We start from the raw sequence: 128840 nt of genomic DNA, 5'->3' as shown, positions 1-128840 counted from the left end.
CCCGAGGGCGCACCGCCAGCCTTCCCACCCCCTCCCGCCCCCACCCCCCTCCAGGGATGGTGCAAACCCCCCGCCCCCGCCCGGGCGGCGACCCCCCTCCCCCGCCTCCCGCCTCGGGCTCCCGCAGCCCCCCCCCCCCGCCCCCCTCCGCAGGTCTCCCGGGAGCACTCCCGGCGCCCGCCCCGGCCCGGGACAGGAATCCCCGCCCCCCATCCCCGCCCCTGTGCGGCCGGCCTCTCACTCACTTGCTGGGTTTGCGCATCCGCCCCGGTCCGGAGAGGAGTGTTTAAAGTTCGGGTCCCACAGCCATGCCCCGCGGCGTCCTGGGGAGGGGGCGCCGGGGCGGAGACGGGGCGAGGGAGGCGCCCGGGGCCCCGGGGCGGGGGTGGGAGTGCAGCAAGAGGGGGCGCGGGCAGACAGCGAGAGTCACTTGAGAGACCGGGATTGAGGGAGACTCAACACCGGGAGGCAGCCAGAGACGGGGCTGCGCAGAGACAGGGAGGCGCAGAGAGACGCCAAAGAGAGACGCGCAGAGAGAGACCCAGACGCGGGAAGCTGGGGACCGAGCTCTGGGCGGGTGGTGGCGCGGTGATCGGGGCGCGGGGCCTCCTCCACCTCCTCCGCCTCCCCCTCCTCCTCCTCCTCCACCTCCTCTTCCTCCTTCTCCTCCTCCTCCTCCCCGGGCTCCTCCACGCGCGCGAGCCTCCCGCCCTCGCGGCCGCCCGGCCCGGCTCGGTGCGCAGATATATGGAGGTGGCGGCGGCTGCGGCGGGCGGTGCGGGGGAGGGGGCGGGAGCGCGATCGATGGAATATAATTTTCCTCAAACTCGGAAAATAAAGTTCAGAGCTGATCAAATTTGAAAACAGATGTCGAATCGCGACTCTAAATAAGGTTCGATCCCGGGACTGAGAGAGTAGGGGTGGGGGCGGGGTGGGTGGAGAGGTGGGGAGACCCCCTTGCCTCCCTGCCGCGCCCCTCCCTCCCGAAGAGGACGCCCTTGGACCCACGAACCAGGCGTGAGGTGGAGGCCAGAACCCCTGGCGGACACACACACACACACACACACACACACACACACACACACGGTCTGGATAGCAGGCGCATGGCCCTAAGGACACACGGACACAGTAGCACAGTAACACAGTGCACTCACTCACACAGGACAGCTTAGTGGGCACATGGACACCCTACCCGCAGGAACACACAGAGAGGCATGCACACAGAGATGGACACGCAGCCAGCACACACTGACCTACCCTGACCCACAAACTGGACACCTGGGCACACAACACCCATGGTGAAATACAGGTGCGCTCTATCCCTGGCCACCGAAAACCCTCGCTGACACATGAGCCCTGGGCGCGTAGACAGACACACTGACACTCCCCTTCAAATGCCCAGGCAACCACAGGAGCACGGTGCACACCCGCAGCTACAGGGAAGGGCCCAGCAGATCTGCTCCCACTGAAATGACAAGTAAATACCCCCAGGCCTCTAGCCCGGGACTTGAGCTCCACTCCCGGCTCCCTGGCCCAGGCTGACCGCCACCCTCATCATTCACCCTCCTGTCCCTGCCGAGCGCCTTCCCTTTCCCTCTTCTCCCTCTCCCCTCGCCACTGCCCTCCCCCACTTACCCTCCCATTCCCAAGTCAGGCTTCCCCCAAGTCCCACAGCCACATGCTCAGGGGCCACCCGTAAAGTCACCTGCCTCAGGAGGGGAAAGAGTCTGGGGCAAGACAACAGTCCCCAAGTGGACAGGCCACGGTCAGGACAGCTCTGCCGGGCACTGAGTCGTGAAGGAGACTTCAAACAGGCTCCAGCTCTCCCACCGCTCAGCACTCACTTGGGTAAGTGCCTGAGCATCCCCAGCCTTAGTTTCTCCATCTGTAAAATGGAGCAACAATGAGGACTTCCTCCTAAAGTTGTCGGGGTGGATAAACAGCAGGAGAAGGGCGTGCACTTGGCCTCGTTCCAAGCATCAAATCAACACACACTCGCTCTGAGCACTACTGCTTCAACTTAATCATCTTAAAAACACCAAGCACTCTGCTAGAACATGAGCATTCCCTCACTGTCTCCACATGGAACAACACTCTTTCAAGGAGCCAACAAGAAGTCCCGCCCTGGGCGTCTCTGCCCCTTCATTAGGTGGTACCTGAGTCCACGGGGCAGCCAGGACCCTCTGGCATCTAGTGACCCTGACTGCACACAGCATCCTTGAGGGTAGCTCACCAGCTGGACAGTCTCTGACATTCATACCCCTTGGGTGTCTGTGACGCCCACCGGACTGTGAAGAACCCTGTGCTAGCACCTTCGCAGTGAGTGGCCCTGAATGCCAAGGAGGGGGTTCTGGGGCACCCTCTGTGGGGTAGGACTCCTCACCTGCCCCCGCCGCCCCTTGGGAGAGAGAAAACGCCCTGCAGGTGGCTATGACACCCATGAAGAGAGCTAGAACACCAACCCGAATGTATCTGATGCCCATTAAATGAGCAAAAGGACACCTGGGAAGAAAGAGAGACCACCTGAGCAGAAAGAACCCGATCGGCTGTATGTAACCGCCTTCAGTAAGCACTCTCTCTGGAAAATACCACTTATTACACTGAACACAACACCTTTCCGGAAAGCGGAACACCCCTGGAATGTTAGTGACACCCATAAGACAGCCCAGCAGGGAGGGCTCTCACACTATCGCTAAGCCCACCGCTGGGGGGGTGGGGGATGAAGCCACCCTGGAGGGTCAGAAACACTTGTTAGACTGCAGGCAGCACCTGTGAGAGGCTGGCGGCTTCCAGTCCCCACGGGCTATGCCAGCCTCCGGGGAGAGCTCCCATGCCTCCGTAGCCAGGACCTGGCAGGCTAGACGACAGGCCAAGGACAGGTGGAAAACACCCAAAAAGACACCTTCCTGATCTCTGTGACACCCTTTGGGCTGTGCATTTCGGGGCCATCTCTGTTCCCTCTCTGAGCCCCAGGGCATTGGGAGGATTCGTGAGAAGGTGGGCGGCAGAGTGTGCCATGCCCTGTCCACACATAGAAGGTGCTCAATAAAAGGGAGGGTGTGTGTGTACAGCGTTTCCCCAGGAGGGGGTGCCACCCACTGAGGCCGCACATTCACTCATTAGCAGTATCGCCAACACCTACTTGACTGAAGGAAGCGTCTCACAGGAGGGGGACCATTAAGCTGTAGTTAATGTCCCCAGGGAGGCTGCAATAGCAGGCGACTGTAGTTAAGACCCCCCTGGGAGAGAACGCCCTCAGGATGTTTAATGCCTCCAGGGAGAGAGGGAGGGAGGGGGAGAGAGAGAGGGGGAGAGAGGAGGGAAGGACACACTCACCAGCCTTTAACACCCAAGGGACTAGATGTATTACCCCCTGGGCTCTGTAGCCTCCATAGGCTCTTCATAACCCCCTTTGATTGCTTTTAACACCAGAGAGTGAAGCCAGGATGGTGTGAGCTGACCCCTTACCCCACTCCCTCCATGGGAGAGAGGGGTGGGGCTGAACAGTTTCCAGGCACCATTAGAACAACCGTGACGAGGAGCATTTCAATGGGATTTGCTTGGGACCAGACACTGGCCCAAACTCTGTACACAGACTGACTGGTCTCGTGCTCAGGACCACAGCCCTGAGGCAGGTGCTATCAGTGTTACGCCCATTTTACCCACGAGGAAACTGAGGCCCAGAAGCCACTTGTCCACTCCACACAGCTAGGTGGTGTTGGAAGTGGCACCCGAGCCAAGGCCGCCTCTGGTCCTGGGGCGGGGCTCTGTGCCCACTGCCCTGCTCTATGGCCCCCCACACCCCTCACATTAGACTCGGCTGCCGCCTGACACTGAACCCCCATCAAGCAGCGTCCATCCTACCCCCAGGCCCTCTGCACCTCCTCTGGCAAGTCTGACATCCTGTGGGGATGGGAGGGGGAGGGGGAGTCCCTGGCTCACGGCTCCTTGAGGGCAGGGCCTGTGTCTGGCTGGTGGGGTCTTCACTGAGGGCAGAACGGGGCGGGAGGGAGCGGGAGGACGGCAAAGAGAGCAGGGAGGGTAGAGGGAAGGAGCAGTAGAGAGGGGTTCAGGGCCCCAGCTTCCCAGGGAGGTGGCAGGAGGTGGGGGAGCAGACAGCATTCCCACCCCTCCCCCAACCCACCATCCCCCACCCCTGGGAGGTAGTGGAAGGGGGAAGAAAGGGGAAGGTTGGCCCCTGGCAGGGAGGACAAACCGACAGCCACAGGGACAGACACAAAGCTCAGGGAAGCAACCTGCCTGCTGGGCATACGTGTGTGTGTGTGTGTGTGTGTGTGTGTGTGTGTGTGTGTGTGTGTGGTGGGGAGACAGACAGAGGAACAAGGGCGGGGGGGTGTTGGGGGGGCATGAAAAGGATGGACAGACTCGGGTTGGGGCAGAGAGGACAGACGGACTGCAGGGGAGCGTGGTTATGCGTGAGGGAGAACAGACAGAGGACGGTCAGGGAATTGGCGGACAGATGGACGCCGGGCCGGCGGTGCAGGCGGCCCGCGAGGCCGGGGCCAGGCCGAGGGCGCGCGGCGGCGGCCGGAGCGGGAGGCGGCGGCGCTGTTTGTGGAGCTGTCGGCTGCGGTGGAATTATGAAAAATAGCAGGCATCGGAGCCGGCCTTCAGCTTCGATTAGGGGAGATGGGACATGACAGGTGCGATCAATACGCAGCCGTTCTATAAAGTGTCAAGTAATGAATCAATTTCGACTAAATTTTCCATTTTTCAGAGGCCGTTCTCCGAGAGAAGAATATCCTCTTTTGTAAAGATATTATTATCGATTTCGGCGGCAATTTGACATCAGGGGTAGTTAATTCCACTCAGAATAAAATTGAAAACACTTGAGAGAGAAAAGAGAGAGGCGAAGAGTGAGACAGAGAGGGAGAGAGGGGGGGCGGGAGGGGCTGGGGGGAGAGAGAGATGGATGGACAGAGAGACAGAGAGAGGGACAGACCGTGAGAGGGAGGCCCAGGGAGATGGGGTCAGGGGAGACAGAGATATGCAGAGCGGGGAGACCGAGAGAGACTTAGGGTGCTAAAGCCTAGAGTTACAAAGAGACAGAGACATTCTGAGAGACACTCAGAGACAGAGAGACAAGATGGGGGCTCAGACATGAGAGAGAGAGAGAGAGAGAGAGAGAGAGAGAGAGAGAGAGAGAGAACGTGTTTCACAGAGAAACCCAGAGGTTAGAGACCTGCCAGTGGGTGCAAAGAAATGGACAAGACAAATCCAGAGGAAGAGGAGGATGGAGGAAGAGGCAGGAGAAACTCTCAGATGGAAGAGGCACTAAAAGTGAGAGACAGAGGGAGAAGGAGACACATAGGGAGTCCCCTGGGGATCCGAGCAAGAGAGAGAATATGGGAAGGAGAGAAGAGGCAGGGGCAGAGGGGAGGGGGAAGGGCAGGCAAGGGCCCAGGCTTGGGGGCCCTGGGCTGAGGGCACAGACAGAGGTGGGGGCTTGGAGAGAACCCCCTGCCCTGCCTGTGCTACCCCCAAAGGCCCTCTGAAGGGGGGAAGCGTGTGTCCAGGCCTGAGCTGCAGGCCTGGTGGAGGCGGAGTGTGAGCGTGAGTGTGTCTTTGAGCCTCTCAGGGGGCGAGGAGTCTGACCCAGGGTGATGGGCTGTGTTCAGGGTAGGGGGGTGGGGTGGTGGTTGCTGTTGTCTGTGTGTGTTCTTGCAGGTTGAGTCCTTGAGTCCATCTGTGTGTCCCTGTTCCTGAGTCTGCACACACGGTGGGTCCCTGGCCTTGCAGCCCCATGGGCCGCAGCAGCAGGCAGTGGTGACAGTGCTTCTGGTTAGTGCCTGTCAGTTCCCAGCTAAAATCTCTATTTATCCCCCAGAGCAGGTCAGTCGGCCTGGAAGAGAGGACGGAGGGGGCCGGAGGACAGGACCCCTGGGTTCTAAGAGAGAAAGTGGTTGGGGACCCTGAGTCCTTGGTCTGAGGAAGGAGGAGGTTGGGGGACTGGGCTTCTAGTCTGACGGAGGAGGGCGCTGAGGGGCCTGGGCGCCTGGGTCTGAGGGAGGAGGGAGCTGGTTGGCAGGGACACTCACGAACAGGACCGTCTGCAGGCCAGCCCGGAGCTCCTCGGCCTCCCCACCTGAAAAGCCTGTACGTGCTGCCCCCTGGTGGACGCGGAGATTGGGCCAGGCAAGGGACCGGGTGCAGACAAGCCAAGCGACCCAGAGAAGGGAAGGCAGGGCGGAGGGACAGACCCAAATGGGAGCGGAGACAGAGACAGAGAGATATGGACAGAGAGACAGGTGGACGCATACAGGGACAGAGAGACAGGGGGACGCATTCAGGGACAGAGATGAATAGGGGACAGAGAAGTAGGCAGACAGAGGATGAGACCCTGGTTGAAAGAGAGTGGGGGAGAGAGGGAGAGGACGTGGCGAGGGCCAAATCAGAGAGGGACAGGGAAAGATGGGGGGCAGAGGGAGGTGCCTGCAGACAGTGGGCAGAGAAGAGGGGTGACAGGGAGACCGTGGTAGGAGAGAGAGAGTCTGGGCTGGTGAAAAGGTAGACTGAGAGCCAGGAACCATGTGGACAGGACAGTGTGACAGAGGGGTGGCCGACAGACCTGAAGAAGGGAGAAGGGGAGAAGGGGGAGACATACTGCAGAGGAAGCACAGGGCAGAGAAGACAGGTGGGCAGAGAAGCCAGGGCCCCAGCAGGCGAGTGGAATTCCCAGGACGGGGAGACTGTGGCCTGGCCGGTCGAGGGCTGAGGGTGTCCCAGAGGCGCAGCTTAGGAGTGAAGCTGGGACACAGGCTCCCCCGACTGGGTCTCTACCCGCCACCCCCGCCCGTCCCCCCACACGGCGGGCTGCCCGGCGGAGGCGACAGATTGAGCGATGAGACGCATTACGCACTTAATCCGCCTGATTGAATGTTTTGCTTTCGCCCAAATTGAAACATTAAACAACACGGGACGAGAAGAGGCGGCCGCAAATCACTCATGAAAGATTCATCTTCTCCCAGGCAGCCGCCACCGCCCGCCTCCTCCGCCACCCACCCCAGCCTGGAAGCCATGGGGTGGGGGTGGGGAGGGGCCCCAGCCCTCGTGGCCCAAGGAAGTTCTTCCTGCTGTCTGGCCTCCATCCCACCTGTGGAGGTGGACTCAGAAACTGGGACCCCATATTCCTGGACCAGCCTGGGCAGCATGACCTTGTCCCTGCCCCTGCCCCTCTGAGGTGGGGGTCCCTTTTTGCCCCCTCTGGGGCCCACATCTCCAGCTCCCTTCCTTGGAGCCCAAGACCTTGGGGCATGGAGGGGACTGCTCAGTGGATTTGGGGTGGGGAAAGGGAGGTCTGAGAGCATCCTCCCTGTGCAGGGCGTCTCGTTGGTGTCTGGATCCAGCGGTGGGGGTGGTATTTGGGGGGCGAGCCAGCGGGAGGTGGTCATGATGTCAGGACGGACGAGTGGAAACGGGGGGGGGGGGGGCAGGGGTGTGTGTGTTCTCTGCCACTCCAGAGCTCAGTGTGTCTGTCTTGCATGGGTGGCTGTACTTTCTGTCTCTCTCTCACGCTGCCTGCGTTGTAACTTGCTGTGACTGTGCCTGCCTATCTGTGCCTCTGTGACCTGCGTGTGGCTGTAACTCCATGGGCCTGTGCATATCTGTCTGTCTGCCCGTGTGTCCGAGTGTAACTTTCTCTGTGTACATCTGTGTGTACTATCTGTGTGTCTTTCAGGGTGTGACTGTGTGACTTCCTGTGTGTTCGTCTGTGTGTGCCTGTGCGCTGTTTGTCTGCCTGGGTTGTGCCCGTGTTGCTTGCTCTGGGTCTGACTGGGGTGTGCGTGTAGCTGTTCTGTGTCTGGGTCTGTTTTGTGCAGCCCCGTGTCTCTGTCGATCTCTCTGTCTCTGGGTGTCTATTTCTCTGTCCCTGACTGAGAGGGCACCTGCGGGGGCCAGAGGCAAGTCACCAGGAGAAGTGAAAGAGAGAGTAAGACAGGACAGTGGTGATGCCTGAGAGCAGGGGAGCAGGGAGCGTGAGCAGGAGCTGGGGGGGGGGGGGCAGTAGTGGGCGCCACGGCCAGAGCCGGAGCGGGTGATCAATATTCGATTTAGGTTTTAATTCCGGGGCTTTCGGAGCCTGTCAGCCCTGATGTATGAGCTCACACCGGGCGGCCCAGCCAGCCACCCCACAGATGCCCATGGCCTGGTGGCCTGTCCTGGCCCCAGCTCCCTTGCCCCACAGGCAGCCCGGGACAGAGGAAGAGGAGCAAGGGGGCGCTGAGCTGAGCTGAGCGGGCTGGGGAGGAGGCGCCTGTGAGAGGCAGAGGGAGGGGCTGCACATGCTCCTGTGCAGGAGTTCGGGAGTTCACAGGTGAAATCACACTTGGTCACTCACCCACCTGGTGTGCCTGCATTCCGCTCCTGCCTGCCCCTGCCAGGGGGAGATGGGAAGGGGACCCCAGGCCTTGTCCACAGGGACCCTCAGAGGTCCTCCCTGCCTCAGGGACACCCTGCTAGGGTCCCACAGCCTGTCTGTTGGCACTGGTCACAGAGTGCTCACACACATCCCCCTGCGCTCGCGCATAGCTGTGTGCACACAAACCCAGACACGTATCCACAGACATGCCCCTGGATCCACACACATATGTGCACACACAAACCCTGACACACACATGTGTCCACACACATAACCCCGGGGCACACAGACACAGGGATAAAGGCTGCACATTGGGGGAGGAGGGAGCAACTTGGGGAAACAGTGTTCCCGGAGGAGATAGTAAGAGAGAGAGGCCCACGTAGTGACGGGGATGGGAGGAACACAGGCAGGAAAAGAGCAACAGAGAAAAACTCAGAGGAGAGACAGATGCGGAGAGAGGCCAGGGAGGTTGCAGGGCGTCGGCCGGCAGCGGGCAGGGACCGGCGTGGGAGGGGGAGGGGAGCGCTCCCTTCTCCAGTGGCCCCCCCAAACCCTGTCTCTCTCTCTCAGGAAGATGGATCCACCGCCCTCCCTGATGACAATGCTGTCTGCGCAAACTTTAATTAACACTTTGAGTTAATTAGTTCGAGATCATTTAGGAGTAAAATGTTTTTATTAGGGAGGCTGCGAGCCTGTTGATGGATGGGGCGCGATTCGCTCTTCCGCCCGCGGGGACAGCCGTAAACAGAAATCAATCAGGGGCTCCCAACCCAGCCCCCCATGCCAGGCGCCCAGCCCCCGCTGCCTCCCGGACCCCAGGGTCCCGGCCCCGATCTTCTCCGCCCTCAGGACCCAGAGTTCGGGTCCCGAGTCCACTGCTCGCTCAGACCCGGGTCTCTGGACCCCGCAGGGAGTGGGAGGCCTGGCTCGCTCCATCGGAGGCCGGAGCCCCCCCCCCTTCCCATCACCGTTGGGGGCTCCTGGGCCTCGCCTCCCAGCGCCCCTCAAATCCCTCCCAGGTGTGACCCCGCGCCCCGGGACGTTCCCTGGGGTGTGGCAGCGACTCAGTCCCGCGCCGCCGCCCCTCCGCCCCGCTGACAGCTTCATCAGGTGTCCGGGGCGGGGGCGGGCGGGGCGGGGGCGGCCCCGGGGCGGAGGGGGCGGAGGGGGCGGAGGGGGCGGAGGGGCGGGAGTTCCGGGGCCGATAAATCTTCATCAGGAGGCGGCGGGGGGGCCATTAGGCGCTAATGGGAAGATGGAGGGGCCTGTCGGCCGCGCGGGCCGGGCCTCATTTGTCCTGCTTCCCGCTCCATTGGCCGCCACCCCGCCCCGCCCCGCCCCGCCCGCAGCGCCCCGTTTCCGCTTCAGACCTTCGAGAGGGGTGCGGGGGGTGGGGTGTCCTGGGGGCATTTGAGGAGGACGGAGTGGGGGGCCGGGGCTGAGCTGGGAGAGCAGGGGGCCGAGTTTAGAACGCGGGCGCCGCGAGTGGAAAGCGGGCGGCGGGGGAGGAGCGCGCCCGGGGAAAGTAGCGCTCCCGGCGGGGGGCGGGGGGCGGGGGGCGGTGCGGGCTGGGATTAGGGAGAAGGTCGGGTCGGCGCCGGGGGCGGGGGCCCGGGAGGCGCGGGCGGCGTCCCTCGAGGCAGAAGCGCGGCCCCCGCCCGCCGCCGCCGCCGCCCGCTCCCGGACTCGCGCCCCCCGCGCGTCCACTCTGATTTCTCGGCCCATTTTTCTTCCTCTCCTGTCACTCCGGCGCTCGCCCTCCCGCCGCCGGCGGCCCCGCCGCGCTCTGCTTCCCGCGGGAACCCCGCCACCGCCACCGCCGCCCCGGGGGTGCAGCCGGCTCTGCGCCCCCTCTCTTACCCCGCTCTTACCCCGCCTGCCCCTCAGTCCCCGCCAGAACCACGTGTTCCAGGCCCGTGATCCCCAAATCTGTCCCCACGGAACGGACTGTCGGGGCAGAGGCCAAGCCTTGGGGACGGCATTGGGGCTGATTTAGCACTTCTGGGCCCAGCTCAGATTCCCCTAAAGAAGGCATCTAATGCCCACAAAACAGGCATGCGAACCCCCACCCCTCCTCAGGAACCCCCAAGCCCACAGGAGAACCTAGGATCTGACCTTTACCGTGAGCTGGGTCACCCCAGATCATGAGAATATAACCCAGACTCAGAAACATCAGGGATGTACCCACAACCCAGCCCAAGACACCCCAAAATGAGGACTCTAGGCCCTGCCACCATTTGCCTCAAAGCTCCAGCCCAAGACACTGATAGGATAAGGGAGATGGGCTCAGTCACCCCGACATAAGTGCCAGTAATTCCACAAGTCACCCCCAAATTAAGCACCTAAACTGGACTTTCCTCATTGAACCCTAAACAAACATCAGGACCCCAAGATAAATCACCTGTGACCTAGTCAAATGGGCCCTCAGCTGCTGTAACCCCACTCAGCATGTGACCTCCATTCTCAATAGAAACCAGGAAGTGGAACTGAAACTCAGTCACCCCTCAACTAGGCAACCCCAATCTTGATCTCCAGACCCAGTCAAGCTAAACTTAGAATCTGGGCCCCACCAGCTTAAGATCCCCAAACTAGACATCTGGTTCCCCAGACTAAGTTCCCACTAGTGGATCTCAACCTTCTGGCCCTTTAAATACAGTTCCTCATGTTGTGACCCAACCATAAAATTATTTTCGTTGCTACTTCATCACTGTAATGTTGCTACTGTTATGAATCGTCATGTAAATATCTGATATGCAGGATGGTCTTAGGCGACCCCTGTGAAAGGGTTGTTCGACTGCCAAAGGGGTCGCGACCCACAGGTTGAGAACCGCTGCACTAAACCAAGATCAGAACTCCCTCCACCCCCACAGCAGCAGCTACTCTGACATTAGTCATCTAGGTCTCCGCCATCACCCCCAAACCTTGCATCAGGAACCCCAGCATCAGCTGCCCTTAAAATACATATCTGGAGGGACCCAGACTCAAACGGGAGAAGCGGGACTGTCTGGCTTCGGTCAGAGCGAGTGCAGCTTTCTCTCCGAGCTTTGCAGCGGGTGCTGGGACTCAGAGAGGCAGAGCCCCTGGGGACAGGACTGAGAGCCGCCATAACTGCTCTCTCCGTCCCACCCTGTTGATCCTGTGCGACCCGCCCCGCCCAAGCCCTGCACAGAGGCATTTGCCGGATAGCCTCAGGCAAACGCCAGATTAGCACCTCCCTAGAGGACAGAAGTTCTCTCACTGCAGACACAGCTGATTCTCATAGCCACTTGGCCTGGAGGTCAAACCCTCCCTGGAATTAGCTACAACAATCAAGATTTAACTATAAGACCACGAACAAAGACCACTAGGGGGTGCACCAAGGAAGCATAACAAAATGCGGAGACAAAGAAACAGGACAAAATTGTCAATGGAAGATATAGAGTTCAGAACCACACTTTTAAGGTCTCTTAAGAACTCTCTAGAAGCCGCCGATAAATGTAGTGAGATCCTCAAGAAAACTAATGAGACCCTCGATGTTATGATAAAGAACCAACTAGAAATTAAGCATACAGGGACTGAAATAACGAATATTATACAGACTCCCGACAGCAGACCAGAGGAGCGCAAGAATCAAGTCAATGATTTGAAATGCGAGGAAGCAAAAAACACCCAACCGGAAAAGCAAAATGAAAAAAGAATCCAAAAATGCGAGGATAGTGTAAGGAGCCTCTGGGACAGCTTCAAGCGTACCAACATCAGAATTATAGGGGTGCCAGAAGATGAGAGAGAGCAAGATATTAAAAACCTATTTGAAGAAATAATGACAGAAAACTTCCCCCACCTGGTGAAAGAAATGGACTTACAGGTCCAAGAAGCAAGGAGAACCCCAAACAAAAGGAATCCAAAGAGGACCACACCAAGACACATCATAATTAAAATGCCAAGAGCAAAAGATAAAGAGAGAATCTTAAAAACAGCAAGAGAAAGAAACTCAGTTACCTACAAGGGAATACCCATACGACTGTCAGCTGATTTCTCAACAGAAACTTTGCAGGCCAGAAGGGAGTGGCAAGAAATATTCAAAGTGATGAATACCCAGAACCTACAACCAAGATTACTTTATCCAGCAAAGCTATCATTCAGAATTGAAGGTCAGATAAAGAGCTTCACAGATAAGGAAAAGCTAAAGGAGTTCATCACCACCAAACCAGGATTATATGAAATGCTGAAAGGTATCCTTTAAGAAGAGGAAGAGGAAGAAAAAGGTAAAGATACAAATTATGAACAACAAATATGCATCTATCAACAAGTGAATCTAAGAATCAAGTGAATAAATAATCTGATGAACAGAATGAACTGTTGATTATAATAGAATCAGGGACATAGAAAGGGAATGGACTGACTATTCTTGGCGGGGAAAGGGGTGTGGGAGATGCGGGAAGAGACTGGACAACAATCATGCACCTATGGATGAGGACAGTGGGTGGGGAGAGAGGGCGGAGGGTGGGGCGGGAACTGGGAGGAGGGGAGTTATGGGGGGGGGGGAAGAGGAACAAATGTAATAATCTGAACAATAAAGATTTAATTAAAAAAAAATACATATCTGAGCTCCGCCCCCCTCAGTCATCCCGTCATAAGACTCACAAACTCCCCAATAAGTGACACTGAAGCTTAATGATACCCAAACTACACTCTGGTCCCCAAGCTTTAGTTACCCACACACTAACCATTAGGACCTCATAGGCTGTTACCCCCCTCAAAGTGGGCAAATCAAGTGAAGAGCCCCCACATCAGGCATCAGGAGCTGACCCCCAAGGTCAGCCATCCTAAGCCAAACTCTCAGAACCCCACAATCAGACTCAATCTCAGAATTTAGGGTGCCTGCCTCAAACGCCCCTGTAGTGTGTTGATGGTAACCCTAAAAGCCCATGTTCTAAGCCGGGGCTTTATTGGAAAGGGTCTTGGCAGATGAATGAAGTGAAGGGTCTCCAGATGAGCTCAGGCTGGGTTAACTGACTGACAGCGGCAGGTGCAGCCACCAGCGGAGGAAGGAGCCTCCCCGGGAGCCCTCCGAGGAGCTCGGCCTTGCTGTCACCTTGGTTTTGGACTTCTGGCCTCCAGACTCTGAGAGAATGCAGTTCTGTTCTTTTAAGCAACTAGTTGGTTACCAACCACAGGAAACTAAGTCTCCCAAGCCACGCCTCTGTATCTTTGGACCCAGTGACCCCCAAAACTAGGGATGTGAACCCGCACAGACAGCTGCCCCAAACTAGCTCTAGTCCCCAGACCAGGCTTCCGGATCTCAGCCTCGTTCCCCACCATCACAGCATCAGACCTGCAATCACCCCTAAATCTGTTAACTAGACCCTGAGGCTCAGGCAGCCCAAGGCGTGCACATGAAGTCACAGCCACCATCACCACTAAATGAGCCTTGGGGTCCCCCACAGGCAGTAACCTCTAACTTCTTCATGGTTGACATTGAGACACCTCAAAATGAGGCACTTGGGCCCCTGGTCTCAGCACCCCTAAAAAATAAGCATCAGAGCCCCACTAGTTGGTAAATCCCAGACTCAGCATTTGGGCCCAAGGTTAGTCCATCCCAAACTAGGTCTCAGACTCCCAAATTAATTTACCCCTAATCCAGTCATCTAGGCTCCCCAAGGTCTGAGCCTTCACTCCAGTCTCCCCTAACTAGGCACCTGAGTAATTAAACTCAGATACCCACATACTAGGCAATAACACCCCAAACTATCACCCCACGCCTGGTTCAACGAACCCCAGTGATAGTCACCTCATCACCTCAAACCTGGGCAACTAACTAGGCTTTGAGGCTTAGTGAGCTCCAAATTGTATGTAAGTACTAGGAACTCTTTTTTTAAAAAAATATATTTTATTGATTTTTTACAGAGAGGAAGGGAGAGAGACAGAGAGCTAGAAACATCGATGAGAGAGAGAAACATCGATCAGCTGCCTCCCGCACATCCCCCACTGGGGATGTGCCCGCAACCAAGGCACATGCCCTTGACCAGAATCAAACCCGGGACCCCTCAGTCCGCAGGCCGACGCTCCATCCACTGAGCCAAACCGGCCTCAGCAGTACTAGGAACTCTTAACTCAGCAGCGAGTTTCCCTCTCAAATGACCTCAGAACTAGGCTCTGATACACAAGAATGACAACCGCGCCCCCCCCCCCCAGGAGGCATCTGATGACACAGCCAACCACAGGTGACCCCGGGGGTCACTGCCACCTCAAACTGGCATTTGGACTCGCAGTTAGTCATCCCAACCTCAACATCTGGGCAGCCCATAGGCAGCACCTCTAAACTAGGCATCTGAGTGGCTTTCCTCAGCTACCCCAAACTAGGGATCTGGTGTCTGTCCATCTAAATTGCCTCTAGCCCTAGCTGGTTTGGCTCAGTGGATAGAGCGTCAGCCTGTGGACTGAAGGGTCCCAGGCTCAATTATGGTCAGGGGCACATGCCCAGGTTGCAGGCTCGGCCCCCACTAGGGGGCGCGCAGGAGGCAGTCGATCAGTGATTCTCTCTTATCATTGATGTTTCTATCTCTCTCCCTCTCCCTTCCTCTCTGAAATCAATAAAAAATATATTTTTAAAAAATAAATTGCCTCTAATTTGGCATTTAGGGCCCCAGCTTTAGTCCCCAAATTAGAATGCAGGCCACAGTCTTGCTCACCCCTAAATTAACCTTCAGGTCCCTACAGTCAGTAAAGCCATAGTGAGTCACTCTCCACGTAGGCCTCTGAACCCCCAGCTAGTCACCCACAGGCTGGGCATCTGGTGTTCCAGAGCCAGATACACCCACCAAACCAAGGTGTGGGACACCCAGGCTCAGTGACCCCCAAACTAGTCCCTAGTAGGACTCCAAAATGAACATATGGGCTGCCAAACGTGGTGACCATTTAACCCTAAACCGTCACTCTCAACTGGATAGCTGAGTCTCCAGACTCACGCACCCAATCTTTTTTTTAAATATAATTTTATTGATTTCAGAGAAGAAGGGAGAGGGAGAGAGAGATGGAAACATCAGTGATGTAAGAGAATCATGGATTGGCTGTCGCCTGCAAGCCCCCCACTGGGGACCAAGCCCACAACCCGGGCATGTTCTCCTGACCAGAATTGAACCCGGGAGCCTACAGTCTGCAGGCCAATGCTCCATCCACTGAGCCAAACCGGCCAGGGCTCACTCACCCAATTTTTTTTTTTAATTTTGTCTTATTGCTTGAAGTATTACAAAGAGTATTACATATGTCTCATTTTTCCCCCCTCCCTTGACATTCCCCCAATCTCCCCTACCCTCACTCACCCAATCTTGACAGTTCCACTCTAGGCATCAGTAGCTCCTTCAGCCCCATATAAGTCTGCACCACTGCAGATCTAGAGCCTGGCTTTAGAGACCACAAATCAAGAACATGGACTCACAAATGCCCAGGCTTTGGCAGAAGGGACTTCAGTCACCCCAAGTTCATTATTTGAAATGCAGGTTGGCCGGGTGCTCAGTGGTTAGAGCACCAGCCCTTGGACAGAAGGTTTGCAGGTTCGATCCCTGGTCCTGGTCAGGGCCCGGGCAGGAGGCAACTAGTTGATGTGTCTCTCTCACATCACTGTTTCTCTCTCTCCCCTTCTCTGTCCTCCTTTCCACTCTCTTCAATGGAACTTCTTCCACCAAGTGAGAACACAGTGAGAAGTCACAGCCATGAACCAGGATGTGGGTTCTAACCAGAACGTTAGCATGCTGGCACCCTGATCTTGGACCTCCCAGCCTCCAGAACTGAGAGAAATTGAGTCCAGGCCCGGGGTTATGTTTACATGAGAAAAACGACAAAGCTGGGTTCCACATGCAGAAGGACTCGGGACAAGTAGGCATCGCAGGCTGGCATTAATGAGTGCTGCTCAAAGAGTTCCACCAACGACTTTGGACTTTGACTATTTGTAAAGCAGGTTGTGTTCTACAGAAATAATCAGCTCTCAATGACAATAGAAGCAACTGGGAGGAGATACATGAATATTTGGCATCTTGAGACTATAAGCAACTTGGACATACACCAGGTATTTAGATGTGACTTTTGTCTGAAGATTAGTTTCCATATCAGAAGAAGAAGCCTCCATTCTCATGACTAGGACGGGAGCCATGTGATGGCTCAATAAGGCATAAAACTAGAAAGAATACTTGACATCTTTAGCATGTAAGCAAATGGTGTCATGTGTTGATTTATGCTTCTATGTCCTTGCCAGAATAGCTGAAGAGAAAGTTGTGCATGTTCGGCAAGAGCCTAATTAAAAACATAGGATGGTGATCCAACAATCATGTCTTCTCTCAAAACTGTGGCCGGGGTGAAGGTTACAAGTAAACCAGCAATGCTGTCTTAGATAACACCTAACAATATTTAGTTCTCCTTGTTTAGTTCATTTCCAATTTAAAAAAAATAAACAAGACAGAACTGCACAGATTTAATGATCTGTGTAGGAAGTTTTTTCTGATGAGTTTCTTCATTAGATTTTTCTTGGCACCATTTAAAAATTTTTAAAAGTACTGACAAACTCATAATATTTTTCTATTTGAGCAAAAAAAAATAAAGATCAATGGAAAAAATATCATTGGGTAAGGATTAAAAATAAATAAATAAATAAATAAATAGACAGACAGATAGATAAATGAAATGAAATGCAGCCCATCTCCCCACAGTAGGCATCTGGGTTCCCAGTTTTATCATCTGCAACAGCGCATTTTACCACCATAACCATTTGCCCCTGAAATAGACTGACTTGTAATCCTATTGTATCCGATAAAGGCATCTGAGCCCCCCAACCCCTGCAGGGCCAGAAGGCCTCCCCAGCTCATTTGTTGTGCCCCAGCCTCAATCCTCCCCAACTATGGTATCTCTACCCCAGCGTCTGTCGCCTCCACACTCACATATGGAGATGCCCAGCCTTGAGAGCCATTGGTCTTCATGTCATAGGCATCCCCAAGCTCCTCGAGTGGGTCCTGGGCCCTGGGGTCCTGACCTCCTGACTCCCTGCTTCAGTAACCCCCACCCCAGGCCACAATTGCTCAGAAGTCCACATTCATTCAGGTCCCCCATTCCGGGGAGTGGGAACTCCCTGACTCAGTCATGTGACAGCTGTCTCAGACTCAGCTGCATTTGGAAGGCACTGAGTCCCTGGGCTCTGCACCCCAAACTAGGGGACTGGAATGACAGCTCTGACCACCTCAAACTAAAAAAGGCGCTCTTCAGTCCCATGGCCTCCAACTGCATAGCCACACGCCCAGGCTCTGTGCCCTGAATTAGACAACTGGCCGCCATGTTGCCACACACTACACAGATTCCTGGTCTAATGCCCCAAACTAGACCCTGTACCATAATCTCTGTCATATGAAGTTAGGCTTCCACAGTCATAGTCACACCATCCCAAACAGAGCACCAGACCCTCAGTATGAAAACATAAGTGGTCTCCACAACGTCATGTCATCTCACATTGAGCCACTGGACCCCCAGTTTGTGCCTCCCCAAACTAGGCTGAGCTAGGCTGTCACCCCAAAATAGACTACCAGGACCCCAGTCTCTGAGAACCCTTCAAGGTACCCACAGGACACAGACCAGTCCCCATCTCATTTCCTTCAAACCCACCAGAGTCCCCAATCTTTGTTACCTCATCGCCCACAAATAGATAATGAGATCCCAATTCTATCATCCCAAGCTACATGACTTGCCCCATAGTTTCTAAACTTAAACTGAATTATTATTCAAATAAATTGGCCCCAGACCCAGGGACAAGCAGTCAGTGCCTCTGAAACTCAAAGACTGTATCCCCCACTGTCACCCCAAAGCAGGGCCTTTGGCATCTGGTTTCATCATCTGATCCCAGTCTCTGTCTTCTCAAATAGGACAAAAGGGCCCAGTCATGTCACCAAAACTAGAAAGCAAGACCAACAGTTTCTGTCACACCATCTAGACAACTAGACCTACAGCCTGCCACCGCCAACATGACAATGGGTGACTAAACTCTGCCACATCAAACTAGACAACCAGAACTCAAACGGTCTCCACAGTTAGCAAGCTGAGCACCCAGTCCCCCACCCAGACTCCACAACCAAACCTCCAGTCTCAACCACTCTGCCACCCCACCCCAAAAACGTCCTGGGATGCCAGTCTCTGTCCCACAAAACTAGACAACCAGACCTTAATCTCTGCCATCCTGAACACACTCTAAGATCTCAGTCATTATCCTAGCAAACTAGACTCATAGTCTCTGATACCCCAAGTAAATCCTGGGGCCCCAGCCTCTGTCCCCTCAAACTAGACAACCAGACCCCAGTCTGTCACCTCAAATACAGCCTGGGACCCCAGTCTCTGTCCTATAAAACTAGATAGCCAAATCTCCAATCTCTTTGCCCAAGTGTTCCTTGATACCTATGGTTTGTTATTCAACACTTAACAACCAGGTGCCAATCTATCACCCCAAATATGCCCTGCACCCAGTCTCTGTCCCGTAATACTAGACAACCCAACCCCCAGACTCTGCTACCCAAACAAGACAATGGTACCTCTAGGCTCTGTCACTCCACATTGAGCAACAGATGCATAACATGTCACCTCAAACTAGAGACCTGGGCCCACAGCCCCATTAACCTTCATCTTCTGGTCCCATTCATTCCAAAGGAGGCAAGCAAGCCTCCTTTGTGGGGTTATAGAGACCCTGTGGCCCCAGTCATTTCTTCTCAAACTGGACAACCGATCCCCCATCTCTGCCATCACAAAGTAGACAACGATCTCCTGGTCTGTCACCCCAAACTCAACTTCCGAGTCTTTGTCAGCACAAGCCAGGTCCTGGGATCCCAGAACCCCTAGTCTCTGCCACCCCAATCTATACAAATAAACCCCACTTTTTAAAAAATCCTCACCTGAGGAGAATATTTTTCCATTGATCTTTAGAGAGTGGAAGGGAGGGAGAGAGACACAGAGAGAGAAACATCAATGTGAGAGAGAAACATCGATTAGTTGCCTCCTGCACAAGCCCTGACTGGGGTTGGGGATTGATCCTTCAACCAAAGTATGTGCCCTTTACTGGAATCGAACCTGGGACCCTTCAGTCCGCAGGTCGATACTCTAATCACTGAGCCAAATGGGCTAGGGCAACTCCCCACTTCTGATGTCCCAAATTAGCCATCTGGACACCCAGCTTCTGGGACTCCACACTAAACAAAGAAACCCATCATCCTCTGAGATCTCAATCACAACCACATCGGTAATCTCTGCTCCCAAGCCCAACAGTAGGACTCAGTAGGTCTGTCACCTCAACTAGGAAACAGACCTGGAGTGTCTGTCACCTCAACCTAGCCTGGTGATCACCCACTATCTCTCATCCAAACCAAACCAAACCAAAGCTCTGAACCCCACTGTCATGCATCATCCCAAGCTAGATAACTAGTCCCGTGGTCTCTATAACCCCACGCAAGACAACTGGCCTTGTGTCTCTGGCATCCAAAATGAGACTACAAGTCTTAGACATCCCCATAGAGCCCACCAGACCCCCAATTTCTGTCACTACAAACTAGTAATTGAATGCTCAGTCTGGCATCTCAACCTTAAAATTTTGGTGTCTCATTCAGCAACTAGACTACCATTCTGTCACCCCAAAAGAGACTAGGCCCCAATTCTGATATCCCTAAAGAAGCTCCACTTTTGGTTACCCCAAACTAGACCATCAGACCCTCAGCCTGTCACCCCAAACTAGACCTTAGAATTCCATCCCCCGTCACCTCAACCTTGACAAGAATTGTAGTCTCTGACACCTCTGACAACTCCGTCCCTGTCATTCCCAACCAGAAAGAGTCCCTAATCTGTCACTTAAACTGAGAACTAGACCCACTGTGTTTTTCAGACCAAACTAGACAAGCAGATATTCCCCAAACTAAACAACACAATCCTCCCAGTCACTGGCACCTCACACTACGCAATGAGACTCCCAATATCCGTTGTCCCAAATTATACAACAGGACCCCTGGGCTTTGTCACCACCAACTAGACCAGCTGTGGGCAAACTACAGCCCGCGGGCCAGATCCGGCCCGTTTGAAGTGAATAAAACTAAAAAAAAAAAAAGACCGTACCCTTTTATGTAATGATGTTTACTTTGAATTTATATTAGTTCACACAAACACTCCATCCATGCTTTTGTTCCGGCCCGCCGGTCCAGTTTAAGAACCCATTGTGGCCCTCGAGTCAAAAAGTTTGCCCACCCCTGAACTAGACAGTGTTGGTGCCTCCAGATCCCAATCAGGTTGCCTCCAGCCAAGGGGACACCCTACCATGTCATCCCAAACGAGGGCCCGGACTCCTAGCATCATCACTCCCAATTTGCCACCTAGACACCCAGGCCTCAAGAACCCCCTTCTCTGTCACCCCAAGCTAGATAAATGACCACCAGTCTGTCATCTCAAAGTTGGCAATAGATTCCCTATTTCTACTACCCTGAACCAGAAACTGGATTTTCAGCCCAAACAGGACAGCCAGATGCCCCGTCTGACTGCCAAAAGGAGGTGCAGGCGCTCCCTGGCTCTGACACGCCATATTGGACAACTGGATCCCTTGTCCTTGTCACATCAAACCGGGGCCCACAGGCTCTTTAACCATGAAGTTGACAGCTAGATCCCTAATCTGTCACTCCCAATCAGCCTCCATCACCAGAACTGACAACCAGACTTTTGGTCTGGCTCCTTGATGAGACACCAGGTCCCCAAAGCAAACCTCTGAACCCCGGTGTCACTCAGGCAGGGATGGATGGGAAATGGTCCCTAGGCCTTGACAACCCTGCATGGAATCTTCCGGTCTCAGCATCTCAATAACTCAACATCAGAATCAGGGGCCTGTAGTCAGTCACCCCCAGATTAAGCTTCTGGACTGAGTCTCAGCCTCCCACTGGCCCCTGGCCCCAGGCTGCTGACCACTTGCCTCGGTGACCTTAGTTCCAGGGCCCTGGGCCCCCAGTCACCTCCAACCAGGCACCTGACCATACTCACTCCAGATCCAGCAGCCTAAACCGGATGCAGTGACCGCCCCCCCCCCCCCCACACACACACCCCCGCCCCAGTGTGAAGACCTGGTCTTCCCCAGGAACACTGGTATGTGAATCAACAGACAAAATGCTCCCTGTTACCCCCAGATGGGGTTGGGGATGCTGGTCTCGCAGTAACCCAGGTGCCTGACTCTGGGCCTCAGGCACCCGGGGACTCCTCTGCAGGACACATCCATTTCTGGCTCCCTCCTTGGAGGTCTGGATTCTGGAAGCACGTTCCGCCCTCTGGTGGCTGCCACTGGAAGCGCGTCCCTGGTAGGACCAGTATGAACCCAGACACCCAGGCCTCCTGGTGTTTGCATCCTGCTGGAAGCCTGAAATGTGGGATGACCCCTTCCACTCTGCTCCCACGCAGGTCAGTCACCAAGTCCTCACCCTGTTCCTCCTGAATCCACCTTCCCTGTCTCTCCTCTACATTCCATGTCCCTGCCTCATCTTCCCCCGCTTGGCTCATCCTCCCTGGTCTCCCTCCCTCCAGCCCATCCCCACATCACCCCAAGGGGTATTTCTAATACACTTAACCCTATCCCTTCCCTGCTCCTCAAAGCCCTTCCATTGCTTGCAGGTCCTGCGTGGTCTGGTCCCCAACATCGTTTCCTAAGGCTGTCCCCTCACTCCTGAGCACGGCCAACCTCAGGGCCTTTGCACTTGCTGGTCCTTCTGCCTGGAATACTCTTCCCCCAGATCTCCAAGAGGCAATCTCCTTTTCACTGCCCAGCAAGGCCCTGCCCTTCCTCAACTGCTCTCTAGTCTCACCCAATCCCGTTTTATTGGCTTCAGTCTGCGTACGACTGAGACGTCCCCGCTGCTGGTTGTCTGGCCCGGGTATTGCACCTTCCCACTGAATGTGAGCTCTGAGCGAGCAGGGCCTTGTCCATTTGCCACCCTGACGTTTCCCCAGCATCTCAGCCAGCGAGTCCAGTAGGAACAGAATCCGAGCCACAAATGTAGCTTTACATATGCTACTTAATCAATTATGTAAAAGGAGAAAACAATTTAAACCAGTATATCTAAAGTATTATCCTTCCAACACATAACCAATATAAAAAATTGAGACATTTTACACTCTTGTCCTACTAAGTCCTTGCAATCTGTTGTTTTGCCCTCACAACATGTCTCAGTTGGGACCAGCCATGTTTCAAGTGCTCAATAGCCACACGTGGCTGGTGGCTCTCATGACTGACAGGATGCTGGGTCCTCCATGGGCACTTGATAACATTTGCTGAATCAGTGATGAACCATGAGTTTTGGTGATGAGATACAATGTCGGAGAGGCCATGCCTCTGCTTAGAACCCTTCCCCTCAGCCCCTCCCGTGGCTCGTGTCCCTCAGGGCTCACCGAAAGTCACCTCCTCAGAGAGCCCTCCAGGACCAGCCCCATCTGAAGTAGCTTTCCAGGCCCCCTCTGTCACCTCACATTGCTGTCACATCTGTCTAATGCTTTCCCTACCAGGTGTTTCTCTTTTGTCAGTATTTCCACACGACAGTCCTCACATGACAATGAGAAGCAATTCCTGTCCCTTTCGTCTCAGAGTAAAACCAGAGCCTGCACTGAAGCCTGCAAGGCCCCCAAGTTGTTGTTTTTTAATTGATTTCAGAGAGGAAGGGAGAGGGAGAAGGAGAGGGAAACATCAATGATGAGAATCATTGATCGGCTGCCGCCTGCACGCCCCCTACTGGGGATGGAGCCGCAACCCAGGCATGTGCCCTTGACCAGAATCGAACCTAGGACCCTTCAGTCTTCAGGCTGACACTCTATCCACTGAGCCAAACCGCCTAGGGCAAGGCTCCCAATTTCCCCAGCTCAGCTGCTCCAGCCACCCCGGCCTCCTCCCCGATCCTCAGACCTCCAGAAACACTGTCATCTCCAGGCCTTTGCACCAACTCCCTGCTTCCTCTGCCCAGAACATTCTCCCTCCCAAAGATCTGCAGCTGCTCCCTCATTCTATTTGGGTCTTCACTCCAGAACTTTGTGCCCTTAACATAGCAGGCCCGGGGCTGTTGTCCTTAGAGCCGCCTGCCTGCGTGTGGGCCCTTGGCTGGCAACTGGGAACTTGGACTTCAGGACAGTTCCCACCATTCCCTGAGGAGTGGCTCACGTGGCTGAACAGTTTGTGAAATGCTATTGTTTATGTGGAACACCCGCTTTCCTCCTGGGGGTCTGGAATTTTGGTCCATGTCAGACAGGGGACTTCCGTGGCCAGCCCCGGGGGAAAGCCTGGGCCCCGAGACTCTAGGGGCTTCCCTGGCAGACACTCCCCACATGCTGTCACAGGTCACTGCTGGGGGAAGGAGCACACCCTGTGCCTCCGCTGAGACGACTCCGGGACACTTGTGCCCGGCTCCCTCTCCACTTCGCCCCATGTGCCTTTGTCCTTTGCGATTTCGCTTTGCGTCTTTTCACAATAAATCCCAGCTGTGGACCAAGTCTTCCCAGTGAATCATCGAACATGGGAGCCCTAGCACAGTCTCCCTTCCCAATTCTTTTCTCCTCCTTCCACTTATCACCACTGGCGATGCTCGAATATTTTAATTATTTATCCTGCCTATTGTCTTCCCCACATGGCAGGGCCCCTCTGCCTGTCTCTGAGGTGTCCCAGTATCACCCCACACAGACCCACAAAAAGACATCCAGGGAGAGTATGGTATGTGCTGAATGACAACTACAACAGCTTTATTTCCAAAGCTGGTTCCCTGGGCTTATGATGGGAAGGCAGCTGTTGGCTGGAGTAGCAGAGCTGTGCGGGCAGGGACAGGGATGGGCAGCTGGCTCTGGAGGCTGGCAGACCCCTCACACTGGCTCCATCTGCAGCTCTTCCCCATCCACGGCCTCGATCTGGTGGAAGGCGGCGTGGGAGCCAATGACCACAAGGGTGGCTCCTGCAGAAAAATGGACAGTTCAGGGCCTTGCTCCCTCTCCTGGTACCCACCTTCCACCCCCACTAGCCAGACCCTGTACTTACCCAGAACCCAGAAGACGGCTGAGCCTGCACCAGCCAGCCAGAAGAAGGGAAAGGAGACGGCTCCAGCCATAGCATACTGATGGGCTGGGCTCACCTCTCGGCCTGAGGGACAGACAGCATTGGGGCAGCTGCTCTCTCCCAGAGTAACCCCAAATGCCCCTCAACAGTCCAGTGGGAGCCTCAGGATCACCCAAACTCCTCAGGCCAAGGCCCTCCAAGTCCAGGCCGACCCGTGTCTCCAATGTCTGCACTGTGAGCACACCTTCCTCAGCCCTCCCCCTGCCTCCAACCCCACTTCCTCTGGGAAGCTCCCGGCTCCCACTCCCCCCAGACTAGGGCCCTCCTGCTCCAACCTGCTCTTATACAGACCAGGAGTCTCAAACTGGTGGCCCAAGGGCCAAGTCTGACCTGTAAACACACAATGTTCCCCAAGAATTTGACTTGAGGCTGACAGAGAAACCAAACTACTTCACGTAACAGCACAGACTTCTGGTTTCTCGGCAGTCTAGGACAGATGTGCAGGCCCCGGGGCGGCGGCAGCTGACACCAGGCCGAGGCTGTGTTCCAGCCGCTCCCTCCATGCCCTGTGCTTGCCCACCATCCTCTCCACCGGCCCACCTTTGTCATGCACGTAACCTGCAGACCCCTGTAGGACTACCTGCTTATCGGATCCCAACGCCTCCCTATCCCCACTCCAAACCTTGAGCACCCCCACCCAGGGACTCAGGCCCCTTTCTTCCCAAGGCCTCAGCTTCCCTCTCTGAGAAGTCTCAAGGTTTTTCTGATCCCACCCTATGAGGCAGGACAGGGATGGGGACAGATCTAGGGCAGCGCAACGTCGCCACCTGGTGTCCAGTGTGTGTATCTACAGCTGGTGCTTTCCTCAAAGACTACGTTTAAGGGACAGGAGCAGGTGGAGAGTGGGTTCCGGGTACCTCATCCTAGGTTTGGGGAATAAAAATGTGGGTGGCTGAGTCTGAGTGGAGCATCTGGTGCGTCTGAGGTTTTAGGGTTTGGGGGGGTCTGGTGTCGATCTAGGCGTGGGAAGACTTGGGTTTGGGTTCTCAGGCTTTTGTTCCGAGACCAGGAGGCCCCTAGACTAGGGATCCATTTGCAGGGGATTTCTCACCAAAGAGTACGAGCTTGGACTGCAGTGTGCGCAGATAGAGGATGTAACAGGCACCAAAGAAGACGGCCAGGGCCACCAGCAGCATGGGAGACGTAACCCTGCAGGAGGCGGGGAGGCATCGGTCAGGCAGTGGGCTGGCCCAACCAGGGGGACCCGGACCTTACACCCGCGGTTGGCGGCTATGTCCTTGAGGTCTGGCAAGTTCTGGTCACATCTGGTCAAACTGGACAGGCTGATTGGGAAGTAGGGACCAGATCTTTGGTGAGCGAGTGGCAGAGCTGGGCCTGGCCAGAGATAAGATGGGCTGGCCGCTGAGGGCTGGGCCGTCCAGCAAGACCTGGTGGGGGCGGGGCCTGGCCGGTAAGAGCTGGGCCTGGTCGTGGGGGAGGGTCCGGGCGGGGCCTGGCCGGTGTGGGCGGGGCCTGGCCGGTGTGGGAGGGTCCGGGCCGGGCCTGGCCGGTGTGGGCGGGGCCTGGTCGGTGGGGGAGGGTCCGGGCGGGACCTGGCCGGTGTGGGCGGGGCCTGGCCGGTGTGGGCGGGCCTGGCCGATGCGGGAGGGCCGGGGAGGGCAGCCGGGGCGGGGCCGGTCGGGGCCTGGCGGAGGGCACTCACACGCAGTACACGATGAGGCCGAGGAACACGAACACATAGTTGCTCTGGTAGTACTCCACGTTTCGTACGAGGCGCTGGCACAGCTCGCCCAGGTTGCGGGGCCGCGAGAAGCAGCGCTGGTCCACGAAGGCGCCCCAGGGCCGGATGGCGGCGCGGTGCCGCTCCAGCCACTCGCGGCCCACGCCGGAGGGGATCAGTTTCGGCAGCAGAGTCCTGGTGGGCGGGGCCAGGTCAGTGGGAGCGGGGCTGGAGGCCGAACCCCCCCCCCCCCCAGAAGGCTGCGGAGGCCGACTCTGGGGTCCTGGGGCGTCAGGGTGCAAGGCTCCTGGACCCTAGGGGATGGGGGCTGAAGGCCCAGACTCCACAGTCCTCGGAGAGGAGACCAGAGGCCCAGACTCTAGTGTCTGGGGGCCTGAATTCCTGGGACCCGAGGGAGGAGGGGGACGGAGGGCCCGGGAGGGTCTCGATCAGGGGGGGCTACAGCCGGCCTGCTCACGTGGCGCTCAGTCCTTCCGCCTCGGCATCCTTCTGCTGGTCCTTCTCGGCTGCCATGTCTGCGTCGTGAAGTGTAGAACCGCTGTAACGAGTCCTGGGTCCTGCGGACCCCGCCGGCCCCTCGGGAGCCGGGCCCCACCCAGCAGAGCCTACGTGGCGCCGTTCGGGACTGGAGTTCTGTCGCTAAGCATTGTGGGAGTTGTAGTTCTGTTGGTGTCGGGGAGGGTGGACGCCGTGATGGTGGTCCCAAAACATCTTGGGAAATGTAGTTGCGTAAAGTGACGACGAGCGCCTCTGGGCATTGTGGGAGTTGTAGTTCCAGAAGTCGCGCGTGTGGCGTCGGGAAGATTGTCACTAGTGGCCATTAAGGGAGCTCTAAGGCAGAAGCAGGTGCTATGTACAATGGGGACCGTGAGCGCTGTCGTTCTGGCTCTAGAGGGCATACGAAACACTTGGAGACTTCATAAAAACACTGATTCAGCAGATCTGGGGTGAGGCCCATTTATCTGATTTTTACAAGTTCTTAGGTGATGCTGATGTTACTGGTGCATGGACCGCGTTTTGAACAGTGAGACTGTAGAGAATTCATGGGAATCTTATTACTTCCTTCCTCAAGAGGCAGAGACTAGTGAGAGGGCCATGGTTGCTGGAAGGAGTATCTGAGGTGGGGAGCAAAACTTCCCCCACCACCCTTGGGCTCCCAGAGATGAATGGTTTAGGACTAGGAATCATAGGGACACCCCCTCCACCACCACCACCCTCCGTGAGTAGGAAGAGGGAAGTTGGGAAAGGGAAAAGGTTGAAATTTTTAAAAAGGGAGTTGTTATAACCAAAAGAGCTGAGTGAGAGGTGAAAATCAGGTTGTGTTGACCTCATCAGCTCCCTGAACCTCAGTGCATTCACCTGGACAATGAGGATCCTGACAGTACCTGCACCCAACGGGGTTGTGATAGTTCAGTTACATGGTCCATGTAAAGTGTTTGAGTCTTGACACTTAGTTCAGTAAATGGTAGGGGATGTTATTGCTACTATAGCATCATGCATGTTATGATTATGTCTAGAGTTCAGCCTTCTCAAATTTAACAGTAAGATATTAAGGGCTGCGGGCCCCTTGGATATCCCAAAATCGGAGACCTGGGCCTTTCTTTTCCCTAGTTCCCACATCCGTGTCTCTCTCAGTCTTTGCCCCTACCCTGCCTCTGAGTGAGTTGTGGGAAAATGACTGGCATTCTAAAGGGTGCACAAAACAGCCTCAGAATGTGTGTGAAGTGCCAGGAAGCCTAGACTGAGGACCTCATTTTCCAAGGCTGGATTCCCACGTGGGACATCCAGGTGACTCTTAACCCCAATTCTTGTTTTCCAAGGTCCACATCCCTTTTGGGTTTGGGCTTTGAGGTGGCAAAGAGCCAGTCAGCTGGGGAATAAGACTCAAACTTCACAGGATCAATTTGGCATGGGTACAGGGTGATCTGGGGAGGCAGGAAGTGATTGCACCCTAAGGGGCCTCTGCCCATGCTCTCACCCAGGAGGAGCTGGGAGAAGGGTGTTGGAGGGCACTCCCAGGAGGCGGGGGACATCCTTCTGCCTCAGGGACTAGTGGAGCAATAGGAAGGGAGGCCCCCGAGGAGGGTCTGAACCTGAAGCTGAAGGAGCCACACTGTGAAGACCCGACTGGCTATTACTGTTTAGCAGCCCCAGCTTTGGGCCGAGTCTTGTTCAGGTTTCCCACTTGGCTTCAAGAAATCAAAGAAGGACAGTGAGTGCACACTTAGCCCAGAGTGTTAATGGGGCGGCAGCACCCGAGTTCAAAGCGGTGGGGGCAGCAGGGGTCACCAGTGAAAGAGCCCCCAAGAGGAAGATAAATACTGGGGAGCAGAGAGTTGGAGGCAGAGGCCCAGAGTAGCTGCCTCCTCCCACGGCCAACCTGGGGAAACTTGGATTTGACTTTTGTTATGAGAGCTGTTGGGTGGCCTTACAGGAACTCAGTGAAAGTGATTGTACTCCATAGCCCACCAGTACTTGCTCTGAGCAGACATAATGGGCAGAGGCCTGAGGTGCTGAACACATGAGCCATGGACGGTGGTGGGGTCCAGAGGCCAGGACATTGTTGGTGAGGCCCCTAAGCAAAGCATGGGAGGAACTTTGAATCAAACTTTGAATCAAGGGTTTGGGGAGATGGGGCCTTGTCCCAGGGGCAGTGTGGAAGAGGAGACCCCTGAAACAGATATTGTAGGAGACGGGGCCCCAAGGCAGAGGGAGATATTGTGAAAGATGGGAGAATCCCTGAGACAAGGGGATAGTGGGAGATCGGGTCCTTGAGAGAGGGGGCCTATGGCAGGGGGCCCTGAATTAGGGGGATGGTGAGATGAGGGGGTTGCCTGAGAAGACTGTGGGAGGTGGGCCTTGGCCCCACAAGCCTCTAGCCCGAGGTCTCCTTCCTGCCTCTTGGATCCTCCGAGGAAGAAGAGCTGGGAGGGTGAGAAGACCTTAGTACAGATAATCAGAAACCTGGGTTATATCCCTGCTGCGTGACCTCAAGGAAGTCCCTCCCCTCTCTGGGCCTCTGACTGCCCCCATCTCTGGAAGCATTTCTTACCTGGTACCTGATGAACAAAGTAGTTTCTGCAGCCTCCCTAGGAAAGGTCCAGGCTCATGCAACCCCCACCCCTCAGATTCAGGCACTCCTTCAGCATTACTTGTGCAGTGCACATGTGCACATACTCACTCACACTTGTGAACTCTTAGCATCCTGGCCCCAGCCCCTCCTCTGACTCACATCTCCGGGCTGTGTTAGAAAGGCTGCCTCAGGGAAGTGGTATACCTGCCCAACCAGAATGGCTAAAATTCACAAGACTGACTATATCAAGTGTTGACAAGGATGTGGAGCAAATGGAACTTTCATGCACGATTGTAATGCAAAATGACGCAAGAGCTTTGGGAAAGGTCTAGCTGTTTCAATTAAAGCTAGACAGAGTCTACACCAGCCGTGGGCAAACTACGGCCCACGGGCCGGATCCAGCCCGTTTGAAATGAATAAAACTAAAAAAAAAAAGACCGTACCCTTTTATGTAATGATGTTTACTTTGAATTTATATTAGTTCACACAAACACTCCATCCATGCTTTTGTTCCGGCCCTCCGGTCCAGTTTAAGAACCCATTGTGGCCCTCGAGTCAAAAAGTTTGCCCACCCCTGGTCTACACCATGACCAGTCGTCTCACTGCTATGTATGTACCCAATGTGTCAATACTAGAATGTTCCTATTCCTAGCAGCACCAATTACAATAGCCCTCAAAGTGTAAACAACCCGAATGTCTATCAGCAGCAGAATAGACGGACACATTTTGTTATAGTCACGCAGTGGAATACCACGCAGCAATGAAGAGTGGGCCACCGATTACATGCGACAATGTGGCATAAGGGATGATGCTCCAACCAACGGAGCCACACCGGCCCGTTGTACAGCGTGGATGTAATTTTTTACACTGCTGAGCTGTGCCTTTAAGATTTGTGCACTTCACTATATGAAAGTTTATCTCAATAAAAAGAGAGAGAGCCCTGGTCAGTGTGGCTTAATTGGTTGGAGTGTCATCCCATACACCGAAAGGTGGCAGGTTCAAGTCCCGATCAGGGCACATACCCAAGTTTTGGGTTTGATCTTTGGTTGGGGCACTTACGGAAGGCAAACAATTGATGCTTCTCTCTCACATTGATGTTTTCCCCGCTCTCTCTCTCAAATCAATTTAAAAAGAGAGAGAAAAAAATAGCACAGTGACTTAGAGCTTGGATAGCCTCTACAAATCTCAGATTTGTTTCCTCTCTGCTGTGTGACCTTGAGCAAGTCACTTTCCCTCTCTGTGCCTCATACCTGGGAGGATTAAATGTGTTTATATACATAGAGTGCTTAGAAGAGGGTAGAGCACAGAGTGGATGCTCAGTGAATCACCACCATCACATCATCACGTTGTCACTGTCATCGCCTCCCTGGGGTCCTATTCCAATATGAGAGGATCCGGAGTGTGATTCTCTTCCTCTCCCCTGTTCTGATCCCACAATCCCATCGCCCATCGCCTGTCACCGGTCGAATCCAAGCTTCTTGCTTTCACTGTAACCCTGAGGTCCTGTGCCTCCCAAGCTGGAACCAGTCCACGTTCCTGGCATTGTGTGAATCCCCAGCCCCGTGTGCCAGCACGGGGGACGCCTTCCCGCCCCCTCTTCTAGCCCAGAAAGCAAGCACAACACACACGTTTCTCTCTCCCCACTGATATATTTGATAATTGTCCAGAACCAGAGATGGCATCAGCCAGGGTGAGGGACGCTGAGGGGGAGTAAAAAAGAGCCCAGGGAGGGGGCTGGGAAGTAGCGGCGAGGAGAGGGAGAGGAACAGAGACACAGAAAAGAGAGGAGAGAGGCGGGGACGGGGGTAGGGAAGGGTGGGGAGAGAAGCCAGCAGAGGGAGAGGGCTGGAGATACTTTGAGGGGGTGGGGACCAAGGGGAGAGAGGACCCCTCCCCAGAGAATACAAAATTGGGGGGACTGGAGGGGGCGCTCCTGGGCTTGGAGGGCAGGGAGGAGATGGGTGAGGTGGTGGGGTTGAGGTCAGTAGTAGGTTTCCTTCTCCACCCAACCTGGAGCGGAAAGAAACAGACACAGAGAGAGACAGGCATGGAAAGAAGCACCAGGACAGAGAAGAGAGAGAGAGACACACACAGGACGGAACCAAGAAGGGGAGAGACACACGTGGAAGGACAGAGAGGAGGCCCAGAGAGGCAGGGAGAGGAAAGAGTTGGAAAGGGAAGGGAGAGACGAGGACATAGAAGGGAGGTGGGGAGACAGAGAGTGAGGTTAGCGCCAGACCAGCCGCCGGGGTGCCGCCCCGCCCCGCCCCCGCTGTGCCTGCCTGTTCCCTCAGCCACTCCTCTGCCCCGCCCTTCTGCCCCTGTAGCCCCTCACCCCCGGGGTTCCTGCGCAGGATGAGTTTGCGAATTTCGTCATAGACGAAGATGAGGAAGCTGTAGGGGAAGGCACAGAACCACCAGCTGGGCCTGCGGAGATGGGACAACAGGAGGCGTCAGTGTGGGGCCGAGATGGGGCAGTGGGCAGAGTCCCAGAAGACAGGGGGGGCGGGGGGGCACGCTGAGGGGGGTTCTCCCTTGACCCCTCCTACCCACAAGAAGGGGTACCTCGGCCATGGCTGCGGGCCGGGCTCTTCCGAGCACCCACTGTGAGGACACCCCACAGTGGAGGGGAGGCTTGGTGGCTGCAGAACAGGGGCTGCAGTGGGGACCCAGAGAAGGGGGTTCTGGGAGACACCAAGAGAGGGGGCCTGTGAGGTGGCCCCTGGGGAGATTCCTGTAGGGTCCTCCCGGCGGCAGGAAGTCCTGGGAGTGTGAGGGGCACTCACTTGAGAGGGTACATGCGAAGGGCCACGTCCATGCCGGGGCAGTAGGACAAGAAGGCAGCGAGGGCCGTCTCCTCAAACAAGCCGAAGATCAGGATCTTGTTCCTGGAGGCACAGGCAGGGCTGGACCAGCAGCCCTAACCCACCCACAGACAGAGGCACCCCCAAGGCAGGCAGAGAGTCCGGCACAGAGACACAGGGACACAGACAGAAAGAGGCAGAGAGGCAAAAAGGGATCCGGGCAGATGGCCACAATGAAAGGTAAAGACAGGAAGGCAGAAACCGCGACAGACACACAGGCAGGCAGGTGCGTGAAAAGGTAAAGCAGATCTGGAGAGGGACCCAGGACCACACACACACACACACACACCAGAGATACAGAGATGCAGAGAGAGGGAGAGGGATCAACTGAGAGGCAGAAAACGGGAACAGCGGGAGGGGAGGCAGCCGCCACAGCCCTCACTTCATGCCCTGCTGGAAGACCGAGTTCCTGCGGGTCTTGCAGATGATCAGGTCGGCCCACTGGACGACCACGATGCTCACAAAGAAGGCCGTGTGGCAGGTGAACTCCACCACTTTCCTCTGCTCGTACGTCTGCAAGAGCCATGACAGCGTGCAGGACGCAGTCAGTGTGGCTGCGGCCCGGCCCCAGGCTCCGTCTGCACCCGGGCGAAGCAGGGACTGTCCCGCTGGGGCCCCCCAGGACCTCAGAAAGGTCTCCCCTCTTAGGCTCATGCCCCATGGGAAGTCAGGGATGTACTAGGAAGGAGAGGTTACGGTGACCCCAGTCGTCAGCTGGGGACCAGGGACCATCCCGGGCATCGAGGGGCGTGGGAGGAGGTCGAGGACCCCATGGGCCTCCAAGGGGACAGCCACCAGTGAACTTTGAAGGGACAGACAGCGATGGGAAGAAGGCAGCGAAGGTGTCCCGCCTGGCAGGGCAGAGAGTGTGTGGCCCGGAGACACCAGGCCCTGACAGGCTGGGCCCAGGGCTCCGGAGGCCCTGCGTGTCCAGCAAGGGTCTGCATCTGGACTCTGGGGCAGAAGGGCCGTCGTAGGAAGCAGGACAACTTGCCTGGGGGACGCTGGCTGGGAGCCCCCTCCATGCTGTGGGGCCAGACCCACTCACCCACTGCTGCCCGTAACTGTCCTCAAGGTCATTAATGGTGCGGTCATCCCAGTTCAACCGGATGCCCACCAGGTTGCCAGGCAAGAAACCGTTTTCTGCCAGGATCACAAAGTAGGAGAAGAAGCCTCCGAGAGCTTGGATCATCCCTGAGAGGAGGAGAGAGGGAGGCGCGGAGAGGCTCAGGGCGCCGACAGCCAGCCCACGGCACCTCGGGGGCCTCGAGACCCCCACCTGGCGAAGGGTGGGCCGCCTGTCCTCTTGCTAAACAGCATCCGGGGCTGGGCTCTCAGAGGCCCGTCTGGTGGCGAGCGCCTGAGATGGGTCACCTGGGACAGAAGCCTCGGGGAGAGGGCTCCCCAGACGGATAACCTGGTGGCCCCCTCCCACCTGACGAGGCCCCCTGAACACCAGGACATCCCCGAGGACGCTTGGGCTTGAGTCTTAACCACGTGCAGGAATGACCTCCCCAGGCTTCTGATCACCACCGGGAAGCCTCTGCTTCCTGGAACATCCCAGTGACGGGGAGCTCAGCCCCTCTAAGGCTCAGCACACATCACCTCTAGCAGCAGGTTGAGGAGGAGGCAGAGAGAAATGCCCTCATAGAGCTCACACGCTGGTCTCATCCTTCCCATCACGGAGGTGGGGGAGCAGCCTGGGGCCAACCCTGTTCTGCTACTCAGTGTCCCATGTGCCCCCCGGGTGCGCCCCGCTCCAGGCCTGTCCCCCACCGTGGTGACCACCACCCATCTGTAAGCCGCTTCTTCCAGACCTGCAGCACCAAGTCCTACTTGTTCTCCATTCATCCGACACAAGGTTTCTGGGCGCCCACAGTGGGCCAGGCACTGCGCTAGGTCCTGGGCCCACAGCCGTAGCCGAGACAGGGTCCCCAGATCCTCACCAATCTGCCCGTAGGCCATGCTGATGAGCCGCTCGTTAACCAGCTTGTCAGTGCGCGGGTTCCTGGGCTGTCTCTTCATGATGTCACTCTCTGCAGCCTCGTATGCCAATGAGATGGCAGGGACCTGGGCGGGAGAGGCCAGGTGAGCCGGGGAGTGAGGTACCCTGCCCCCAGGGCCCTGGGCGTGGCTGTGGGCTCACCATGTCAGTGCCCAGGTCGATGCAGAGGATGGTGATGGTGCCCAGAGGCAGTGGGATGTTGGCCATGATGAACAGTAGGAAGGGTGTGATCTCAGGGATGTTGCTGGTCAGGGTATAGGCAATGGACTTCTTCAGGTTGTCAAAGATCAGGCGGCCTGCGGCAGGGACAGGTTCAGACCCCAGGTGCTCACACCATCGCACCCTATTCCCTCTGCCCCTTCCCTGCCCAATTCACGGGTCCTTGCTAATCCATCTCCTCACCTGCCCACTGTCCACACAAATGTCCAACCATCTTACCCCTGTCCAAACCGTTCTTGAAATACAACCGCTTTGGGAGACGGTTTGGCAGTCTCTAAGGTTAAATCTCCCCTTCCCTATTGACCCAGCCAACCTGCTCTAGGCTTCTACCCAAGGGAAACCGGTGCTTCTGTCCACCAAAAGGCAAGTGTGGATGCTCAGCATAGAGTTAGTCACGATAGCAAAAGCCAGAACCGACCCCCATGTCCATCGACAGGGGAGTGGATAAATACACCGGCCCATCCACACAGTGGAATACCACGCAGCCAGGAAAAGGATCAAGCTGGGTCACACCCAACTCCATGGATGAATCTCACAGATGGTCCACTGAGTGAAAAAAGCCACACACAAAAGCTTTCATATTGCACGATTCCATTTAGGTGAGATTTGAAAGTGATTTATAGAGCCAGAAGTCAAGCTAGTGGTTGTTTCTGGGAGCAGGGATAAAGGCTGGAGGGGACCTGATGAAACTCAAGGGGCTGGTGGTTGCACAGATGTGTACATGTGTGAAAGTCATTGAGCTTCCCACCTTACTGTCCATGTCATAATCCAATAGCCCTGGCTGGTTTGGCTCCGTGGGCAGAGCATCGGCCTGCGGACTGAAGGGTCCCAGGTTCGATTCTGGTCAAAGGCACATGCAGGCTCGGTCCCCAGTGTGAGGTGTGCAGGAGGCAGCCGATCAATGATTCTCTCTCATCATTGATATTTTTCTCTCTCTCTCCCTCTCCCTTCCTCTCTGAAATCAATAAAAATATATTTTAAAAAATTCAATCAGTACAGTGTATACAAAGTACAAAGAAACTAAAGACGACTCCAGCCAGCCCCTCGCTCCACCATCGCTCATGTGCTGAGAGACAAGAGCAACAAGATATGTCGTGGAGAAGGAACAGGAGCCCTGGCTGGTTTGGCTCAGTGGCTAGAGCGTCGGACTGCAGACCAAAGGGTCCCAGGTTCGATTCCAGTCAAGGGCACGTACCTTGGTTGCAGGCTCCTCCCTGGCCCGGGGCCCTGGTCAGGGCTTGTGCAGGAGGCAACCAATCGATGTGTTTCTCTCACATCGATGTTTCTGTGTTCCCCTATCTCATCCACTCTCCCTAAAAATCAATGGAAAAATATCCTCAGGTGAGGATTAACAAAAAAAAAATATATAAAAAGAAAAGGAAAGAAGAAAAGGAGGGACAGGAAAGCAGGCTGCAGGCAGGTATGGATGGTTTGATCACCTTTGTGTAACAATAAGACGATTAGGTGTTTACACCTGCTATTCCCTTTCCCTCTAATGCAGTGGTTCTCAACCTTGGCTGCACATTAGAATCACCTGGGAATCTTTTTAAAATCCTGATTTCTGGGCCTCATCCTCCGGAAATTCTGTTTCTTTGTTACTAATGTTGTGGCCCCACCCCATACCAAAGAAACAGAATTTCCGGAGGATGAGGCCCAGAAATCAGGATTTTAAAAAGATTCCCAGTGATTCTCATGTGCAGCCAAGGTTGCGAACCACTGCTCTAATGCATGCACTGCTCTCCACAAACTAGCGGTATCTCATCCTAAGACATTTATGGATGAAACAATTACTTAAATGTGCTTGAACGTGATCCAGGGTGTGTAGTGGGGGAGGGGAAATGAAACAAGACCTGCATGAGCTGTAACTGTCCGAGCTGGGTGTCGGTGACAGCGGGGTTCGCTATGCTGTTCACTCTGCTTTGGAGATACCAGGGACTTCCCCTCATGGAAATTAAACTCTGCTTTTGTCACTCCAGAGAGGCCTGTCCTCCCTCTCTAAGGAGGAAGGAACCCCGTTAGTATCTGTCATAGCACCCTACTTTCTTTCTTAGCACTTATCGCAATGTGCAGTTATGCATTTATTTGTTGGTGAACTTAAAGCTGTCTCTCCCACAGAGGGACCATGCCTGCTCTGCTCACAGCTGTGTCTCCAGCACCCTGCGTGATGCATAAAGTAGGATCCTAGTAAATGTCTGGAAGGCGTGAGCACGCGTGTTCATGCGTGTGTGCATTGCATACGTGCAGATGCACAGGGTTAGCCATGGTGTCCTCTGGGAGGCAGGAGACAAGGGAAAGGGCATTTAATGTGTCACTTCAGGCTCAGCTTTCCTGTTTGAATTCTCTCTTGCACATAATGTTTTACACGGGGGACATTTCCAATGGGGAGAGAGAAGCTGGGAGAAAGGACGCCGCAGCACAAACAGTGATTACTTGTGGGTGGTGAGGTTCCGGGCAGTTCCAACTTCCTTCTTCACGCTTCTCTACATTTTAGATAATTACCATGAGCTACTTTGACGATCAGAATAAAATTAAACGTGAACAAGCCCCAGCCTGGCCTGTGCGGCTCAGTTGGCTGAGTATCCTCCGGGCACCGAAAGGTTGCTGGTTTGCCCGCTTGATCCCCAGTAGGGGGTGTGCAGGAGGCAGCCAATCAATGCTGCCCTCACACTGATGTTTCTCCCTCTCTCTTCCTCTCCCTTCCTCTCCTTATAAAAATCATTTTTTAAAAAGGAGAACAAGCCCCATCGGTGGCTGTATCAAGACCCGTCAGGAGGTGGGGCCCGGGCTGTGTGGCCTGGGCTCCCAGGGCACCTGTCTCACACACACACTTCCTCTGCCTGCAGCTCCTCCCTGGCACTGCCCACGTGGTCCTGGGCGGCTTCCAGGCCCCTGACCCCCGATGGGTGAGAGCTCCTGCGGGTCCCTCTGCTCCCGTGGTTGCACTTACAAGGGTTTGAAAATGCTTCTGAATCTTCTCACCAGCCTGGGCCTGCGCTGGGCAACGCCGGGACCCAGGAGGGCATCCTCTCGGTCCTGCCCCCAGGAAGCCCCAACCCCGGGGAGAGGGAGACTGAAAGGAGAAGCCCGGGCTCCTTGGTCACAGTGGGGTTCCGGGGTCTCCTTGCCATGCGTCCCTGGCCTAGGCCCCTTCCCCTTCCCCAGCCTCATGCAGGGACCCCGTGTCCAGGGCCACCGGCCACTCACCCTCCTCCACACCCGTGACGATGGAGGCAAAGTTGTCGTCCAGCAGAATCATGTCCGCCGCCTGCTTGGAGACGTCAGAGCCAGCGATGCCCATGGCCACCCCGATGTCGGCCTTCTTCAGCGCGGGGGAGTCGTTCACGCCGTCCCCAGTCACAGCCACGATGGCCCCCTGCAGGGAAAGAGGGTGAGGAGGCTGCCCGCGTCCGGCCCGCAACCCCCCCCCCCCCCCCCCCCGCCCCGAGGAGCCCGGCGCAGCCCACCTGTCTCTGACAGCCCTCCACGATGATGAGCTTCTGCTGGGGGGACGTGCGGGCGAAGACGATCTCCGTGTGGTTCTGCAGGATCTCGTCGATTTGCTCGGAGCTGAAGTCCTTGAGGTCGGTGCCGTGGATCACACAGGCCTTGGCGTCCCTGGGAAGAGCCGGGAGTGGTCAGGACGTGTGGGGAGTGGTGCAGCGGCCGACGGGCAGGGAGCCGGCAGGTCAGAGCCCCAGGCGGGGAGGCAGAGGACCTGCTCTGAAGCGGAGGCTCAGGGAGGCTGAGAGACTTGGTCAAGGTCACAGGGCCCGTGAGGGCAAAGCCGGGATGTGAGGCTACGCCAGCCTGCAGTCCTCACCGGCGGAGGAGGAACAGGACCAGGGCGCTGGGTCCACAGAGGAGGCCCGGCAGGAAGGGGGCCGGCCGCCCCCTGGGGAGAAGGGGCTCACCGCGGGTTGACCTGGCTGACGGGAATGTTGAGCCGGGCGGCAATGTCCTCCACAGTCTCGTTGCCCTCGGAGATGATGCCCACACCCTTGGCAATGGCCTTTGCCGTGATGGGGTGATCGCCCGTGACCATGATGACCTGTGGGCATTGTTTGGGGATGGTCCAGCCTCTGCCCTGGCCCCTGGGGCGCCGGCCCTGTCCCCCCAGCGGCCCCTGGCCACACCTTGATGCCTGCGCTGCGGCACTTGCCCACTGCGTCCGGGACGGCCGCCCGGGGCGGGTCGATCATGGACATGAGGCCCACGAAGCACAGGTTGTCTGTGGTGAAGTTCACGTCATCACAGTCGAAGGCAAAGCCCTTGGGGAACTGCTCCTCAGGCAGGTAGTAATGGCAGAAACCTGGTGGCAGAGACGGTGCGGGCATGAGGGCTCCCACCCCCGGCCTCCGGCCTCTTGCCCCACGGCTCCTGGCCTCCAGTCCCAGCATCATCCCCAGTGGGCCAGCCAGCCAGCCAACAGTCATCCCCTAAGCTGTCATCCCCTCTCATTCATCCATTCATTCATTCAGGGTGCATTCTGGGAGGCCCTATTCCGAGCCAGCTCTGGGCAGTGTCACCTTGTCCCTACCCCAGAGAGGACCCCGCCCCCGCTCCCACCCCAACTCAGCCCCACCCACGCTGCGCACCCAGCACCCGCTCGCCCAGGCCTCCGAGCTCGAGGTAGGCGTTCTGGAAGGCTTCCTTCATCTCCTCGTCCAGGGGCTGCTCCTTGCCCTGAAGCAGGATGGTGGCGCAGCGGTCCAGGATGCGCTCAGGGGCGCCCTTCATCACCAGCAGGTACCGGTTGTCATTGGGGTCCTCGGTCTCATGGATGGAGAGCTGGGGACAGGGGAGAGGGTGGGACTGCCTGAGCCTCACCGGGACCGGGAGCGGCCCAAACCGGCAGGGAGAGGACCCCAGCCCCACCGGAGCCGGGGCGCCAGGACAGGCAGCCCCCACAGAGGTGCTAGCTACACCTCTAGCTGATATCATTGTTTCTCAGACCCTGCAGAGAGCTCTGCTCTCCCCTGCCAGTTTCTGTCGCTACCGTAGACATTTCTGCCCGTCTGAGTTGCCCACAGAAATGCCAGCTGTCCACAGGACGCGTGCCTCTCTCCCTGCCCTTGGCCTCCCCCGCCTCCTTATCCCACATCTGGGCCTCCCCACATCTGGTCGGCTCACCTGTGAAATGCACCCAGATTCTGACCTCCAGGCCACCACCACCTCTCACATGGGACATCGCAGCAGCCTCCACACTGAAGCCCCATTCAGCCTTCCCTGCCCCATAGCATTTCTCCCCCACGGCAGACAAGTCCTTTAACAATGTGAGTTAACGGGAAGTGGTGCAGCCACTTTGGAAAACAGTCTGGCAGCTCCCCAAAATGTAGAGTTACCATGTGACCCAGCCATCCCCTAGAATACCCCCAAGAGACATGCAAACTGCTCCCACCCAAACACTTGTACCGTGAATGTTCGCAGCAGCCTTATGCACAGTAGCCGACAGGAACAAACACTGTGGCCTATCCATACAATGGAAGATTATTCGGCCATGAAAAGGAATGAAACACTGATCCCTGCTACATGGATAAACCTTGAAAACATTATGCTGCATGAAAGAAGCCACATACAAAAGGCCATTTATGTGAAAAGTCCAGAACAGGCAGGTCCATAGAGACAGGAAGTAGATTAATGTTGGCCTAAGGCTTGGGGAGGGGGCGAGGTTGAGGGCAACAGTTAAGGAAAGTGGGGTTTCTTTTTGAGGTGATAAATGTGCTAAAATTGACTGTGTAGATGACAGCACATACCTGTGAAAATACTGAAAGTACTGAGTTACACACTTTAAATGGGTGAGCTATGGCATGTGAATTAATCTCTCTAAAGCTGTTTGAAAATGTGAGTCAAGCCCTGGCTGGTGTGGCTCAGTGGTTCAAGCATCAGACTGTGCACCGAAAGGTCGAGGGTTTGATTTCCGGTCAACGGCAGGTACCTGGGTTGCAGGTTCTATCCCAGCTCCAGTTGGGGCTCGTGTGAGAGGCAACCACTTGATGCGGCTCTCTCACATCAATGTTTCTCTCTCTCTCTCTTCCCCTCTCCCCCTCCCTCCCTCTCTCTCTCTCCTGTTTTCTTTAAAAATCAATGGCAAAAAGGAAAACAATATCCTTTGGTGAGGATTAACAAAAAAATATTAAATTAAACAACGTAAGTCAGGTTCCATCTCTCCCCTGCTCAGAGCCCTCCCGTGGCTCATGTCCCCAGCAGAGTCACACCCAAGTCCTCTCCACGGCCCAGAAGGCCTGCCAGGACCTGGCCCAGCATCCACTGCCCTCAGCTCCCACCACACTCCCTGGCTTTCTGCTCTGCCACACTGGCTGCCTGGCTGGCTCTTGTTGAAACACGTCAACATACTCCTGCCTCAGGGCCTTTGCACATACTGTGCCCACTGCCCGGGACACTTCCCCTGGCTCCCACCCTCAGCACGATGACCAGCAGAAATATTCCCTACTTCCTTGTGCCTTTGCCATTGTCTGTTTTCTAGCACTAGAGAGTAAGTTCCATGAGAGGGACTCACTGGGTATCCACCCCCAGGATCTAAACCACGTGTGTGACACGCGGTGGCTGCTCAAAAAATATATAAATGAATGAAAGAGACCCCCGGCTGGTTCCCACGCTCTGCTGCGGGAAGATCTTTACTCCTCTGCTTCCTGCTCCGGCAGAGACCTCGCTCTCGCTCAGCTCTGTTCCTCTCCCCGCCAGGTGGGCACTATCGTTCCCATTTTACAGATGGGGAAACCAAGGCTCTGCGAAGGTGAGTAACCTGCCCAAAGCAGGAGGGCAGCAGGGCTGACCGCTAAGGCATCAGAGAGAAAGGGAGGCCCAGGCCGGTACCTGGTATTTGTTGGTGGAGTTAAAGGGGATCTCGGCCACTTTCTTGTTCCGTTCCCGCATCAGCTTCACGGAGCCGGACGATAGCTCGATGCACTTGAGCAGGGCCGACTCCGAGGCATCGCCGGCCACATCCCTCTGGGGAGAGAGGGCTGTCAGGGCAGAGCAGCAGGGGCGGGCGTGGGCGGGGCCAAAGCCAGGCGGGCAGCCGGACCCACCTTGAGCACAGGGATGTTGTCCTGACCTCCCTTGAAGACCGCCCTGTTGCAGAGCCCGGCGATGTGGGACAGGGCCACCCAGGTGTGCGAGCTCTTGTCGAACGAGGTCCCTGGAGGAGGCACGTGTCACAGCTGGGGACGTTTGGGGCCAGGCCCCCTTGGTCCCCGCCTGGACCCCACCCTCACCTGACTGGTCCTCCGTGGTGTCAGCCTCGTGGATCTGGTTGTCAAACCACATGTGGGCAACTGTCATGCGGTTCTGGGTGAGGGTCCCTGTCTTGTCCGAGCAGATGGTGGACGTGGAGCCCAGGGTCTCTACAGCCTCCAGGTTTTTCACAAGGCAGTTCTTCCGGGCCATGCGCTTGGCAGTCAGTGTCAGGCACACCTGCGGGTGCACAGGGACAGGCAAGGTACAGGCAGAGGCAGGCGCAGGGTTGGACCAGCAACACGAGCGCCAGCCACCCAACTGCCTCGCCCAGGGAGAAAGGTGTCACCCAGCAATTCCACCCCAAGGCACAAACCAACAGAAAAATGTGTCTCAAAAGACATGTACTGGAATGTCCACAGCAGCAGCACTTACAATAGTTTCAAAATGAAAACAACCCCAATGCCCACTAACAGCAGGAAGGACAAAAAAATTGTGGAAATAAAGATGGAATATTATACAGCAACGAAAAAGAGCAAGCTACTGTTGCAGGCAACTGCATGGATAAATTTCAAAAATATGATGTTCAGCCCTAGCCTTTTTGCTCAGTGGATAGAGCATCAGCCTGCAGACAGAAAGGTCCCAGATTTGATTCTGGTCAAGGGCATATGCCCAGGTTGCAGGCTTGATCCCCAGTAGGAGGTGTGCAGGAGGCAGCCGATCAATGATTCTCTCTCATTAATGTCTCTCTCTCTCTCTCCCTCTCTGAAATCAATAAAAATATATTAAAAAAATACCAGGATGTTCAGGAAAAAAAAGAACCAGAAACAAGAATTGACACTGAATATTCCAATTGACCTGAAGCAGGAAAGCTGTGCCTCAGAAGGGCCCGTGTAGGGGTTTCTCTGGGGGTGGACGCAGGAGCTGGGTGAGGTCTTGAAGGGGATTCTGGGGACCTTGAGCTGGTGCAGCTGACATGAGTGTTCCATTTCCCTGATGCTCAGTCTGTACATTCTCATGTGCAACCCCGTGTGTGTATTCGATGTCTGTGATCAGCCTTTGGCCAAGAGTAGCTTCAAATACGGTGAAGTGGGAAACTCTGCCTGCTAATATCCTATATAATAATAATAAAGAGCTAATACGCTAATTAGACTGAACAGCCGAATGACCGTCTGGACAAAGCCGAGGCTGCCAGGGCCGGCTGGGGTTGTGAGAGCCATTCCCCTTTGCACGAATTTTGTGCATTGGGCCTCTAAGTACTAACTAAAAGGATCAAGAGGCAGACGAGCCTTCCTAGGACCGTCCCTTCAACGTGCGTGAAAACTTCTAACATGCTGCAATGTGCCCACGCCTGTGGGAGGAGCGCAGAGAGCGGACTTCCGTAAGGGGGCTGGCAGCTGGGCGGAGGAAAGGGGACTGTTATCTTATTTTTAAACAACTTTAATGTCTTTTTTATTTTTTTAAATATATTTGTTATTGATTTCAGAGAAGAAGAAAGCGGGAGAGAAACAGAATCCTCAATGATGAGAGAGATGATCGTTGGTCGGCTGTCTCTTGCACACCCTTTACTGGGGAACCAGCCTGAAACCCAGGCATGTGCCCTTGACTGGAATCGAACCTGGGACCCTTCAGTCTGCAGGCCGACACTCTATCCACTTGAGACAAAACAAGCTAGGGCTTTAATGTCTTTTTTAGATTTCTACCACTATCACTACGGTGTACTTCTTAAATTTGTGAGTTAGCTTTAAAAAGATAGAATTGTTAGCCCTTTATGCCTTGTAGTGTTTCTCAAGATTTTTGTTTGTTTGTTTGTTTGTTTGTTTTATTAATGAGGTTTTCTGAGTCCCAGGACCCTCCTCATTCAAGATCTAGGAGGCTCAGCCTAAAATACCCAAGTTGCCCTTATCAAGAACATTGAAATCCACACCCCAGCCCCTCCCCGCTCAGACCCAGTAGTATCGGGTCCTCCTCCCCGAGACCCAGGGGTCTGGACCCCCAGCCCCCAGCCCCCAAACCCACTGTAAAGTCCAGGCCTTACAGTGACGGTGGCCAGCAGGCCCTCTGGGACATTGGCCACGATGATGCCGATGAGGAAGATGACAGCCTCGAGCCAGCTGTATCCAAGAATGAGGGAGAGGACGAAGAAGGAGACGCCCAGGAAGACGGCCACGCCCGTGATGAGCTGGATGAAGTGCTCAATCTCGATGGCGATGGGTGTCTTGCCCACCTCCAGCCCTGAGGCCAGGGTGGCGATGCGGCCCATGACAGTGCGGTCCCCCGTGGCCACCACCACACCCCGAGCCGTGCCTGTGGGGCCACAGGGGATTAGGCTGAGGTGTGGGGAGGAGCTCCGTGAGGTTCAGAGGGACCTGAGCCCGTCTGGACCAGCCCTGCCCGACCTGGTGCCCCCACCGCACCTTCCACACAGTTGGTGGAAAAGAAGGTGATGTTCCGAGTCTCCAAGGGGTTGTCGTGTGTGCAGTCGGGAGAGCGGGTCTGGGGTTCTGACTCGCCGGTCAGGGAGGAGTTGTCCACCTGGGGGTGGGTGCGGAGGAGAGAGGGCTTAGCCCGGGGCCTGGGATCAGGGGCCATTTGTCCACAGGAGACGGGGGCTAAAGTCTGTGTCCCTTGAGGTCACAGCTAGAAGCCTGGGTGGGTGGGTGGGTGAGTGGTGTTTGAAAGGCCAGAGGTTGGGCTCCTGCAGATGGATGGAGAGGGTACAGGGCTTCTGCCAAAGTCTCAGGCACCTATGGGTCTGCGGGGTGGGGACAGGAGCCCAGACCAAGCATGTCAAACTCACGGCCCACAACAAATATTTTTGCGGCCCAGCCAATATAATGGTCTGTAAGAAACGTTTTAATAAAAATTTTGTAACTTAATTTTTACAATATCCTGTTGTACATAATCATTAATTAAGAACTACAACGCTCGCTAATGACTGATTACTATAAATCATGCTGCATTCATTTCCCTTACAAGCCCTACATGCAGGCGCACCATTTCTCTCCACCAACACTAGCAGCGAATATTTTAGCAGCCGATGGCCACGTCATTAACCTTGGACTGACTTGTTTGGTGTGCGCAACAGGAAATATTTTGCTTTCAGAGAACAAGAAAAATAGGTTTGTTTGCGTTACGCTTATTAATTTGTGCAGTTATTCTGTGACTGGTAAGTTCATGTTCAAGAAAAAATATTAATTTTTATTAAAATGTTCTATTATTTTATGTTAACGATTACTTATTTATTTCAGCCCTTTATATTCAGCATGTCTCTATCGAAATAAACCTACGTTTCTATGAAAATTGAATCTTTTGTTTTTTTGCACCACATAAACTTAAACCCTGTTTATTTGGCCCATGTTAGCCTTTGAATTTGACATGCTTGGCCTAGACTCCTAGATTTGAAGGAGGAGGGACTGGGGCCTGGACTCCTGGGTCTGAGGGAGGAGAGGCTGGGGGCCTGGACTCCTGGTTCTGAGGGAGGAGGGGTTGGGGGCCCAGACCCCTGGGTCTGAGGGAGGAGGGGCTGGGGGCCCGGACCCCTGGGTCTGAGGGAGGAAGGGGTCTGGACTCCTGGGTCTGAGGGAGGAGGGACTGGGGGCCCGGACCCCTGGGTCTGAGGGAGGAAGGGGTCTGGACTCCTGGGTCTGAGGGAGGAGGGACTGGGGACCTGGACCCCTGGGTCTGAGGGAGGAGGGGGTCTGGACTCCTGGGTCTGAGGGAGAAGGGGCTGGGGCCTGGACTCCTGGCCACTCCAGGAAGAGCAGAGCTGGGCCCCAGGCCCAGGCCCACCTTGCAGCCGTGGGCTGAGATAATCCGCAGGTCTGCTGGGACTCGGTCTCCACCCTTGATCTCCACCAGGTCCCCGACCACCACCTCCTCAGCATTCACCTGCATCTTCTCACCTTCCCGGATCACGAGGGCTTGCTGGGGAGGGATGGAAAGGAGTCACCTCCCGGACTCTCTCCCTGCGGTCACTTGGCAGGGCGCCCACCACCTGTCCCCTCCCCTTTGGCCTTTCCTGGGCACCCGCACCTGGGGAACCATGTTCTTGAAGGACTCCATGATCTTGGAGCTCTTGGCCTCCTGGTAGTAGGAGAAGCAGCCGGTGATGATGACCACGGCCGCCAGCACGATGCCCAGGTAGAGCTGCGGGGAGATGCAGGGTCAGGCTGGCCGAGCGCTCCCCAGCCCCACCCCGAGTTTGTGGAATCTGGGAAGGGAGCTGTGTGTCAATGGGGGTTTGTAATTGTGTGTCTGACCCCAGGGCTGTGTCCGTGTAAAGGTCTGTGTGTCAGTCTCTTGTCTGTGAGTCTGTCTGCCTATCATGTGTGAGTCCCTCTTTCTGAGCATGAGTGTTTGGGTGTCTGGGTCTGTCCATCTCTCTATTTTGTACATCTCTGTCTGCCTTCTGTCTGTGTTAGAGGATCTGGGGTGTGCTAGTGTCTGTCCATGTGTCTGTCTGTTCAGGTCAGTGTGTACGTCTGACTGCCTGCATGCCTGGCTTTAAATTTATGGGGCTGTGTTTGAGTCTCTGTGTGTGAACCTTTGTCTCTGTCTGTTGGTCTCGCTTCCTGTTTGGGTTTTGATTTCTGAGAATACTGTGTGTTTGTGCCTGATCCTCATGTTTGTCTGCTTGCAACGCTGTGTGTTCGAGTTCCTGTGTCTCTTTCCATCAGCCTGTCTGTACCCGTGTGCCTGAACTAGGTGGCTGCGTGGCTGTGCCCAAGCGTGACTGCATTGACTCTGCGCATGTAAGTATCTGTGCGTGTGTGTGCAGGCAAGAATCTATATGTAATCAGTGTGTGGGCCTGTGTTCATGGGCATGTCATGTGTCCCGGTGTTGGTAGCTGGGCCCTGACAGCCCCGTAGTTGGGTCTGCCTGGGTCTCTACATGAGCAAGCTCTCTCTTTGGGCTCTTTCAGGCCACAGCCCCTGGTGGTACCTGCCCCCGAGGCCACCGAGATCACACAGTCTTGGGACAGAGCCTGGCTTACGTGTCCTGCTGTGTGATCTTGGGTAAGTGACTTGGCCTCTCTGAGGCCGTTTCCCTTGTCCCTTCTCCAGTTCTTTCCTGTGATGACTGTGAAAGGCAGAGGAGGAAATGGAGGGGAGTGGGCTCTGAAAAGTCTACGGGGACAGGGAGAAGCGCCTTGTGCAGAGCAGGGTGGAGGGCACTCACGTTGTCCCCAGAGGGGTCGTCCTCGGTGCCCGCCTGGATGCCGTAGGCCAGGAAGCAGAGGATGGCCCCGATCCACAGCAGGATGGAGAAGCCCCCGAAGAGCTGGCGGCAGAACTTGACCCACTCGGGGGTGGTGGGCGGCGGCGTGAGCGCATTAGGCCCGTCCCGGGCCAGGATCTCCTGGGCTTTGCTGTGGGTCAGACCCTGGGGGCACAGGACTCACACAGAACTTTCCCCAAGCAGCCCCGGCACCCCAGCACTCCACGCGCACCCCAGGACCCCCGCGGCCCAGCCCACACCCAGACCCGCGCACCTGCACGCAGTCCGTGTTGTACTTCCGGCAGACCTCCTCCACCGACATCTTGTGCTCTGTCTGAGGAACGGGGGTTTGAGGGGAGGCATGTGAGTGTGGGGCCCAGGGCTGGGGTGGGGCCTGTCTGGGACCCGGTGCGGTGCCAAGGGCAGGGCTTACCATGGCCACCTCCTTCTTGAGGTCCTCCATGTCCCGGCGCTCCTTGGCGGCCTTGCTCTTCTTGGGCGAGCTCTTGTCATCTTTCTTGTCCTGCGAGGTGGCGACACGATAGCTGTCAGAGCCACCAGACTGCGGGCGAGAAGGGGTTACGGGGGCACCGGTCCTCCGAGCCACTCTCCCCTGCCCTGTGTCTCTCAGCCTGTGTCTCTGGGTGGGATTCCCTCTGGCTCTGGGTGTCTCTCAAACTTGTGAGTCTCATCTCTGCCAAATGGCCCAGTGCCTCTGGCTCCACGTGCTGCCGGGGGTCTGTCCCTGAGGGTCTCCATCTGGGTGTCTGCGCGTCTCTGTTTCTGCGCCCAGGTCTGCGGTCACCCCTTCTGTCTCTATGTGTCTTTTTACTTCTGTGTGTCTCCTCTGTCTCCTTCTCCCCCACCCCAGGCCTGTCCAACCTTCCAAGTGTCTGTGTCTTGTATCTGCCTGCCTTTCTCTTGATTTGTCTGGGTCTTGTTTATGCCTCTCTATCTTGTTCTGTTTTGTCTCCCCCTGTCTCCTTCTACCTCTGCATCTCTGTGGCTATTTCTATCCCTGATCTCTCGCCCTTCTCACTTAATGCTGTCTGTCTGTCCATCTCTCTCTCTGTCTCTGAGTCTCGCTGCCTGTGTCTCTCTCTGTCTCTGAGTCTCGCTGCCTGTGTCTCCCTATGACTTTTGTTTCCCTCTGCTCTCCAGCTCTTTATGTCTCTCTGTCTCTCACACAATGCCTGTCTCCATCTCTTCAACCATCTCTGTCTGCTGAGTCCAGCTGAGTCTGTCCCTCTGGGTTCCTTCTCCAGACCCAGGAGTCCAGGCCCCCAGCCTGGGATCTCAGCCTCTCTGAGTGTCAGTATTTTCTGTTTTCGCATCTTTCCGCATCCGTATCTCTGCCCCTCTCGGTCTTGTGTCTGCCTTCATCGCTCAATCTGCCTCTGCTCTGTGAGGCTCGGTGAGTTTCTCCCTGTCTCTCACTGTCTCACTCTGCAATCTTCCTCTCTGTGTCTGTCTGTCTCTGCACCCAGCTTGGCATCTGTCCCTCCAGCTCCAGCTCTCATGTATGTTACTCGCCCTGGTCTCCTCCTCCGGTCTCTTACCCTGGGCCTCACTCCCCAGCCCCACGGATGTTTCAGTCTGTGACTCTCAGAGGACCCAGCACATCTTGGGAGACAGCCAGCCTGAGGGCTTTGATTGACAAGCTGTGGGTCCCTGCCACTCTCCTGTGAGCAGGTTGGACAGGTCTCTGGAGGACAGAGTGGGAGCTGGCTGGGATTAGGGGTGCACAAGAGCAAGAGGCAGAAGCCCCAGGCCTGGCTTGACTGGATGCGGTGAGGGCGAGTGACACAAGTCCCAGTCTGGCGGCCTGGGCAGATGGGGAAGGCAGTGTCCTGGGACGGTGACGGGAGGGGTGGGGAGAGGCCGAGTGTTGGTGGAGGGCTGCTGACAGATCCCATGGGCCCATGGCCAGGCCAGGATCCCAGGCTCAGCGAGGCTCAGCGATAATCTCCTTGTGACCTTGCAGAGGGCTGAGCTGCCTGCTGTCTGCCCCCAGACCCGAGGCTGAGCTTGGGGGGCTACTGAGCAGGGCTGCAGCCTAGAGCTTCTAGGACAGAACAGGGGGTGGGAGGGAGGGTTGGCCCTGGGCCAGCCCTGCAGCAGCATTGCGCCTGACACAGCGCACAGAGGCTTGGGGACAGTGAGGACACTCCTTCAGCCTCAGTCCCAGGAGGGGTCTCAGCCTCTGCAGAGAAGTAGACCCATGGAGGAGAGATGTGGAGATATAAGCTCCTGGGGTCAGGGTAGAGATAGGAAGGGGGAGGCAGGAGAGGAAAGATGGGGGCCTGGCTGGAGTCGGGAAGAAAGCCAGCTGTGCATCCCTGAAGCCTTAGGGGAGGCTGGGAGCTGATGCTCTGGTCCCTGTGAGGTCTAGGAGTGGGACCTGGACTCCTGGGTCTGAGGGAGGAAGGTTGGGGGCCTGGACTCCTGGGTCTGAGGGAGGAGGGTTGGGGGCCTGGACTCCTGGGTCTGAGGGAGGAGGAGCTGGGGCCTGGACTGCTGGGTCTGAGGGAGGAGGGGCTGGGGGCCTGGACTCCTGGGTCTGAGGGAGGAGGGTTGGGGGCCTGGACTCCTGGGTCTGAGGGAGGAGGAGCTGGGGCCTGGAATGCTGGGACTGAGGGAGGAGGGGCTGGGGCCTGGACCCTTGGGTCTGAGGGAGGAGGGACTGGGGGTCTGGACCCCTGGGTCTGAGGGAGGAGGGGCTGGGGGCCTGGACCCTGGTCTGAGGGAGGGGGCTGGGTGACCTTGACTCTTGCTTGCCCTTGCCATGACCAGACTCCCTTGGGGACAGGCTTCCATTTGTTGGAGGGGGAGCTGAGGCTTTCCCGTTGAAGGCAGGAGGCCCAGAGGGGTGCACTGCAGGGTGGGAGCACCTTCAAGAGTAGGGGGCGCGCCTGTCTTGCTGCAGTCTGCCTATGTGGCTCCTTGCTATTTTCTGTGCTGTCCGCCTCCCTGACGCCTTCAGCTCACACAGTCTCGGTACCTGGCCAGCCCGTCCCTCCCCCCTCAGGGTATCTGGGCATCATCTTTGGGCATCTCTCCCTCCGCCTCCCCTACTGCCTTCTGTCTCCTCCTCCCACGCGGGCTAACTCAGGTTGTGTCTGGAGAGCACGTGTGTCCTTGGGCCACCTCTCCAGCCTGTTTCTCTCCGTGTCTCTCTGGGGCTTACTAGGTCTCTCTGCCCGTGTCTCTCTTTGTCTCTTTCTCCCTGTCTCTTTTGGAGTATCTCTTTGTCCCTGCATTTTTGTCCATCTTTCCATGTAAGCACCTCACTTCTCTTCTTGTCCCCACTTCTTTTCCTAAGCTCCCCCAACCCTCCTGCCCGCCCCCCACCCCACCCCACCCCCGCCCCCCACAGTTCCTTCTCTAAGGCCTTTAGCCTCAGTCCTCTCTTCCATCTGCCATGGCGTCCCCTCTCTCCATCCCACTTACCTGGAAGCATCACTGACTCCCACCCCCTCTTCCTCTCCCCACCCATTTCTTCTCCCTATCCCCCCTCACCCACCTCAATCCACAGATCTGAAACCCCATCCCCCACCTCCATCCCTGGGCCCATCAGCTGTTCATCCGCCATCTTTCTCCCCATCCTTCATATTCTCTTTTTCTTAGCTTCTCCCACCCAGACCCTCTCTCTGCATCCCACCCAGCCTAGCCCACCCGCTCTCCCATCCCTCCCTCCCCCCCACGCGCCCCAGGCACTCAGGAAGGAATCCAGGGCTGCTGGGGGTCAGGTGGTCAGCCAGGAAAGGAGGCGGCATCTGTTGGAGAGACTCGCAGACAGACAAGGACACACGGACACTGAGGCAAGGGCATAGCCAGGCATGCGGGATCCCCCTCCCACCGCCCCCCACCACGCATTTGCAAACGTTTGCCTTCAGCCAGGCACTCCATCCCCAGTCAGGGTTCTCCTGCTCCTCCCAACCCCAATGTTTGCTCCCCCAGATAACGGCTGCACACAACCGCAGCCCCAGGCCGCACTGCACCGCACTGCAGAAACCCCCTCCCCCCTCAGGCCTGGAAGGAGAAAGAGAGGTCATCTGGTCCCCACCCGGCCAAGGAAGCAGAGGGGCTTCAACACCCCCAGACACAAACACCAGCCGGCAGGCACACCCAGACGTGGCTGCAGAGGGTCAGACACACCGGGCTACACAATCGCAGGCAGACGGTGCTCCCAGGGCCTGGCAGAGCCAGGAGCTCACACGCGCGCACAAGCACACGCACGCACAGAGACTGGGCATGCCACAGCATCGGGCAGGCAGGGATGCGGAGGCCGGTCCGTGCCCGCGGACCCGCACACAGACACGCCGACATGCGGCACAGACCCCGACCCAGGTGGCCAGACACATTCCCCCGGAGACACAGCAAGCGCGGGCCGGGTCAGCGCGCGCATAACTGGACCCTCCAGGTTGCACACACGCACCGCACCGCCGCCCGAGCACCTACCCCCATCTCGGCGGCTTCAGAGGTCACGGGCCCGCAGGCGGGGAAGGGGCCGGGGAAGGGGCCTCGGGTGGGCTCAGGCGCGGGCTCGGGCTGGGGGCCTCTGCAGCGCCCGCGCCGTCCGCGTCCGTCGGCCGTCAGCCCTACCGCACAGGGTCTGCGGCGGCCGCCGCCTCCGCTGTCTCATATGCCCGCGCCCGCGGGGGGGACAGGCGCCGGCCAATCAGGGGCGCCGCCGCCCTGACGAACGGCCCCCGGCCCCGCCTCCGGTACTGCAGCTGTCCTCCCCGCCCCCAGCCTCCGCCAAGGGAGAACGTTGCAGGAGGGGGATCCCGGAGATCCCCCGCCATGAAAAACCTAGAGACCCTCACAATGTGGGGGCGCCTCCGAGGAGGGGGCACTGAGGGAGGGAGAGCCCCGGAATTCCCCTCATTGTGGGGTGTGCCACGAGGGGGCGGGCTGGGCTGTGGGAGGTGGACACCCGGTGCGGGAAAGCCCGGTACACCACCGCAGCAAGGCGGGGGGCCCAGAGCACCTCTGTCCGCAGTGAAGGGGGGGGGGGTGCGGCTGGAGACTACGTGGGGTTCTGCTCAGGAGGGGGCGCTGTAGAGGACACAAGTGGGAAGGGAGACCCCACAATGAGGAGGGGGTGCTACAGAGCGGGAAGGAGACCTGAGGCCCCTCAATGCGTGTATTCCTTCTGCCCCTCACCTTGGCAGAGCCATCCAATAAGACACAACGCACAGGTCCACAGGAGGCGCATCACAACCAGAGGCCACACTCAGCACCACAGCCACGGTCACCCAGGTAGCCCAGACCCTGGGGACACACACACGCACCACTCCATCACACCCCCCTTCAGCTTGACCATCACAGTACCCTCACTCACACACACTGCACTGCCCCCTCACAAAACCTCAAGCCAGCCTCACAAACACGGAGAAATGAAATGCACATAGCACAAACCTCACACACCATCACACCACAACACAATCACAGTCATAAAGTGCCATGTAGATTAACACACCCCCTCGGAACACTACACCACATCTGGCCTCGCGCCAGCTCACAGAGAGACCCAAAACCACGCCACCCACAGAACCAACACACATCCACACTCAGCATCATCGCACACCACAGGCCTCACACTGCCTCCAGACACCACAGGAGCCTTTGTGGGCGCTGTGGCATGGTCACACAGCGCACACACACCATCACATATGCTCCTCCCCAGTATATCTGGGCATGAACAAAGGCCCACAGTGCCAAAATGACAAATTATGGTTGCTAATTGTTAATGACGGACTCACACAGCACAATAATTCACAGAAACATCACTCGATGCCATCCCACACACCTCCCATGCTGTACACACCATCTATGGGGGTGCTATTGTGTACACCTTTGTGGCACCTCCAAATACACCCCAACATCCCCACCCATACGCCACACACATCCATGTTGGTATGTGTATGCACATACAGACACACAGCCGGCACCCATACCCCAGGCCTGCCACATACACCCGGCACCCCAGCAGTCACCCACTGGAGCCCGAGGAGTCATGGCCTCCCACCCCACCCCTTTTCTCTATGAGGAACGCTCCAGACTCTCCCTGAGGAGAGCAGAAAGAGCAGAGAACCTGTCCCTCTGGCTTTCTCAGAATGTGGGTCTCCTCTCCACCTATGGGAGTGTTCACAGGCAAGGAGCAGTGTGAGCCTGGTGTGTCAGTAGGAGGCAGAGAGGCAGTTTCTAGGCTTCTCCCAGCACCCAGAGCCTCAGCCCAATGCCCTACTCTGACCTATCCCCTTCCCTCTCTGCTGTCCCTTGTTGCTATGGTAACAGGGAGGCCCAATATGCAGCAAAGGAGGCTGGGCCAGCAGACCTGGCCTGTCTCCATGGAGACTGGGGAAGGGAGGGCACATTTTTTAAGCCAGGTATTTGGACCCCAGGCTCCTCTCCCCAACTCTGTCTCCTTCCTGGGGGAACAAGAGAGAACCTGTCAACATATCTCCTCCCTCTCCTGACACCCTGGCCTGCAGGAATGAGCCAGGACCATGGGGAAGGGATGGAAAGACAGAGAAGCCTGGAGGTGTCTGGGTCCCAAGAGATTCTAGGTTCTCTCCTCCTACTCTCCAGCTGGGCTCGGGAAGCCTTGGTCCCCACACCCCACGCTAGACACGCACTCCCTCCTCAGCACCACCCTGGTGAGACTGATGACTGTGCATGGTGCTCTGCGGAACTGGGGGGGAAGACTTAGGAAGGTCACAGGGATGGACAACGACAGGGGAGCTCAGCACTAGAGACGGGGGCACCTACGAGGAGAAATGGGCACATGGTCCAGGACCAGAGAGAGGCAGGTACAGATGGACAAAAACAGAGATGAGAAAACGATGGAGACAGAGCAACAGAAGTACTCAGTGAAGGTGACACAGACACGGGGACACAGACGGTGAGAAAATTGGAGACACTCCAAGATAAAGACTGGAGAGACTCCGAGCAGAAATGGGGGCGGGGGTGAGACTCGGAAGTAGGGAGACCCCAGAGATGATCAGCAGTGTGGGATTGGGACCAGGACTGGAGAGACTAGAAATGTCTGCAAATGTAGTCTAGTCACTGGACAGACTCACAGTGTGGGCCGAGGGCAGACATCGATTAGAGTCTGTAAGAGACATGTGGAGACAACAGAACCATTGAGACACAAGCTCACTCTCACACTTGTCCCTGAAGGCAAGTGTCTGATACAGAAGGGGCTGAATGGGGGTTGGGGGTGCTGTGTGATAGGCAGGTATCTTGGGGTGTGACCTGCCCAAGTTCTACCAAGGCAGGCCCGGGGGAGGCAGAGCAGTACTGCAGCCCGTCCGGTGCTGAACGGACAGCTCCCTGCTCTGGGCCACAGGGGCAGGGCCGGCCTCTCTCCCTCGCGCTGTCCCTGTTTGGCTTTGCTCACTGCTCTAGTCCCCTCCGGTCACCCTCTAGTTTCCTATGGCTTCTTGTCTCTCACCTTCTCTGCTCCACCTCAATCCCTGCTTCTCTCAGCTCCAATTCCCAGGTATCTTACCCTTCCTGCTTCCTGTCTCCCCCTCCGCCCATCCCTCTCCTGCCCTCCTTTCTCTCATCCTTTCACCTCATCTGCCCCTAACTCTCCTTCCCTATCCCTCTCTGCACCTCTCATTCTCTCTCCCCACCTCTCCCCCCCATCTGGGTCTCTTCCCATTCTCTCTCTCCCCCACCTCTCCCCTCCTACTCGGCCTTGTTTTGGCTCTCGCTGTGTGACCTTCACTCGTCCTTTCTCCGCTGCAGTTTCCACAGAAACCTCCAGCTGGGCGAGGGAGGGAGGGACAGAAAACAGACCCTCCCTCTTCCCTCTCTGCGGGGATTTATCCTCCCTCTCTGGGGGCTGGGGAGGTACATTTTCAGCAGACACACTGGGTCAGCCACAGACGTTTGAGCATGGCCTCATGGATGTATGTACACACACATATGCGCATGATTGCAACGTTGCCAATCATCCCTGCCTAGGCACACACCACCAGCACACGGCCCCCAGGCACCACCGCACTGAACAGTTCACGTGTCCTCCCCTCCCCCAGCCCCATCTGGTTTCTGTCTTTCCGCGTGTTTCCTGGTGTCTCCGCCTCTCCAGACTCCCGCATCTCTCTCCATCTGTCTCCGGGTCTTTGTCGCAGCCTCCTTCTGTCCTGAGAGGTCAGTGGAGACGGGCCAGCTGCCGGAACCTGGGCTGACCTGCTGGTTGTGGGCAGGGCCAAGGATGGAGAGTGCAAAAGTGACCATCCAGTCTGTGGTTTTGAGCAGACTCCCTGGGCGGTCCAAGCCTTTAATGCCCTCACGCTCCCAGGAAATGAACTCGGGGTATCCCCGGTTTGGGGGTTTTGTTCTTTTTTTATTCCAACGGGACTGGGGTGTGGCAGGGGGAGGGATGAGGGCCCAACTGACCCGCTCCCTGGGGGGTGTCTCATAGAAATTCCGAAGTTTCTCCCCCCAAAAAAGAGAGAAAAAAAGAGGCGAGGGGCGCCAGGGGACACCCATCTGCCCAGAGGCCCTCCTCCAGAAGTGGGGAGCTGCGTCAAGTCTTGGGAGCCTGAGCAGTCCCAGGACAGGGTTTTCCTGGCAGACTGCTCCCCGCTTCCGGGGATAAGCCCGTAGTCCCCGGCCCCTGGAGTTCTCAGTTCCTGCGCTCCTCATGTCCGCAGTGGGGGGCAGAGTGCGGGGTCCGCCGCACACTCTGGCGACTCCAATAGGGGGCGCAGGCAGGCTCCGGAGCGGGCTCGCACTTCACCCGGAACCCAAGGCAAAATCGTGGCGACCGGCCGCCAGGGCACAAGTCCTGTTCTTCGATCGCAGGGGAGGCGGGGCGGCCAGAGCCTGGGGCGGGCCCGTCCCTGCGCCGGCATGGCCCCCTGCCCATGGTCACTCGTGCTCTGTGAGCTCGCGCGGGCCGGGTCGCGGCCGGGGCGGACTGGCGGCCTCGGCAGGGGCGCCCAGGCCACGCGGGGGCGCGCCGGTCCCGGACGTCCGCAGCGCCTGGATGCGCCGGCACTCCTGGCAGACGCGCACGTGGGTGCAGGGGGTGGAGGCGAGGGGCCGGGACCCGCCTGGCGGCCCCGGGTCGTCCAGGAGGCGTTGAGGGCCCCCGTGCGCGCCGCCCGCGTCCCCGCCGGCGCCGGCCGAGTAGAGCTTGCCGTTGCTGAGGCGCATCTCGCGGACGGCGCGCAGCGAGAGCAGGGCCCGGGTCGGGGCCCCCGGGCGCCGGCGCCGGCGGGAACGCGACGTCTTGCGGCAGGACACGGCGTGCCGCAGCTCCTGCAGCATCTCCTGGCACACGGACACCTGCGGGCAGCGAGGGGGTCACCGGCCCTCGCTCTCCTCGCCACCACCCATTCGCCAGGCTCTGCGTCGGTCTCTCCCCTCCCCAGCTTCTCTCCACACCCCCTCCTCTCCTCTCCACACCCCACCCCGCCCCGCCCCGCCCCACCGGCTTTCCTCACCTTTCTCCCCGCCCCACCCCCAGGCCTTTCGTCTCCTTTCCCTTCCCTCCTGGTTCCTTCCTCTCACCTCTCCAGCTCTCTGCTCCAGTCTCTCCACTTTTCTCTCCCCTCTCCGTTCTTACGTGGGCTTCTTCCTGAATCTGCCCTTCACTTCCTCTCTCCTCTTTTCATTTTAAATTTTCTGCCTCTAGTCCTTCCATCTCCTGCCTCTGACTCATGCTATCGTTGTTGCTAGGCATATATGTTGAGCACCTCCTGTGTGCCAGGCACTGTTCTGGGCCGTGGATACAGCAGAGAACCAGACAGCAGTCCCTGCCCTTGTGGAGGTTAATTCCAGTGTGCGAGTGCAAAAAAAAAAAAAAAAAAAAAAAAGGAAAGAAAGAAAGATGCAAACGCAGGTGGTATGTGAGCCGATGATGGGTGCTTTGCAGAAAAATAAAGTTCGCAAAAGTGGTGGGGCGTGTGGGTGGGGAGTGAGGCTGAATTTCAACAAGAGGCAGGTAGGGAAAACTCATAGAGAAGAGGTGTGTCCTGGAGCCTGGAGGGAGAGCAAGCAGCAGCTGCCGAGCAAGACAAAGGTGCTGAGGTGAGAGTGGTGGATGTTCAGGAACCAGGAGAATGGGTGTGCAAGGGGGAGAGAGGTAGATGAGGTGAGAGGAGCAATGGGGCCAGCTCATGGGAGGCCAGAGGACACTACGGATTTGGCTTTTACTCTGAGTCGGATGGGAGCCAGTGGAGAGCTTGACAGGGGGGATGCGGTGCTCTCACAGGATCATGGAAGTGTTGAGATTAGACCAGTGGTCGGCAAACTGCGGCTCGGCAAACCGCGGCTCTCGAGTCACATGCGGCTCTTTGGCCCCTTGAGTGTGGCTCTTCCACAAAATACCACGTTCGGGCGTGCACGTACAGTGCAATTGAAACTTGGTGGCCCATGCGCAGAAGTCGGTATTTTGTGGAAGAGCCACACTCAAGGGGCCAAAGAGCTGCATGTGGCTCAGGAGCCACGGTTTGCCAACCACGGGACTAGACTGCAGGGAGGCCAAGGGCAAGAGCAGGGAGGCACCGAGGCACTGTGGAGGCGAGAAAGGGTTATAGTGTTTTGAAGGTGGAGCCAACAGGGCTTGCCAAGGGATCAGATAGAGGGTGGGAGAGAGAGGAAGGAGTGGAGGGTAATGCCACGTATTTTGACCTGAGCAACCAGAATGACGTTGCCTGGTGGGTGGGCAGGAACTCCATATTGGACACCTGCGTTACGTGTTTGTTAGACATCTACGTGGAGATGTCCAGTACAAACCCTGGGTTCAGGGAGAGGTCCCTGTGAGATACACATTTGGAGGCTAAGGAGGCAGCCCCCAAGATCCCATCCCCTGGTGTTCCCACCCTTGTGTCAGCCCCTCTGCCTTTGCGTCCAGGTTGCTGTATGACCAACAGAACACGCTAGGTCAGCTGACATGCTGGCTTCTGCCGGCGCGCGGATCACTCACTCAGGAAAGTCGGCTGCCACGCCGTGGACACACACAGCCCTGTGGCGGCCCCTGTGCGAGGTACTGGGGCCTCCTGCCAGCTGCCATGTGCATGTGCGTGCTAGTCGTGCTCTTTATTTTCTGTATCTCAGGATGTTTTGATATCTTTAAAATCTTGCTGACCAGGGAGAGACTGCCCTTCTCAGAGGGAGCCGATTCTTAGAGGTAGATAGCAAAGGGCTACCGGCCCACCTTCCACATGCCAACCAGCCAATCCCAAGCCCACACCCCCAGCCACACCCTTCATGTACCTCTCACACATCAAGCTGCCCTAACTCACCTGGGACCAGGCACCAGACAACTGGAGACACTCCTCTAGCCCAGAGCCAGCTGACATGATCCAAACCAGCCAGTTCTAAGCTGTTGCCCTGCCTTGTCTTCCTTCAGAAACCCCAGTAAAGGCTCTGGCCTAGTCCCATGGCACCCCACCCCCGCCACCTCCTTCTGCTTCTGCACAAACCCTGTGCTTCCCATGTGGTGCTGTGTGGCACGGTGGGCCCCCTTCTCTTGGAAAATGTAATAAAAATATTCCTTCAATGGCATCGGATTCTCTGTGTCTTCACTCAATCACCTCCATAAATCAAAATCCACAAGTTCAGCCATGCATGCCTGGCTGGTGTGACTCAGTGTTGAGTCGACCTATGAGCCAGGTCATGATTCGATTTCTGGTTAGAGCACATGCCCAGGGTTTCTGGCTCCATCCCCAGTAGGGGGCATGCAGGAGGCAGCCAATCAATGATTCTCTCTCATCATTGATGTTTCTATCTCTCTTTCCCTCTCTCTTCCTCTCTGAAATCAATTTAAAAATATTTTTAAAGCTACAGGGACATTTTGAGGCAGAGCCATCCCAGAAGTGGCTCCTCCCGCCCAGCAGAGCATTCAGCCGACATCGTGTCCATGACCTCAGCAGAGACCCTGCGCGGCCAGAACAGCCCAGCTAAGCTGCTCCCAGTTCCTGACCCACAGAAACTGAATTGATATGTTTGCTGTTTTAAGCTGCTGAATTTGGGGACAATTTGTCACATGGCAGTAACTAACACAGGAGTCCACAGCATGGAGGGTCTTACCATGAGGCTGATGGGATCACCAAGGAGAGAGGCAATCCTAGGCCCGCGCACAAGAATTCCCACAAAGCAGTGGCCAGGGAGGTAGAGGAAAGCGAGGTGGGTGGGGAAGAGTGGGTTTTGAGGACAGAATGATGGGCCGGGCTGAAGCCTATCGCTACCTCACGTGTGATGAGGCCAGAGCTTCCGGCACTGGATTTCAGCCGTGGAGGCTGCTGGTGACAAGAGTGGCTTCAGCGGAGAGGTGGAGGCAGCAGCTGGACTGGAGTGTGTCCGAGAGTGAATGGGAGGAGAGGAATTGGGAATAGCAGGGAGACACAAGTCTCAGGGCTGTCAGGGAAGAGGAGTGTGGCTGCTGGCTGGGAAGGGAAGTGGGCTTGAGAGGGTTTTTTGAAGATGGGAGAAAGGACAGCACATTTGTATGCTGCTGGCGGCCTTGATCCAGTGAAGAGGGGAACGGATGATGCTGAGGCAAGGAGACAACTGCTGTGGGGTGTCCCGGGGAAGACGAGAGGGGAGGAGATGGGGCCAGATGGGGCCTTAGCTAGGAGCCTGGACCTTCACCTTCATGGAGTAACTCCCAGGGCCGTGGAGAAAGTAGGCGGCAGCCAGATGTGGAAGGGGTCTCTGCACTTGTTCAGGAGAGCAGAAGCAAAGTCATCAGCCAACAGTGAGGATGGGAGGAGGGCTGGCTGGCAGGGAGAGGGAAGGTCCGAACAGGCTGGGAGGGCAGGGGCAGGAACAGTCTGGCAATGGAGGAGTGGGGCTGGCAGCACCCGAGGCCCCGGACATAGTGGGAGACCCGTCAGCAACCCAGGCTCGTTCAGCTGCATTCTCCTCGCCTCTCTCTCCCCATTTCTTCTTGCTTTACTACCTCTGCCTCTCCCCACATCCTCTCGCTGTGCCCCTTCCCACTCCTTTTCCCGGCATCCTCATCGCTGCCTCTGCCCTCCTCATGCCTGTGGATTCTCCCCCCAAACTGCTCTCTCCTCTTCTCAACCTCCTCTACCCCTGAACTCTCCCAGACCCCCTCACCTCCCTGGCTCCCCGGCCCCTCCTCGTGGCCTGTTTCCCTCCAGTGTGCCTCCCAGTGCTACCGTCTTCATGCCCCTCCGACCTGGACGCCACTGCTACCCCACACCCTTTGCCAACCTCCTCACCTCTTCGGACTCTGCTGACCTCCGCGTGGACCATATAAACTCCATGACGGCCACGAAGACAGCAATGATGAGGCCACAGATCAGCACAACAAAAATGCCGCCAATGTTCTCCATGCCCAGACCTGGGGGTCGGGGGAGAGCCAGGGGTTGAACTGTGCGGGCACGGGGCTGTGAAGGGTCTCCCAGGGGGCATGCATGCAGGTGGCTGACCTTTAGCGCGACGGTCCTCCTCCTTGGGACACCGGCTCCCCTCCCACCACTTGCGCTTCAGGATCTCCAGCCGGTTGTTCTCTTGGAGCTGCAGGATGGCCAGTGTGATCTCGTCCCGGAACGGCGAGCCTGGGCGGCACATGGGGCGAGCGGCCATGGGGCCCGAGCCCTGCCCACCAGACCCCCACTGCTCCCTGTCTCCACCATGTCCCCAGGGTCTGCCCTGTACACCTTTGAGTCTGACCACTGCTCCCCTGCAACCATGCCTAGCCACGCCCACTGCACCCCAGGTCAGATTGGTCAGTGGTCCCTCCCTGCAGCCCCCTCTCATCCCCAGCCAGGCTCTTCTTCACACAGCAGCCAGAGGAACAATTTCAGAAACAGAGACCATGCCTCCCTCATACTTAAAACCCTGCAGTGGCTTCCTGGGGCTGTGAGGACAAAGTCCTCTCCTGGCCTACACGGTCTAGCCCAGTGGTTCTCAGCCTTCTGGCCCTTTAGATACAGTTCCTCATGTTGTGCCCCAACCATAAAATTATTTTCGTTGCTACTTCATCACTGTAATGTTGCTACTGTTATGAATCATCATGTAAATATCTGATATACAGGATGGTCTTAGGCGACCCCTGTGAAAGGATCGTTCAACCGTCGAAGGGGTCACGAACCCACAGGTTGAGAACTGCTGGTCTAGCCGCTGGCCAGGCCACTGGGGCTCCGCCGCCCCCACGGCCCTCAGCTCTAGCCACACTGGCCTCCTGGCTAGTCCTCCAGGAGGCCCCCTCACCCTCCCATCCCCTGGGAGCCTTCCCTCTGCCTGGGATGTTCCTTCTCTAAGTTCACTGAGGGCTCTGCTCATGTGGTGCCTCCTCAGGGGGTCTTCTCTAATGGACTTTATTTAAAATGACACAAAGCGCTCTACTCCGTCAGTTCTTCCCCTTAATTTACTTTAGAGCAGTTGTCACCACCTGACATCACATTATAGAGCTGTGTTCACTGTCAGTTTGCTGTCTGTGCCCCTAGCAGAGGACAGGAGGGCAGAGCTTGCCAGCTCCCCGCTGTGTTGTTCCAGCATCCAGCATCCAGCACACGCCTGCACACGGCCGGGCAAAAGACCCCCAGCCACACCTCTCCTCTGCATGGCCCAACCCTGGACCACCTGTCTCCTCCAACCACCCCACGCCTACCCTCTCCTGTGCTCATTTCTTCATTCACTGCAATACGTCTTGAGCATCGACCAGTGCCAGGAACTCGGGATATGGGCGAATGGGCCCCTTAGCATTTATCAGGCACCTACTATGTGCCAGAACCTTGGTTTATAGAATTGTATTCGCGCCTCACAGTGATCCTGTGAGGCAGGTATTACCAGCCCCAGGGCAGGTGACACTGAAGCTGAGTTGGGGGGCAGAGGGAGCAGGCATCTGAATCTAGGTCAGTGACTCCAGAGCCTGTCCCCGCAAAGCACCAGGCCACACTGCTTGCCTGGCACAGTACCGACGCTGCTGCAAAGCAGCTAAGATTGGGGGTAACGCGTTAAACAGTAATATGTGACTATCGCAGCAGTCATCAGCATATGAAGAGGTTTAAAAGCTAAAATGCCCAAATTTGGTGGCAATATTGGTGGTGAGCTTCCAGCACTGAGCCCTGGAAAAGCATGTCTAAGTCTTGCTGGCCGATCCACCCATTCTTCTAGCCTCCCTCTGCCCCTCCACCCAGCCAGCGGTATCCATCAGCCATTTTCTGAGCACCTATTCTGAGCCAGGCTGTGGGTTTGGTGCAGAGAATCTGAAGTAATGAAACCAGGTCCTCACCCTTGAGGGGCCCTGGAGCCACGTGGGGAGGCGCCAACCTCCTGCCGTGTGCTGACCTGCACAGTCTCCCGCACCCCCAGCAGCCTGCGGGGCTGAACGGATTGCTCCGAGGCCCGTTTTCACAGCTTGAGGGCGCAGAGGCTCAGGAAGGTGACGTCACCTGCCCAAGGCCCCACAGCCAGGAGGCCCTGCGGCCGACCCAGCCTGTCCCCCGCCTGCTTGCCAAGCCCCAGTGCTGCCACCACATACCCAGCGGCATGCCGATGCCGTAGCCCTTGGTGTCAAGGAGGCCCCCGATCTGGGTGAGGTTGCAGTTGAGGCGCCGGTGGTACTCGTTCATGGTGGACTCGAGCAGGAAGGCATAGCGAGAGTTGAGGACGCGGGCGATGCCCTCCTCTGTGCTCTTGACGAACACGCTGGGCTGCTTCGACTGCATGTAGTTCCACATGCGCTGGTACGTCTGGTACCGTGAGTTCTGGACAGGGTGGCACAAGGGGGAGAGATGAGGGGCTTTCCACCCGCTGCCCTTCCCCTAACCCTGTCCCCTGCCCTCCAGCAAGTCTCCCTCAACCCAAGAGAGAGCGAGGAGCAGAGGAAGACAGGAGAAACCAGTTGGACAGACTGCTCAAGGTGCGGTCCAAGACACCCCACACGCCCCAGCCAGTGAGACCCCAAGGACCAAAGACTTGGGAAGAAGGGGTCACGGTCTAGTTTTCAACACCAGCCCTGGCTTCCCAGCGCTCCCAGGCCTTACTCATAGAACCCGGGAGTAGATGCTCAACCCTCAACTCTACCGGGGGTCCAGTCTGGTTCAGGAAGACCTGAGTCCATGCTGAATAGGACAGCTTACTTCCTATAGACCTTTTGGGAATGACTACTCCTGCCCCGACCACCTGACGCCCGCCCTCCTGCACCCACATCTCCCTCTTTGATCTGAGGTCCAGACTCTGCTCTTCCTTGGTACCCCACAGACCCTGCCCCGTAGCTCGGCAACCTTCCAACCTTATTCCAATGGCCTCCCACCTGGGGGAGCTGGTCCCGCCACCCACCTGAGAAACCTGGGAACTCACCCGCTCCTTCTCAGCTGCTTACCCCTTCAGCCAGCGGCCACTGTCCAACTCCAGCCTTCTCTCCAGCCCACTTGTCTACCCCCAACTGCCCCAGAAGGAACGTCCAGCTTTCAAAGGGGTCACCCCTCAACCGTTCCCACATCCCCACTCACAGGGTCCAATCTCAGCCCTACCCTGGCATTCAAGGCCTCTACAGTCTCTCACCCAAACCTCCTCGCCAGGCTTGCTTTCCTTTTGATTTCTTCCCACTACCCAAGACGCACTGGATAAGCTCCCTTCCCCTTGAAGGGCCTTCCCTCTTCTCCGCTGGCCCATTTCGCCAGGCCTGACCCTCGCAGCCTCCCAGGACCCCATTGGCCTGTCCGGCACTGATGTGGCACTGGATCCCGCACCTGCTTCCTTTCCCCTATTCCCTGGGTGAAAGTCCAGTTTCCCCAGCCAGACAGCAGACTCCTCACGAGAGCACGAGCGTGTCTTCTGCTCCCTGGCCTCCCGGACTTTCAGGACATTCAGGTCCTCTGACCCAGGAGGCCCCGCCCAGCCCCACTCTGAGCTGCTATGCATGGTGGGGCCCCCGACACCAAGCCCAGACAGCTTCGGGGACCCACCTGGAAGAAGGTCATGGTGGAGCCAGCGTGGATGGTGCCATACTCAATGTTGGTCTGGTCTGCCAGGTCGTCAGCCGACTCCACAGGCACCTCCATGCGCTGCACGGTGAGGAAGGCGGCCAGGTTGGCGGTGTAGGAGGAGATGATGATCAAGGTGAAGGCCCACCTGAGGGGCGGGAGGGGTGAGCTACAAGCTGGAGTCACCCTGCCACCCTGCCCGTGGCCATGGGACCCCATTGGTGGTGCCCCTCAAGGACCTCACAGCTAGAAGACTCAGTGACTGCTGATTAGTGGGAGACTGGAGGCCTAGATTCTGGAGCCAGACTCTCTGGGTTTAAATATCGCTTCTAGAGACTTCCACTTCCAGATACAGGAGAATAAGGTGGTCTGGGAGTATTCTCCCACCAAGAAAAACTAGAAAACTAGACAGAGACAGAATATAGAAAAACAATTAAATACATAGGACAACAGGCATCACAGGGCTGTGATCCCTGAGGGAAAATAAATAAATGAAGCGAGCCTTGGCATTGCCAAGGCTGCGGGTGGATTTAATCACAGACTGCAGTGCCAGGCAGAAAGGAAAGCCCAGTCTGGCAGTCTCGCTGAATTGTGGAGATGGAGATCAGAAATCAAGACGGCTGGGATTTGCGGGATAGAGTGCCTAAGGGGAGAGCTGCACAGAGAGGGCTCCAGAAGTCTCACGGGGTCCCCTTGAGTCTTTGGCTGAATATCAGTCTGTTCGCACAGGGTGAAATTCCAGACAGAACAACTTTCAAAGAGAGAACAATCCCCAGGGCTGCAAATCTTTTGAGCTCCCTCCAGCCAGAGTCGAGAGATCTCACTGGATTCATGAGACATTCAGAAGAGACCCCAAAGGACAACACATTAGAAATAGAGTCAGCTTAGCCCTAGAATAGAGGCCACGCTAAACCTGCACCAAAAGAACAGGCCTGGAAAGGATAAAAATAATCTAGAAGTAACTTAACTGCCTGCCAGAAAAAGTCTAAGACTTGTTTGAAGCATACTTTCAACAATGTAAACAGTGTGACATTCACAATGTGTGTTATCCAATAAAAAAATTACCAAATAGCCGTGGCTGGGTTGCTCAGTTGGAGCGTCATCTCATGCACCAAAAGGTTACAGGTTTGCTCCTTGGTCAGGGTGCATATGGGGGCAACCGATTGATGTTTCTCTCTCATATCAATGTTTCTCTCTCTCTCTCTCTCTCTCTCTCTCTCTCTCTCTCTCTCTCCCCCTTCCTTCCTCTCTCTCTAAAGTCAATAAACATATCCTTGGGTGAGGCTTTAAAAAAATTACCAGATATACAAAAGCAAAGGAAACTGTAACCAAGAGTCAAATCACTCAATTGAAAAGACCCAGAGTTGAGCGAGAGGACAAGGACATTAAACAGCTATTATAAACATGATCAGAATGCTCAAGGATATAAATAAAAACATGAGCATAATGCAGAGGAAGGTGGAAGATATAAGACAGAAGTGAGAGGAACGTCTAGAAACGAAAGATACGACACCGAAGAGGAAAATTTTACTGCAAGGGATTACACAGATCAGACGCTGCAGTAGAACGGAACAGGGAATTGGGAGAAAGTGAAAGGATCTATCCAAAACGAAGCACAGAAAGGAAAAAATGACTGACCATGAGCACGGAGCCTGAGTGGCCTGAGGAATAATAACAAGTGATCTTACATGTGTGACTGGAGTCCCAGAAAGACGAGAGACAAGGAATAACAGAAAAATATATATTTGAAGAAGTAATGGCCAAATTTTTTTCCCCAAATTTAATAAAAACAAAGGTACAGATTCAAGAAGCTCAATAAATCCTAGTAGAATAAACAGACATACACACAAAACACATCAAGGCACATTATAACCAATTGCTGAAAACCAGTGATAAAGAGAAAATCTGAAAAAGCAGCCATGAGTGGGGAAATATATTACACACAGAGAATCAAAGATAAGAGTGACAGGCTTCTTGTCAGGAAGTGTGCAAGCAGAAGGCAATGCAACAACATGCTGAAAGGAAAAAGCAACCTGCCAACCCAGAATTCCACATTCAGAAAAAAGACCCTTCAAAGAATAAAACACACTAATGAATTTTTCGTGCAAACAAAAGCTTGGAGAATTAATTGCTAGCAGACCTGCACTTTAAGAAATGCTAAAGGAAGTTCTTCAGGTAAAAGGAAAATACTAGATGGAAATTTGGAAGTACATAAAGGCATGAAGAACATCAGAAACGGTAGATATGTGGGTAAATATAAAAGACATATTCCTCATTCTTAAAATTTCTCTAAAAGACATTTACGGTTAAAGTAAACACACACACAGCGAATGTACTGTGGGGTTCGCAAAATAAGCAGAAGTAAAAACATAACAACAATAGCTCAGAGGACGAGAGGGAGCTGTGGAAGCACATTGTTGTAAGGGTCTGACATCTTCTGTGAAGTGGTATAATGTTACCTGATAGTACTTTGTAATAATAAAAGATGCATATAAAAAAATAAAACAGAAATATAGTACGTCAAGAGCAGGCATAAAGCAGAATTTTAAAAATCTCAATAAATCCAAAAGCAGGGAGGAAAAAGAGAGAATTGGGAACAAAGAACAGATGGGACAAATAGAAGAAAAACAGTAAGCTGGCAGATTTAAACCTGACCATACCAACAATTACAAGAAAGGTCTCAATCAGGGGTTGGCAAGCTATGGCCCACAGGCCAAATCTGGCTTGCCATCTGTTTTGGTACACAGGCTAAGAATAGTTTTCACATTTTAAAATAATTTAAAAGAAAGCAAAAGAAAGGTCATATATCATGACACATGACATAAAATCCAAATTGTAGTGTCAGTGTCCATAAATAAAGATTTATTGGAACACAGCCACACTCACTCATTTGTGTATTGTCTAAGGCTGCTTTCACACTGCAATCAGAGTTGAGTAGTTACGACAGAGACTGCATGGCCAGCAAAGCCTAAAATATTTACTATCTGGCCTGATAAAGAAAAAGTTTGCCAATCCCTGCTTCAAGGCCTAAATATAATACATAAGGAGGTTGGAAGTGACAGGATGGGGGAAAGATATATTCTGCAAACACTAAGCATAAGAAAGCATAGCTATATCAATATTACAGGTAACTTCAGAACAAGGACTGTTACCAGGAATAAACAGGGACATTATAATGAGAAAGAGATCAATTCATCAAGAAGACATAACAATCCTAAACACTTACACATCTACTTATAGAGCTTCAAAATTCACGAGGCAAAAATTGATGCAACTAAAAGGAAAAATAGATACAATTTCTCCACAATTACAGGTGGATATTTCAACGCCTCTCTCAATAATTGCTAGAACAAGTAGACAGAAAATCAGCAAGGATGCAGACGACTTGAATAATGCTATCAGCCTACTGGCCCTGATGGCCATTAACCTTCTATGCAAGTGCACAAAGAATAGCTAAAGGAAAGAACGTATTCAGAGCCACAAAACAAGTCTCAATAAATTTCAAAGGATTAAAATCCTACAGAGAATATTCTCTGACCACAATGGAACTAAACGAGAAATCACTAACAGGTCTCTGGAAAATCCCCAAAGCTGGCTCCATCACTGCCTAGCTGCGGACCGGGGATCACCAGTGAGGTAAGTACAATTGTGGGCCCTCCTCACAGGGCTGGTGAGAGTTACATCTGTGCAAGTGCCCACGGGGCCCAAGGGCAGTCCGTCTTTCTTACCTGGCCCTCTCTGTCCTACTACCTGGGACAGAGGCCAGGCTTCCTGCAGATGGTACAGCTCTGAGCGGGCCTTCCAGGCCACACCTCCCCCAGCAGGTGATACTGAAAACAGCCCTGGCCCTAGGTTGCTGGTGTGATTCCAGGTCAGGGCACATGCCCTGGTTGTGGGCTCGACGCCCCCTCCCCTGTAGAAGGCAGCAAATCGATGTTGCGCTCTCGCATCATGTTTCTCCCTCTCCCTTCCTCTCTCTAAAAATCAATAAACTATTCTTTTTAAAAAAGTAATGAAAACAGCAGCTGCCCTTTGCTGAGCACACATGCACAGCACTGTGCAAGGCGCTGGGGTGGGGTGGAGAGGAGGATAAGAGAGGAATAATACAGCCTCTTGCAAACCAAAACCAAAACCCAACACACACAGACCCAGTCTGATACCTCCTCTCCGGGAACCAAGTCTCTCCGAACCCACCACACCGGGCAACGTTGTCATTCACATAAGACAAAGTTATTTAGTGCCCGGCAGACACCAGGACCACTAGACCAGTGATGGCGAACCTATGACACGTGTGTCAGAGGTGACAAGCGAACTCATTTTTTTGGTTGATTTTTCTTTGTTAAATGGCATTTAAATATATAAAATAAGGATCAAAAATGTAAGTCTTTGTTTTACTATGGTTGCAAATATCAAAAAATTTCTATATGTGACACGGCACCAGAGTTAAGTTAGGGTTTTTTAAAATGCTGACACGCCGAGCTCAAAAGGTTCGCCGTCGCTGACCTAGACCCTGAAAATACAGCGTGGCTGACCGGTGGTGGGATGGGGGTGGGTGAGAAGAAGGGGCCACTCACTGTGACAGAGCAGGGGAGCCAATGGGGAGTTTGATTTCAGAGTAAGGATGTGAGCTCCATTTTGGACAAGTTGAGTTTTAAGGAGGCCATCGAGCACCCGAGCAGGGTGGGGAATACGGCCCCGGAAGCACAGGGCAGTGGGCCCCCCTCAGAAGCTGCCTGCTTAGGTGTGGAGCACTCTGATGGTCGAAATGACGGAGGGGCCTGGTGTCAGTGGCTGAGATCAGGTGTCTGGCAATGCAGCCCAGTCTCCACAACAGGGAAAATCCGGACCGTGATTATCTGAGCCTATCTCCTCGGTACATAAAAACCAAAGTATTTTTACATGTTACAATAGAAACTAAAATTTCTAAATTAAAAAAAAAAATCCTCACTCAAGGATACTTTTCCATTGATTTTTTTGAGAGTGGAAAGGAAGGGGAGAGACAGAGAGAGAGAGAAACATCGACTGGTTGCCTCCCACATGAGCCCCAACCGAGGCACGTGCCCTTGACCGGAATCGAACCCAGGACCATACAGTTCGTGGGCTATGCTCTATCCACTGAGCCAAACCGGCTAGGGCAGTGGTTGGCAAACTGCGGCTCGCAAGCCACACGCGACTCTTTGGCCCCTTGAGTGTGGCTCTTCCACAAAATACCAACTTCTGCACATGAGCCACGAAGTTTCAGTCGCATTGTCCGTGTGTGCCCGCACGTGGTATTTTGTGGAAGAGCCACACTCAAGGGGCCAAAGAGCCGCGGTTTGCTGACCAGGGGGCTAGGGTAAAACTGAAATTTCTAGAAATGCACCTATTACTTAGATTGAGGAAGAACTCGGTGCTGCTTTGTTTGAAACTTTGCCAAGAACTGCTCACCAGGTACCCTGCCCGTGGTACCTGAGTCACCAAGTCAAGACACTAGGACCAGCTGCATCCATAAACCGCCACCTTCACCTTTATATTCGTACAAACGCACTCATTCACCGACTATTTCAGTGTCGTCTCAGGTGTTGAAATAATTCTATTAAATGACCTCACTTCCTGTGACTACACATTCGCATTACACGCAGGCACCTGACTGTTGCAGCCAGTCTTCTAGCATCACCCCACCCAGCTATTATGCTTCACTAGCCAGCTGTTTTATCATAAATCACTTCCCCTTTTCTCCTTCTGTATTATAATTAGGGCGTTTTATTGCTTTGTTTTAAATCACATGTATAGGTAGATAGATTACCCTTGAAATTCATCGGGGTGGAAAACATTTGTTGTAAACAGGGCGTCACTGATGTGGAGGGAGGAAAGCCATGAGATGCAAGGGTGAAATGAAACAGGATCCAAAGATGCAGGTGGAAACTGGGAGGAATCAGCAAAGGGTTTCTAGCAGGAAGGTGGGAACAGGGGGCATTGGGCTCATCAATAAAGGGGTCCCGTGTGACCCCGTGGAGATCCAGATACTGGCTAGATCTGAGGTTTGGGGGCTTCTTGCCAAGAGGGCGTGAGGAAAGAGCAATTGGACCTGAGGAGGACCTGGCAAAGGAGCAGCCAAAGACACGCCTGGGAGCCTGCCTAGGTGAACTGATGAGGAAGTAGGAAAGAGGAAGGTCCAAGGACTCATGTCTTGGAGAGACCGCGGGAGAGCCTGACCACTGACTCAGCTCAGAAACTGACTTCCACGGCGGAGCTGTGCCGAACACTGACCAGCCCTTGGTATGGCTGTAGGTGGCTGTGGCCCCACTGGACACTGGTGACGAGGAGCCCCGGCAGTGGGTCCTGGCCCAGTTGCTGCTGTTGAGGCGGCAGCCAAGTCTGACAGGGTACTGGCACCTGCACCCATCACCCCACCACTGGCCCTGACCTGCCCAACCATTGGGCCAGGGTCACTTTTGAAGATAATAACCACCTGTGGAAACATCTTTTGAATGAGCCAATGTGTGGGAAGACTCAGGTTGAAATGAGAGTGAGCCAGGTCAAAGGCTCCAGGGAGGGAGGATGTGACTGGGGGTTTCCTGGTGACAGCGATGGGCAGGGGCGGGGACTGCCCAGCTGGGGAAGCCAAAATGGTCTGCAAAGAGGAGGTCCCTGATTCCCAGCCACCTCCTCACACACGTGCCTCCCCAGGCCTGTCTGGAGTGCACCTCCCTCTCTGTGGCACAGATGCCTGTTTCAGCCTTTACGACTCAGCCTGTCACCTCCTCAGAGGGCTCCCCCCGCCCAAGCACCCCGTTCTCTACTGCTCTCTCCCTGCGTCGGGTTTGGTTCCTCATTACCAGTGTCTGTGCATCTCATACATCATTACACTGGAAGTACTAATGACTTTCACTTGGGGTGCACTGTAGGCAGAAGGAAGCCCCCCTCGCAAGATGTCTACACCCCAATCCCTGGATCTTGTATGTTCCCTCACAGTGTAAATGGGTCTTTGCAGATGATGAAGTTAAGGGTCTTGAGATGGGGACATAACCCTGGATTGGCCGGGTGGACCCAGTGAAATCGGTGTCCTTCTCAGCAGCAGGAGGAGGTCAGAGACAAAAAGAGAGACTTGAAGATATTTGCTCTGGCTTTGAAGATGGAGGCAGGGGTCATGGGCCAAAGCATGCAGGTGGCTCCTAAACGCTAGAAAAGGCAAGGAGATGGGCTCTCCCCGGAGCCCACAATGGTTCTCAACCTTCTTAATGCTGCGACCCTTTAATACAGTTCCTCATGTTGTGGTGACCCCCAACCATAAAATTATTTTCGTTGCTACTTCATAACTGTGATTTTGCTACTGTTATGAATCGTAATGTAAATATCTGATATGCAGGGTGTATTTTCATTATTCGTGACCCACAGGTTGAGAACCGCTGCGAAGAATCGGCCTGCAGACACCTTGATTTTAGTCAGTGAGATCCATTTCAAACTGCTGACCTCCAGAACCTTATGTTGCTTTAAGCCATTAAATTTGTGATTTTTGCAGGAGCACTAGGAAACAAATACAGAGTAGAAGACTTGAAATGAAGCAAATCCCAAAAGGCTGGGAAAAAGCCATCAGTACTCAAAAGTTTCGAAGCCAGTGGACCAAGTGAATGGCAAACAAGGCCATCTGGTTGGTAGTTAGTCCCTCTGAGTTGGGAGAGAGAAACACCTGCTACCATTACGGTTAGTCTTGAATTAAACAAGTTGGGAATTAGACAATATCTTTGGCACATACGCTTGGCATGAAATATGACGTCCCTGTGTTTATGTATCTGTTCACTTGTTTATTCTCGGCTCCTCTGCCTCTCGAGGGCTGATTCTTCACCCGAGTGCCTGACCGAGTGAGTGTGCAGGAATTCTGACTGAGAGGAGGCGAGGAAGGGGTGCTCCGTGAGAAGGCCTGATGCCTGGGACGGCCCTGGAGGAGTCACCAGGGGCCTAGAGAGCAGGGCTGGGGCTGGCTGGTGAGTGGCCCTGGGGCCAGCTTGGCCCTGCCAGCCCTGCCTCTAGCCGAATGCATGCTCTGTAGTAAATCACGCCTTCTCTCTGGGTCTGCTTTCGAACAAGCCAGGAGAACATGCTCTTCCCTAAGCAGTCTCCTCGGGTTTCTGTGGGTCTAATGAGGGAAAGGAGGTGAGGAGAGTTATATGATCTGCAACAAAGTCCAGGTGCTACTTGGAAGACGGGGAGCAAACTCGAGTGCTTGTGGAGGCCAGGCCAGATGTGACTGGAGGGGGAGAGGGGACGAGGCCGAAGGAACAGAGAGCAACGCCAGGTGGAGATGCCAGCTGAGCACCACCATAGCTGAATTTTCTAGAAGAGAAATCTGGATTTGTGAGTGAGTTTGCCCAATGTTTACATGTTGCCAACTAATTTTTTAAAAATTTAAACTGTGGGTCAGACACCATAAGTTGGCGTCTGCTCTCTGACATGTAGCTTCTCAGAGCTTGTCCAAGCTACCGGGTCCCCATAGGACTTGAGGGACCAGGTGTCCCTGTCTGGGCCTTGGCCTCAGGATAGTGAAGGATGTCCTGGCTCAAGGATTCTGTCTCTGTGAGCCCCAGAGCAACATCTGAGACAGCGACAGCACTGGTACCACTCTGATCGTGACCCCTCATGTCAGCAGAAGCACTTTTATGTAATAGCCTCACTGAATCCTTACACCCTGAGCCATGGGCGTTCTTATCCCCATTTTCCAGATGAGGAGACTGAGGCATGCAGAGGAAATATGGCCTATCCAAGGTCACACAGTTAGTGAGTGGCAGAGTGGGGACTCAGCTCTCCCCACCCCATTCCCTGGCACACAGCTGGCAGTGGGGGCCAGGGATCCAACCAGGCCTCAGAGTGACCCCTCCCAGTCCCAGGCGGCAGACAGAAAGCCTCTCACCAGACTCCGCTGACGCAGCGAGTAGACAGCGCCCGGGGCATGATCTCTGAGCCCTGCTGCATGAAGCCCCCGACGGGGAACCAGAGGCTGTTGCCCAGCGTGTACTGGTTCTCTAGGATGTGGGGGCGCGCCCGCAGGCATGGGTGTGGGTTATACCACTCGTAGGGGCTCAGCCTGCAGAGAGAGAGATGTGGTGGGGGCATATGAAGGGGGCCGAGAGGGGGTGGAGAGAAACAGGAACGAGACAGAGCAACGTGATCAGGAGAGATGTGGGAGAGACAGGAAACGGAGGGAAAAGGGACCAAGATATGAACAGAGAGACACACACACGAGAAGGGGTGGGAAGAGAAACACATTGAGAGAGAGAGGGGCAGAGAGACACACACCGAGATGGAGAGACGCAGAGAAGAGGCAGAAAGAGACAGACAGAGAGAGACACAGAGAAACACAGAAAGACAGAAAGAATGGGAAGGGGAGCAGCCCAGAGAGAGGGCCACAGAGCAAGTCAGAGCCACAGGGTGAAATGCAGAGACAGGGCCAGGACGGGAAAAGGAGGGTGCAGGGAATCCAAGGCCCCAGGTGGAGGCCGAGGATGTGCAGACAGAGGACAGAATGTGCAGGTCATTGTGGGACCCAGCTCAGGCCTCCTCCCTGCCCCCTCTTCCCAGGCAGCAGGCCGTGGGCTCACCTGGCAGCCAGGAACAGGATGCAACTGACGGCCAGGTAGGCAAGAAGCATGAAGAGCCACACAGCAGGGGAGAAGGGGTCCAGGAAGGAGAAGTAGCCAGGCTTGCGCCCCTGTGGGGAGAGGGAGTGAGACCCCGAGCCACCCTGACCTGAGCTGAATGCCAACCCCTGCTCCCCACCACCAGCGGCCCATGAGACCAACTGGCCCAGGTCCAGCCCCTGCCTCCGGCCTCCATGTCTCCACGGGAACCGTACCATGTGCACTCGGTAGAGGATGCTGATCCCCAGGGTCATGAAGGGTTTGGAGAAGTCGATGACCTTTTCCCGCTCGGCTGTGATGGTGAATGCAGCCACAGCCAGGTCTGCCTTCTGCTGAGGGGAAGCAGGGCGGGCAGAGGGGTGGGCAGGGAGACAGACAGGCAGTCAGTCAGGGAGAAATGCACGGAGAGCAACTAAGAGAGAATATCAGAAGCCGAATGAGGCCAGGAGCGAGGACAGGAGGGGGCAGGAGCCTGGACCCCCGTCACCTCACATCTGCTGGAAGAAGCTCCTGTGGCCTGTTTCCTGCCCAGCTGCCCTGCCCCTTTCAGTCCTTCCCACCCCCGTCAAGTTCATCACTAACGTGCTGCTTTATAAAACCTGCCACTGACCCTCACCCCCCACACTGGGGTCCTGGAGAGAACCTGGGATTGGTGTTGAGATGCCTGCACGCCGACCCACTCAGGACACTCTGGGGGCCTTGGCTTTTGTCTTAGTTCAACAGCAACATCTGTCACATGCTTCCTCTGTGCCAGGCTCCATGCCAGACAGAACTGCATAGAGATCACCCATGTACTCCTCCCACCAGCTCCCTCAGGGCCACTACTATCCTGTTCTGTGGGTGGGGAAACTGAGTCTCAGAGGGGCAAAGGCACTAGCGAGTAGAGGCAAGAGCTATGGCCTCTACTCCCCTGCCCCTGGTGGACACTAGCAGCAGGTTCAGTGCCCAGCTCAACTGAGATCCTGACTTCGGGGGAGTGGAGCTGGGGTCCAGTTCTGATGCGGGGAAGGGTGGGGGTGGGGCTGGGTGAGACAGCGAGAAGGCTGGGGCTGGCACACCTGGAATCCCTGCTCCAAAAGGGCCATCTCGCTCTGGCCAAAGTGGACATTAGCTGACCTTTGGCTGTGGGCAGACACAGCTGGGAAAAAACATGGCACTTCTCATACCCTCCCCTCACCCCCCAGACACACACACACCCTGCACATGTGAGCACCGTGCACAGTCACGTCTACACCACCACCACTGTGAGCTCAGCACGCCACACCCACACAGGCTGACCAGTGACGCACTGCCCACACAGACGCAGGCAGATAGATGCACGCCCTGTACACAAGTGTGGGGAGGAGTGGAGACACACGGGAGAGCAGGCATTGCCAGAGGCATAGCGCCCACACTCGCACACGTGGCCCTCGCATGCGTACATACATGATAGCCGAAGGGGGCTGGGAAGGACCAGGTGCGGAGCAGGGATCCCCAGCTCTGCCCTGAGCTCTGGGTGACTTCAGGCAGGGGCTTCCACATCTATGGGCCTCTGTAAAATGGGGGTGAGGGCTGGGACCCAGCGCCCAGGATGTCCCTTCCAGGCATAATGACTCTAAGCAGAGACCTCCCTCTGGGGCTGAAATAAGAGTCAAGGTCCTGGCCCTAACAGGTTTGGCTCAGTGGATAGAGCCTATGGACTGAAAGGTTCCAGGTTTGATTCTGGTCAAGGGCATGTACCTTGGTTGCGGGCACATCCCCAGTAGGGGGTGTACAGGAGGCAGCTGATCGATGTTTCTCTCTCATCGATAGAGAGTTTCTAACTCTCTATCCCTCTCGCTTCCTCTCTATAAAAAATCAATAAAAATATATTAAAAATTAAAAAAAAAAAAAAGAGTCAAGGTCCTGGACCTCTGGCCCAGGGGTGATATGCACTCAGCCCACAGGAGCTGAGACTGACAGCACATGAGGTAATACAGGCCCCAGCAGAGCCCAGGTGGCGAGAGAGGCACAGATCCAAAGGTAACCACAGACAGAGAGAGGTGGCACAGGCTGGAAACAAAACCGAGGTCAAGGAGAGAGCTCGTGGGCCCAGAATGAAATGCAGGGTCAGGCCTCAAAGACAACGTGATGACAGAGAGAGAGGACAGACCCAAAAGCTAAACCAAGAGGAGAGAGAGATGGCACAGGCCAACAACTAGCCCAGGGCGAGGGAGAGGTGGCACCGCCACAGTATGACTTGGAAGCGGAGTGGTACAGCCCCAAGGAGAATTCAGAGGCAGTGGCGTGTGGCAGGGCCCAGAATACGGCTGGATTCGGAGAATACCCTTGGGAATCCCTAGTTGTTGAGAGTAAGGAGTGTTTCCCCCTTTCTTGTGCCACTTTTATGACTAACATGTGAATTGTCGAGAATAATCACAGCTAATACAGGAAGCCAATTATTTTATGCACCCAGGGAAGCTGTGTCCTGGCGAGGCCCTCCTGGGGGCCCGAGTCCCCATTTCAGAAGCAGGAGGCAGTGGCATTTCAGAGAAGGGGTCCAAAGGACGCAGGGGTCCCCAGGCCAGGCGCTCAGGAGCCCACTTCCCAAGGCCTGCAGGGCTCCGGCTCCTTTCTGTTCCATCCCTGGCTCGCTCACCAGCCTCCTCACCCACTCCTGAGACCTGGCCTCAGGCCAAACCCTGGGCTGACTGCTTTTTTCCTGCATGCTCCACGTCTCCTCCCGTGGCAAGGGCAACGGCTCTGCTTCCAAGGCACTCCTGCGATTTGCCCACTTCTCTCCACCGCCACCCCCTGGCCCAGACCACCGGTCTTTCTCCTGACAATAGCATCAGCCTCACTGGCTTCCCTGTGGCCACTCATAACCCCCAATCCAAAGGGGAAGGCCCCTGCTTAAAATCCATCGGTGGCTTCCCACTGCACCTAGGGCCAAACCCTTTCACAGCCAAGAGACTCTACCTGATCTGAAACCCATCTGCCCACTGGCCTCCCCTCATGGCCTTTCCCCTCACCGACTCGCCTCCAGTCCACAGCGGCTGCTTTTTGCTCTTCAACACAGCAGGCTCAGGCCTCTGCACATACTCCTCCCGCTCTTCCTCACCATTCGAGGCTTCGCTGGTATCTCACCCCTGTGGCCCTCCCCACAACGCCCTCCAGGCCATACTCGCCCACCCCATGTTCCTCTTTCTCATTGCCCGTTACCCTGTTTTACATCCTTCTTAGCACTACTGGAGGAGACCCTGTTTGCTTATTAATGGACTGTTTTCCCTACTAAATTACAAGCTCCTTGCCTATCTGGCTAGAGGTGCAGCCCAGAGCCTACACAGAGTAGGTTCCCAACATACTGCTTGCTTCTGACCAAGTCCAGCCTCTCTGAACAAACCAAGGCTGCTCTGGCTCCTCACCAAATTCCTGGGCCTCTGGCTGCTCCCTACCCTACCCTCCTCCCCCACTCCCCCACCCCCGGGGGCCAGCTACTTTCTGGCCTCTGCACCTGTGAGCATGCCACTCCCGCACCCCACTCAGCCCTGCAGAACTGGCCCACCCACCCCTCCAGGGCTCCCTCTAGCCTTCCTTCCTCTGTTGTGCCTTCCATGCCTCCCCACAGACACCCCTTGATCTCAGCACTTAGCTCAGCTGAAAAACTATCTGTTAGTGTCTCTGCCTCTGCAACTGAACCTTCAAAGGCAGGGCCAGCTGGACTCCTGTCTCCTCTGCTGAAAGCCCAAAAATGTCACACTTCCTGAGGGAGCCGATTCCCAGAGGCTCTGAGACAGAAACCTCTCCTTCCTGGGCCTGAGGAACCTCACACAGGTCCAAAGGCTCACACTGACAGCACCTACCCCAGGCCCAGAGCACCAGGGCTTTCTCTCCCTGGACTAAATTCTTCTTTAGTCCCAGAGCAAGCTTTAACTATGCATGCCATTTTACAGATGAACAAACCAAGGCCCGGCTGGTGTGGCTCAGTGGTTGAGCGTTGACCTATGAATCGAGAGGGCCCAGTTCAATCCCTGGTCAGGGTACATGCCCCATGTGGGGCGTGCAGGAGGCAGGAGGCAGCCAATCAATGATTCTCTCTCATCACTGATGTTTCTATCTTTCTCTCCCTCTCCCTTCCTCTCTAAAACCAATAAAAATATATTTTTTTAAAAAAAGAAAAGAAACCAAGGCATGATGAAGGTAAGGACCCTGCTCTAGTTGATCCCAGAATTCAGAACCACTCATACTCTGAGGGGGCTTCACCTGTCAGCTGCTCCAGCCCCTCCTTCCACCCTCAGGGCATCTGAGGTCAGGGTGCAGGTGTGTGAGTCCTCCCTGCTCCCAGGGAGCCCAGAAATGAGAGCCGAATGATGAGAGGAGGGAGCGAATCCCAACAAGGTGCTCCTCAGCCAGCCCCGAGGCCCAGCGCCCTCCAGCCCCTACCTCAGCAGCCTTATCCCCCACCTCTGTAGATAAAATGTTTGTGTCCCCTCAAAACTCATGTTGAAATCAATGTGATGGTATTTGGGAGGGAGCCTTTGGGAGGTGATTAGGGCATGAAGTGGAGCCTTCACGAATGAGATTAGTGTCCTTACAAAAGAGGCTCCAGAGGGCTCCCTTACTCCTTCTGCCAGGTGAGGACACAGCCGCCTATGAGCCCTCACCAGACACCAAATTTGCCAGCACCTTGATCTTGCACTTCCCAGTCTCTAGAACTGTGACAAATAAATGTCCACAAGCCACCTAGTTTATGGTATTTTGCTAGAGCAGCCTAAATGGACTGAGATACCTGCCATCTCACCCCACCTTCCATGTTCATGCATTCATTCAGTTACCTGTTCAACATGTACTTGCGGAACACCCAGCACTGGCTACTCACAGTTCTAGCTTTAAGAATACAGCAATGAATCTCTATATATAAAAGCCTAATATGCAAAGTGTCTCCTTGGGAATTCGACCTACCTGGCGTTTGATCACTCGCTATGACGTGTGCTGACCACCAGGGAACAGCACGGAACGAAGAAAGGCCCCGCCGGCACCTGGCAGCCAGGGAAGGGAGGCCCTGGTTGGCAGCCAGTAGGGTCCTACCCATGCGCGAATTTCGTGCACTGGGCCTCTAGTATTAACATATAACATCAAGTAGTGACAAACGCTACAAAGAAAAATAAAGCAGGGCAGCACGATTCAGACTGCCATCCACCCCACTGCAGGGAGGTCTTGGTACCAACAGGAAGGAAGTGTGGGAGCCAAACGTGAGAAGACCTGGGGAGAAAGTTCTGGGCTATGGGGCAGCAGGCACAGACCCTGAGGTGGGAAGCAACTTGCAGTGCTGGGTGTTTGGGGCAGAATGGGAGGCATGAAACATGCAACACAGCAGGACCAGGGCCAGGCAGGGTTTTGCAGGCCATGGTAAGGGGACTGGATTCTACTCCAAGGGTAACAGGACATCCCATCGGAGCATGATGTGATCTGGCTCCATGAGAATAGACACAGGGGCAAGAATGGAAGTGTGTGGGGGAGGGGTGGGGTGGTTGGTTGGGAGTGAATTACAATGGACATGGAGATGCTGGGGGTGGGGCTAAGTGGTAGCAGGGAGAGGTGGTCAGATATAGATTTCATTCTGAAGCAGGGAGAGATTATTTTTTAAGGTATTTTTAATTGATTTTAGAGAGGGAGGAAGGGGGGGGAGAGAGAGAGAGAGAGAGAGAGAGAGAGAAATGTAACATTGATTGGCTGCCTCCTAAAAGCCCCTACTAGGGATTGAGCCCAAAACCTGGGCATGTGCCCTGACCCAGAATCAAACCGGAGACCTCTCAGAGCATGGGACCATGCTCAACCAACTGAGCCACACCGACCAGGGCCAGACAGATTCTTAAATTCTCCAAGTTCCTTTCAGGCTCCACTCACCTTTAGAACCCTCTTTCCACATCCTCCTCTTCCCCCTTCATTTCCCAGCAGATACCTCTTTCTTAGAGGAGACTTCCTCCCCAAGGGGGGCCAACAGTAGATTAATCCTTACAGTGAAATCAGGAAGAATTCAAATGATGAGCCACCCATAGAATGACAGGGTTGCTAACTGCCTAAAAGCCAACCAAACCACTTGTGATGTCCCCTGCCCCCCAAATCCGCCCTCTACACCAGCTCTGGGCAAACTGAGCTTCTGCTTTGCCGGGGCTCCCTGCCAGCCTCTGCCAAGAGGGGGCACTAGAGGGAGGCTGCAGGCTGGAGGAGGGAAAAGAAATCTGCTCCTTCCTGCCTACTCTCAGGTCCCCATCATCCTTTCTGCACCTGCAGCAGTGGTTCTTCCCAGGCAGCAGAGGAATCCAGTTTGCAGCTTCCTAACACTTGCAGAACCAGCCTGAGCTGGGGACGCCAGAGCTGGTTGTCAAGTGCAACACCCCCCCACCCCACCCCTTCAGAACTAGGGATAGAGCCACTCCCTGCCTTGCTTCCTCCATGACACTAGACAGCAAGGGTGAGGCCACGTCCAGCCCACCTGCCTGGTTTTGTAAATAAAATTTTATTGGAACACAGCCATGCCCATTTGTTTACATATTGTCTATGACTGCTTTTCCTATAACAGAATAGTTGAGTAGTTGGAACAATATGGCCCAAAAGCCAAAAATATTTACTATCTGGCCCTTTAGAGACAAAGTTTGCTGCCCCAAGGCCCCCTTTTCTCTGAGTCTCCAGTAAGCTGACAACAGCCTGCCTAGGCCAGTGGCCGGCAAACTGAGGCTTGAGAGCCACATGCGGCTCTTTGGTCCCTTGAGTGTGGCTCTTCCACAAAATACCGACTTCTGCGCATGGGCCACAAAGTTTCAATCGCACTGTACGTGCGCGCACGTGGTATTTTGTGGAAGAGCCACACTCAAGGGGCCAAAGAGCCGCATGTGGCTCACGAGCCGCAGTTTGCCGATCACTGGCCTAGACTCTTTGTTGCTTTTCCTATCCTGGCCCTTTCTTGTTTCACTGTCCTGGCTTTAATAAAGGTAGTACTCTCAAAAGAAAGAAAAGGTTTGTTGATCCCTGCCTTGGAGTTCAAGTTTATCCTCCCAACTACTTAGTGAATGACTTGATTCTTAGTAAGTAATTCTCTTCATTCCAATATCTGGCTGGCTCGTCCCCTGGCAGGATCCTGAGTGATGCAAAAATGATGACACCAGGTCCCATGAGTGCTCAGGCCACATGGCCGCTCACTGCCCAAGGGCAGCTGTTTGGTCTCCAGGAGGGCCCAGTAAGGAGAAGAGAGCATGATTTGTTCCAAACCCTTGCCGTGTAAGCTGTGAGTCACCTCTTGGTGGCTGCATTCCTGCCAGCACATCCCTGGATCTGCTAGGTCAGCAGTCCACGTGGCAGACCGGCTTGCACAGAGCCGGCTCCTGGCCTCCCTCACAATGAAAAGCCAAATGGGTTGCTTAGTAAGTAGATGGACTGAAGTAGCACACTCAACTCAGACTGCCCAAATTGAAAACGCACACCAAACGCCGCCAGTACCAGCCTCTGAGCTCTGCATTCCAGCTCGGTTTGGGCCCCTTGTCTGAGTTTCTAAGTTTTAATCTTTCCAACTTCTTCTCTTTTTTAAAATATATTTTTATTGATTACAGAGAGGAAGGGAGAGGGAGAGAGAGATAGAAACATCAATGATGAGAGAGAATCACTGATCGGCTGCCTCCTGCAATGCCCCACACGGGGGATTGAGCCCACAACCCCGGACATGTGCCCTGACGGGGAATTGAACTGGGACCCTTCGGTCTGCAGGCTGACGCTCTATCCAAGCCAAACCAGCTAGTGCTCTTTCCAACTTCTTCCCCTGTGCCCTCAACCCTCACCTTTCTTAGAGCTGCTATTTCCACGGTTCCTTTGTATTTTTCCCTTTTACTCTTCAGCCAGCTGATTAACAACTTTCCACCTGTTAACAATTCTTACATAGAATTCTCTCCGTTAAAGTAGCTGGTGCTTTTCGTCTCTAGACTGGAGCCTGACCGTGGGCTGTCAGCAGTGGGTTAGGTTTACTCCACCCACTTCCTAAGTGCTACTTCCTGCTCAATGGAGTGGGCCAGCCGACACTGTGTGGACTGTTGAGATCAAGTTCTCAGAGGCCTATGTGAAGACAGGAAGCAGGAGAGTTAAAGTTGCCCCGAGGCAAAACTGAAGGCATGGGTGTGCGCCTGCTTCCGGTGGTCCTGGGAAAGCCACGCAGAGAAAAAAGCATCTGCCAAGTCAGTAGCTCACACCAACTGCCAAGGGCTGTGTTGACCTGCTACAGCAAAGACACTTCATTTGGGGCAACAACTGCAACTGGAGTCACCACCTGATTACATTTATACTAACCCACAGTCATTCTTCAAGACCCTCTGCCTTCTGCACAGACCAAACAGACCAGACGAACAGGGATGAGATCACTACCCCGCTTCTTTCCAGCCATTAATGAAATGGCGGCACTAATCACTGCAATTCCCCCCAAAGGATATAGAATTGCTCTTGGATTACTATCCTGGGAAAGATGGGAGTCCTAGGGGCTTCCACTTGGCTCTCACTACCATAATGGCCCTGACTCCACAGGTCAGCTCTGCCAACAACCACATGCATCTATCCCAATTATACGACCAAGACCTGGAAAACACAGGGTGGGTCCACGGGCCTGGCAGGCCCATTCTGAGTTGAACTTGGGCTCACACTCCATTTATCACCTGACCACATAAGCCTCGCCATGGTCCCCCAGTCAAAGCAGGAAAAGTCAGAAAGATTTGCCATCTGTAAAAATGGCAGGGGGTTGTCTAAATATCTAAAAGCCCATCAAAACCCTCAGTGCGGAGAAGGAGTCTGTTTAGAAACCGGTGTGGTCTTCCCAGGGAGCAGTTCAACAATATATAACCAAAGCCATATAAAGAGTCTTCCTCTTTCACGCACTCATTCTAGTCAGAGAATCAAACAAAGCTTTTGTGCATAAAGATGTTTGTTTATAGTTGCTTATAACAGGAAAACAACAACAACAAAATACCTGGAAACAACTAAATGTAAAAAAAAAAAATGTTTCACTAATTATAGTATATCCACACAGGAATTAATAGGCAGCCACGTAACATCCTATTTAGGAGGAAACAATAAGATACCATTTTTAGCCTTTCAGATTGGCAAAGCTTTTTAAAAAGATTGATAATACCCATTGTTGGCAAGGGTGCAGGGATTTTGACATTCTTGTGCACTTTTGGTGGAAATATAAATTGGTGGAACCTTTTCGAACAGCCATTTGGCAGTATAAACTAAAAAACATTCATAGCCTTTGACCCAGTGCTTCCACTGCTTGGAATTCTTCCCGCAGGAACACACCCACAAATCCACAGGCCCAGCTAATGGTGGCATTGCCTATACTAGCGAATCCTGGAAACCACCCAAGTAGCCATCAACAGGGGGCGAGTTAAATAATGCACGCTCAGCGCACAATGAAATCCGTATTTCTCCACTTGAATTTCAAATAGGCATCTCAAAGGATCCATGTCCAGAGATAACTTATTTCACCGACCCCACCAAACTGCTCCTCTCACTGCTCCTCCCATGGTGGAAACCAGCCTCGCCATCCACATAGCTGCTTCGGCCAAACCCTGCGGTCAGCCTCCATCCCTCTCTCCCCACTGGGTAGGCCTGACATGGTTACCACTTTAGCATGCACCAGCATCCTCACTCTTCCAAACGCTCCAATGGCCTTCTAAATGTACCATCCTGTTTCTACTCTTGCCCCATTATAGTTATTTTTCAAGAGAGTAGCGAAAGCGATGATTTTTAAAAGGTTAAAAAATTAGCCGAAACCGGTTTGGCTCAGTGGATAGAGCGTCGGCCTGCGGACTGAAAGGTCCCAGGTTCGATTCCGGTCAAGGACATGTACCTGGGTTGCGGGCACATCCCCGGTGGGGGATGTGCAGGAGGCGGCTGGTCGATGTTTCTCTCTCATCGATGTTTCTGACTCTCTATCTCTCTCCCTTCCTCTCTGTAAAAAATCAATAAAATATATTTTAAAAAAAAAAGTTAAAAAATTAAATCAAGGTTGCACATCCATACAATGGAAGATTATTCAGCCCTGAAAAGGAATGCAGCACAGACAGATGCTTCAATGTGAATGAACCTCGACTACATTACGCTGAAAGAAGCCAGACACAAAAGGCCGCATATTGGATGATTCCATTGATATGAAAGATATGAAATAGGTAAATCCAGGGAGACAGAGCAGATTGGTGGTTGCCAGGAGCTTGGAAAAAGGGAAATGGGGTCCACTTAAGAGGCATGGGGTTTTCCTTTGGGAGTGGAGAAAACGTTTTGGAACTAGACAGAGGTGATGGTTGTACAACACTGAATGTACTGCCACTGAACTGTATATTTTAAGATGGTTATTTTGTTACACGAATTTCACCCCAATAAGAAAATGAAAAATTTTAAAAATTAGATCACAGCACATTCTTTGCTTAAAACCTTCCAATTGCTTCGCAACACAATAAAATAACGTCCAAACTCCTTACCCACAGGCCCTCATGATCGGGGCTCTGCTCTGGGGCTTTGCATTCTCCCTCACCCACTCCCCACCAACCTCTGTGAGGGAGGTAATATCACCCCCTGTTTTAGAGGGGAGATTGAGCTCAGAGAGATGAACTGGTTTGCCAGGGATCACGTGCAACCTGAGGCTGGCTCTGCCTGGCTCCTAACCAGCTCACAGCTGGCGGCCGTGTGCCGTGTGGCCTCCCAGACTCTCCTTCAGGATGGAGCACTCGTTGCCCAGCCGCAGAGTGCTGGTGGCCGACCACTCTCAGCTCTGGAGTGAAAGAACCCCCTCACCCAAGGTCCTGACCCTCCCTGATGGCAGTCCCCTGCAAAGATGTATAGGTGGGAGTATAAAGGCTTTCCCCCTTACCTCAGGGGATGCCTTCGACGGCCATCCCAGCTCCAGAGCCGTCCGAGGGACAGCTGAAGCCTGTTTATAACTGCATCATAGCTCAGTTCCTTCCTCTGCTCAAGCCTGCTCCTTCACTCCCTCACAGGGCTGGTTTCCCAGGGCACCCCAATATACCTCCTGCCTACTAGGCTCCACCTTAAAGTCACTTCCTGGGCCCCCAGCCTAAGACATCTGCTCTGCCTCGAGGGCCCGGCTGGAGGGCCCAGACTTTATCCTGCAGGCCCTGGGGCGCTACCGCTAAAGCATGCAAGTGACAGGTCAGATTTGCATTGTGGAAAGATTCCACTGAAGGGCAAACTGGAATAGGGGGGCGGAGGGGAGGGGGCGGGGGGCTGTAGGCCAGTGAGGAGGATGTGAGAGGGACTGGGCCTGAATGCAGTGATGGCAGGGAGGCCGATTCCGGCAGTGGCCACTGGGTGGAATAAATGGACCGTAATTCTAGACTGGCTGGTGAGTCCTACGCCTGGCCGGGGGTGACTCAGGGGATGCCGGTGCACCGGGCTGTCTTCCATCTGGAAGTCACTCATCAGCTCTGGGACAGCCTGTTGGGGTGCCAGCCCTGGCTCTGCCTGACACTAGCCGTGTGGCCTGGACATGATACCTTGGTGTCTCACTCTGTCCATTAGAGAAAAATGGGCTAATACCAGGCCCTCCTTATGGAGTGGCCATGAAGAGTCAGAGTTAACACATGTTCAAAAAGCTTGGCCAAGGGCCTGGCTGGTGTGCTCGCTGCAGGCTTTCCGAGTACCTGCTGGGTGTCTGTAAAGGGCACATGCCTTGGATCAGAACCACCTGGGTGCCCTGTGTATGTGTGTGTGTGTGGTGAGGGTGGAGGGGCAAGTCCTTTCACTGCTGCGTCCCAGAGCTCACACTGGTAGGAGGGCAGTGAGCCTCTGGGCCATGAGGGATTGTTAGGAGGAGGTAACACTTTAAAAGCTCCTGGCAAGTGGTATGAAGTCAACAAATGCAGCTGCTGCTGCTGTGAGGTTGGTGGGAGCATCTGCGCAAAGCTCAGCACACTCGGCCATCCCACGGCAGACAGCTGAGCCTGGGCAAGGCCAAACCCCGCCTGTCTTTTGCGCTGCCAGCCTGCTCCTCCTCCAGTGTTCTCTCCCTAAATGTCATTGCCATCGCCCAGCTGCCCGAGCCAGAAACGGGAGAAATGCCCACGTCTTCTCGCCTATATCCCCCAGCCTGCACTCCAGCCTCCCCTGGTCTCCATCTCTGCGGCCTACCTCCCCGCTGGTCATCCTGCCCCCCTCCTGCTGCCCCCCACCCCACTGATTCTGTTTTCTCACTTAAGCCAGTTCAAACTCTGGGGGGCACATCCTGTGGACCTCCTTCTGAGAACCAAACTCTTTAACCCACTCAGAAAGAGCCAGGCCAGGCCTGGCCACTATATCCCCAGGGTATAGTTCAAGGCCTGGTATACAGTAGACACTCAATAAATGCTAGGTGGCTGGAGAATGGACAAATGCAGGAATATATGTATGTGCTGGCTGCGCCAATAGAAATGACATTAACAATAATATGACTAGGGCACCTGTACACAGTACCCACCACCTGCCAGTCCTGTTCTAAGGCCCTACCTGGATTAACTCGTTTCATGTGAATGACAGCCCTGTGTGCTAACACCTGTGGTTTTCCCAGTTTTAGTGGAAGAAATGATGTTACAGGGAGGTCAAGTAACTTACCCAAAGTCACACAGCTACTATGCAGCAACGCCAAAATTCAAATGGGACTAAAGACCACAACTGCAGCAACTGATCTGTGCTATGCTCTCCCAGGTACCATCGCACCAAATTCTCCCACAATCCTGTGAGGCAGGCCAACGCACAGCTGGTTAAGACTCTGCCCAAGGTCATGCAGCTGTCAACAGGACTATCCCACTATTTCTTTGTTGAAGAATAAACTGGTGTCCAGTTTAGTGACTTCAGTTGGGGGGCAACTATGGAGTCTACTGATTTCTGGGGGCCTTGACTGACCTGTGGAAGTGGAGGTCATGCGGAAACTGGACAGTGGGGTGGGTGCTAGGCACCAGCTGTCGCACTCCTCGCCTCCTGTCTCCTCAGATTCTGGCTGCAGGGCCTTTAAACCACCTGGGGCAGAAGCTTTCAACCTGGCAGCCTGTGGAACTGTGCCTCGGGCCTGCCTGTGGGTGGGGTTGGATAGACCCAGGACCCCGGGGACACCCCACCTCCGCCTCCACCAGAGCAGCTCTGCTTTGTCCAGGGTTCTGAGGGCGCTTTCAATTAGAAAAAAGGTTCTGCAATCAAAACAACTTTTGAAATCTGTGTCCTATGGGATAAATGTCCTTGTCAAGCAAAGTGGCCTTCTCAAGTCTACCCTGGTGACATTCAGGGGCTTTGATGCAGTGAATTCTGGGATGGAAAAGGCAGGAGAGTGAGAATCTCCAGTGCCCTTAGCCAAGTCCAATGTCAAGGCTGCCCTGACCGTTCACGGCCATAGGTCCTTGCTCTGCACACCTGCCTGGGTGTGCCCCAAGTTGGGGCCTGTTTGTCTCCCATGGCACAGTCCTGCCTCTGGGCATTTGCCCACAGCTTCTAGTGCCTGGAATAAAAAGAGGAACTATGTACGGGCACTCCTCTCTGACAAGCAATGTGTGCGGTGCTGTCCATTTCCTGTAGCTCTCACTGCAAACCTGTCAGATATCATTATCCCCATCCCGGGGAGAAGAAATTGAGGTTCAGAGAAGAGAAATGACACACTGAACACTCAAACCCAGGTCGGTCTAACTCCAAAATATTCTTTCCAGTGCACCCTCACCTATGACCTCTAGGGCCCTGCCTCTCCCTCCTCACCTTCATCCAAATCCTGCACACACTCAGGACCCGCTGGCACTTCCAGTGTGCCCCACTCTCTTATCCCCCACCTTTGCAAATGCCATTTCCTGAGCTCCGAAAACAATGCCCTCCTCCCTTACCCCCTTCATCTTTCTGACTCCACACCCTTTGAGTATCCACTTGGGTGTCACCTCTTCCAGGAAGCCTTCCTTGGATGCCTGGCTAGGTAAGAATCCTCCTCTAAGACTGAACTTCCCCCATCATAGCCCCAAGGGCTCTGTCTTGCGGTCATTTGCTTTTCTGCATTCTAAGGAGACACTAAACTCTTGGGGGCAGGATCAAGGTCCCCTGTGCTCACCTGTGCTGCCAGGATGGTACAAAGACATAGTAGGTGCTCAACAAACACTGATGCAGTGGACGTGATGTCTGCAATGTGCCAGACCTCCTGGCAGGTGCTGAGCATAGCATGTAAATGAGGCACAGTCCCTGCTCTCCTGGCCCAAGCCCTGCCTTTCTCTCAACCTACTTGTGCTCTGCCTGCTTTCCACTCCAAATCCCTTTCATTCACTCAAACCTTTGAGCACCAGCTAAGCCCTGGTGGCACAGGGGAGCATTTGGCAAATGTCTGGGACCTAGGAGGTGACCCACCAGCCAGGCACAGGTGCATGGTATACCATGGGTGTAAGGAGCCCCCAGGGACTCATTCCTCTTCTGCTATGTGCCAGGCTGGTTCTGAGACTCCCCTCGCTGCCCCCCGCCACCTGCCGTTGCCCCACAGGCCGTGACCCCTTCCCCAGCCCTGGCCCAGAGCAGCCGTACCCGGTTGATGAGCTCGCCGACCATGCCCGTCCAGGAGCCGTTGGGCTCGGGTGCCCCGTACAGCCCGTCCTCCACCAGCCGCAGGCGGTAGCGGAAGCGCAGCAGCTCAGCCAGCTCCCGCAGCATGTCCACGCAGAAGCCCTCAAAGCGCTCATTTCCCGACAGGGCCTGGAAGTTGGGCCGGCGCATGACGTATGGGTTTTCCTGGAGAGGCAAGGGAGAAGGGGGGTCAGAGTCCGGCGTCTGGGGGCTGGGTCAGGATCCTGGAGCCCAGGCTGGGCAGCTAGATCCAGAATCCACTGAGTGGGAAACAGGCCTGAAAGCCAGGGGCAAAAACACATGGACCCTACCAGCCCCCGGATCACAGGTGCTGTTTCAATCTCCACCAGACACCCTGGCGTTCATTTGTCTCAATCTCAAATGCCTGTGAGGGAGGCAGGCAACCTAAGAGTGAATCAGACTGGATGGAGGCCATGCGGAGCTGGAACAAGGTCTTTCAAATTTCTGACTATGACCCACAGTGAGATTCCTTTCACTTTGTAACCCAAACCACACACATCTATGCGCATGTACTCACATGCCATAACGAGACTTGGTTCCACAAAACAGGCTTGTGCAGATGGCAGTACACCCTGCTATGTTCCGCTCCGCTCCACATTTATTTTCCCCACAACCTGTAGTGAGCCACTGAGAACTGACTTCAGGAGCCAGCAAGGGACCGAGGAGGGTCGCCACCAGGATTCAGCTCCGGCCCAATGCCACCAGGAGGGAGATGGGCATGAGATGTCAGGTGGCCCATGTTGAGAGAATTTGGAAACCCAAGTGGTTTTGTAAGATCTCCTAATTATTAAAGGTTAGTCACAATTCAAATTCTATTAACATTTTTTAAATGCTGTGCAGGCTAAACAAACACCTGACAGTTTGCAATCTCTGGCCTAGAGCGGGTTCTTATGATGATGCTTATTTCTGAGGGATTCGAGCAAATTTATGTATCTGAGCAAAGCTCGACTGACTCCCATCATGCCAAGTAAGTGCAAAAGCTGAGAGAATACTCCAAGTGTTGGTGGGACAAGGCCTCCAAAGATGCCCGTAACAAAAGGGACACTTACCTTGACATAGTCATTTTCTAAGTGGCTGTTTGTGTGGTATCTCTGTGGACTTAGGAACAAAAGGAGTCAGAGCTTAGGAAAGAGCCAGGAGAGCTCTGGCAATAACAGCCACGACAGTGAGCATGTGCTGAGCACCTGCGGAGTACAGCCCCTGTGCTGCATGTGTTCTCAGGATTCTTTCCCTTTGATTCCTCAGTGACCTTTGATGGGAGGGGTTATTACACTTATTTCACACATGGGGAAACTGAGGCTCATAGAGGCTCACAATGTCACCTCTGTTATTCAACTCATCATTACTGAGCTCTCAGGCAGACGTGGCTGCAATATTTTGCAGTTATTCCCAGAGGTGGAGCCGATTTCCCCACCCCTTGGCTCTGAGCTGGCCTCAAGATTAGCTTTGGCCAACAAAATGCGTGCAAGTGATGCTGTGTGAATTCCAGAGCCGGGGCCTTCAGAGCAGCCTTCTGGGACCACTGGGTAAGGAAACCCAGGCCCATCTGCTGAAGGATGAGTGAACCGAGGTGCTGGCCAGCAGCCAGCACCCACAGCCACTCTGGACCTCCCAGCCCAGCCTAACCACTGTAGGCACAGCAGGCAAGGGAGGGCGGCAGAACTGCTCTGTCAACCACAGAATTGTGAGAAATAATAATTATTATAGTTGCAAGCCTCTGGGTCTTGAGGTGGTTACACAGGTAGGTACAGTGAGGCCAGATCCTGTTATGAGCTCTGGATTCCAGGACTCCACAAAGCCCTTCAGCTGAGGGGCGACGACATGCAGGGAAGTTCGTGCTTTTTTCCTCTCGACCAAGCTGCCTTTACAAATCCAAAACTGTGGAACTGGGGGTAGGAATGTGAGATGCTACTAATAATAGCGGCGCAGCTAGTGTTTCCTGTGGGCTCGCTGTGACAGCTATTCTGTCAGCGTGGGAGGTCGGTATTATTACCTCTGCTTTAGCGATGAGGACACCGAGGTCCCGAGAAGTGAAGGAGTACGCAGCTGAGATGGACAGTCAGTCTGGCTCCGAAGCTCTGCTCTGAAGCCCTGTGCTAGACTGAACTCAAGTGGACAGAACCCGAGAGCAACATGGGAGACCCCAGACATAGAGCTGGGGACCCAGGTCAGATATCAAAGCTGGAGAATAAAAAATCAAGAGTTAAAAATAAAAAATCTAGATAAGCTCCCACTGTTAGCTGGAAGGCTCAACTATAACCCTCTTCACATGCAAAGGAGGAAACAAGCTCAGGGAGGTCAAGTGTCTTGCCCAAGGCCACACAGCGGAAGCAGGACAGTGGGAAGGGGAGACTGGGAAGATCTGGGATTCAAAACCCAGTTGCTGTGGGGTCCAATCCCCTTGTTCCTTCCAGCAGGCCAAGCTGATCTCAGATTCAAGATTGAGGCACTTGGGTTGTGGATTTGAGGCCTCAGGACCAGGGTGTGGGGTTATAGGGCCAGAAAGAGGGCCTGTGCCTGTGAACAGAACTCAGGATCAGAAAACAATGCTGTAGGACTTAACCTAGAGCCCCAGACCGTCAGAACCGAGGCCCTTAAAGGAACCTCTAATCCAAGGTTTTCAGGCTTCTTCAGGGACCTTCTGTGGAAGCACCGCAGACAGACAGTGGGCTGTTGCTAAGTCTGGGTTAAGAATTCATCCTACAAATGTCTGTGCACCTGTACACAGAAACGCAGGTCCTGGAATCATGGCAGCATTGCTTGTAGTGGGAACAAAGACTGGAGCAACCTAATTCGGGACAGGTTTAAAAGACTACTGACGTCATCAAAGTATCCCAGGCAACTACTAAAATAACAAGTTCTCTCAGATCTATTAAGAGGAAAAAAAACAAGCTACAGAATGTGTACAATATGCTACTCTTTGTGAAGGAAAGAGTGGGGACGTGCTTGTATATGCAGACCTTTTGGAAGGATGTGGCCTATGGGGAACTGGAGAGAAAAGGACAATGATTTTTCACTCCTTATATCCCCTCTTTGAATTCCATTTAATTTAGGTTTATATTACCGTCTGTTCCTCCCCCAGTTTAGACGTTTGAATAGTAACTAATAAAATATTTAAATTTTTTGAAGTATGACATTTAAATATAGGTGAAAATGCAAAGGGTCAAGAACCAAAGCAATTCTAAAGAACATGAAAACCGGAGGATTTATCCATCAGATATTAATACTTAACTTAAAGATATGGTATGTAAGACAATGTGGCATGACAGCAAAGCTGGTCAAATGGATAAAGAACAGAATGTGGGCCCTAACCGGTTTGGCTCAGTGGATAGAGCGTCGGCCTTCGGACTCAAGGACACCAGGTTCGATTCTGGTCATGGGCATGTACCTTGGTTGCGGGCACATACCCAGTAGGGAGTGTGCAGGAGGCAGCTGATCAATGTTTCTCTTTCATCGATGTTTCTGACTCTCTCTATACCTCTCCCTTCCTCTCTGTAAAAAATCAATAAAATATATTTTTTTAAAAAAGTCTGCCTGGAGTCTATTAAAAAAAAAAAGAACAGAATGTGGGAAACCCACACATGAGCGGATACTCAGTTATGACAAAGGTAAGATTGTGGTGAAGGGGTAAAGAATTACCATTTTGCCCTAGCTGGTTTGGCTCAGTGTACAGAACATCGGCCTGCGGACTGAAGGGTCCCAGGTTCAATTCCAGTCAAGGACACACGCCTGGTTGTGGGCTTGATCCCCAGTAGCGGTAGTGCACGAGGCAGCCGATCAATAATTCTCTGTCATCATTGATGTTTCTATCTCCCTCTCCCTTCCTCTCTAAAATCAATAAAAATATATTTTAAAAATGAATGACCATTTTAATAAATGGTGCTGTTCAACCAAGTATATTCATATGGGAAAAAAATGTATTCTGATCTCCTACCTCACATGATACATAAAAATCAATTCCAGGTAGATTGTAGATCCAAATATAAAAGGAAAATTTGTTAATTTTAGAAAACAAATAGACTTTATGACCTTGGTCCAGAGAATTATTAAATTCAAAAAGAATTAACATAAAGGGAAAAAAACACGATAAAGTGAACTTTAGTAAAATTAAAAATATTTTCATTGCCCTGGCCAGTGTGGCTCAGTGGGTTGGGCATCATCCCATGCACCAGGAGGTTGCCAATTCAATTCCTGGTCAGGGCACATGCCTGGGTTGTGGCTCAATTCTGGGTGGGGAGCACACAGGAGGCAGCCGATTGATGTTTCTCTCTCTCTCTCCCTCTCTCTAAAAATCAATAAATTATTTTTTTAAAGATAAAATTTCATCAAAATATATCACTGGGGGTCCTGGCCAGTATGGCTCAGTTATGGTGTTGTCTCATACACTGAAAGGTTGTGGGTTCGATCCTTGATTGATATGTACATGGGAGGCAACCAATAAAGGTTTCTCTCTCACATGGAGGTTTCTCTCTCTCCCCCTCTCCTTCCCTCTCTCTCTAAAATCAACTTAAAAAACATATTCTCAGGTGAGGATTGAAAAATATATCATGGGGGGAGGAGGGGGCACATACAAGTGAGAGGGCAAAGCAAGCCACAAAGTGAGAGAAGACATCTGTAATACATATTTCTACAAAGGATAGTATCCTTTATAGAAGGAATATATAAATAACTCACAAATCAATAAAAAGGTCATATATCTCAATTTTTAAAAAATAGTAAAAGACTTGAGCAGAGACTTCCCAAAAGATTTCCAAATAGCTAACAAACAGAAAAAGGCGGTCAGCCTCCCTGATCATTAGGGAAATGCAGGTGAAAACCAGAGTGTAATTAGGTCCTGTATATGCTCATCACTGGGGAAAATGAGGAGTAACTGAAATGCTCATTCTCACACTACTGGTGCGAGTGCAAAGTGGCACTGCCACTATGGACAGCACTTCGGCAGGATCTCCTAAAGCTGATAGCTCAGCAATTCCACTCCTGGGTGAACACTGGACGGAAACGCTGTGTTCACCAGAAGGCATGTAGTAGGTGTTCATAGCAGGACTTTTCATAATAGAAAAACACTAGAAACAACTCCTAAGTAAACTGTGCTACGTTCATAGAACAGAACATGTAACGATGAAACTAAACTAATCCAACATGGATGAATCTCACAAACACATCAACAGAGGAAGCCAGACAAAAGAGGGAACATGGGGTATGAAGCTATTTACATGAAGTTCAAAGGCGGAAAAGCTAATCTGTGGTGATGGAAGTTGAGATGGTAGTTGCTCTGGAGGGTCAGAGACCAGAAGGGACATGAGGAGGGCTCGGGTGGGAAGGCTGGTTCCATGGGTGTATTCAGTTTTTGGAAATTCGGCGAGCACTACATTTAGGATTTGTGCACGTTTCTGTATGCATGTTACACTTCAATAAAATTCTCTTAAAACTAAGAACAAACAAAAAAATTAGTAGGGTGGGTTCTAGAACATTCCTCGAAAGCTGCATGCCTTCCGTGAACCCAGGACTCAAATCCATATCCAGGACTTCCTGGAGTGCTGTTTAAACAACCCTGATCTAGTCCAGCCCCTTCACTCTATGAACATTTCAATTCCCCCACTTTAAAGGAACGAACTGAGGATGGAGAGAAGACACCCACCAGGTTTTAGCATGCGAATGGTAGAGCCAGGCCTAGAACCCAGTCCTCTGGGCTCAGAAAAGAGCAAAAATTGAGGCAAATCAAGGCAGTGTAGTGCAATGGAGAGGTATGTGGGCTCTGCCACCTTCTAGCTGGGTGACTGGGGCGGTCACTTAACCCTCATCTGAAAATCAGGGGCCATAAGGGTACCCAACTCAGGGCTGCCATGAAGATTAAGTGCTCAAAGACATCAGCCAAGATGACTGATGTTTTTATCAAGGATGCCAGATCACAAGAGAGAAGGGGAAAGGACTCGTGTGTGCTTACCACGATCATGCTGGGTGCCACCAAGGGTGCCTTCTGATCTCATGCAGTCCCCCCACAACCCTTCAAAATGAGATTAATAGACCCATTTTACAAATGAAAGTATGGACAACCTGAGTGGTAGGCAGTGAAGACAGGAATGCCTGACCCAGAGGCACCAAAGAGCAGGATGCGACATCACAGCTGCTTGATGAAGGGAATCATGGGGACCAAGTGAGGGCTCTCCAGGAGCAGGGCCTGCGGAAAGGCCCCTGCACAGCCTCACCTCCTGGGGCCTCCTCTTACACCCTCACCTTCCTGTGGGCCTCTCTCAACTTGCCACCAGCCAGCCCTCTCTCAGCTCCAGACCTGTGAGCCCCACCCCAGGGACACTCCCACCCTGTTGAGAAACTACTCCTGTTCCCTCCCTTGGCCCAGCCCTTGGGCATCACAGGCACCACACCCTATCTTCACTACTTCTCAACATCCCACATCAGATCCCCCCCCCTGCCGACAGCCCAGCCCAGCTCAGGCCTTGTATTCCCCCACCTGGAGCACCTCCCTCTCCTTCAGCCTCCCTTATGCACCCAGGAGCTATTCTGACATTCCAATCTGGCCCCGCCCCTTCCACTCAACACCTTCAAGGTACAGGATAAGCATAAATGAGTCCTTCAGAGACCCTCCCACCTCTGTTGCAGCACTCACCACCCCTACATGCTTACTAGGTGCCAGGCACCACTCTAGGCCCTGAGGACAGAGCCGGGCGTAAGACAAGTCCTGACTACATCTTGCCCAGGCGTCCACACTGACTCAAGTCTGAATCCCCAAGTATCTGACAAAGGCCCTTGTCCAGAAACACAAGTCAGAAAATGTTAGTGAATCAGCAGGCACATCTGGCTATGCACACGGAGCCAGCTACCTCCATGTCCAATCTGACAAACGCTTCCTGAGGCCCCTGCTTCTGTGGCTCCTGCTGCCCAGATGCCCACCCTGCCTCCTCTGTGCACCCAACTCCTACGCAGCTTCTACAGCCCAGTCTAATACCACCTCCTCTGTGAAGCCCTCCTCGGGCCTTCCACAGCTGAGTCAGTCCCTCCTTTCTGTGTGAGAATGACTGTGTCCATGCCTGTCTCCTCCATTGAACTGGGATCCCCTCCCCTCAAAAGTAAGGAAACCATGAGGCCACGTGTGACTCATTCCTGTACCTCCAGAACTTGTGCAAAGCCTGACACACAGCAGCTTCAGAAAATATTTGTGGAATGAATGAATCCATCAAGAGAATGAGTATCAGGAAGAGAACACTGGCTTATGGGCCTTGGGGAGAAGAGGTAAGTGTGAGAAGAAGCTCGAAGTCCCTAGGTCAGGGCTGGGGAACGTCTGGCCCTAGGGACACACAAGGCCTGCGAAATCATTTGGTCTGGTCCTGTCAGGCATTAGGGGAGAGTTAATTAAGTGTTTGACCAAGTATAGCAGGCTAATTTTTAAATTGATCATTTGTATGGCCCTTAAATGATGTTATAAATATCCAAATGGCCCTGGGCAGAAAAAAGGTTCCCCACCCCTGCCCTAGGATCATGGCTCTGCTCTCTTGACACCCCCTCCCTGACCTTTGCCCCTGCTCCCCACCAAGGACCCTATCTCTTCAGGCCCCGGGAAGGCCCTGGAACTGGCAACACTCCCACAAGCACGGAGGTCCAACTTCTGCCAGCCAGCCAACCTGCCTCAGGGCTCTCGGTGAGGCTGTTACGAAGTGTCTGGTTTCCTGTCTGCAGGCCATCTGTCCCTCCCCAGCAGGATTACTGGCCCTTCTCCAGAGGGACTCGAAGTCCACTTTTAGATCAGAAGTTCCCTAGGGACTGAGGGAATGGCCCGTTGACACTGCTTTAGGGGGCCTCTGACATCCTGTGGAACCTGTGGTAATGCTTTCAACCTCAGCATCCATAGCACTAGCCAGCTCAGCTCACAGAGGCACTGAGGGACCCCCAAGACGTGGATGCCAGTGGGCCAGGGACTTGGCTGCTGCAAAGAGCATGGCTGCGGCATGCCCAGCCTCTAAGCCCAGCTGCTCTGGACAGCTTCCTGCTCACCAAATCCTGTGTGCCACCCCTCCCTGACCTCCTAGAGGCCGCTGTGCCCGGCGGGTGGCAGGGCTGCAGGGGAGAGGGCATGGCCTCGAGACTAACACTCAGCTCCAGCAGGGACTTGCTGTGGGGCCTGCTGCCTTACCTTCAAAAGAAGGAAAATAAGACAAACCTTATGGAGTAGCTGAGAGGTTTAAAGAGTGACACCTGGAAAGGGCCTAGCACAGTGCCCGTGCAGAACAGTGCTCAGTGAATATTCCTGACCCACAAGGCCTGGCTCTGGTCTGGCAAATGCAGCAGCAGCACCAGTGAGCTGCAGGACAATGAGGGGACGAGAGGACTGGAGATTCATAGCACAGGCTCTGGGGCCTCAGAGACTCACTTCCATCCTGACTACGCCACTTACTTGCTGTGAGACCCTGGGCAAGTCGCTTCACCTTTCTGAGCCTTGGTTTCCACATCTTCAAGATGGACATTAAATAAGTGAACATGTGTGTCAATAGACTTGGCAAGTGTGACAAAATGGCCACTCCTGACCGTGACTGACGGGGCCTTCCATAGGCCAGACACTGTGCGGTGCCCTCCCTGCCTGCGTGGCCGCGTGGAATGCTCATGGCGCTCTCCTGTGAGCCAGGCTTCCTCTCCGCTGTGCAACGCACAGCAGGCTGGCGGAGCCCGGGCTGGGCCGGCTGTGAGGGCAGAGTCTGTGCCTCCCCTGCCCTGGCAGCAATTAGGATGGTAACACCGTGACCCAGTCCGGGGTTGTTGGGTGCATGAGTCACGGCCCCATGGCGCTGTGCGCTTTGCCAGCTGAGGCATCCCTCCTCCTGACCAGGACTGGGCTGGGCACCATTCAGGAAAGGCCCCTTCGTTTACTGCCGCCCCATAAGGGCCACTCACCAAAATGGTCGTGACCACCAGCGTCTTGTTGGCCAGCGTCTGCGACAGGTTGATGTCCAGGGTGGTGGCATTCATGGCCAGGGTCCGGTTAGAGTACCACACCCCGATCTGGGGAGGAGAGGGGTATGGTACTCTAGCCGGTGGGGTCCCACCCTGCCCTCCCTCCTTTCCACCTCCACCCCACCCCACCCAGTCAGAGCTCTGGCTTCACCCTGGGCCTGCTCACCTCACGGTGGCCCTGCGGGGACTTCTCCAGGATACGCAGGGTGTAGTTGGTCCTCTGCCCTTTGCTGTTGAATTCGACCCGCCCGGTCAGCCCGTCATACTCTACCTAGCAGGGTGGGAGGTGGCCAGAGGGAGGGGTGGCAGGAGCCCAGAGAGATGGGTGGGAGAGGCCCAGAGGGAAAGAGACAGAGGTGGAAGGGACAAGAGAGAGGGAGAGGGACCAGGAAGGACCACAATTAAACAAGCAAGACCACACACCAGCAAACGCGGGGTGATAGAACAAAGACACAGGACGCAGCAGTACCGGCGGGCAGAGGAAAGCCAGGAAAGAAGGCACAGAGGGAAGAGCAAGGAAGAGGCGCAGAGGGAACAAGAGGCGTTGGGTGGGGTTGGAGGCAGGGGAGAGGGCAAAGGGCCGAAAGGTGGACACAGTGAGTCCCCCACCGGAGGCAGGCTGATTGCCCTCAGCCCTCCCACTCCCAGCTCACCATGCGCAGGTAGTTCATGAGGCTAGTCCCGTGGGGCCAAATGTTGGCCGATGTACAGGCCAGTGGCTTCACACCGATCTCCTGGCTTCGGTTCAGCTCCCGGACGGCACTCACCACCACATGCACGGCATCAAACATCAGGGCTGCCGACAGCTGAGTGGGGGCAGAGGTGGGGCAGGACAGGGAAGAGGCAGCTTAGCCAGGGGAGTCCCCAAGCCCCCTGGTGCCACCCCCAGCCCTCAGACAACTCTCTGGTATCTTTCTCGGGGAATGCTTGCGACAGGGAAAGGTGTGCATGCTGCCAGGCCTCTATGGCAGCATCTCTTCCTGAATGCGTGTGACCATGTGTCTGTTCAGGGGAGGGCATGTCTGAGTGTGCCTGGACAGCCAGTTGTGTCACCCCCAAAGGGGGTGTTCATGGGCCTGAGGTGAGGGTACGCCTGGGAATCTGCATGTCTGTACGGCTGATGCAGGCTATAGACAATGGCCACAGCCCCTCTCTCAGTGTGCCTAGGGATGTTTATGTGGGTGGGGCTGGGCAAATGTTCCTATTTGTTTATACACAGGGAGGGCGGGGTGTCTAAGAGGCAGGAGCACATAATGGCTATGAGCCCGGGCCTGGGAGACAGGCAGGTCTGAGCTGAAGGCCCAGTTCTACTATTCCCTGTAGTGGGCCAAGTCCCCACTACCCTCTGAACCTCAGTCTCCTCCCCTGTATAGTGGGGATAATTGCCATCTCTGCCTCTGAGTACTAGGGTGGAGATCAAGCAAGATAATGCAGCAAAGAACTCCAAACAGCGCCTGGCACACGGTGCGGACTATACAAGCTGCCACTGAGCTGTGATTGATGGCACAGGGCGTCTGTGAGTGTGTCTGCGAGAGTACGTCTTAGCTGGGTGGATGTGCAGGTGTGAATCTCGTGCTATGCAGGTAGGCGCAGGGGTGCGAATGAATGTGCCTCTGTCTGTGTCCATGTGTGCACATCCGACTGCATGGCTGGTATCCGTGAGTTTCTGTGCACGTAGGACTGTCTCAGTATCTTGGTATATGACTAGATGTCTGTGAGCAAACACACATAAATATGCATCTTTTGTATGTTTGCATTTATTCAGCATATATTATCAGAAACCTACTCTGAGCCAGGCTGTCTTAGTGCTGGTATATAATGGTGAACAGAGAGAAAGCCCTGCCCTCAAGGAACTTAAAATCATGTATGTGTATCTATATCTAAGCAAAATATAGAGCAATGGTAATTAGATAAGCAAAGACAGGTGCTATGGAGGAAAATACAGCAGGGAAGGGGCTATATCGTGGGGAGTTTCCCATATTTTGAATGGGACCAAGGAAGGTCTCACAACTAAGGGGACATTTGAGCAATGACTTGGTGATGAGGAAGCGAGGCACAGGCCCTGAGGTGCGCGTGTGCTGGGGCGGCTGAGGCGCCTGGAGACCAGTGTGGCTGCTGCACCATGGGAGGTGGAGAGGAGGACAGGTCAGACTTATCTCAGAGTGAGGCTGCATGGCAGGTATTCGGGAAGTGAGTGGGAGCACCAGAGGCTCTGAGCACCAACTGGCAGAGATCTGAAGGGCCCAGAGTATCTGTGTGCAGAGTGTCTATGTGCGGGGGCCAGGGCGCGTGCTCACCGCAGGGCCCGGGTAGGTGCTGGCTTCGCAGTTCTCTCTCCAGGACATGTTGAGGCTGCGCACAAACTCGGGGTAGAAGGGGTGCGAGGTGTTGAACATGGAGAAGCCCAGGATGTTGGAGGAGTCCTCCACGATCCCGTCCAGGTGCAGGATGGGGAAGTCCTGGGACGAGAAGAAGGGTGAGCCCGGGGCCAGGCACCACTGGTGCAGATATCACGGGAGGGAATGGGGCCCGAGGGGCTGCTGGGGGTACGCACCATGGTGGTGAGGATGTACTTGTAAAACGCTGAGATCATGCCTAGTTCTGAGGCCTGGAGAACACCGGCAGGAAAAGAGGCGACCAGAGAAGCAGAAATGGGGAGAAACCGAGAGGGAAAGAGATATTTAGCGACAAGCCTGGCGAGAAGGCACCCCATGGGAAATACAGTAAGAAACACCCAGAGACAGAGAGAGACAGGAAGAAGACACACGTGGGCAGAGGGAGACCTTGATCCCTCACGTCCAACCCTGCTGACTGGTAGCCCAGGTGGGATGTAGGCGCCTTGAATGCCAGCGCCCTGCTTTAGATCACTTAAAAGGCTGCCCTCTGGAGACAGGCATAGGGACACCTCAGAAACAGGGCAGGTGGGGAGGACAACCTTAACCTTAATGCCCAGGCTGCCCACGCCAGGTCTGGGCTGCTGACATGTAAGGTTCAGCCTGGTCCCAGGCCAGATAAACTACCCCTGCCACCTTTACCAGCCCTTTGCAGCAAAGGCAGCCAATATGGCTCTAAGAGTTCATGTTTTGAGCCCCTTTTCTCACAGCCCCTGAGGATAACAAAGCTAGAAGACAAGGCCAGGAATGCCCAATCCTACCCCGCAATAGACATTAGAACTTTAACCGGCACCAGCTTGCATTGCCTGAGTGTCAAGAGCTGTGATCATGTGGGTTATAGCCCATTCCACGATAGGGATGGACAGGCTCGAGAGGAAAGTGACCACAGGTCCCTGGGCTCACACGGGGAGGGCCAGGTCTCCGGCCCAGGCCTGCCACCTGAGCATAATCTTTCCTACAAGCCACCCTGCCTCCAGAGCCTATGGGTGCTGTCCACACCTCTTCCTATAAGCTACGATCAGCAGGGACATATGGTTTTAATTTTTTTAAAACTGGAGAAAGCCCTAGCCAGTTTGGCTCAGTGGACAGAGCGTTGACCTGCGGACTGAAGGATCCCAGGTTCGATTCCGGTCAAGGGCACATGCCCGGGTTGTGGGCTCGATCCCCAGTGGGGGGCATGCAGGAGGCAGCTGATCAATGGTTCTCTCTCATCATTGATGTTTCTATCTCTTTCTCCTTCTTCCTTCCTCTCTGAAAACAATAAAAATATATTTTAAAAAATAAAAACTGGAGAAAAATAAGTAATACAGGTTAGATTATGAGGAAAAATTAAGAGCAGGGAAGCAATGAATGATGAATGAATGTGGGTCACTGGTGGACAGCAAGTGGCGGGCCAGCATCTAACACGGCCTCTCCTGGGTGGCCTTGAGGCAGACCGTTCCCCGCAGGAACCCCAGCTTCGTCATCCACAAATGATCATCACACGTGCCCACAGGGTGGGTGACAGCCAAACTAAAGAATACGTGCAAAGTGCCTCAATATACAGCAGAACACGCACTTCGTAAGGATACTAGGAAGCTCCCCGTAGTCTGGGCCAGGCAGGGTCCCATGCACTTTCCCAACCACTCACTCATTAACCCTCACTGCAACCCACTGAGGCAGCAGCTGTTCGCAGGGAGGGGCGGCAACTGTCCCGAGTCCAACGAGGGCTGCAACTGGGGAACAGCTGAGCCGAGGGACAATCTTCCTGATTATCTCTGCACGCAGGAAGCAGGTCTCCATACCCCATGTGACCACCGAGGCCTATGGGCACTAGGCCATGTGCTCTGTCCCCCATGTTTCTGCCCCTGACCCCGTAGGGAAGCAGAGACAGGGGACCCACCTTACGGAGGATGAGGTGGGAGATGGAGGCATTGGCATCGATGATAATGGTGGACACCTTGTCATCACGGATCTCCTTGAGCAGCGGCGTGGGGTCCCGGCTGTCATCCAGCATCCTCACTGACAGCGTCTCCTTGGAGATGAGGAAGCCTCGAACCAGCTCCTCCAACCGTAACAGGCCTGGGGGTGGGGTCAGTCCTGGATTAGAGCCCCTCCATGTGCCTGACATGAGGCGAACACTCCCTCCTCCTCACCACCATGGGGGAACTGGGGAGAGGATGAGGGTGCACTCAGGAGATGGGCAGCTGTCTGTCCAGAGTGCAGCTGGCTGTCTTGGGGTACTGGATCCAGGGTCCTCCCAAATTAAAACCCTAACCTGCACTTCCTCCCGACCTCCAGAGGCCTTCCTCCTGCCACCTTCTGCCCCCACTGGTATGTGTGACAGGCATCTCCCACTTCACATGTGCAAAGCCACAGTCTGCTCTTCTTGCCCAAACCAGCATGTCTCCCAAGTCGGTGAACAACTCCAGCTTGCCAGTCTCTGAGGCCAAAAACCCTAGACAGCCGCCTGGCCTCCTCTTTCTCACACCCACACCCAATCTACCTAAGCTCTACCTTCAAAACACATTAGACCCATCGACTGCATACCCCACCATCACTGCCCTGACCCAAGCCAGTGTCATCTCTTGCCCATTACAACAGCCAAACTTGCCCCGAGTCTGTTCTCTACTCTGCAGCCAGAACCATGGAAAGCAGACGTGACCCTTCTCTGCTCCAAATCTTCTAACAGCTTCTCGTTCATTCAGAGCGAAGGCCAACGTCTGCAAGGCCCGCCTCCATCTGCTCACCCTCATTCTCTCCTGACCTCATCTCCCCGTCAATCCCTCTCCCCAGCCACACAGGTGTCCTCCGTGTCTCACCCTATCCTGTGGCCTTTGCACTTGCTGTTCCCTCTGCCTGGAACACGCTTCTCCCAGATCCTCGCACAGCTCCCACCCTACCACCTTCAGATCCTCACTAAATATCACGCCCTCGATGACTCCCATACCCACCATTCCATTTCAGACTGCCCCCTCATTCCAGCACGCCCAGTCCCTCACCTGTTTGTTCACAGGACTTTTCCCTTCTGACTAAACAACGTCCTCATTTATGTTCCTTGCCTAGCTCCTCCCTTTAAAATGTAAGTTTGATAAGGGCAGGGATTCCGGCCTGGCTTGCACACTGCCATATCCTTAATATCAAGCAAAACGCCTGGCACATAGCAGGTGTTCAATAAACACCCTTTGGGACAGGAATTCTTCCTGAAGGTTTCTGAGCATACCCTCTCTCTCCAGCTGCACACCCACAGACCCACAGCTTCTCCAACATCTCCACCTAAATGTCTCACAGACCTCCAACCCAACTGTGCCCCCGAAGGACTCTCTCCTCCTCCTCGACAGGACCTGGTCACAATTCATGACCCTGCCCTCTCTCCTTCCTCACGGCTCTTCTCAAATCTGTGGTCTGTCCATCCCACGGCCCCACCTGGGTCCTAACCAGCACCATGTCCTCTGCCTCTCGCTGGTCTCCCTGCCACCTCTCATGTCACTCTCCAGTCCACTCCCTGCACTGCAGCCAAAGACTGCTTCCTGCACCACAAGTGGGGACTGTCCCGCACCCCACCCTACGTGGGAACCTTCACCATCTTCAGGATAAGACGGACACAAGGTCCTGCCTCGTGCTCCTATACTCCTGCCGCAGGGAATGACTTTGAGCCTCTCAAAGGGGCCACACTCCCTCGGTCACAACTTGGCCTGCCATGCCCTCAGAACATGGTCCCCCTACCCCCACCCTTCAGGCCCAGCTGCGATGTCCCTTTCTTAGGGATTCAGGTTCCAGACCTCCCAGACTTTGTGCTTCGACAGCCCCTGCTCAACTCCTAACACAGCACGTGTCACTCCATATCACAGCTGCTCAACCACTGTGTCCTCCACTGGCTCGGAGCTCCCTGAAGTCAGGGGCCATGCTGAGCAAGGGCCTTGCATCTGGCAGGTGCTTCACTCTATCTGTGAGCTAAATGGTCCCTTCAGGAAGTGGGGGGAGGGCTCAGTGGAACCAGAGCTCTGGGTTCCTGAAGGGGAAGGTATAGTGGGGACCAAGAGATCGTTCCAACCAAGGGGCACTGATGACTGTGGGAGACTAGATCACTTGGGAAGGGAGTTTGGGGAACCGAAAACGAAATGTCCAGTTTCCTCCCTCACACTCGGCCTTGGCGCAGATGAGGCTGGCCGAGGGGTAGTTGAAGGACTTGAGGATTCGGGAGACCGCCAGGCTGACATCCTCGTTACTGGGGTACAGGCTGACAGATGCAAAACGAAGGTACTGGAGGCGAGGCGTCTCCTCGGGACCCACCTTGATGTGGGGGATCTGGACAGAGAAGGAGCTTTTGCTTCTATCCTGCTCCCTCCTCCCCATCCTCACCTCCCCAGGACCCGCACCCCACCTCACCTCCTTCTCCCCACAGATATGGCTCACGGTGGACGCAGATGCAGGGCTGGAGGAAGGCCCCAGGACAGACACGACCCCCTTAGGCAGGATCTGACACACTGCGAGGGGTAGGAAGAGACCACAGAGTCAAGGACCCTTTCCCTCCTCCCCGTCCCCACCACCAGGGAACCACCCCAGCCCAGGAGTGGAACTGACACTCCTCCACCATGGGAACCCAGGGGCCCAATCCCTGCCACCCTATGGAGGGGCACAGACAGAGAGAGACAGGGAGAAATGGCAACAGAGAGACAGGTCAAACCAGAGAAAAACAAAGGGATGAAGAGGAAATACCAGGGGCCTCCTCAGGCTGCAGATCCAGTACCAGGTCACTCGGCCTGCATTTTCCTCAGCCTTTCCAACCATGCTACAACCTTAGGTGCATCCAGCACCCCTTCCACCCCGAACCCGTGGCCAAGGTCCCCCCTACCCTCTGCACCCCAAACACCATGCTTCTGTGGCATTTGCTTGCTCTACTTTCTTCCACATTCTTTCCCCTTAAACATGTGTGCATCTCAAGCCTCGAAAGAAGCTGTTGCTATGGCTGCCCAATGCCCATTCTCAAGGCAGAACCCTGACTTTTCCTCAGGAAAGCCCCGTGGTTCCCAGGATCGATTGTCACCTGACCCAGGATTACAGAACCATATCGTCCTGGCCACTGTGATTGGTTCGGAGGCTGAAATGGGCTCACACCAGGCCTTGGGGAGCCTTCCCCAGGTCTTCTGCTACAATTATTACTGGGTTTGCTAAATTGGTGATATAAGTTCTGAGCTGTTGGAAACACACTGCCACCAGTTGGGAAGAGCATTCCTGAAAATTAAGCCAACTTAGAGAAAAGCAGGACCCAGAGGTGAAGACAGAGAGATCCCTGCCACATTCAAATAAAAGCATCAAAGCTAAACGCCTTATCTTCCTCCAAACTTGCTCCTTCTATAGTTTCCACACTGGTGAGGACTCACCATTCAAATACCTGGAAATGTGACCCTTGCTTTCAATATGTCTCCCAATAGCCAATTAGACATAAAATTTTCTTTTTTTGTCCTCAAATCTTCTCACATCTATCCTCTTCTCTTCGACTCCTCCTCCCCTGCTCTACTTCAGGGCTCTCAACTCAGCCTCCTCACTGATCACCTGAATCTAGCCTCTGGATTCACTTTCACCAGCTCCCTGGTCTAAACCCACCAACAAGTCCCCACTGCCTGCAGGTGAAGCAACATCTTCAAGCCGATGCTGCAGGCCTCCTGGAGCTGGCCTGCCAGTCTGCCCAACCTCACCTCCCACTCCCAGTCACACTCTAGTCCAGATGCCGTCTCTCATGATCCCCCTAAACATGTCCTGAGTCCAGGTGGTCAGGATGGGTGTAACCCCGCACCCTGTTCCTTGGCTCTGAATACTACCCCGCCCCCCCGTATCCTCCACCCCAGCTCCAGACTACAAGCACATGCCCAGAACACCATCTGTCTCCTCACCCTCTATCCCAGCTTCTCCCAAGTTATATTCTGTGCTGCAAAAGTCAAAAAGTCCAGGAAACATTACTCCTCATTCTCCCTCTCAGTGATGTGAAATATACACGAACATAATAAACGCTCTGATAAGGCCTACAGGAAAGAAATCTGTCTAAAACACGTTTGAAGGCAGCATCTCCTAAAGGTCTATAACTCCAGCATGTTAACTGACATTCATTCAATCCACAGTGTTCAACGAATACTTATGTACCCCTACTCTGTGGCATACTTTGAGCAACACCACTCTTTGTATATACTTTGTTCATCTTTCAGAGCTCAACGTCAGTTTAGCCTTCTCCAGAATGCCTTCGATAGCCCTGCCCCTTAGGCCCCTGCCTCATTGCCTGGGCCCCTCATTACTCAGCCCTGGAAGCTAAGTGTCCTTGGTCAACTATGAAGCTTATTTTTCTTTTAAATACATTTTTTATTAATTTTTAGAGAGAGAGAGGAAGGGAAAGAAAAACATCAATTGAGAGAGAAACATTGATTGGTTGCCTCCTGCACACACCCCTACTGGAGATTGAGCCCGCAATCTTGACATGTGCCCTGACTGGGAATCAAACCAGAGACCTTTTGGTGCACAGGAGGATGCTCAACCACTGATCAACACCAGCCAGGGCAAAGCTTATTTTTCAAATGAGGCCCTCGGGGCAGGACTGGGCCTGATGCCCGCTCCATCCCCATCTCCAGCAGCACCATCTCTGGGAGACAGGCAGAGCTGACATGAAGGAAGGGGCGAATGGAGCTAGAAGAGGACAAGGCGAGCTAAGGAGGTAGGGGGGCCGAGGGACGCACTGAGGGCTACTAACCAGCCCAGCCACACCCCACACCCCCGAGGCCCTGCTCACTGGTGTCCGTGGTCTCGTACTGGCTGTCCCGCTGCAGCTCAAAGATGTCCACTTCCACTCGGGCCTTGGCTGGGACCTCGATGATCCCGTTGATCTGCTCCCGGGCCAGGGCCAGGGCCAGACGCTCACCACGGCCACACACCGTCTGATCATCCAGGATTGCAGCTGAGAGGACACAGGGGTTGGGGACCAGACTCCGAGATCCTGGGGTGGGAGTGGGGATGGGAACTGGGGTCTGGACTCCTGGGTCTGAGGCTGAAGAGAACCGAGTCCAGGGAAGAAGTAGCTGGGGGCTGCCGCTCCTCAATGCTGAGGAGAGCTGAGAGCGGAGGCCCGGATCCCTGGGTCCTGAGGAAACGGCCTGCCTGGGTTCCCAAAGAGGAGCCCAGGGTCCGACAGGAGGGTCTCTGAGGAGGCAGGGGCAGGGCTGCAGGGCCTCACCCATGCGCAGTGATGAGAGCACCTGGCAGCTGGGGCTGGCAAAGGCGACAATCAGCAGCAGCAGCAGCTCAGCCGGCATCTTCCTCCCCTCCTCATGGGGACGCAGCTGCCGCGGCCCCCACTCGCCACCTGCAGGGATCACCATGGGGAGACGAAGCCCCTTTGGAGGACTGCTGGACAGGGTGACCACGGACCTGGGACATTGTGAGTGAGCTCTGAAGGGCCCTGCCCTCATTAGAAGCTGACAAGACAGTGCTGAGGGCATTGCTAGGAAGGCAGCTCAGGCTGCAGGAGCACTACCAGGGAGGCGCTCACAGCACTCAGGCACTGAGTGGGAGAGCCACTGCTCGGGAATATTCACAGCTACCAAAATGGGAGGGAAGCATGATATGGGTCTCAGGTGAGGGCGAATACCAGGGACCATCCCCACCCCAACAGGAGACCAAGAAGTGCCACCCCCCCACCCATTCCGCCCTTGGGCCCTTGTCTCTGGGCAGGCAGCTGTTACTAGGCAACAGAAACCGGCTGGAGAGGATGCAGTGGTTGCTAAGCAACCCCTCCCAGGCCTCACTTGCCACCTTCCTGACGTCCCTGGTTCCCACAATTCCACAGGGAGAGAGGCCTGGACATCCGGGGTCTGGAGGGTAGAGTATCCGGGAGTTAGGAAACTTGGAGAGAGGGGAAAAGATGGAGAGAGACACACATGGAGACACATAGATAGACCTAAAGCAGCTAAGGGGCTAAAAGAGTAAAGACAAAAGAGGGAGGGGGAGAAGAGAGAGACAGAAAGAGAAAAAAAGGCTAAGAGGGAGGAAATATGAAAAGACTCAGGAATGGAGAAAGGGAAATGTAGGCAGAAATACAAGTGACCAGAAAGATGATAAGAAGACAGGGAAATGGGGCTAGAAATGGAGAGGATAGAGGAGAGTTACAGGGAGATAAGGAGAGAACTAGGAGAGAGAAGGAGGGAAGGGACTGGAAGGTAGGGAGACACGGAGATGGAGAGAGAAGGGGCAGCACAGGCAGAAGAGAGAGAAGTCAAGATACAAGAGAGAATAGAACAGGAAGACAGAGAATGGAGACACAAATCCACTCAAGACGCCACCAAAGAGCCAAAGGGAAAGCAAGGCAGGGAGTGCACTGTCTGCCCAGCTCTGGGCAGCTAAAGATTGGGGGAGACAGTGCATCTTTGCTTCCCACAATTGCTCCCCACCTCTAGCAAGTTAGAGATTCCTGTGTGTGCTCCAGCTTTCTGCAAGATGACCACTGGGCACGGTTGACTTGAGCCAGATGTGCGACTTCCCTTGGACAAGGGCTATGCCCCGTGGGTTTCTCTGGGAGAGGGTTACTGTGAGACTCAGAGTGCTGGGAGGTAAGCCTTGGGGTCGCCCTGTACTCCGCCCAATCTCCAAGGAAGGAGCGCTTGCTTGCGCTGGTAAAAAGGCAGAACGGAACCTGCCTAGGGAGGGCAGAGACACAATGAACACTTCAGACTGTCCCTTCTGGCCAGGAAAACCTAGGTCAGGGCAGCAAGAGACCCCATCAGTCCCCGCTCTGCCCCAGACTCCCATGTGACCTTCAGCAAGTCTGTCTGTCTGTCTGTCTCTCTGTGGGGGCTTCTGGGAAGATAGGCTGGGGGTATAAAAGGGCATATTGGACAGGCTGGGGGTTGCAGACTGCAATTTGGATCTAAGGTGAAGGCCTGTCAAGAGTGGAGCAGCAAGGAAGACTGGGAGACCCAGAAGGAGAGCTCAGAGGGGAGGAAGTGGAGGCTGGGACTGGGAGAGAGGCAGAAATGAGGCTGTCATCCTGCGACACTAGGGGCTTTGGGGCAAATCAGGGAGCAGAGACTAGAAGGTGAAAGACTGAGGAAGATACAGGGGCCAAAAGGGCAGGGGCCCAAGGGTGCCAGACACAGGTGGGAGCAGAAAGACAGAGACAGAGCGCTGGGCCAGGGATGGGGGGCCACAAGATGGACACAGGTGCATAAGAAGTCACAGACAGAAAGACAGACAGACCTAAAGTAACCGGGACTAAATAAGAGAGAAGGACACACAGACATCACCTAGGAGACACCAAAGGAGACAGAGACCAGAGAGAGGGTGTGAGAGAGGAAGAGAAGGCAAGCCTAATTCCCAGGCTCAGGGACGTAGGTGAAATACAGCAGCAAACTGAGCAGAAGGGACTGAATCAGGGGGGTCCTACCAGGGGAGGGAGACAGACAAGTGGGCATGTGAGATACTGGTATCAAGGGTGAGAAGGCAAATGGGGTGAGAGAGGGGGCCAAAGAAATGACAGCAGGTACAAGAAGTGTGGGGAGGAAAGAAATTGCTAACCTCTGAAAAGAAAGAGGGCTCCTTGGAAAGAGAGGAAAGAAGTGTGTCAGAGCCACACAGCAGAGCTATAGGAGAAGGGGTGTGCAAGACTGAGACAGACAGACAGAGACAGACTCAAACCAGTAGAGAGAGGGAGAGAGAGTCAGGGAGGAAAACTGAGGAGGGAGACAGAGACCTGGAGGGCACAGGCAGGGACAGGCGAAGCACCCACAGGAGCGGAGCCAGTCCGCATAGCGGGGCACCCACTCAGAGTGCCTGCGGGCACGGTGGGGGACCTGGAGCATTGAGGGGGGCGGGTGAGGGGAGAAGTGGGAAGAGGGTTGGGGGGATTGTGGGCAAGGCCATCAAGGAAAAGAAAAGACAAAGTCACAAAGTGGACCACGGAGAGGGGCAGTGGCTAAGGAGTGAGCAATGAAGGGGATACACCCAGAGTGAATCTGGGGAGGAAAGCAGAAAAGTGAGAGAAGGCAGCTGGCCTCCAAGCCCAGGGTTAAAGAGGGAGGAGGCGGGGGGGGGGGGGGGGGGTGGCAGAGGCCCAGGCAGAGCACAGAGTAGACAGAGTGAAGTGGCAAGAGGGCTAGATTTGGCATGGCAGCCTCCAGAAGAGACAAGAGACAGGGGAGTTTGGAGAGGGAGGGAGGGAGGGAGGGAGAGAGAGAGAGAGAGAGAGAGAGAGAGAGAGAGAGAGATCAACGGAGACACACCAAGAAATAGTTAGGATACCGGCAAAGAAGAGAGAAGTTGGACAGAGTCAGAAGCCCCACAGCCACGTGAAATGGAGATTCAAAAACAGACAGACTTTTCCAGGAGATAGAGGCCAGATGGCATGGGGATGGGTCCATGGCAGGCAGAGAGGATGAGGCTCAGAGGAAAGAAGAGGGAGACGGAGGAAACAGTGGGTGCGAGCAGAGCCGGTCACCGGTCACCGTGGAGCCAGGCTGGAGAGAGCAGGGGCGGAGACGTGCCAGGAGTCCGGAGGACCCCAGACGCTGAGGGGCAAGGGTGAGCTGTGTACCCAGAAGAAGGGGTGAGAAAGGGCCAAGGGGAATGGAGGTTGGGGACATGGCAGGCCCCTGGTGGGGGAGGGTATTTGCCGGTCCCAGGAGCAGAGAAATGTGCCCCCCCCACCCCCCCACTTCACCAAGCGGCAGTAAGTACAGCCTTCAGGACTCAGGCCGCCCCAGCCCAACCCCTGCCCTGCGGACACTTACGGATCCTGGTGGGACGGAGGGCAGGGCTCCCTCGAGGCCCGAGAAATGACAGCGGGGAGATGCTCTGGCACTGGGCGGTGGTGTGGCTGGGGCAGGGAGGGGGGGAGAGGGCAGTCCACAGGGCCCCCTCCCCCACCTCCGGTGGTGGCCCCAACTAATCCAAAACGGGGGCTCCTCAGGAGCAGGGAGAAAGGACAGGTGAAAGAGGAAAGGGTGGGCCGAGGAGGGGAGGAAGGAGAAAGGAGAAAATGGAGGAAAGAAGGGGAGAGAGGAGAGGGCGAAGGAGCAAATGGAGGGGAAGGAGAGAGGAGAGGAGGAGAGGAAGGTGAAAATGGGAAGGAGGGGGCACAGGCAAAAGCCGGGGGAGGGGGAAGCCGGCCCAGGAAAGGGCCCCTGCCCCCTCCCCTAGCCGGGCAGGCCTGGGGGGGCCACTGGGGGCGAGGACTGGGTGGAGACAAGGAAGCCAGCCATCAGAAGTGAGGGAGGGAAGGGCTTAATGGGGGGGAGGGGGCCACCCCTTCCCCCCTCCCCCCAGCCTTGGCCCAGCCCCGGATGAGACTAGGGTCTAGAGTCCTCAAGCCCTCAGCCCCCGAGGGAAAAGCATGCTGGGGGTGGGGAGAGGCTGAGGAGTGGAGTGGCTGGGGAGGATGTGATGCTGGGAGACTCAGAGAGCCAAGAAGGGAGCAGGCAAGGTGGAGAGATGGGAGGGAGGGAGAGGACAGGGAGGGGAGGAAGGAGAGGAGCAGGTGGAAGAGGAAGGCAGAGGAGGGTGGGGGTGTCCCAGGGGGTGCCCAGCGCAGGGCCTGGGTGAGAGGGCCTGGCCACCGACTCCTGGTCTCCTGTGAGGATCAGCCTCCGGCTCTTGGTCCCCAGCTGGGCCTGCCTCTCTGCTGCTGGCCGTCACCGCTGCCCACTGCCGCCTCCACCACTGCCACCTCTCCTTCTCCCCTCCGAGGCTGAGGCCGCTGCTGGCCCGCCTGCCCGCCGGCTGCCTGCCTGCCACCCGCGCTGAGTCCTGGAGCCAGGGGGGGCGGAGAGATGAGGGAGGCAGGGAGGAGGGCGGGCTGGAGAAAGGGAGGGAGGCAGGCAGAAAGAGAGGAGGGAGGGGAGTCAGAGGAGGGGGAGCCGGTATTGGTCGGGGTTGGGGGCCCCCTTGAGGAGAATGCTGATGAGGAGAAGGCCCTGCATTGGATGGAGGTCCCACCCCCAGGCCACCCCCTCCACCACACCATGCCACCGCCCTGCCCAGGCAGCCCTTGGGCACTGGAGCCATGAGAGGTGGGGAGACCTAATAAGAAGACCGTGCTGTGCTGCTGGGGGAGAGAGCTGACAGGGATGAAGAAATATGAAAATAAACAGAAAAGGAGCCATCAAGACCCACGGAGTTGGGCCAGGGTCCACAAACCCCACAAGGACAAGGACAGGGAAAAGCCCAGAGAAACGAGAAAAAGGCCCAAGGAGACAAGGAAGCAAACCACAGTGACAAGCAAAGGACTTCAGCGACAGGGCAGCTGTGGACCCAGAGAGCCCCTGTGAAGATGGAGAAAGGTCTATGGGAACAGAAAGCCCTCCTCAGGGATGGGACAAAGCAATGGACAAGAGATGTCCACAGAAATGGGAACAAGAAAGCACATCACAGAGAAGGGAGGCAGGCCAAGGAGAGTGAGAGAAGGTCACAGAAATGGGCAGGAGGCCCACAGACACCAGGGAACCTATAAAGATAAGGATGCAGACACCAGAGGCCCACTGAGGCAGGAGCAGCCAGCCCATAGAGGAAAGGGAGAAGCCCCCAGAAATAGAAATAGCCCCCACAGACGTGAAGGGTGGTGAGTATGGGAATTCTCCATAATGCATAGAGAAATCCTTGGGACCTATGGAGATGAGTGGGTGGGGAGTAGAGGCCCTAAATTCTCTAGTCACCTGAAGAGAGGCAGTGGGAAAGGGCAGGGAGGTGGAGGGCAAAGCCAACTGAAATGGGAGACTTCCTCCCCCTCAGGAGGGAGCTGAGCAGGGCAGGGAGCTGGAAGAGAGAAGCAGCAATACAGATCTTGGAGTCGGGGTGGGTGGTGCACGCCTGGGTTGGGGGGGGGGTGAAATTTGGGGGAAAGAAACATGACAGTTGGTGCTGAAGGCTGAGTCCATGACTCACCACCAGCCCCAACTGCTCGTGATGGGGAGGAGACACTGACACACTCACGTGCAGCACCCCAGCACACGTGACTGCATGCCTCGAGCACACATGTGGCACGTGGCAACTCACACTGGCTTGGCATGGGAAGCCCTCCGCAGCTGGCATGTGGGGCATCCCCAACATACATCTGACACATACATCTGACCCTGAAGGACCACCAACTTTGCACATACCTCCCTTGCTTATGCAGGGACTCCAGCTTAGAATGCTTGTCCTCTCTAAATTGAACCAGTCCCAGGAGTCTTAATCCTGTGCCACCATCTCTGGGAAGACTGACCTAGGCCTCAGTTTACTCCTGTATCATCTGAAGAGAAGGGACTAGCCAACCCGGATAAGTTGGGAGGTCCAAGCAGGTCAGAGCAAGAAAGGAGTCTGACAAGCCAAGCTGGCTGGCATTTTCTTCTTTTTTTTCCCCCCCAATTAAATACTTTTATTGATTTTTAGAGAAGAAGGGAGGTGAGAGCAAAGCATCCATTGGCTAGCTCCTGCATGCCCCCTACCAGGGATCAAGCCCCCAATTCTGGGCATGTGCCCTGACTGGGAATTGAACTGGCAATCTTTCGGTGCACAGGATGACCAACCCACTGAGCCACACCGGCTAGCTGGCATTTTTAAGTGGGAAGAGGAGGCCTCAGCAGGCGTGCGAACCTGCCCAGGAGCACAGAACTTCTCAAGGGCTGAACCTAGCTGCCAGGCTCTCTAGCTCCGGCCCCAGGTGATTTCACCCTGAGGGAAAACCCAGATTACCAGTTTTAGAGCTCACTGATTCCCACCAACTTCTTTCCTCTACTTCTTGCACTTAATCCATTCAACATGCCACTGGGTCCCACCTGCCAGGCAGTAGAGCCTGGGGATCATGAGTGCAAAAACCTTGGAGTTAACTCCTGGGTTGGAATCCTGGCTCCGTCTCTTCCTAATTATAGACAAGTTACTTAATTTCTCTGGGCTTCAGTCTTTTGTGTGTGTGTGTGTGTGTGCGAGTGTGTTTTATTTTTGTATTTGTTTTTTTTGTTTTTTGTAAAGTGAAAATAATAGCTCCTCCCTCTAGGGTTGTTGAGAGGATTAAACCGAATAATACATGGAAAGCACCGGGCACAATACTGAACGCTTAATACACTCAGGACATGTTCCAAGCTATTATTACTTGAGGTCCTAATAATAAAAATAACTCTTACGTAGCTTTTGCCTCACAACAATCATATGGGACAGGGGCCATTATCCCCATTTCACAGATAGGAAAACTGAGGTCCAAGGGAGATGACTTGCCCAAAGCAACAGCTAGGAAGTGGCAGGGCCAAGATTCCACTCCAGTCCAATCCAACCCAGCCAGCCTGTTTTAATGACACGGGCCTGGTGTTAAGGAGTTTAATCTAGCAGTGGTTCTCAGCCTTCTGGTCCTTTAAATACAGTTCCTCATGTTGTGACCCAACCATAAAATTATTTTCGTTGCTACTTCATCACTGTAATGTTGCTCCTGTTATGAATCGTCATGTAAATATCTGATATGCAAGATGGTCTTAGGCGACCCCTGTGAAAGGGTCGTTCGACCGCCAAAGGGGTCGCGACCCACAGGTTGAGAACCACTGATTAGAGGGGACATTAGGACGCCTGGGTAGAAACCAATTGCGTGACATAGCAAAGTCATAACGGGACCGGGACCGTCGCTCCTAGGTCTGACTCTGTGTGCGAAGCCCCCTGGTAGCTTTTTAGCCTCAGGAAGGTAAAGGACCAATTCCTCTGAGACTCATCAGAGAAATGGGGGCGCGGAGTGTGATCCAAGCCAGTCTCTTGCAGCTGCCCTGTCCTTGGGTTCAGGAAGTCACTCTAGAAACATTTGTAACAGCTCTGGTTGGGGCAACTCACTCGCAAACGCAAACTCGGGGACCCGCAGGTCCTCTACCTCCCTCCCCACTCACACCCTCCGTTTCTTCACATCAACTGCCTCTCTCTGCGTTTCCTTTTTTCTTCGGGTTTTCCTCATTCCCTCAGATTCCCTCTCTTCTTGATTTTCCTCTGACATTTCCCCTCCCCCCTCCCTCAGAGTCCCTCTGTTTTTCTCCTCTTCCTTTATTCCTCTCTTCCATACAAAGTGAATCTGGAGCCTTAATTTCCTCTTTTCTTCCCTCCCTGTGATTGGTTTCCTCTCCTCTTTGAGCTGACTCGTGCTTCTTCACTCTCTCCCTTCGCTCCTCGGAGTTCCTGCTCCTCAACTCCTCCGCCCTACCCCTCGGGGAATCGTGTGCCTCAATTTCCCGACTTTCCCTCTCAACCCCACGCGACTACCCGCCTTGTCCCCAAGATGGCGCCCGCAGCCTCACTCCGCCGCCTGACGTCATCACGCTGCCCCTCCTTCTGAGCCGTCCAGTGGAGTCGACTTGGAGATGGAGGAGGAGCAGCCTCCAGGCGTAAGGGGGCGGGCACTATCAACCAGGACCAGCCGGAGAGGAAAGGTCGCTAGGGGATTGGTTGGGCGCTGAAGGGATCCAGACGCTCCATACTATTGGTCCAAGGCTCGGAGACGTAAGTGCCTATTGGCCAAACGGCAGGGGCTAGACGGGCGATGATTGGGTGCGTTTGGACGTCGCACGGCGGCCGAGGAGGAAGGTGGGAGGAGCGTTGCTGAGGGCGTTTGGGGGCGAGAGCGAGGCTGCGGAGCAGGCGAGAGGTGACGGCGGGAGCTAGAGAGAGCGCAACGGTGGGGTGGCCGCTCAAGGGGAGCGGTGGCCCGGGCCCGGGCCCGAGGCGTGCGAGACGGCGGAGGCGGGTGAGTGCCGGCGGGCGGGCGGGCGGGCGCGCGAAGGGCCGGCCCAGCCGCTCACCCTCCCTGCGGCCTGCGCTCAGCACCCCGCCTGCGCGCTGTGGGCCGGAGGTGGGGCGCGCGCCGGCGGTGAGTGCGGAGCGGCGCCAACCGCCGGCGGGGCCTGTGGGCAGCCGGGCGGGGGCCGGGCTGGGGCGGTGGATGGGAAGGGGTCTAGAGTCGAGTAACGGGGCTGAGTGAGGAGGGTCCGGGCTCGGGTGGAGGCCTGGGAGGGTCCTGTGTGTCTTCAGGAGGGACTCCAGGGCGTATCGGAGCGAGGGGCTTGGCGTGGGGCAGTCCAAAATCGAAAAGGGGTGGGCGGTTAGAAGTCACTTGGGTGCCCGGGGAGGTTTAGGACATGAGAAAAAGAGATAATTAACTTAATGTAAAGAGAAGATTTAGTTACACTTGGAAAAATTAGGCCAGTGAGAAGGGTCTTGACCTGAAAAGATGTAGGAAACGGACATCCCCAGAGGGCAGATTTAGAGCTGAGGGGGAGTCCCAGGTGTGAAGAATGGGGTTATATTAATGTGAAGGGGAGTTAAACCAAAGTGAAGGAGGGTTGGATACCCTTGGAATGGGTTGAGAGGGGTCTCTGTGCAAAAAAGGGTTGTTATTTGAGAAGGATGTCTGGGTGCCCCTAGAAGGAGGGAGGTAGTCCTTTGGAAAAGTATAGGGAATTAGGTCAAGGTGAAGAGTGGAAATTGGAGGAGTTTAGGGTGTTGAGAGAGATCTGTTCTGGGGTCGTGGAGGGTGTCTGGGTATCACTGGAATGAGAATGACCTGTTAAGTTGATAAGAAGTTGGGGGTCTGTGTATCCCCAGAGTATTTAATACTGGCTGGTGAGAGAATCTGGATGTGAGGAAGGGGGATCTGGCTCTTCTCTGTCATTGTTAAAGTGGGGGTCAAGGGGAGTTGTGCATAAGAAGAAAGGTTCTGTGTATCCCTAAAGGGGATTTGGGCAGTGGAAGGGTCTATGTGTGAAAGGAGGTCAAGCTATTAGATATCCCTGAATTGGGTTAGTGTGTGTGTGTGTGATCTTTCTGTAAATAAGGGGAATTCAGTTGATATGAAGAGGGGGCCTTAGCATCCCTGGAATGAGTTATGGTGGGAGGGGGTCTTTTTGCAAAGAATAGGTTAGGTTAATGATGTGAAAGGGGGTCTGGGAACCCCTGAATGGGTTAGGGTGGTTGTAAATGAAGACAAGGGGTCTAAATCAATGTGAAAAGGGGATTTGGGTATCCCAGAGGGAAATTAGAATTGCAGATGAGGTTTCAGTGCAAAGAAAAGGTGATTGATGTGAAGAGTGTCTGGGTACCCTGGAGATAGATATAAGTTAGGGTGGTGGGAAGGGTCTAGTTATGAAAAATGGGTTAGGTATTTGTGAAGATGGGTCTGGGTATTTTGGATAAGGGGTCAGGGTTGGGGGAGGGGACCTTTATTTAAAGAGGACCTGGTTATCGTGGGGAAGTGGTTAAGTAGGAAAATCTAAGTATGGGGATGATTAGGCCAATGTGAAAAAAGTTGATGGAGAAAGGGATAGTTTGATGTGAAGATCGTGGGCACCAGAGGGAGAGAGAGTGGATAGCAAGGGTTGTGTGTAAAGGAGAGGAGTTGCGCAATGCGAGGGTGCTTAACGGTGTGGGGCATGAGGAAGTTTGAGTGATCTAGGTGTAAAAAGAGGTTCAGAGTCTCGGGGAGTGAGCAGAGGAAGAGCAAGACTGGAAAAAGTGGGTGGTTAAACCCTTTGTGGACTCCCCTGGGAGTGGAAATGGATAGTGAGTTGGTAGGGAGAGGAGTCAGTGGAAGGAGGTCTGAGTGGAGAGGACAAGGGTTCCTGTGTGATGGGTGGGGCCTTGGGCCAGCTTTGAGGCATTAGAGAATGAGGGATTGGACAGGTTACAGGGATTGGGTGGGTGGAGTTTGATTCTAGTTGATTCAGTAGATTCACCAGGAATGGACTGCTGGAAAGATTTTTGTGCTTGGTGCTCTTGTGTGTTGGGAGAGGAAAGATTGTTAGGAAGAGAGATGGGAGTGGAAAATGGAAGCAAGAAGTTAGAAGGAAATATAGATCTAGGTGGGGGGATGGTAAAGGGAAAGAATCATTCCTGAGAAGGACTGAAGAAGCAGTGACTTAGTTGTGATTTGTCCCCAAATCTCCCCTTTCCCAGCCCAGGGCCTTGCTGCCGCCATGACTGAAGAGTCAGAGGAGACGGTCCTGTACATTGAGCATCGCTTTGTCTGCTCTGAGTGCAACCAGCTCTATGGATCCCTGGAGGAAGTGCTCATGCACCAGAATTCCCATGTGCCCCAGCATCACTTTGAGCTGGTGGGTGTGGCTGACCCTGGAGTCACTGTGGCCACAGAGGCAGCTTCTGGCACAGGCCTCTATCAGACTGTGGTGCAGGAGAGCCAGTACCAGTGCCTGGAATGTGGTCAACTGCTGATGTCCCCTAGCCAGCTCCTGGAGCACCAGGAGTTGCACCTAAAAATGATGGCGCCTCAGGAGGTAGTGCCAACTGAATCGCCACCCAAGGTGCCCCCCCTGAGCTCCAGCACCATCCACTATGAGTGTGTTGATTGCAAGGCCCTCTTCGCCAGCCAGGATCTCTGGCTGAACCACCGGCAGACGCACCTCCGGGCCACTCCCACCAAGCCTCCAGCCCCAGTTGTCCTAGGATCCCCCATGGGCCAGGCCCGTGTGGCTGTGGAACACTCATACCGCAAAGCAGAAGAGGGTGGGGAAGGGGCAGCTATCCCTTCTGCTGCTGCCACCACTACTGAGGTGGTGACTGAGGTGGAACTGCTCCTCTACAAGTGCTCTGAGTGCTCCCAGCTCTTCCAGTCGCCAGCTGACTTTCTGGAGCACCAAGCCACCCACTTCCCTGTTCCTGCCCCGGAGTCTGAGGAGCCTGCCTTGCAGCAGGAGACCCTGGCCCCATCACCTGCAGAGGTGCCTGTGACTCAGCCTGATCCCCTGCCATCCTCTGACCACAGTTACGAACTGCGCAACGGTGAAGCCATTGGGCGTGATCGGCGGGGGCGCAAGGCCCGGAGGAACAACAGTGGAGAGCCAGGTGGGACAGCCACCCAGGAGCTCTTTTGCTCAGCCTGTGATCAGCTCTTTCTTTCACCTCACCAGCTACAGCAGCACCTGCGGAGTCACCGGGAAGGTGTCTTTAAGTGCCCCCTGTGCAGTCGTGTCTTTCCCAGCCCTTCCAGTCTAGACCAGCACCTTGGAGATCACAGTAGCGAGTCTCACTTCCTGTGTGTGGACTGTGGCCTGGCCTTTGGCACAGAGGCGCTCCTTCTGGCCCACCGGCGAGCTCACACCCCAAATCCTCTGCATTCATGTCCATGTGGAAAGAACTTTGTCAACCTCACCAAGTTCCTTTATCACCGGCGTACCCATGGGGTGGGAGGTGTTCCTCTACCCACAACACCAGTCCTACCAGAGGAGCCTGTCATTGGTTTCCCTGAGCCAGCTTCAGCAGAGACTGGAGAGCCAGAGGCTACGGAGCCCCCAGTGTCTGAGGAGAGCTCAGCAGAACCCGCTGCCCCAGGCACCTACCGCTGCCTCCTGTGCAGCCGTGAATTTGGCAAGGCATTACAGCTCACCCGGCACCAACGTTTTGTGCACAGGCTAGAACGGCGCCACAAGTGTGGCATTTGTGGCAAGATGTTCAAGAAGAAGTCTCATGTGCGCAACCACCTGCGCACACACACGGGCGAACGGCCCTTCCCCTGCCCAGACTGCTCTAAACCTTTCAACTCGCCTGCCAACCTGGCCCGCCACCGGCTCACACACACAGGGGAGCGGCCCTACCGGTGTGGGGACTGTGGCAAAGCTTTCACCCAAAGCTCTACACTGAGGCAGCACCGCCTGGTGCATGCCCAACACTTCCCCTACCGCTGCCAAGAGTGCGGAGTGCGTTTTCACCGCCCCTACCGCTTGCTCATGCACCGCTACCACCACACTGGCGAGTACCCCTACAAGTGTCGCGAGTGCCCCCGCTCCTTCCTGCTGCGCCGGCTGCTGGAGGTGCACCAGCTTGTGGCCCATGCTGGGCGCCAGCCCCACCGCTGCTCATCCTGTGGGGCCGCCTTCCCTTCCTCACTGCGGCTCCGTGAGCATCGCTGTGCAGCTGCTGCTGCCCAGGGCCCACGGCGCTTTGAGTGTGGCACCTGTGGCAAGAAAGTGGGCTCAGCTGCTCGGCTACAAGCACATGAGGCGGCCCACGCAGCTGCTGGGCCTGGAGAGGTCCTGGCTAAGGAGCCCCCAGTCCCCAGGGCCCCACGGGCAACTCGCACACCAGTTGCCCCCCCAACGACCCTTGCAGGCACTGCTGCTGCAGCCCCTGCGGCCCCTGCCCGACGCCGGGGCTTAGAGTGCAGCGAATGCAAAAAGCTGTTTAGCACAGAGACATCACTGCAGGTGCACCGGCGCATACACACAGGAGAGCGGCCATACCCATGTCCAGACTGTGGCAAGGCCTTCCGTCAGAGTACCCATCTGAAGGACCACCGGCGCCTGCACACAGGTGAGCGGCCCTTTGCCTGTGAAGTGTGTGGCAAGGCCTTTGCTATCTCCATGCGCCTGGCAGAACATCGCCGCATTCACACGGGTGAAAGGCCCTATTCCTGCCCCGACTGTGGCAAGAGCTACCGTTCCTTCTCCAACCTATGGAAACACCGCAAGACCCACCAGCAGCAGCACCAGGCAGCTGTGCGGCAGCAGCTAGCAGAGGCAGAGGCTGCTGTTGGCCTGGCAGTGATGGAGACTGCAGTGGAGGCGCTGCCTTTGGTGGAAGCCATTGAGATCTACCCTCTGGCTGAGGCCGAGGGAGTCCAGATCAGTGGCTGACCCTGCCAGCTTCCCTCTTCAGAAGCACCATGCCCTGTTGCTGAAGAACCCCCTCCAACATCCCCTTAAATTTCTGTACAGAGCCCCTTCACCCTTCCCAACTGCTATGTAAATTCTGTAACTGGATTTATTCTCTTATGAGGAGTGTTCTGGGGTCCCTAATATGCATAAAAGTGCCCCTCACCCTTCCACTTGTTAGCACTGGTGGCCCCAAAGTGAAATAGTCAATAAAAACTGATTTGGACATTTATGTGCTTTTGGCTGTGCGGGGTGGAATTTGGGAACCATGAGCCCAGATACTTTTCATGGCTGTGTTCCCAGCATCTAGAATGGCCTGGCTAGTAGTAGGAGCTCAGTAAATATTTGCTAAATTGAAGAGGACCTGAATTCCAAGGTTATGGTATGGCATCTGGGGAGTAGAACTTCACTCTGGTTCTAGATGGAGGCAGCATGGTGCTCTTGACACTAGAGGTCCCCACAGTTCTGTAGAAAAGCCTGAAGCTGTTTTTACTGATGGTAGGAATATTTGGGGAAATCAGATTCTCACCACTGCTGTTTCCCACTTCCTGGCCTGATGTGAGTTGGCTTCCCCGGGGCCATCTATTTTCTCACTGGATCCCTATGGGCATATGCAAGTCTGGAAAAGGCATGATATTCCCGGCAGTAGTGGAGGGTGGCGCCTAGGACCAGACCCAGCTGTGGACTTGAAGATTCTAAGGGTTGGCTGGGGGAGGAAGCTTCAGAAGAGGTGACTTGATACCCACCTGAAGTTGGAGTCTGACTCGGCTAATAGGTGTCTGTTGGAAGAGGAATGGGTGGTGTGGCTGACTGATGTTTGAATAGTTTGTCTCAAGTACTACCCTACATTTTTTGAAATAATTTTTTTTAATCCTCACGCAAGGATATGTTTTTACTGATTTCAGAGAGAGAAACATCGATTGCCTCCCGTATGCGCCCCACCAGCGATCAAATCCACAACCTTTTGGTGTACGGGATGGTGCTCCAACCAGCTGAGCTACACCGGCCAGGGCTGTTTGGAGTAATTTTCAGACTGATCCTGTGAGGAAAACATTATGCAGGGAAGGAATCCTTGGGCAAGGGAGGTGACTTGCCCAAGATCATTTAACCCAGAGAATTAATCAAGGGCAGAACTTGAATTAAAGTTTAATTTCATTTGGTTGAATCACCATATGCTTTATACTCTGCTGCCTTCTACATACTTGGGGGGTGGGGGTGGGCAAAGGAGATGGTGAGTGTGTGGCCAGTGGGAATGCTCAGTTACAATGCAGTCTTGTTTTTAAGAGGCAAATCCCAAGGAAAACAAGTGCCTCCCCCCCCCCCCCCCGAACTTCAAAGATTACTCCAGCCTTTTTATTAGAATTCTTAATTGGAACACTAAAAAACGAGAAATAAGAGGGAAGCTGTTTGTACTGAAACCAGGGCAAAGGGAGGCCCAAGAGCTGCCCACTCAGGCTCTGATGACCACTTGGGCTTCCACATTACTCTGGACTCCCTTCAGCAGTCCTGTTCCCCTCTAGGCACTGGGGCTTTAAGACGGACGGGGTTAGCCTGTGGCTCTGGTGAGAAAATGAGGGCTCAGTGAGGGAAGAGATGGAAGAGACCAAGGCCACACAAGTGGTGGGGCCAGGCTAGAAACCAGGTCTAACACCATTAATAGGTTTTGCTACATTATGCTTATTGTAATCATTTTAAAAAAGAAAAATCACCCATTTGGTATCTTGACAGCTCCTAATGAAGAGCAAGTGATCTGTGAAGCAGTTTTCACAGAGTGTTAATCCTAGGCACCTCTTTCAGTAACTTTATACCCTGCAGAAAGGATTCCAGCCAAGTCAGCCCAGCATGCCCCCTGCCTTAATTACCAGGTAAAGATTTGTCCTTAAACTGCCTCTTCTCACAAAAACCTGTAACATCCTATCCTGACAGTCATATCAAATCAGTACTGAGAACAATCAGGATTTGTGCTTGCAAACCCAGCTAAACAGGCTGAAAAACTCAAGGTGTGGTTGACCCTAAGATAAAGATGTTTTGAGCAGAGAAAGGAGGCTCTGTGACAGTGGGTGACCACCCTGCCTCTATCGTGGTTCCTTTTTAGGAAATTTTGGACACCCCCCCCCCCAACCCTGAGGAAAAGTTATGTGTGCAAACAGATTTATGAACAAGACTCATCATTTACTATCACCCTGCTGAAATTTCCACAGTCCTCGATTAACCACTGTCAGAAAAGGTGGCACTAATCAAACCCTTGTTGGATGCTGGGGATTGAGTTGGACAGGCAAAGGTTCCCCCAGAGTTTTGGATCCAGCAAGCATGTATGTGTGTGACCTTGGAATCCACGTTCTGAACACAACAGTTCTGATGCAGGTGACTTGCAGACCCCTCTAATAGCTTTGTATTGCCAATTTATAGTTGGATATGGAAGCTAATAAGCAGAACTGTTAAGGGGACAGAATAGTGGTCCTCTAGTGCCCAATGTGTTCTCGACAAGAGGAGCCCAAGTATGACTGTACAGGAGAAGGCATGTGGAGTGATTAAGCACATTCATGGGGCTATAGGTAGTTGCTAGTTCAGCTCCAGAGTGCTCTCAGGTGTGGTGTCTGCTTGTCACAGGATTGGTGACCTGAGTGACAAGGAACTTTTGGGTCTGTATGGTTCTGACCATACCACCTTGCAGGCATCCGCAGAGTATTCTGAATCTCCATTCCAACATCCCATTCCCCTATCCCTACTGACTTGTCTCTCAATCTTGCCAAAACAACGCAGTGCTGATACTTTTTAAATCTGAGTGATCGAAACCCTCCCACTCTTCCTTTCTCCTCTTCCCCACCCTCACTATTGAATTTGCAGAATCCCAACACCTGAGTGCCATACATCAGAGGATGAAACAGTGACAAGGAGACCTGATGGCAGTGAGAAAACCCAGCTGTGATACCGTTCCTGGTTTTCAGTGGTGAAGTCTTAGTGATCAGTCCCTGGACTACCCTGGAAGCTGTTGTTACTTTCAAATGATTTAGTATGGGCACAAAAATTTGAGTGTAGTGCTGAAAAAAAAAAAAAAAGGGTATGTACTTTGTTTCACCAATTTCAAGTCAACTCATTTTTTGTTTTAAATGTATATTTTTAATATTTTTACTGATTTCAGAGAGGAAGAGAGGGAGATAGGAATATCAATGATGAGAGAGAATCATTGATTGGCTGTTCCACGTATGATTGAGCATGCAACCGGGGCATGTGCCCTCACTGGGAATTGAACCTCGACTTCCTGAGGTTAACGCTCAACCACTGAGCCACACAAGCTGGGCCAACTCAAATTTTTTTTTTATTTTTTGTGAATCCTCACCTGAGGATATTTTTCCATTGGTTTTTTAGAGAGTGGAAGGGAGAGGAAGAGAGAGAGAGAAACATCGATGTGAAAGAGACACATCGATTGGTTGCCTCCTGCACGCACCCTGACCAGGGCCAGGGAACCTGCAACCAAGGTACATGCCCTTGACTGGAATCAAACCTGGGGCCCTTCAGTCAGCAGGCCGACGCTCTATCCACTCAGCCAAACCAGCTAGGGCCCAACTCAGTTTTTAAAGGATTTTGTTAGTCCTCTGGGGATGGAAGTGGGGAAATACTGGTTTCCTGGGTTTTTTTTTTTTTTTGTGGTTCTCATTTATTAAAGACAATGTGCTTGAAATCTGCATCATTTAATTCTTATCAACCCCAGAATAGGTATTGTCCCTGTTACAGATGAGGACATTGAAGGTTACATATCAAAGATCACATATCTATAAAATGGCAGAACTGAGATTTGAATTCAGGAATTTGAATTCATCCTAAGTTTCAAACTTTTGTTTCCTGATTGGCAAAAAAAAAAACCACCAAAAAACAAACTTCTTTTTTTTAAATTCTCACCCGAGGATATGCTTTTCATTGATATTTAGAGGAAGGGGGAGAGAGAGAAAAAAAATTGATGTCATCATCGACAGGTTGCCTCCAGTAAGGGCCCTGACTGGGGATTGAACCCACAACCTGGGTATGTGCCCTGACCTTGACTGGGAATTTAACCCGCCACCTTTCCACCTTTTGCAGGACAGCGATCCAACCAACAGCCACGCCAGACCTTCCTTCTGAGTGAATGTTTACCTAAACAGAAGTAAAGCCTGCCCCTCCCCAGCGCGCACATACCCACCCCATACCCTGATTTCTCCCACCAACCTTCCCAGGAAAGAGAGGAGACCAAGGGAGAGCCAGCAGCATTTCTCTCTGTACAGTTTTTAATTTTTTATTTTTTGATGTTGTTCAGATGAATGACACACTCAAGTTACAAAAATGGGGCCTTAAAAGAAGCACATTGTACAATGAACAAGCAGATTGGAGTTAAGAACACTGAAACGCTAACCCGCTACCACGAGAAGAGACAGGAAGGGGGTGCAGGATGGGAAGGGAAGGGCTACCAACACAGGGGTCAGACAGAACTGAAAGGGGGGGCTACCTTGGTGAGAATGGAGAAGGTCTCCAGGGCCTAGTCAATTTCCAGAAGCCACTTCTTGGTCTCCTATGCCCACTCCTTGCCACCTCCTCCCGTCCCCATTCCACCCAGTCATTCAAATGAGTAGGTGAAAGACACCCACCCAGCAAGGGCTGAGCCAACCAGATCTTTACATGGTGGGGGATCACCTTGCCCTAGTGCAGCCTTGGATTTGGGAGGTAGTGGTGGCAGCAGTGGGATAAGAAGCCTGGAAGGAGCCAGCAGAGAGGAGTTGATCAAAGATCAGGCCCCTGCTTTCCCCCAAAGACTCCTTGCCCCTTCCCTACCCACCATGATCCAAAGGCCTTCTCTACAGTTGTTGAGAGAGGCCCCCAGTCACCCTGCAATTATATAAATAAATAAATACTGAGCCCCTGGGCTTGGAGGACAGGATGGGGGAGGGGCAGCAGGGACAGAGGAAAGGGGAGGGAGAGGAAGGGGGAGGCAGAGAGGAGGGGTCACAGACATAGTAAATAGTTGTCTCCGTCCCAGCAACACTTCTGTCTGGATTTTTCTCTCCTTTTCGTGTTTAACAAGGAGCTAACATCTCAAGGACAAATACTTAAAAATATACATTATTTTTTCTTTTTCTTTTTTGTTTCGCCTTTGTCATCGTCATCTTGCTTTGGAGACTGCTGAGGTCAAAGTTCAAACCGCACGAAGGAACTGCGGCTTGTTTTGTGTATTTTTTTAATTTTAATTTTTTTCACTTTTTTTCCAACGTATAAAAAGGTAGCGGAGTTGTCTGTGGGTTTTTTTGTGTGTGTTTTTTTTAATGGTTAAATCTTTGGTTTGTTTCTTTTTTTCTCTTGGAGGCCTTTATTTCTCGCACTTGCCTTTCCCACTCAGAGGCCAGTGGGGGGCCCGCGTGTCTCAATCTTGCTCAGTCCGTCTCACTCTCTCTCTCACTCAGTTCCCCCTACCCTGGGCTAAATGGGAGAGAGGCACCTGGGATCTGGGTGGGTGAGGAAATCTAGTCATGTCAGGAGGTCACCCGCGCTACATGGCTTGGATGTGGGGCTTGGAGACCCTCTCTCTTGGTCCTCCCCAGAGAAATAGATGAGTGGGAAATATATCCTTCCCCTTCCTCCTGATCTTAGTCCCAACTCATACAGGAGCCAGAGTTCCCAATCTCCACTCATCCCCACTTACACCACCCCTCACTCCCAGGAGACAACAGAGACCGGTGTTTTAGTTACTGGCATTTTTTTTTTTTTGGCACAATTCAAAGATCCACCATCAAGGTAGACCCAGTCTCTGTCCCTTCCTCAATCAGGAGGTCGTGGTTGGGGAGAAGAGGAATTCAGAGGGTGCCCCATGCCCCATTTCTCCAATCCATTCATCTTCCTCTCTTTCTAGCCCAGACTCCTGGCCCCTCACCTCAGACATCACACCTAGCCCAGAGCCTGGTCTAGGGTTTCCCTCCCCAACCCCCATATAATGTTCCCCAACCCCCCAAATCTCTCGCTCACACAGACACACGGACACAGGCTCTGTACAGACCACAAAATAAAAACGATGAGATAGTTTTGTTTCCCGGAGTTCAGCCGGGGGACTGGAGTGGAAAGGGCAAGAGGGGAGTGGGGGGCACAAATTCCCCCATCACCTTCCCAACCCTGGCTCCCTTCTGCCCCCCAGCCCCTTGCCCTGGCTGGCCCCCAGCCAACGATATTTGGTTTCCTTTTTTTAACATTAAAGTTCTATGAGGTATTTGGTGCCTTATCTCGAGTCCTCGGGGGAGGGGGCCCAGGGGGGAGACCTGGGGCACACTTGCCCCTCCCTCCCTCCCATCCCCTTCCCAATATTTGGTTTCACAGCTGTAGTTAAAGCTTGGGATTTGGTTATTTTTCCCCCTCCCAGGAATTTTCTTTTATTCTTGTTTTTCTTTTCCCAGTTATAGGGGTTGTATGGGGAGGGTCCCCACCACCCCCCAGCTGCATGGGGGGGTCCCTCCACCAGTGTCAGGGCATCATTGGCCCTATCCCTGCTCCCTACTTCCTCCTCTGCTGTCTGCCCCACTCCCCCCACACTGGGGTTGGGGAGAGGTCCCAGGTGGCAGGACTTGATGGGGAGGAAGCAGGATGAAGTGGGTGGTGGTGAGTCCTGGATTTTTTTTCTCTTTTTTTCCCCATTTTATTCTTTTTTTCTTTCTTTTTTTTCTTTTTTTCTTTTTTTGGTCTGAAATCATAGTTTTTGTTTGAGTCATCTCCACCATGCCTTCCATGCTGCCTGTCTTCTCGGAGGGGTTTTTGGTTGTAATTCCTTTAACTTTGCTCTGCTCAAATGTCCTTATTGTCTGCCCAGGCCCTCTCAATAGTCTCTTCTCTTCAGGAAATAAAAATGGACAAACTCAGAGGTAGGGTGAGGGCAGGGAGTCGGTTCAGCAGAGATTCTTACATTCCGGCGAGGCTGGCTGATGGCATGCCAGGCCCCATCATGGGTGCCAGGGTCCGAGGGGCAGCCACTCCACTGCTACCAGACAGGGCACCCCAAACCCCCGAAACAGCTGAGTCTCTGCTGCCTCTGTGGCCCAGCCCAACAGTTTCATTTCCCGGGTGGGAGAAGGGAGACAAGAGAAAAAGAACATGCAGGCCTCAGGGCCCAGAGTGGCATCTGAGGCTCTGCCTCTCCTCAGTGTCCAGCAGCACTGTCTCGGGGTTCCCCCTCCCTCTGCTCTGCTCGGCCCAGCGAGGGGCAGGGCCACGCTGATTTCCATGGCTCTCGTCCTTCACAGCAACACTTTGGTTTGAGGAGAGACACAGAAAGAACGAGATTGAGAGAGATGAGAGAAGAAGGAAGAGAGAGGGTAGTGAATGAGAGAGAGAGAGAGAGAGAGAGAGAGAGAGAGAGAGAGAGAGAGGAGAGAGAGAGGAGAGAGAGAGAGAGAGAGAAGAGAGAGAGAGAAGAGAGAGAGAGAAAGAGAGAGAAGCAGAGAGAAAAGTTACAGAGGAGAGGGGACAGATGGAATAGAAAAAGAAATCAAAGGAGGAATCAAACCACCCGAAAGTGTGTTAGTTTTCCTTCATCCATTCTTTTTGTCTTCTTGTTCCTTTTTTCCTGTTGTTGTTTTTTTTAAAGCTTTTTCAGTTGATTGGGGTGGGGCAGGGAGTATGGGGCTCTTCACCCCAGTCCCTGGCACCCTCTCTCAGCCCTGCCCACCCACTTCCATCTGCCCTGGCTGAGGGACAGGCCTGCCCCAGCCGCCCCCCTCCGGCTTTCCCGAAGACGACGTCCATGAGGTATTTGTGAAGAGAAAGAAGCATCTGTCCTTCCATCCGCCTTGGGGACCAAGGGCCTGGACAGGGCTTGGCTCCGCCTCTCGGCTCCTTCTTATTCTTGAAGAGCTCTCTTCTTCTTTCCCTTAAATATATATATAAATTCTTCTTTCTAGTTTTAATTTATTGTTTGTTTGGTTTTTTGTTTTTGGTTCAAAACTTTGTTGGCCTCCACAATAGCAGGGGGCAAAGTGGCTCCCAGTGGTGTCTCCTCTGTCTGTCGACGTGGAGATGTGTCCGGGGCTGAGCAAACACAGGGTCCAGCCAAGACTAGAGGGAGGTCTCATAGGAGCAGTGGCTACCACAGTGCCCTCTCAGATGGGGACCACAGGTCATGGCACTGTCCCTGCCACATGGACCCTGATGGGGATGCCATCTCGAGGAACCCCACCACTGGGGTGAGTGCGTGTCTGCATTTGTCAGGGAGAGGAAGAGGCATCTGCCAGTATCAGAGGGGCACGGGGGAGTGGGAAGGAGTGAAGTGAGTTCTCTTTTTGGTTTCTGGTCAATGTCAAAGAACGTGAAGGATTCCACGGATAGGCACTGGAATATGAATTTTTTTTTCAGGGAAACTGACAGACAAGGATGGAAAGAAAGACAACTTGGATGCCCTCACCTCATTCCCTCTTGCCTGGAACTTCCACCTCCCCATAGGCCAGGGAGGGGGGAGGTCCCAGAGCACAGGAGGGTGACCTGGTGAGGGGGGACATGTGAGAGCTAGAACTTAGCAAAAATGGCCTAGCCCACCCTTCAAAGGGAAAAGGGGGAAGTACAGGGGTGAAAAGTCATCCCAGGCCTTCCCCTGCACTCTCCACTGGCGGGGGGAGGGAGGAGGTTAAAGCGAGACCCCCTGCCTGGGTGGGGAGAGCTGGGGGGAGGGGAAAGGACGCATGGTGGGGACACATTCTGTTGAACACAACGCTAAAAATTCTGTACATCCTTTGGATGAAGCTACTGAATATTTGGTGTAAGGTTGTTCAGGCCCTTTCTCTGTCACCTTTCGGAAAAGAACATTTGGTGGTGGTGCTGAGCCCCACCCCTCTGGCCCAGGCTGTGCCGTCTTCACTGGCCCAGGGCTGGGGGCTGGGGCTAGGAGGCTGGCACGTTCTCTTTTTCCTTCTTTGGCCCCCTGCTGGGGAGGCAAGGTTGCAGGTTGGCCCCACAGCCAGGGGCTCAGGGTGAG

General features: G+C 54.5%; 4 protein-coding genes across 5 annotated transcripts; 1 reads left to right on the top strand and 3 right to left on the bottom strand.

Annotated features, from left to right (window-relative positions):
* Positions 1-24098: 24098 nt before the first annotated feature.
* On the bottom strand, positions 24099-26826 carry RABAC1 (Rab acceptor 1). Its single transcript, XM_081108661.1, has 5 exons — positions 26651-26826; positions 26155-26367; positions 25543-25640; positions 24414-24515; positions 24099-24330 (listed from the first exon to the last, which is right to left on the bottom strand). Exons 1-5 carry the CDS (start codon positions 26704-26706, stop codon positions 24242-24244), a joined length of 558 nt encoding a protein of 185 aa, XP_080964787.1. The 5' UTR covers positions 26707-26826; the 3' UTR covers positions 24099-24241.
* Positions 26827-30903: 4077 nt separating this feature from the next.
* ATP1A3 (ATPase Na+/K+ transporting subunit alpha 3) lies at positions 30904-51426 on the bottom strand. The gene is made up of 23 exons (XM_081107804.1): positions 51231-51426; positions 47203-47292; positions 47044-47103; positions 46731-46934; positions 45584-45697; positions 45341-45475; positions 43966-44083; positions 43587-43855; positions 41590-41788; positions 41404-41513; positions 41189-41323; positions 38950-39142; positions 38488-38663; positions 38266-38402; positions 37819-37969; positions 37559-37727; positions 34277-34431; positions 34077-34200; positions 33179-33324; positions 32513-32643; positions 32053-32154; positions 31602-31693; positions 30904-31276 (listed from the first exon to the last, which is right to left on the bottom strand). The coding sequence occupies exons 1-23, from the start codon at positions 51234-51236 to the stop codon at positions 31248-31250; spliced, it is 3045 nt and encodes a 1014-aa protein (XP_080963930.1). The 5' UTR covers positions 51237-51426; the 3' UTR covers positions 30904-31247.
* Positions 51427-55101: 3675 nt separating this feature from the next.
* On the bottom strand, positions 55102-111028 carry GRIK5 (glutamate ionotropic receptor kainate type subunit 5). 2 transcript variants are annotated; one of them, XM_081107563.1, is made up of 21 exons: positions 109997-111028; positions 106450-106578; positions 106009-106173; positions 103620-103717; positions 103373-103538; positions 101134-101312; positions 99413-99466; positions 99156-99317; positions 97512-97664; positions 97025-97129; positions 96799-96906; positions 87838-88041; positions 73527-73640; positions 73273-73382; positions 72585-72758; positions 63680-63845; positions 62251-62476; positions 60194-60322; positions 59984-60105; positions 56021-56078; positions 55102-55956 (listed from the first exon to the last, which is right to left on the bottom strand). In XM_081107563.1, exons 2-21 carry the CDS (start codon positions 106526-106528, stop codon positions 55430-55432), a joined length of 3099 nt encoding a protein of 1032 aa, XP_080963689.1. In that variant the 5' UTR covers positions 106529-106578; positions 109997-111028; the 3' UTR covers positions 55102-55429. The 2 variants fall into 2 exon arrangements, with proteins under 2 accessions (XP_080963689.1, XP_080963690.1); XM_081107564.1 differs by having other exon boundaries at positions 55102-56078.
* On the top strand, positions 109658-120091 carry ZNF574 (zinc finger protein 574). The gene is made up of 2 exons (XM_081107565.1): positions 109658-109787; positions 117156-120091. Exon 2 carries the CDS (start codon positions 117176-117178, stop codon positions 119846-119848), a length of 2673 nt encoding a protein of 890 aa, XP_080963691.1. The 5' UTR covers positions 109658-109787; positions 117156-117175; the 3' UTR covers positions 119849-120091.
* Positions 120092-128840: the final 8749 nt, after the last annotated feature.

The sequence above is a fragment of the Myotis nattereri genome (assembly GCF_964212035.1).
Source record: "Myotis nattereri genome assembly, chromosome: 15".
In the NCBI taxonomy this organism is placed as follows: Eukaryota; Metazoa; Chordata; class Mammalia; order Chiroptera; family Vespertilionidae; genus Myotis; species Myotis nattereri.
The sequence above is the reverse complement of the archived record's forward strand: the minus strand, read 5'-3'. Positions and strand labels throughout refer to the sequence as shown.

Coding starts and splice junctions, on each gene's coding strand:
- RABAC1 (XM_081108661.1), bottom strand. CDS start 26,706: ATGGCAGCCGAGAAGGACCAGCAGAAGGATGCCGAGGCGGAAGGACTG. Junction 26,368..26,650: donor GCGGAAGGACTGAGCGCCAC/GTGAGCAGGCCG, acceptor CCCGCCCACCAG/GACTCTGCTGCCGAAACTGA. Junction 24,331..24,413: donor AGCCGTCTTCTGGGTTCTGG/GTAAGTACAGGG, acceptor ATTTTTCTGCAG/GAGCCACCCTTGTGGTCATT.
- ATP1A3 (XM_081107804.1), bottom strand. Junction 46,935..47,043: donor ACAACACGGACTGCGTGCAG/GTGCGCGGGTCT, acceptor CTGTGCCCCCAG/GGTCTGACCCACAGCAAAGC. Junction 33,325..34,076: donor CATGGCCTACGGGCAGATTG/GTGAGGATCTGG, acceptor TCCTCCTCTCAG/GGATGATCCAAGCTCTCGGA.
- GRIK5 (XM_081107563.1), bottom strand. CDS start 106,528: ATGCCGGCTGAGCTGCTGCTGCTGCTGATTGTCGCCTTTGCCAGCCCC. Junction 103,539..103,619: donor ATATCTGTGGGGAGAAGGAG/GTGAGGTGGGGT, acceptor TTCTCTGTCCAG/ATCCCCCACATCAAGGTGGG. Junction 97,665..99,155: donor GCACCTACCCGGGCCCTGCG/GTGAGCACGCGC, acceptor GCCCCCACTCAG/CTGTCGGCAGCCCTGATGTT.
- ZNF574 (XM_081107565.1), top strand. CDS start 117,176: ATGACTGAAGAGTCAGAGGAGACGGTCCTGTACATTGAGCATCGCTTT.